This window comes from Adiantum capillus-veneris, chromosome 30 (genome assembly GCF_014529385.1).
Source record: "Adiantum capillus-veneris isolate H3 chromosome 30, ASM1452938v2, whole genome shotgun sequence".
NCBI lineage: Eukaryota > Viridiplantae > Streptophyta > Polypodiopsida > Polypodiales > Pteridaceae > Adiantum > Adiantum capillus-veneris.
Window position 1 is genome coordinate 41,158,172 of NC_140960.1, and position 126,669 is coordinate 41,284,840.

Genomic DNA, 126,669 nt, shown 5'->3' on the forward strand with positions numbered 1-126,669 from the left:
ATATTTGAGAGGTATGCAAAGTTTTATGATGTAAAGCTGGAGAGGTATTTGGTAAAAGGTGAGAGAATTGATGAGAGGTTTACCATGCATATTTCTGAGGTTTTTCTCGATGTTGAGAAAGGCTATCTAGAGGATTCTTTTGAGAATGCAGATTCAAACTTCTATGCGAAAGAGGTACATATGGATTTAGAGGTTGGTGAGAAGGTTGAAGGGCAGTTTCAAAAATCTTTTGAGTATATTACAGGAAGCCTGGAAGTGTTTTTTGAAGAGGAGGATGAGAAACTTATGTCTCTTCGTCACATGAAGATTTTGCGCATAATGGAGATTTGTTACAGTTGTTGTGGAGACAGATGTATATAACAATTCCTTTTGATCTGAGAGGAATTAAAAGATGCGGAGAATCTCAATGCTTAGTACAATACAAGTTTTTGAGTTACCCATATGATCCTCGAGGAGGTCATGGGATGACAAGGGATACAATTGCTTTCACAAGTTACCATGAGGCTGGCACATGCCGGAGGATGTGCAGGTTTAGAGGAGGTGGATGTCGTGTTGTGACACGTACATAGTGGGAACGCATGCTACAAGAGTTATCTTGTAACTTTCTAGATACCTAGTTATATTTTCTACAATGTACATATGCATATTTAAGTATAATAATACGCCTACTATCTCATCCTATTATTTTTCTCAAGGGTAACCTATTCTTACTTTACCATCAGAAAATACTATGGGAAAAGGATCAATAGCTCCGCCTCTTTAACTTGGGGCAAAAAGCATTGATTCTTTATTTCTACTATCTCATTATCATCTCACACCCTAGCTAGATCCTATATCTAGGGTAAACTCCAATATATATATATTCTATGTATTTTTTATATTTTTCTTATATTTCTTTTTAAATAGCTAATAGAAGGGAATCAAATCCTAGTGGGACACTAGGTGGCATGATTTCAAAGATATACTTATTTTAATGCATTATTGCAAGCATGACTACAAAAATTTGTCAAGAAGCAATGTCATGCTTTCATATGGCATGAGGTGTCCTTTGGAATCAAATGAAAGTCTAAGCTAAGGGGACCACAGGAAGACTTTTGCTGCCAGATATGGACCCTATTTTGATTATTTTTTAACACAAGGTTCCAATCCGAATTGGAAAATGCATATAAAAATAAAGTCGTAGGTAATGAGCTGAAGTTTCTGCACATATTTTTACTTTTTTATTTGGAGCCACGGTTGATGAGATATGATCAAAATAGTGGACCCCAGTCTGCCCACATCATGCAGGGACAGCTCATTTCCAACTTTTCCAATTTCTGTTCACACTGGCTCTTTTCTTCTTGTGTAAACCCTTGTGGGTTCCCTTCACCTACAAAAGGGGACCTCTTCTTCCTTGAAATGAACTCAAGAATTCAAGCCATTGATGAGAGGAATTCATGAGGGAGGGAGTAGTAATGCCAAATTGTACTTAGTCATTAACATAAGCCTAAGCCTACACTTTCTCCTAGAAGAAGACTAGCCATTCTTGCAACAAGCTAACCTTGGAAGATCAAATCTAATCAAAGAAGGTCTTGCACTTGGTGTATCAATCAAAGTGGAATTATCCACTCTTCTTCTCTCTCCATCAATAATGGTGCCGAAGGGTTTGTCAAGTAAGATGTGTTCTACATTGATGTTTTCTTGATTTCTTGTTGTTTTCTTTTTCATCTCTAATCCTACATATATATATATATATATATATATATATATATATATATAATCTCATATCCTTAACCAAACCTATCTCTCTCACTCTTAGTAATTCATCCTCTCTAAAAATTTTAGGTTCTCTTTGCTACAGGTACATCTCTCCCCGCAGTATCCTTATTGCCTACGGGCAAGAATAGGGCTTGGGAGGGAAACTTCTCATCTCTTCACTTCTCTCATATCTACATTTCTCACATACTATCCTAAATGAATAACCCACATGATGATAATTTCTATTGCTTTCACTCTGTACGATCTATTAGAATTAACGTATGGATTAGCCGTAAAATACACTTTCAACAACATATAGTGTTTCTCTTTGGCCCAGAAAGGCTCAATGAAATACTTCTTTCATCGGATCCCATCATACTACCTCTTATAGACTATAACTTTTCTTTTGATGTAAGGGTAGTTATCTTGCTATGAACCAAGAGGATTTGTATACACAATTAATCCCCATCACTAGACAAAAAATATATATTTGGTCAGCCAAGATTGAATGCCATTAACTCATCTATTAACCCTTTCATACTACCCATGATACGATATGGCCATAGCCTTGATGTTTTCATCTTTGTGTTGTTTTGACATTCTCTTTTGTGTTCTTTCTTTGTGTATATGAGTGCAATAGAGAAAGAGTGGGTCTTCTTTGATTGCACTTCTTTCCAAACCCTAGTCTTCATGGCATCTATGGTTTAACTCCTTCATATAGTTTTTGTTGAGTTCTCTCACAAACTCTCACAGCCATAAACCCGGTGCTTTCCTGGCAAGACCGCAAATTTCTTGACAATGCAAAGATAACAAGCTCCTGCTCCGATGGGAAGGCCCTTTCATCATCAGAAAATAGTATGCCAATGGGAGTTACCAGCTTATGGAAGCTGATGGTAAGCTTCATAAAAATCAGAGTAAATGATTGGCGGCTTAAACCTTATTTTCTACGATTTGATCAGACTCCACCTATCAACATTCCTGATGAGGATACACCATCAACCTCCACCTCCGATAACGATGATCAAACAAATGAGATAGAGGCATAAATGTGCTAACCTAAGGGGAAGCGCTAATGATATCAAATAAGTCGTGCCTCCCTCTAGCACCATTCCCTCCCTCTTTTGCATTATCCCCTACCTCCCCTCTCTATCTCTACCTTCTCTCCCTCACCCTTCCCCCTCTTAGAAAACTCTCTCTCTTTCCCTCTTATCTATTATTCACACACACACACTCTTAGCTAACATCCACCCTCTCTCCCCTCTCACATGTCTCTCTCTTCCAGATCTCTCTCTCTCTCTCTCTCTCTCTCTCTCTCTCTCTCTCTCTCTCTCTCTCTCTCTCTCTCTCTCTCTTTGTCTCTCTTCTCTCTCTCTCTCTCTCTCTCTCTCTCTCTCTCTCTCTCTCTCTCTCTCTCTCTCTCTCTCTCTCTCTCTCTCCATCCATCCGTATGGCGGCATGCAGGCCAGCCTGATAATATATATATATCTCTCTCTCTCTCACCATATCCACACCCACCCTCAGCCTCACCCCACCTACACACGGCCCGCACACACCACCCCTACCTCCCCCATCATGTTGATCCAAGCCCCCCCCCTCCTCTCGTACCTATGGGGCAAGTGTAGCGCGAGCATCCAAGCTCTCTCTCTCTTGCACCCTTCTTTGGCCCGAAGGCACAGCAGTATAGAAGGTCTCTCTCTCTCTCTCTCTCTCTCTCTCTCTCTCTCTCTCTCTCTCTCTCTCTCTCTCTCTCTCTCTCTCTCTCTCTCTCTCTCATTCACACCCCTCGATCCCCATGTCACTCATGCCCTCTCTGTCTCTCTCTCCCCTCCTTAAGCCCGCAGGCACCTACGAGTTCATCTCTCTCTCTCTCTCATAATACACACACACCCTCCCTACACACCTACACTCACACACACTCTTCACTCCCCCCCCTCTCTCCCCACCATCCGCGCTCTCTCCCTCTCTCACTCTCGTTCCCTTTCTCTGTTTCCCTACAGTGTAAAAAAATATACATATATATATATATATATAATAAGATTACTCCCTCTCTCTCGTTCCCACGCACACGCACACACGTACACACGCACTCTCAACACACACACACACACACGTACACACCCACAACCCATATACATATGCACACACACTCACAAGTCATCTGGACACTCACACATTACACACGCACGCACACATCCGCACTTACAAATGAAAGCAAATATAAATGCACACATACACTCACGAGCACGCAAACGCGCACGCACACATTCGAACAAGCACATGCACGCCCTACGCACAACAAAAGTAAAAAAAGAAATTCGACATCGACCCCATTGACAAAAGAAAGACAACTCATGCAATGCCAACTCCAAATCAAGGAAAGATGCCAAAGGCACGCCTCGGTCGGCACCGAAAGGAAGTCGCACTAAGCATCTCGGCATCGTGCAACAAAATACCAATTCTATGGCAGCATTAAACCTCACACCGGCCAGCCGAACCATCAACAAACCCCCTTGTAAATGCCCCGAACTCCACTCTTCCCTAATAACCTAGCTAGTGGCTAGTGGATTGTAAAAAATAAACTCTCCCCACCCCACTCTTACCTCCTCTCTCTCTCTCTATCTCTACCTTCTCTCTCTCTCTCTATCTCTCTTACTAGAGAGGCATCTAGACTCTCTACAATGACCATTGGATATTTGCAAGGACCGTTAGGTAAGGACCACCTCTCAAGCCTATACAAAGATGCCTCCGCTAAGCACAAAGAGAGGGAGAGAAGTGAATGAAGAACACAGTAGCTCCATGCACTCCACATTTCATGCACCACTAAGCACATAATGCACCTCCCAAGCTAGGGAGCTTGTGGCATTATGTTTTGTTGCAAGAATGGGCATTTTAGCATTAGCAACATCACCATCATCCCAATCTCCACCACACCATGGTTGAGTTACTAATCATGACCACCCCATGCATATAAGGAACTCACTATCACCCCCCACAATGCAACATGAGCATGCTAGGATTGAATGCACCGACACTATGCTACCCCGGGCCACTCTCGATGCTGGTGATTGACGTCATCGGTGGCTGCATGGTCTTGATGTTTTCCCTCAACTAACCTCCCACTAACATGCTAACCCCGCTAACTCCAAACTTTGCCATGCACCATATGGTGCTCGCATTCCATTATGCATCCCCAGTGCCAAGAGCAAGGTTGGTAACAGTCAAGTGACCATCTGTTGTAAGTATCATCATCAATAAAAGTGTGCAATGCTGTCTTGATCTTTGAGTCCATTCTCTGTTCTCCTTAGCTTTGTTTTCCCCACATTCGTGGGATGTTTCATCTCTTGTATATCACTCTGCTTGTGCTTCATCACGTGCAGCCTCTCTAGTCAGTCAGTATGCTCCATTCCGACCTTGTCTCATACCTCTCTCGTACACACACTCCTGACTGTTAACTAGGAAATTTTTATACCTGGACATTTTCTACATGATCATTTCCCGTTGGTTACCTAGATGGCATTTCACTTTTGCTATCCTAGGTCATCTATGTCTGCGTCCTAGCCGCACCTATGCTAGGTGGTGCCCCTCTATAGTTATAGGATAACTCCTACCTTGAGATGATGCTTGGGGATGTTCAGGCTATGCATGGTATAGAGGCTACCCCATATGGCATGGCATTTCCTGCTATCAGTGTATGCAAGATTTGCTAGCTCCATTGCATTTGCAAGGCCTGGTGTTTGGTGTTGAAGGCAAGAGATCAGTCCTTGCTAGACAAGGCAAAGGAGTCATGGTTCTTGATGTGCTCTATGATCCTAAATCCCCAGACAGGTGAGCACTCAATGGGTTGACATGTATGTCAAATGTGGTGTATTTTAGAAAGCACAAAAAGCACTTAAGTAGGTTCCTCTCAAGGATTCAATCTCTTAGCACACACCAATTGTAGGAAGGGCATGGTTCCTTTCAATGGATGCAAAGGAGGGCATATCTTCAGTTGCAATAATCTATTCTTGCATCTTGAAGGCATGTGTCAGTACATAAGATGCTAAATTTGGCAAAAGAATTGAGGATGATATTGTTAGGAAGTTGTTGTTGACAAAGAACATCGTGCTTGGAAATGCCTTGATTGACATGTATGTTAAGTGTGTACTTGAGAACGCACAACAAGTGCTTGAGGAGTTTCTTATCTAGAATGTTGTCTTTTGCAATGCATTGATTGTGGGGTATACTCTAAAGGAGCATGGCCAAGAAGCTCTAGGCTGTTTTGAGGGGATGGCAAGCAAGGGCGTCTCTCAAAATGCAATCACCTATGCTTGCATCTTGACAAAATGTGGCATAAGGCAAGATGCTAGTATAGGCCAAAGAACCAATGATGATATTGTTTGTTAGGGGCTGTTATAAAGAAACATAATGCTTGCCAATTCCTTGGTACACGTTTATGCCAAATATGCTATAGTTTAGAAAGCACAAAAATGCTTCTGGAGGATCCTCTTTGGGATGTCATCTCGTGACACACATTTTGTCAGGATACGGCCAGGATGCTATGGGGTGCTTTCGATGGACGCAAAGCAAGGGTCTCTCTCTAGATGGAATCATCTATGCTTGGATCTTGAAGGATGTTGCACTACACAAGATGCTGATTTGTGCAAAAGAATTGAGGACATTTTTAGTCAGGTGTTATTGAGAAAGAATATAATGCTTGGCAATTCCTTGATTGACATGTATATTAAGTGTAGTGAACTTCAGGTAGCAAAATAAGTGCTTGAGGAGCTTCTTATCTAGAACGTCATCTCTTGGAATACATTGAATAGGGAATTTTTCCTAAAGGGATGAGGCCAAAAATCTCTGGGCTTTTTTGAGTGGATGACAAGCAAGGGCATCTCTCCAAATGCAATCACCTATGCTTGCATCTTGATGTATGTGGTAACTCAAGTTAAGGCGATGTGTTGGGTTGCTTCTACCAATGCTAGGTACAGGTCCTTCAACTATAGAGCTGGAAGATCTTTTCAGTGAAATGGATTTGTAAATGTGTTGCTTCAATTTTATGTGAAGATACAAGTGATCTTTCTTGAGGCTCTGTTTATTTGAATGTCATGCCTCCAAACATTGTACATGCTATATACCCCCCCCCCCCCCCCCCCCCCCCCCCCCAAAAAAAAAAAAAAAAATCATGCCTTCCTTCCACCCCTTAAAAAAACCCCTCTCAAAAGAACAACAAATAGGTATGCTTGTTATCAAGGATTTGATGTTGATCAGCTGTGAATTGAAAACAAAAGGATGACACTTTGTGGACAGGCAAGAGTATGACATTCATGGGAATCACGATGGGTTCTAGTCTGAAACTTGGGGTGGTGGGTGTGCGAGCGTGAGGCTATGGTCATGCAAGGCTTATTTTATTAGTTATTTGAACTAATAAATAAGCTGCAATCTTGGTCACACACCAAAAGGAGCATTAAATGAATAACTATGCCCACCCTCTATAACTATGCCAATCTTGGCATAGTTGTGAAGTTCAAGGCTTAGCTGGGAAGATGAACAAGTAATTAAGCCTCGTGTGACCATGCAAGAGGCTTAGTTATTCATTTAATTCCATGTCTGGATAGTTGCTTAGTTATCTAGAATTGAATAATAAGCCTCGCATGACCATAGCCTAATAGTTTCTCTTGTTATGCCAATGGGTATGGCTCCCGGCATGGGCATGGGTATGAGCATGTCAGTAGGCGCAAACAAGGGACCAATGATGCAGATGGGTTGAATTCAAGGAGACCTGGTGTGGGGTTTGGACCAGTAGTAGGTATTGGTAGGAACTCTAGCCTAGGAGGTTTTTCTAATCAACAATGATAGTATGGTGGATCTAGATGAATTGAATCTAGCCATACGCACATGCATTCTTCCTTTGGAATATTATTGGTACGACATGAATTATGGCAAGATATGGCAATCTAAACATAGCCACTGATCTTTGTACTTAACATGGGCTTGACTAAGATTTCTTAAAATTGGAATAAATACATGTGAGATTTATTTAAATCACGCTCTTCTTTAAACCTCTCTATATGTAGCATGATTGGATTTGTAAGGCACAAGAAACTGAAAGGGAGAATTGTAATATACCTTATGCACTCTTTCTTAAGAGATCATTTTTATTATTATTGAGATGTTGCCGAGGATTAATTAGAATCAAAAGATCTAACAAGGTGAGTATTTCCATACCAAATAAACAACCAAAAGCACTCACACACCACAACCATATGTATAGGCTATGTACAAAGCTTCATCTCCTCAGCACACTGTAGATTTTAAGGTGGGTTGCCCCACCCCCTTGGATACAATGGCACCATCCCTCTGTCAAATTACAGCTTGAGCCGCACACCATTCACTCTATGTCTAAGAAGCTTACCATTAGCTCTCACCAGATAATAGGTCCCATTTGGAAAGGCCTTCTATACCTTGTATGGGCTCGTCCACTTTTTCTTGAACTTTTTTTGAAAGTTTAAGTCCAAGTAGCGCTCATACTTCATCACCAGGCCTCCTTTTTTCTATCTTCTTTTTTGGTGGGCTTCGATTGACTTTAGCAATCCGCTTCTCTTGCTCCTTCACATACTAGTCCGTTGTTGTTTCCCTATACATTTTCTATGCTTCAAGGTTGACAATCCTATCTTGTAACCTATGAAGTGGCATTGATGCACCACATACCCTTCAAAGCACCTAGTTGAGCATGCACTGGTAGAACTGCCTCCTTACCATAGACTAACTCGAATGGAGTAAAGTTGGTCTCCACTTTATAAGACATCCTATACGCCCATAATCACTTTTCTAGATTGACCTCCCACTATGTTTCCTACTTGTGCACATACTTTGTCTGCATCTTGAGGATCTGTCCATTGCCACTCTCCACTAAACTATTGCATTGGGGGTGATTGGGCAAAGAAAACCGATGCTAGATGCCCAGTTTCTCTACCAATGTACAAATACAAGAGGGAGAGGTAGCAGACCATAGAGGGCTTGATGCTCAAATACAAGAGATCAAAGGAAGAAATGGAGGTATCTTTGACACCATCACTTCCTAAAAAAAATTGTATTGCACCAAAATTCAAGAAAGGGGAGAAGGAATGTTGAAGGCATGAACAACCTCTAGTAGGCAGCTGGTAGATACAAGAAACATTTGAGAAGCAGTAACCAGAGAGTTACCGTGGTAGTTGGCAATGCACAATCAATCAAACACCAGTCTGAGGGCCTATGAATAGGACCCACTATTCATTTTTGGGACATCTTGTAAATGTCTTGTAATCATGCACACTCTCTCTGTCTTGCAATCATGCGTGCTCTCTTTGTCATGAGTACTTTGATCTCTAGATCTCTTGTAATCCCAAAAACCTTGTTATTGTATCTTGAGTCATTTACTAGTATACTTTGTACATTCTAGCGTCATTGCCAGTTGTACTCTAATTATTCCTTTGAATACAATTTCAGTTCCAATTTCTGTGTCTATTGTCATTTCATTTCCAGTTCCATTTTCTAGTATTTTGAAGTCTCATTTGAACTTTACAAGTATGACATCACTAACTCTAAGTACCAACCTAGAATAGTTGTTTGAACATATCCAACATATTCCAAGCCCACTTGATCGGCCTTGAAACTATGAGCTTATACAATTGTGTTCAAATCCTGTAGGCGACAGCATTAATGTTCAAGTTTTTTTTTTGCTAGCAAAAGCATCCAAAAAATGATGCGCCAATTTTGGTTTGAGCCCACACACTATGTGGTCAAAGCCCTATATGAGGCAAGCTAGCCACGAGGGCCACGAGCCTTTCCTATGATCAAGACGTAAGAATAGGCCTTTCAACTAGGTTTTTTTCTTGCCTTCCACAAGGACACACACACCTAAATGGCGTAAAAGATTAAGTTGACTGACGGTGCTCAAATTAAGAGCTTGAGGGCTCTATTGAGAGCTAGAACAAAGGAGAATAACACTAAGCAAAAAATAATTTTGAAAACATATTCCTAATGCTAATGCTAATCTTCTTTTGTTAGCTTAATAATGTGGGTAGTGGCACATCCTCAATGAGGGTACATTACTATCGTTACGAAACCTCCAAAAGAGATTAGTGCATCCTAATATGCAATGCAAGGAAGCTTAATAAATGATCATGATTAGCAAGAGAGGAAGTGCTAATGTGACCTAGCATAGGGAAATGATTAATAGATGCTAATTACTACCAGTAGCTTTGATACCAATTTTTGGATCATGGGGGATTAAGTAGAGCAGCATTCATTCTAACACTCACTAATTAACTTGCTAATTACAAAATATGAGAGAGAGAGAGAGAGAGTATGTAGACTCCAATGATGAATTAAGTAGCTTGAAAGAGTGATTACAAAAGGTGTTTATATAGCACAAAAGAGGCATCTCCACTTGCCACATGCATCTACCAAAAAGAGAGCTTAGATATTTGGATCCATCTTTGTAGGGCACTTTTAGGTGAGTCAAACCACTCCAAAATGGGTTTATTATGCCTAGAAAAATCCCCCATGAGTAGTACCACGACTTGGGTCAATTTTGGGCCATGCTCCACATGCTCTAGGCCACCTAGGATGCCACATAGACAAGGGTTCCTCCCACATGCTCTAGGCCATGCTCCACATGCTCTATGCCACCTAGGACTCCACATAGACAGGGGGTTCTCTCACACATTTATTTATGGGCTAGAGCAAAGCCCACAATCCCAACACTTCTTAGCACTTTAGACATCTTAAGCCATCAACTTTTTTAACCCCCAAATGGATCCCTTCTGGCCTAAAAAACCACCATAAACATACATTTCTAGATACCCCTAACTTCCATGGACCCTTACACATGCTTTAGCACTTTGACTTGCACCTATCATACCCATGTTTGTGCCTGCTTATAGTTACGACCATCTTTGGTTGTACCATCATTGCCCAACCCCCTTGTTGAGCATTCATGTTCAACTATAAACATGCTTATTGGACTTGAAATGGCCACACTTGGCAAACAACTGAGCACACCAAAAAAATGCAACTATATGTACAGAGTATGTATAAAGCTCTATCTCAAATCGGAGGGAACTAGAAAGAAGAAAGGTAACTCAGCTTCTTTGGCTAGTATGGCATATAAGAGTGTTACAGAATCAGGTAAAAATTCTAGGAAATTCATGATCATTTGATTTTCTTGCTATATCATTTTTTTGGAAATCTGCACCATATGATATAGAGTTTTCAAGTGCATCTCTGTTCACAGAGAGTCATCCTAATCTTAGGCCCCCAACTGCTTGTTGTATTATTCTCTAATAGAATCTTGACCCGTTGATCCAACATTTTGTATTCAGATGAGCGTTTCTTTAATGTGCACCCAAATATCCTTCATGCACTTATAGGAGGTATGTTTCCTAACAACATTTCCACTTAAATTCTAGTGACTTAAGGTATGTTGTTGTTAAGTCCTTTGCAACTGGGTTGAGAGCTCTATCATCATTTGTTAGTACCCATTCTGGAGTTCTTTCCAATACCTGGACACAGTTGGGTTGTGAAGGCAACTAGCAGACTGTTTGATCATGATAGTTGATTGACTTCCAGTTTGAGAACATGTGTCTGGCTCCTACATAAAGCATCTGAAATCTTTCTAGATCCAAATATACTGAATCAATTTCCAAAAACTTTTGGATCTAAAGATGTTTCCATTTCCATAGGCTCTTATTTAATGTCAATAGCTCATTGGATTGATTGTGATCAGATTCATAGTCAATTTCCAACGAAATGGCTTTACCCTTACCCTGAATATGGTATGCATGTCCACCAACTTGCTAATCAAGTGGATTTTGTTTGTCCCCAATAGGTGGTGTTTGATCCTCAGCTGGACTTCTTGCAGCATGGTTTGGAGGTTTACTCCTAGTGTTTGTTGAGCCACCTACAGCTGACCCTTTATTGTGCCCACCTTGACCATCATCATCATCATCATTCTTCTTCTGAGTTCTCTGGTGCAATTGTCCTCTGAGCTTGAACTTCCATCATGTGGCCAATGGAGTTAATGATGGTATTCTAACCAAATTGGATGGCTAAAATGTATCCTTAGGTGATGACATCCGGATCAGTCTGGTAAGTCTCATATACAATCCTAGGAAAAGAATAGGGTAAGACAAATTGATCGGGTTTCTTCATGACAAGCCTTCCTTTGAGAGGTTCTTTCTGTACCTGTTGCAAACTGTCTAGCTTCATAATAAGTAAATTGATGGGCTCAGGCACTAGGCTATTTCCAGATGCGTGGTGGCACTCTCCTTCAGTTCTACCACCGGTTTGTTGTTGCTATGTGGTAGTAGTCATTACTTGCTCAATAGCTTCTCATGTTGCTATTGTTTAGCGGTATTTTGTATCGTCTCTGTTGTGGTGTTAGTGTCTACTCGTTTCTGTGTTCTAGCCTTGAATCCTTTTAGCAATTCATTGGTTCTCTGCTTCTTGTTGACGGACCCAAGGCCTGCCTCCTTAAGAGATCTTTTCTCACTGATCTGCTCTTTCCCTTCGCCTTTATCTTCAGAAGACTTAGTTGCATTATCTTTGTTTTGCAAACTAGTTATCTTACTTGTTGTTAGCGAGTCACCACAATGGACGTTGGAGAGGGGGAATGGGGAACACATCCGAGACACACGCAATGGCCCCTATATAGCTTATAGTATTCACAGCATCCCTATCCTCTCAAAAAACACCTTCAAAAAAGATGATTCACACTAGCAAGGCCTCGCCTACACTGCACCCAACGCGCACATGCTCTGCACAATCGCTAGACAGTGGTCACAGCGATCTTTCCGGCTTCCTGCTCTTCCACATCTCAAAAACTCTTTCTCTTTCTCTCTCACACACATAGGGGACGCAGGGGGCGTACATGCTCTCACACACTAGCACCACACACCCTAGAGACAAGCAAAGAAGAAAGGGGGGAAGGGGGGAGAGATGACCCAAAAAACCGGCAATGATAGCTTCTCCTTCAAAGAAAAACACCATGTACAAAATCCATATGGCATGCTCTAGGTCGCACCATGGCCATCACCAATCCGTACTGAGGGGCACACACCTCCCTCGAAGCTTGACTCCGTCACCACACGTTGTCGTGCTGTGACACGTACATAGTGGGAACGCATGCTACAAGATCTATCTTGTATTTTTTTAGATACATAATTATATTTCTTATAGTGTACATATGCATATTTAAGTATAATAATAAGCCTTCTATCTTATCCTATTATTTTTCTCAAGGGTAACATATCCTTACTTTACCATCAGAAAATACTATGGGAAAAGCATCAATAGCTCCACCTCTTTAACTTGGGGCAAAAAGCATTGATTCTTTATTTCTACTATTTCATTATCATCCCACACCCTAGCTAGATCCTATATCTAGGGTAAACTCCAATATATATATATTCTATGTAATTTTTTATACTTTTCTTATATTTCTTTTTAAATAGCTACTAGGAGAGAATCAAATCCTAGTGGGACACTAGGTGGCATGATTTCAAAGATACACTTATTTTAATGCATTATTGCAAGCATGATTACAAAACTTTGTCAAGGAGCAATGTCATGCTTTCATATGGCATGAGGTGTCCTTTGGAATTAAATGAAAGTCTAAGCTAAGGAGACCACATGAAGACTTTTGCTGCCATAAATGGACCCTATTTTGATGAATTTTTTACACAAGGTTCCAATTCGAATTGGAAAACGATTTTAAAATGAAATCGTAGCTAATGAGCTGAAGTTTTTGCCCATATTTTTACTTTTTTATTTGGAGCCACGGTTGAGGAGATATGATCAAAATACTGGACCCCAGTCTGCCCACATCATGCAGGGGCAGCTCATTTCCAACTTTTCCAATTCCTGTTCACACTGGCTCCTCTCTTCTTGTGTAAACCCTTGTGGGTTCCCTTCACCTATAAAATGGGACCTCTTCTTCCTTGGAAGGAACTCAAGCATTCAAGCCATTGATGAGAGGAATTCTTGAGGGAGTGAGTAGTAATGCCTAATTGTACTTAGCCATTAACATAAGCCCAAGCCTACACTTTTTCCTAGAGGGAGACTAGCCATTCTTGCAACAAGCTAACCTTGGAAGATCAACTCTAATCAAAGAAGGTCTTGCACTTGGTGTATCAATCAAAGTGGAATTATCCACTCTTCTTCTCTCTCCTATCAATAATGGTGCCGAAGGGTTTCAAGTAAGATGTGTTCTACATTGATGTTTTCTTGATTTCTTGTTGTTTTCATTTTCATCTCTAATCCAACATATACATATATATGTATCTAATCTCATCTCCTTAACCAAACCTATCTCTCTCATTCTTAGTAATTCATCCTCTCTAGGTTCTCTTTGCTACAGGTACATCTCTCCCCGCAGTATCCTTATTGCCTACGGGCAAGAATAGGGCTTGGGAGGGAAACTTCTCATCTCTTCACTTCTCTCATATCTACATTTCTCACATACTATCCTAGATGAATAACCCACATGATGATCATTTCTATCGCTTTCACTCTGTACGATCTATTAGAATTAACGTATGGATTAGCCGTGAAATACACTTTCAACAACGTATAGTGTTTCTCTTCGGCCCTGAAAGGCTCAATGAAATACTTCTATCACCGGATCCCATCATACTACCTCTCATAGACTATAATTTTTCTTTTGATGTAAGCGTAGTTATCTTGCTATGAACCAAGAGGATTTGTACACACAATTAATCCCAATCACTAGACAAAATATATATATTATGGTAAGCACAAAACTACAATTCCAAAGAACAATTCGTAGCCTATTTGGTCAGCCAAGATTGAATGCCATTAACTCATCCATTAACCCTTTCATATTACCCATGATACGATATGACCATAGCCTTGATGTTTTCATCTTCGTATTGTTTTGACATTCTCTTTTGCGTTCTTTCTTTGTGTGTGTGAGTGCAAGAGAGAAAGAGTGAGTCTTCTTTGATTGCACTTCTTTTCAAACCCTAGTCTTCATGGCATCTATGAATTAACTCCTTCATATAGTTTTTGTTGAGTTCTCTCACAAACTCTCACAGCCATAAGCCCGGTGCTTTCCTGGCAAGACCGCAAATTTCTCGACATATTTTTGGTGAACCCGACGCGAAACTGCTAGGGTGAGAGTTTGTGGGTAACCATGGGTGATCATGTTGAGCAACAGGGTATGCATTTTGACCCAGCAACAATGCAAATGTCTCAAGCATTTGCAATGTTCATGCAACAACAACATGCTACTGAAAGAAGGGAGATTTCAGCAACGAAGGCCATACAAGCGGTCGTCAACAGAATGGATCAGTTCAATGGCAAAGATGTAACCAAGTACTTACGCGAGTATGTGAAGGAGATGGAGCTGCATCGCGTATCAGAAGGTGAGATGATTCAAAGCTTTGAGCTAGTTGTTGCTCCAGAAATTAGGGAGGATGTTAAGGCAATTAAAGATGGGCATGGGAGAAATTGGGAAGAACTCAAAGTAGCTTTAAAGGAGGAATATTTCATGGAGGACTCTGAGAGAGTGACCAAAAGGACATTCTTAGAATGGGTAGTCAAGCCAAAGCAAGGACTATCAATAACAGAACTACTTAGGGAATTTGAGCAGCGCTATGCACAACTCACAAGGACAGAAAGGGCCACACTAGATGCAGAGAAGACAGATCTTTTCTTACAAGCTGCAGGTAAAGAGTTTCAAGAAAATTTGGAGCTTCTTCTTGAAGACAATGATGCTGAGCAAGGACTAAAGACTGACTGGAATGAGGTTGAAGGTGCTATCTCACTGCTTGCCAAACGACAAAGAAGAAGGGACAAGATGGTAGTAAACACTACAAGTCCTTCCACCTCAACTTCTGACAAAATGGTAAAGCCTACTTTTATCGCTCCTAAGTTTGATGAGTCCATGCTAGATGAGCTTGTGAAGGGAATGCGTGACTTGAAGGTGAAGTTTGTAAATCTTGAAGAAAAAGTCCAACCATCAGGGCCACTTCCTAGGCAAAGACAACAGCCCAAAGAAGGGTTTGTTAATAGATGTATTTGGTGTGATAGTACAGACCATGTAAGAAGGGATTGTGATGATTTTAGTGATGCTTTGTCAAAAGGTGTTGTCTTTTTTAAGGATGGTAAAATTCACTTAAGAGAGACAGGTCTACCCTTGAGAACTAACTTTGGGAAGGGGGGAATGCAAACCTTAGTTGAAGATATGGCAACCAAGCATGCCACCTCTTCAGTTGAGGCAGCTACTTATGGAGTAAAAATTGAACATTTTTGTGATGAAGAGGTGAGTGACCATCATGGTCAAATTTGGCCAAATGTCATGCAATTAGCTAAAAAGGGAAAGCTTACAAAAGAGATTCTACATGAAGCAGGTGATTGCATACGTCTAGAAACAGGATGGAATGATCCAGTGGACTCATTGTCAGTGCATGCCTACATTACAAAATGCCAACAAAATGATGCAATTGTAGAAGAGAAACGCAGACGTGAGAATGCTGATGAAGGACCATCAAAAAGAGCTTCTAGAAGTGGGGGAAGAAGCGACTCAATGCCTTCTCAAACACCCTTAACACAAGGAGCATCTCCACCTGAAGTACTCATGGAGGAGTCTACAACAGGAAAGAAGAAAGAGCCAACGAAAGGTAAGACAAAAGGCCCAACTTATAAACTACAATCTGATATTGAGGTTGCTACAGATTTAAAGAAAGTCCTGGAGGAAAGGATCTTGAATAGAAAGATTGAGTTTACTCTGGGAGAAGTTCTTGGCATTGCAAAGCGTGAATTCCATGAGGAGATCATTGACATCATCAAGAGAAAGAGGCAAACCCTTGCTGAAGTTTCTCGTCCATAGGTTGAAGGGGAAACCTCAAAGACACAAGGGATGCAACTGCAAAATAAGGAGAATGATGGAGCTGTGGTAGGATGCTACCAATCTAGTGGGAGAGTGAAGCAAGTGTATTTCTCAAATGATGATGAAGAAGTTGAAGATATTCCTAGAAGTTACTATTCACGAAGTCATTGGGCAAGGGCTACTAGAGAAACTTTGGTCAAGGTAGGTGATCTTGAAGAGCCATTTGTTGCTTTGATTGACCATGGTTCAGAAATAAACATAATGTCAAAGAGTCTCTACAACAAGTGAAAATGGCCGATGGACACAGATCATGGCCGGATGGTAAAAGTGGCAAACAATTCATCCGATGAATTGTATGCAGCATGTCCAGGTGTGAAGGTAACAATAGGTGATGTAAAGATTGACCAAAACTTATTTGTACAGGATACATCTTCATATCATCTCATCCTTGGACAACCCTACATTGTGGGAGTTCGAATGGAAACAAAGGTAATGGACGATGGTTCAGCATATGCTAGAATACGTAGCAAAGATGGTAAACGAGCTGTCCAATTTCTCACAGTCTGTGTAAACCATGAAAGAAATCGTGACAACTTCAGAGAACACCCTCTACCAAAGGTAAGCAAAGAGTTTCATGATCATAGAGAAATGATGGGTTTTGGCCAAGTACCATTGTAAAGCGGGATTGCAGTGGTACAGAAAGAAAAAGGGTCTCGCTTGATCAAAAAATAGGTGAAACTTTCTCGATGAGCTCCTTGGTAACAAGGAATGGATCAGTATGTTTTACAAAACTTGAAGATTTGAAGAGATATGAGAGGCAATATGTGCATAATGTACAAATAGGCATGAAAAAGAGTGGGTTGCTAAAGCCTACTGAAAATGTTTTGGGTTTGTGTGAACAAGTTTCTTTTGTAGATACTATGGGTGAGCTTGATGCTATAATGAGGTCTAGTTTGCATCTTGAAAATGAATTTGTGGAAGTTTGCTCTATGGAAATGTATCAAGTAATAGAAGCCTTTAGAGAAAGCCAAACAGTTGGCCCAGAAGTCCATGTTGAAACTAAATACAAGAGTGTAGCAAAGAAGGTGAAACCAGTAGCTTCACCCTTACCACCCAACAACAAGGAAAAGATTGAACAGGCTTCTTTACAACCAAGTTTGCGGAATCCTAAAAAGATCGGGCATACCTTCACAAAGGAGTCTTTTCAAGAGTTGCAGATTGGTTGCGAGGAGTTTCTAACACAGGAGGAGACAAAGTGCTTCAAAGAAATGCTTTCAAAGCATGGTAAGGCTTTTGCATTTGAGCCACATGAGATAGGATGTGTTGATCCTTATATTGTAGCTCCTATGGTAATTTTCACAATACCTCATGTGCCTTGGAATCTGCGGCCTATTCCGGTTCCAAAGGCTCATTTGCCAAAGTTAGTAGAGATACTGAATGAGAAAATCAAAATGGGAATCTTGGAGCCTTCTTGTGCTCCATACTCAAACAGGTGGTTCACAGTTCCAAAGAAGAATGGTTCTCTACGCTTCATCCAAGATATGCAACCAGTGAACAAGGTGACAATTAGAAATGTAGGTACAGGTCCAGTTGTGGATGAATTTGCAGAGGTGTTTGCAGGGAGGGCAATCTACTCAATGGGGGATCTCTACTCAGGGTATGATCAATTTCAGCTTGCAATCGAAAGCAGAGACTTGACAACCATGAGGACACCTTTGGGTTTGGTAAGGATGTGTACCTTGCCACAGGGAGCAACCAACTCGGTTGCACATATGATGAATGGGATGAATAAGGTCTTACGTGACTTTATTCCTCAAATCACAATGCCTTTCATTGATGATTTGCCTATCAAAGGATGTGAAGAAAGTGACAAAGATGAAGCTTTGGATCTCAAGGGATGTCGCAGGTTTGTGGTAAATCACATAAATGATTGTGATAAAATTTTGTCTAGGTTGGAAGAAGTGAATCTTACATTGTCGGGGAAAAATTCTATGTTTGGTGTCAAAGAAGTGCTCATTGTGGGGCACATGTGCGGGCCATATGGTAGGAAACCTTGTCCATCAAAGGTAGATGCCATCCAAAGAATGAAAGAAACATGCACTAGCATCACTGAGGTTAGAAGGTTTCTGGGAGCATGTGTCTTCTATGTTATTTGGATTCCACATTATGCACATGTAGCTGATCCTCTTTATCAGCTGCTTAGAAAGAATCAAAAGTTTAAATGGACAGAAGCACATGTAAAATCCATGAAAAAGCTAAAGGAGTTACTCCAGTCAGCAACGACTTTGAGAAAGGTAGACTATGAGTGTCAAAGGCCAGTGATTGTGACAGTAGATACCAGTCCTACAGGGATTGGATGGGCAATAGGGCAAGATGACAAAGAAGGACACAGGTATGTGGTAAGATTTGGAGCAAAGGTACTAAGTGCTCGCCAAAGAAACTATCCACAGATAAAGAGAGAGTTATGGGGTATGGTTACAGCCTTGAAAAGTGGGAAAGAGTACCTAATTGGTGCATGTGTGGTTGTAGAAACAGATTGTCTACCACTTCTTGGGATGATTACAAGCTGCTCAACACCAGACATTGCTATGTTGCGGTGGATTGCCTACATTAAGTCCTTAAATCCCGACTTTAAGCACATTGCAGGTAAAGACAATACAGTGGCAGATATGCTATCAAGGGCAAGGTATGAAGATGAGTCGCAAATGATTGATGAGGGAGATGATGTAGACACAAAATTCTATTCTATCTCTCATGTCAAAGGTAACAATGTCTGCATGACTAATTCACTTGAATTGTTCTTGAAAGATCTTTATGAAGGTGATTGGCTTTCTATTGGAAGGTACTTGAGTACTCTAACAAAACAGGATGATTAGTCTGAACAAGAATTCAAGAGGATACGCAGGAAAGCATATGGGTACTTTTTGAGGGATGGTTACTTGTGGAAGCATCCTAAACAAAAGGGTGCTACACCACAACGGGTTATATTTAAAAAAGAGACTCAAGTAAAGCTCATGCAAGAGTTTCATGAGAGTCTATGGGCTGGACACAGGGGTGTGTGGGCAACCTTCTCCAAGTTGAAAGAAAAATACTGGTGGAAGGGTATGTATAAAGATGTATCTCAACTTGTAGAGTCATGTGTAACTTGTCAAATGTATTCAAATGTTCGACATCGTGATGGATTGCACCCTACATATCCACTAGCCATGCACTATAAATGGGTTGTGGATCTAGTCACGATGCCTTTAGGACTCTGGCAGATGAGATACTTGGTTCTTGCACGAGAGGACCTAACTAACCAGGTTGAAGGAAGAGCACTAAGAGCTAAGACCACAGAAGCTGTGTGCAAAATCCTTCTTGATGAGGTGATTTGCCGTTATGGTTGTGTGGGAAAAATCACTGCAGATCGAGGTGAACTGGATGCCGAAGAAGCAAGGGAGTTCTTTTCTAGATTAGGGATCAAGCTTTCTCTTACTACAGCTTACAACCCTGAAGGCAATGGAAAGAGTGAAAGAGGGCATCCTCCTATCATCAAACCTTTGGCCAAGGCTTACGAAGGAAGAGTTGGTGAGTGGCCAAAATTGTTACCATATGCTTTATGGGCTGATCGTACAACACATAGCTCAGTAACTGGCTACATGCCTGCGGAGCTAATGCATGGTCAAAAGCCAGTGATGCCGATTGAGGATATAATTCCCACATGGAATGTACTACCTTGGCAAGAGGGGCTTAGTAGGGAAGATCTCCTTGCACTACGTATAAGGCAGCTAGAGAGAAGACCTGGAGACATTGAAGCTGCAAAAGAACGATTCAAAAATGCAAGGTTGAAAAACAAGGACTATTTTGATAAGAGACATCGACTCAGGAGCAAAGCAATTGACAAAGGTGACTCGGTTTTAGTGTATAATAGTAGCCTTGATAACCAGCACACAGTCATGCGTAAGTTCTCAAAAAGATGGTTTGGACCGTATGTTGTAAAGCATGTGCATGAAAATGCTACTTACAGCTTGTCTGAACTAGATGGTACAGAAGTAAAGACTCCCATTGCAGGAAAAAGGATTAAAATGTTTAAGAGAAGAGGAGACAATGATCTAGAAGATATTGATGAGGAAGAAGAGAAAAACACAGGTGAAGATCAAAGTGAACATGAAGCTCTGGAATCATCCACTGAAGAAGAAGACAAAGAAGATGTACAAGAGGTCTAATCTTACAAAGAGACAATGTGGCACATACCGGAGGATGTGCAGGTTTAGAGGGGGTGCATGTCGTGCTGTGACACGTACATAGTGGGAACGCATGCTACAAGATCAATCTTGTATTTTTTTAGATACATAATTATATTTCTTATAGTGTACATATGCATATTTAAGTATAATAATAAGCCTTCTATCTTATCCTATTATTTTTCTCAAGGGTAACATATCCTTACTTTACCATCAGAAAATACTATGGGAAAAGCATCAATAGCTCCACCTCTTTAACTTGGGGCAAAAAGCATTGATTCTTTATTTCTACTATTTCATTATCATCCCACACCCTAGCTAGATCCTATATCTAGGGTAAACTCCAATATATATATATTCTATGTAATTTTTTATACTTTTCTTATATTTCTTTTTAAATAGCTACTAGGAGAGAATCAAATCCTAGTGGGACACTAGGTGGCATGATTTCAAAGATACACTTATTTTAATGCATTATTGCAAGCATGATTACAAAACTTTGTCAAGGAGCAATGTCATGCTTTCATATGGCATGAGGTGTCCTTTGGAATTAAATGAAAGTCTAGGCTAAGGAGACCACATGAAGACTTTTGCTGCCATAAATGGACCCTATTTTGATGAATTTTTTACACAAGGTTCCAATCCGAATTGGAAAACGATTTTAAAATGAAATCGTAGCTAATGAGCTGAAGTTTTTGCCCATATTTTTACTTTTTTATTTGGAGCCACGGTTGAGGAGATATGATCAAAATACTGGACCCCAGTCTGCCCACATCATGCAGGGGCAGCTCATTTCCAACTTTTCCAATTCCTTTTCACACTGGCTCCTCTCTTCTTGTGTAAACCCTTGTGGGTTCCCTTCACCTATAAAATGGGACCTCTTCTTCCTTGGAAGGAACTCAAGCATTCAAGCCATTGATGAGAGGAATTCTTGAGGGAGTGAGTAGTAATGCTTAATTGTACTTAGCCATTAACATAAGCCCAAGCCTACACTTTTTCCTAGAGGGAGACTAGCCATTCTTGCAACAAGCTAACCTTGGAAGATCAACTCTAATCAAAGAAGGTCTTGCACTTGGTGTATCAATCAAAGTGGAATTATCCACTCTTCTTCTCTCTCCATCAATAATGGTGCCGAAGGGTTTCAAGTAAGATGTGTTCTACATTGATGTTTTCTTGATTTCTTGTTGTTTTCATTTTCATCTCTAATCCAACATATACATATATATGTATCTAATCTCATCTCCTTAACCAAACCTATCTCTCTCATTCTTAGTAATTCATCCTCTCTAGGTTCTCTTTGCTACAGGTACATCTCTCCCCGCAGTATCCTTATTGCCTACGGGCAAGAATAGCGCTTGGGAGGGAAACTTCTCATCTCTTCACTTCTCTCATATCTACATTTCTCACATACTATCCTAGATGAATAACCCACATGATGATCATTTCTATCGCTTTCACTCTGTACGATCTATTAGAATTAATGTATGGATTAGCCGTAAAATACACTTTCAACAACGTATAGTGTTTCTCTTCGGCCCTGAAAGGCTCAATGAAATACTTCTATCACCGGATCCCATCATACTACCTCTGATAGACTATAATTTTTCTTTTGATGTAAGCGTAGTTATCTTGCTATGAACCAAGAGGATTTGTACACACAATTAATCCCAATCACTAGACAAAATATATATATTATGGTAAGCACAAAACTACAATTCCAAAGAACAATTCGTAGCCTATTTGGTCAGCCAAGATTGAATGCCATTAACTCATCTATTAATCCTTTCATATTACCCATGATACGATATGACCATAGCCTTGATGTTTTCATCTCGTATTATTTTGACATTCTCTTTTGCGTTCTTTCTTTGTGTGTGTGAGTGCAAGAGAGAAAGAGTGAGTCTTCTTTGATTGCACTTCTTTCCAAACCCTAGTCTTCATGGCATCTATGGTTTAACTCCTTCATATAGTTTTTGTTGAGTTCTCTCACAAACTCTCACAGCCATAAGCCCGGTGCTTTCCTGGCAAGACCGCAAATTTCTCGACAACGTCTCGATGGGAAAATTCACCACTAGCTTCACTTTGGCAAAAGCTTTTCTTCTTGGCAGCCTTCCCTGGCTTCTTCTTCTGCAAGGCACTTGCTCTTCCGAGCCGCTTCACGGATGATCCTTCACCATCGCATGTCGACATCGACCACCAAGTACACGAAGATTTTCTTCTTTTTCCAATTCTCTTCCTCCTCCCCAAGTCCAAAGAAAAAAAAACCCTTCACTTTTAGAAAAGCCTTGCTTTCGCTTTCTTTTTGCTTTTTACACCCCAAAAAACTTTTCTTCACCAAGTTTCTCCCAAAAAAAACCCTTCGGCAGTGGTGCTTGCGCTATTGGCCTTTAAGTGTTTTCGTTCTTACTTAAACCTCCTTTTCTTTTAGTTGGCCTTGAAGTTCATCATTTTTTTTCCCATCGAGTCCAGCCACCCTTTTTTTGTCCTTTTCACTTCACAACCAAAGAGGTTTTCTAGTCCTCATTTCCCATGCAATCGGTGCTCCATGTGCTCGAGTTCACTAAACCCCCTTCTCGTTAAGCCACATCCTAGCCAACCCCAAACCTTGAAAACTTTTTTTTCTTTAGATCAATTCACCCCTTTGAACACCAAGTCGCAGAAGTGGGGAAAAAAACCCCTCCACCTCCGTTGCGATTGTCCGCCAACTTAAATTGGGCATATTGTGATGCCTTTGACTTCGATTGGCGAGCCACAAGTTTTGGCTGACTCAGCAAGCTCAAAATATCCTTGTCATCACACCTATCAAAGCTGCCCGGTGAGCATATACGCGACCCCCGGTAAATATTCCGTAGGCCATAACTTGCTTGTCTAAGCTTCGAATGGCAATCCAAAAAGACCGGCATGCTTCCCAGCTAAAGCACTTCATTCATATCATCTCAGGCCACCTATCCCCACCTTCCATGTTCGTTGGATCTGCAAGACCTTTTAACTTCAAACTGGCATAGCTTTCACTTTGTGGCTCCGTTTGATGAGTTGTCTAGATGGGCTTCTAGAGCATCTCAAGCACTACATTCCCAGCCACATTTCCCACATTTTGGACACCTTGACCTACCATCCTAATTATCCCACTTTGTAGGTCTCCTTGGCCTAAAAAACCACCTTAAGCATACATTTCGTCTGCCACTTGCCTGCCCAGGGCGTTCATACGTGCTTTAGCTCTCTAGCTTGCCCTTGTATGCATCCTTAGCACTGCATAGCACACCTTGCAGTAGAGAACAACTTTGGTTGCACCATCATTGCCCACCCCCTTATTGTTGAACATTTATGTTCAACCAAAAAACTATTGATAGAACTTGAAAAATTGTCATGCTGAACAAGCACTCCAAAACCACAACCTTATGTACAAAAGTTTTCATTCGTCACCCGCCGCACTTGCTCAAGTGGGTTGCCTAGCCCCCTACATTACAATATGATTACCACCGGGGTCGAACACTTGACATTGATCCCATCCACCCACAACAATCATTCCTACTTTAAGCTCCAAGGTTGAGGCCAAGCCTGCAATTTTCTATGGGTTGTTTGGCACTACAAGGTTTTTTGAGCAAGTTTTATGATGGTTGTCCCTTGCGTGGATGATGTATGCATGAGCAGGCAATTTCTTAAAAGAAGGCATTTATCGAGTCATTCAAGTTATTGGTGAAGTATAAATGGGGTGTTGTCAATTTGTCAAACACATTATTGCTATGGTTGGTATTCAAGAGCAAGAAATCCTTGCTTGTGTGTTTTAATTTGTGTACTCTATTGAGAATAGCAATGAAGTCATTGTCTGATTGACACATTGTTTTAGTAAGCTCATGGCATTTTATATGGGTGTGCCAAAACGAAGGCGAGAGCAATTGCAGAGAATCTTGTGGCTCGCTAAATATCCAATGGTCTTGAACCGGGCTTGCTTGACATAAGTCTCTGTAGAAAATGACATCCAGACCACCGAATGGCTCTATGTGATTGTGCTTTAATTGATTGCAAACTTGTGTCTATGATATGCAAAATTCTATTTCCAATCAAAGATGCTTCCTCAAACACAACCAGTCTGAGGTTTTTATAGAGTTGCAAGAGTTTGGCAAGGCTTTCAAAAGAAAGAGAAACATTTGGTTGGAAGACAAGGGGCAAGCGCAACGCTGAGTGGATTGTTGTGCCTCCAAAGTTGAAAGCTCTTTTTCTTGTATATGCCATCAACAATATTGAGAGGAGTTCAACATCTAATTCAAGAGAGGTATTGTAGTGGTGGATCAAGCCTTGAATGAATGCTTGCAAAGTGAAATTTTTTCCTGTTCTTGCACCCCCAGTCAAAAAGAGATGGATTGGTTGAGCTGGTTGCAAGCGTTTCCTAGTCATAATGTCATAAAAAAGGCAACGTTGCTCGATGTTCAACTTGGATACAAGTGAGTGGTACTCCTTATTGCACAATGCCAATTTTCAAAATGTTGGCAAGGATCTTTTGATGGGCTTTCTTGTTTGAATATCAAGTTCCAACTCATATTTGTAAGGCTCGTTATACTCGGATCTTGAGGATGAGGGCAATGAGAGTATTTTAGTGCTCGCTGCTCCAAGTTCCAACTTACAATATTTCTGACGATTCTCATCTATAATTGCAAAGTTTGTGGCATATTTGTCTTTCTAACAATCAACACTTCTCTCAAAGGTTTTCTCATTGCCAATAAACAGGAGGAACAATAATCAAAGTTCATGGAAATGCTGCTCTGCATCCTTCTCCAAATGACTTGTGGCTTCTTGGATTCACAAGTGGAGCCACGTACATATTGGTAGTTGCTTGTGTAATCAGCCAAGCATATGTGTGCTAGCTTATCCGGACGATGAGTGTATTTGGTGACAAGGTCGTCAAAAAAAAATGCTTGTATCATCAGGATTCAAAGTGTTCAATGTAGCTCTTTGTTTTAAGAACAATGTGCCTTGGCTTTCGATGTCTGCATTGATAAACACAAATTGTCTACTTGCACTATGTAAGGACAATGAAAGAGAAATATATGCTGCTTGTTGTGATGTCATCTCTTGTGTATTGATCAAAGCATTGCCAAATTTTTTGTATCGATCCAACGTTGGCACATTTGTTTTCTTGCAATCTTGTAGTATGTGCTTAATTGTCTTGCTTGCCATTGAGTCATTGTTAGTCATATATGATGTGCAATATGCAGCAGGGACACGGACATTAAAAATAAATTGATTGTCAATGTTTGCATCCCATAGACCACACAGCTCTTTGTTGAAGTTGTTTGTGTAAATGTCGTTTGGATCTCTTTTCAAGAGTAATGTTGGCTCTGTGATGGTTATAGAAAGGGACTGATTGTATACTTGTTTAGTCATACCCAAAGAGGTCAACCATTCATCACTTGATGCATTTGAATCATGTCCAAGAGCAAGCAATTGCTTGTCTATGCATTTTTTGCTAGCTAAGAGTGTTTCTTTCACTGTTTGAGATACTCTGGTTGGATATAGTACTAATGTTTCCCGGGAGGGAGGGCGTGGGAAACCAAAGCAACGGCGAAATAGAAGTAGACAAATGGACGGCAGAACAAAAGGGAGGTAGAAATAAATCCAATGATAAAATCAAAGCATTTATTACGCAATTTGAGGAAATAATAATGATGAATTCCCGCCCTACATGGATCCAAGTAGAGTTCATAAGAGGATCACGTACGTTTGTAAATTTGTGTTGGTCCTGCATCCTCGTCTGTGGAGCAACAGGTTTTTTACTCGTTGGATTTTCTAGTTGCATTGGCAAAGATCTGATCCCCATACTTTCGTCCAAACAGATTGCATTTATTCCCCAAGGTCTTGTAATGTGTTTTTACGGGATTGCCGGCCTATTCCTTGGATTATATCTATGCTGTACCGTTTTTTGGAATGTGGGGAGCGGATATAACTATTTTGATAAGCGGGAGGGTATTTCTTCCATCTTTTGATGGGGCTTTCCTGGTAAGAACCGCAGTATACACATCCGACTCATACTAGGAGATATTGAAGTGGTTGGTTTAAGAAGTCAAGAAGGTCTTTTTCCAAGTCGGATTCTCTACCTAAAAGTGCGGGGTCGGCAAAGTATTCCTCTCACCAGAATCGGCGAAAATTCAACTCCGGAGTATATGAAAGATGGCGCGTTGCGAAACTAAAGTAGCAAACCGAAGACAGACTCTAACGGGTCAAATCCAAGACCGAACCACGATAAATCAAAGTTTTACCATCCATTACAACGTGAACCACCGATTCCTTGCAAGGCAAAGGATGGAACAAATAAGATATTTTACCATCGCTGATTTTGTACAGATCATGTTCACCACGAAGTCATATGAAAATGGATTTTAATTCTCCTTAGAATCTTCCTATTAGTTGCCATCAAAGACTTTTGCTTGTTTTTTGTTCCCGTAGAGTTCTATGGGTCGATAGGACCCTACGTAAACCACCGTGAAATCATATATTATAATGCAAAAAAAAGAGGGATGCTTTACCTTGCAAGTTGTGAAAGCTTTCTTCTCAATAAGAGTGAGAGTTAGTGGTATATAGCTTTATCGAAGCCCGAAATGAAACGATAAACAAGCTTTTTCATTTTTTACATGCTCTGTGATGAAAGTGAGTTTGCACACCTCTAAGAGACTCATCTAACAAATTCTTGTGAGTAGTAATATGTGTGTCAACAAAACGTATTGTATCATTATCTGGTGCACTACCAAAGAGAGGTGCATGTTTTACCCAAAGCAATCCATGATCATGCTGACTTCCTCTATTTTCAATCAAAAAAAAGTAATCTATCAATTCACCAAGGATGGTATTGTTGCGCTTCAACTCCTGCTTCATGGCTTGAAACCTATGAACGTAGTATCGTGCTGTTGTGACGGGATCGCATCGAACAAGTGCACGAATGAATAAAGCTTTGTTTGGGTAGTCTGCCTCTTTAATATGAGGATTTAATCTGCACAAACAATATTTCAAAGGGTTCCATCTTTGCTCCTCACATGAAAATGTCACAAAGAAAGTTGGATGGCCTAATTGACGAATCATTGCAAACACATTTCACTTAAGTTTCACCTTGTAATCGATTGACGTGCACAATGATTGAAAGTCATGATAGCCTAGCTCAGATGAAAGTAGTTGTTCAATGTTAGTGCTAGCTTGAACATCTTTTGCTTCCAATTGTTTGTTGCATTGTTTTCCCTTGCGTAGGCGCACCCAAATGGAACCAAAAAATTTTGCAATAATAATTTTCATTGTTTTGAAGAATAGATTTTCAATGTTGCTTGAAAATCGTCTATCCACATTCTTAAGCTCCCACAAGGCAATTTTTTGGTATTTTTTCTTTGCCAACACATGATACTTTCTTCTTTGACCAAAAAACAATGTTGGGAATGACAACTCCTCACAAGATTCATCATCAAAATGCTCAGAGGACTGAATCCCTCACAAGAGGCTATACTTGCAACTTGAGAATTATGGTCCACAACTTGCTGTGTAGAGAAAATACCATGCACCAAAGTGTCCATAGCATTAGTCTCATCTTCAACATCTTCTTGGTGTGGACTACAAGCAATATCTACATGGAGTGTGAAAGAAGATGACCAAGACATATCAAATCGTAACACCATGATCAATGTATAATGGAGTGGTCAGAAGGTCAACCAAAGCCTGAAGAACACATTTTGGGTGCACAATGCCACTCAGGTACGCATTATCATAATCAAGCTTGCGCTTAATCTCTACAAGAATTGAAGCTTGATCACTAGAAAAGCGTGGCAACACTCTTTGTGCTTTGTGATAAATCTGCCATTGCATTCACAATGCTTCCACAAAAACCAAATTGACCTTCAAAGTTTAGTTCTCGAATTTGTGAAAATGGTATGCACAAAGATACAAGACGACTCTTGTGCAGCTAGATGAAATAAAGAGAAAGTTGGATGAATTGAAGTAGTGCTTGGAGGGTGATTTTCAAGCTTTCGAGTGGGAGTTTGAAGCCCTTTGGGGAAAACTGATCAAGGTAACTGATGTGGAGAATGTCAGTTTTTTGAAATTGAGCAAGTTCATGGATTCTGTACATGAGGAAGTGCGCAACAAAGTCAAGGTAGATGGTTCGGTGTCTTATGAAGAAGCAGTAGCTCTAGCAAAAGGGCGGACCGAGAAGATTATGAAGAAGTGCAAAGCTAGGTGGTATTTTTTCCAAGTGTGGTGGTGCCAAGGCAGTGTGATGATGTGATAGCCGAGCCAAGGATGGTGCAAAGAGAAGTTCATGTGCAAGAGGAGCAGAGGGTTCTATGGTTGCAGAGAGATAGGGTGGTTCCTATGCCAAGGATGCCAGTTAGGGAGGCTCCAATTGTGGAGGATGTGTAGGTGGTTCCGGATCGGACAAAGGGTGTGCTATCGGGTCAAGGTATGGCTGTTGAAGCTCCATTGAGGTGTGGTAAAGGTCCAAGGGTACAGTTTGCAGATGACATCAAAACGATGAAGCTAGGGGAGATTCTTGAGCTTGAGATAGAGGGCAAGGTTGAGCCAAGTGAAAGTAGCTCTATGGATGTTGACACAAGTTGGGAGATCAAGTAGTCTCATTCAAGCTATGATGAGTTCAATCTCTTGCATCTGAATAGAGATACGATGGATGTGTGTAAAGAACAAGGTGCGATGAGAGCCGATATGCTCAATGGAGACCATGTGGAAGAACCCGAGGCTATAGGTGAAGCCATGCAAGTAAAGGTGATGTGCGGCACCATGCTAATGACCATGCTGGTTAAAGTGGAAGTAGAGTGTGTCGTGGTGGTGCTGCAGATACAGGGTTTTGCCAAGAATGACAAGGTGGCCTTGCTTATGGATAAAGATCAAGATGAGGCAGTAGAGGATGAATTTTTCTCCTCCTTGATGGAGCATGATGCAACAGTAGAAGAGATGCTTGAACGGCAGGTAATTGAAGCCGAAAGGCAGGTGGTGTTGGTAGACCTTGAAGGGCCAATTGATGAGGGATATCTTGATGATCTTGGGATTGAGTGCAATGTAGGTGAGAAGGCAAGCATGGAGCCAAAGATAGAAGTGTTTCCAGTGCAACAGGTGTGCTATGTGGTAGAGAATGTGGATTCCCAGATTGTGTATAAGCTTTCTAAAGGGGTTTGTGAGTGGTGGTTGAAGGGGATGCTGATAGAAGCAGTTGTGCAGTGAGCTGTGGAGCAGGTACATGATATGCTTTAGGAGGATCTTGCTTTACATGGTTGGGAGGGAGGGCATGCTATGCTCAATGTGAATGATGATGTGCACTTGAAGAGTGCTAGTGTGTTTGGTAGTTTTTTTTTGGAAGTGGGCAGTATGCCTATCAATGCTTGGAGAGATGGAAGCACGACGAGGGCAACTTATGTGGATGGTTGGCGAGGTGCCTTGGTGCGGCACTATGTGAGCATGTATTTGGTCAGTTCTTTGTGACTTCCCTTGCTTGATCTTATCAAGCTTGCACAGAATGTCTTCATCCCCTGTTATCTGAATATTCCAGCCTTAAGGATTTAATAATCTTGCTATATGATTTTTGGCAATCTGGGTAATGGTAATACCATTTGCGTTTTGCCTCCTTCAAAATCTGTGGAAAGTATTCTCCCCATTTATCTTCATCAATGTCTTTCAATTCTACATATTTCTCAAAGGATTGGATGTGTACATTAGGATCATCTCATTTGCCACCTTTGAATACTGGGAAAGAAATCTTCATATTGATGGAATGTTCATTGCTTCAACTGGCTTTTGTTTTTTGTACTGGCTTTTTGTCTATGGGTTTCTTCTTACTATAATGGTCAGTGTCGGCATCACAATCATTTGTTTCTATCTCTAAAATTGTATCTTCTACTATCTTCTTAGTGTTAGGGGCTCAGGATCCTAATAGGTAATTAATACAAGAATGATGCAGTGTAGAGAAGAACGAGGCAGGAGACTACACATAAAATCACAAAATTGTAGAGTAGATGAAGAAGAAACACCATATTAAGGATAATAAAGTACTGCATTCATTGTATATTCACCATCACCATTGAACTACAGAGCAAGATCAGCAGTACGACTACAGGGAACTGCAAAAAACTGCGTGGCAATTACATCCAAAAATTGCTACATGCCATATGAGCATTCGGGGTATTTTCAACTACCTAGGCATTAGGAACTTGTGTAAACATGCCTTAAGGCTTAAAGCTAAGACCTTAGTTAAAGTCCAAAAAGATAAATGCCCTGACACATCAGGCACTAACACCTAGCACACCCGGTGGGCAATGTTTCTCAAACATAGTGAGGACCCACAATTCCTTGATTAAAATCAACCTGATCTTCAAATTCAGCTTTGAACTTTCCCCTTATTTTTCAATTTCCTTACCATCTTTACCAAAACCTGCATCCACTTCAGCTTCAGGTTCTTTCATTGAAACTTGAGCATCTTTTCCAATGATTATGTGATCCACAATAGACAATACTAGATCTTTAAGTTGTTTTTGTCCATCTGCAACACCTACTGGAACTGAAATTGTATTTAAAAGAATAATCAAAGTACAACTGGTAATGATACTGGAAAGTGCAAAGTATACCAATAAATGACTCAAGATACAAATCTAGACCTCTCCTTCAACTTTCTTTCATACATATCCTTGCAAAATCCTTTCAACCTAAACACACTATGAAGGTTGAGATTACAAGAGATCTAGAGATCCAAGTACTCAAGATAGAGAGAGAAAGTGCAGGATTATAAGACATTTACAAGATGTCCCAAATATGAATAGTGGGTCCTATTTATAGGCCCTCGCACTGGTGTTTGACTGACCGTGCATTGTTAGTTATCATGGTAACTCTCTTGTTACTTCTTCTAGATGCTTCTAATATCTGTCAGCCACCTGCTAGAGGTTGTTCCCACCTTCTACAAAGCTACAAGACTTGCTTGTCCATCAAGCATTCACACACTTTGAAGAAGCTACATTCACTATCCACGATCTCTTGTCAAGAACCTATTCCCACGAGGCACTTCCCCAAGAGCACTAAGAGCTTCAAGCTTCTTGCTCAAGGAGTCTTTGCTTGATGGTGGGTCACACCAAGAAGCTCCTTTCCACAAAGGTCAAAATCAAACCAAAAGGATAAAGGAACTTTTTCTACCTCTCTCACTCTTATCAGATAAAGAAATTAAAATCTTGTAATCTTGCATAAGCACAACTTCGCAATGCATGTATTTGACTCTCATTTATATAGATGATTTTGTTTTTGTGCTTTTGTAAGGGGATAGACATTGGCATTAGAGAGTCTCCAAATTGCTAAGACCTCTGAGAACTTTGTGACAATGTGTATAAGAGAGACCGCACACTTGGGCTCTCGGAGTATGACCAAGATGGAAGAGGAGACATTAGTTCTTCGCATAAGTTTTTTCATAGGATCTTTTAGCATGTTGCATGTTATCATGACGCATGAAATAAAGCTTCATTGCACTATAAAAGAGGAAATAAGCACTTATTCAATGGGAGGATACGAATACAAGGACCATGAAGCAATTGAATACAAAGCATTGAAGAAGACAAAGGTGCTCTTGGATTAGAGCAAACCAGACATTTCTCAAGATTTTGTTCTTGGATTAGAGTGTTTTTTTTGCTCTTGGATTGGAGTCTGGCTCCTGGATTGGAGTGTTATGTTGTTTGTCTCCTGGATTGGGAATGTATGTTGTCTGTTCTTCATGGATTGGAGTATTATCTTTCTTCATTGAGTTCTCGCCAAAAGCCCAATTGGAGGATTTTTGGGATTGTGGGATTTGGTCTACCCCAAAAATGAATGTGTGAGAACACCCCCTGTCTACATGGTGGCCTGGAGCATGTGAAGCATGGCCCAAAAGTGGCCCAAATCATGATACTACCCATGAGGGAGCTTTCTAGGCATAGTAAACCCATTTTAGAGTAATTTGACTCACCTAAAAGTGTCCTACAAAGGTGGATCCAAAACTCTAAGCTCTTTGTTTAGTAGATGCATCTGGAAATTAGAGATGCTATATAAGCACCTATTACAATCACTCTTTCAAGCTAGTTAACTCAACATTTGAGTCTACATTCTCTCTCATTTTGTGTAATCAACAATTTAATTAGTGTGTGTTGTCATAAATGCTACTCTACATCATCTTCCTTGATCTAGCAAGAATATGTGGCAAGATGTAGTGTTAAAGGTGCTCTACAAGGCGGTCCAAATGGCTTCTCAATCGGAGCTACGGTGTGAAAGATATTATAGATTGAAGGTGGAGTACTTTGTAGATCCTTGCCAAAATGGGTAGGTGCAAATGGATGGTTAGAGCTAATATAAGCGCTCAAATGGTGGTGCATTATGGTATCTTTTGAACACCAGTCGAAGCTCAGATGGGCAAGTTATGGGTCAATGAAGTTTTCAAGGGGGGCAATTCTGATGTATTTTGACCGCTTTGATAGGCATGCCATCTGGAATCTTTTTGGGCTTGCCAAGGTTCCTAATAGTAGTATGTAGCATGTGAAGCTAGAAAAACTTGACGGCTCATCAATCGTTATCTCACACGACGAGATATGGTAAACTGAAATCAGGAGTTGTTGTCAAGTAAGTAGGGGTATATGGTTTTTCCCATTTTTTGGGTGCATCGTTCAAGGTCCTATGGAGGCCGAAGTGTAGAGCCGAGGATGTGGATCAAAGCCAAGAACTAGATATTTTAGGGTGAATTTATAGTGGGTCTATATGGCAGATAAGTAATAAATGGGATCATTTCAAAGCAAGTGCAAAAAGAAGGGTTTTTTAGAGGCTTTGAAGGGAGTTTTTTGAGGTCTATGAAGATGCAGAGTTGTAGTAGGGCCATGTGGCATAATAAAAAACCCACATAGGGTGTGTTAATTGGAGGCACACACTATAGATGGTGTGACTTTTGCCTCTCTCTCATAAGGCAACAAAGAGAGAACGGAAGAGGTGGAGGTCTCTAGCAAAATGGGGCATTTGTTGTGGTAGTTGTTGGTGCACAAAAGCAAATGGCCGGTGGCAGGTAGTGATCTTAGGCTACCATAATGGGGCCTCAATTCACACATGGGGTCCCTCAAGGGGGGCCCTTGTTAATTGAAGGCAAGGGAGAATTAGCACTCGTGCTAGCACCTCCCTCCCCCCTAAGCTCATGAGGATGGGAGAGAGAGGTGGAAAGTCCACCAAGAAAGAATCAAACTCTTCAAAAATTGTCAAATGCATCCAGAAGGACCAATGAGGAAAAATTTGTCGAAAATGGGTAGCACCGCCATAAAAAAAGATTCTTTATCACTTTGGGGGGAGTTTTTTGGACAATTTTGCTTGTCGAGCCTCAAGGTGTGTGTTTTTTTTAGCTGGCCATAGTTTTGGCACTCATGGTCCTGTAAATGGTTTGTTGATCAAGATCAATTGGTTTTTTCCCTACACGGTGTCAATTCCCCTCCCCCCTCTTTCTCTTGCTCTCGTCTTTGTTATGTCGTGTCATGCAAAATCGGTTGATTTTAGCCTCTAGATCTTCCGTCATCTTCTTCTCAATACCGAGATAACACATGACATGTGTTTGCCCCCCAAACTGGTGGTGTCTTAGGGAGAGTGATTAAGTGGTGTTGTGTGAGTTAGAAGTGCCAAAATTAACCGCAATGGTGCATGTGTGTGGTGTGAGGATTTGGTTGATTATGTGTGCATTGGGAAGTGTGTAGGCAAGGCTTTACTAATGTGATTTGTACTTTTTGAAGGTGTTTTCAAGAGGGCAAGGGTGATGTGAATTCCATGAGCTATATCAAGTCCATTGTGCTACGTTTTGGTTGTGTTCCCCATTCCCCCCTTTCCACTGGATACACCTCGATTATGTTACCCTCAACTTTGTACCTTAGAAGAATGCCATCTTGAAGATCAATTGCCTTTCAAAAAATTGAATTGTAGACCACATTACGTCCAAAAATCCCCATTCATGAACTGTCAACTCATCATGTTCAAAATACTTTCAAGATAATGAATGAACTTTGAAATACATTTTGTCCATAATTCGACCAAGGAAAATGGATTGATGCAGTCATCCATAGTGTTTTAGATATGTCTAGCTGGTTCCCTGCTATATGCATGTGCCTTGAACTTAGATCTATCGGTTCAAACACTGATAACTTGAACTCCAACACAAGGGTCCAAATTAATTATATGGAGAATTGTTTACCCCTCTGCCATTCACAAGCCTCTCTCTGGCTGAAGCTAGTGGCAATAATTGTCATTTGACTAGAAATCTGACGTCGAGAGGCCACGTTGGCTGCCACCACATGTTCCATGCTGATCTCCTCTATCAAATATTTATTACCATAATCTTTGTCTAGCTTGCCTTTATCTTTGTCTATCTATGAGTTCTTGATTTTTCCTTTGGCTTCCAACTCCCGAGCCAAACAAATTGTCAAGTCACAATTAGAATAATTGTGGTCAGACCTTGTGGTGGGTACCGAGGTAGCTAACTGAGTACCGATACTGTCATCCTTGTCAAGCTTGACTTTGCCTATGTCCTCTAGCAAACTCGTCCATTTGCTTTTGGCTTTACAATCTCGAGCCAAACAATTTGTCAATTTCCTTGAGAACTATGCCAGTGCATAGGCTGCTAGCGGGATGGTGGTTGATCTACTATCCATATCCATTTGTTGGTTTTGGTTGATGTTGAGGGGGCTCAAGCAAGCGGGGGCCATGTTGAAGCTACAAGATCTAGAATTGATACCTTCTCACATTCCAAAAGCAGCATAGTTTCCTAGCCGTCCACAAAAATAATGCTCTCCAAAATCTGAGTCTTGAGGTCCTCTCCATCCAAGATGCTCCAAAAATTTCCAAGTCCTTGCACAAAAGTGGCTTCCAAGTTGGCCGCAAGGTTTGCACCAAGCCACTCTAGACACACTGCACAAAAGGCTCCATAATCCCACCTTCCAAGACGCTCTTCAAGGTTCAGCAAGGCCCCTTTATGTGCTCTTGCAAGTCACCTTCCCAAGGTCGCTCTGAAAGTTGTCTTCAAGCCGTGCCAAAGCACCTTCAAGTTGTTTTGCAAGCCATTTTCAAAAGACTGCTCCAAGATCCCTCCTTCCAAGCCACTCATACAACGAGAACTTTTCCCTCTCGTCGTCCCTAACCACCCTCCTCTTCCACATTTGTAGTGTTTCAAAGCGTTGAGCTTATGAGTGGCAAGAGGGGTGCCATCGTTGCAAATGGGCAGAGGGTTGTTATCATGCATGGCCTTGCCGAAAATAGCACATCAAAACATTGGCAGTAGTGCTACCTCCTAGAGCTGCCTGCATTTCAAAATGCAACAACTAGGAACAGACTTGTTGCCCTCACCCAAGGACCAAAGCCGTCGGGCGTTCTGAAATGCAAGTCCATGGGGCAATAGAGAACAATTCCATTAGTGGGGGGGGCTTTTCAAGTAGCATTTCACAACATAGGCTACAGCAGGGGGTTTCATGGGGTGTAGGCAGCAATGGAACAAAACACCCAACATTTTGAGATGCCGCCAAAGATGGAAGCCGCCAAAAAAAAGTGAGGGCTCTATGGGTTCTCATCTCCGGGCTCCTTGCTCGCCCAAGATCAAGGAGAACATAGCTCTCATACTATGTCAAAGTCGACGATGCAAAAGTGTAGAGACCAAGGGGAGAAAGCACGAGAGAGAGAGAGAGAGAGAGAGAGAGAGAGAGAGAGAGAGAGAGAGAGAGAGAGAGAGAGAGAGAGAGAGAGAGAGAGAGAGAGAGAGAGAGAGAGAGAGAGACTATTGAACCAACCAACCTGGGCAATGAAATGAAGATACAATGGGGGCTAAGGTTGCTTATATAGCAACCTCAGTAAATTTTCCTCCCCATAATTTGACAAATAAGTAAAATAAATACCTAAAAGCCAAACTAAATAATGGGATCACATTGGGCAATTCACTTGAGATGCCAAAACTCTAACAGACACACACACTTCATTATTTATCTTGAGTAAATGATTATAAAGACCATTATATAGGCATAACGCCTAGTGCTTTCTTCTATCAAAAGATCACTTGACTCTTCATGAAAGGGAATTATGCCTCTTGACACCTGGACCCTTCCATTTGGCTGTACACATGACTCTTGGGTCATCACATGCCAACAAATGGGCACAAATGGGCTATTACATGATGATACACACATGGCATCTACATGATAGTCTACATGGATAGGGTGAGTTCTTGCGATGCAATAAACTTTGCACCTCAACATTGCATTCTCTTGAATGGTAGCTACCACCTATTGAAGCTCTCCTTTTCTCTATGCACTTCACTTCATACCTTGTAACATTTAATGGTCTAGTAACTTGTGTGTAGCGGAAAATAACATATACATAGTGAGCATTTCATTAAGAATAGATTCCTAATGAGCATAGCAAGAGTACTTAGATGAAGAGAGCAAAAAAAGCATAACACCTAGTTAGATAGGCATGAAAATTACTTCAAAAAGAGAGAGAAATTTAGCTATTGACAACAGTTGAGGACCGGATTTTCATGGAGTCGGCGGTCCCCCCTCCAAAGGCTTTGTATTATAGGTTTCCCCCATCAAGGGAGACATTTTACAATACAATACTTTGTGTTCCTTCAATAACTTGCTGGTCCAATGAAGATGGAAGCTTCAAGCACCAAGCTTACACTTGAAAACACAATATCAATTCCCTCACGGTCTCAGACCCAAGACCTCACACACCTTCGAAGATGGTGAGAGCTAGCACGGTATGAGAGTAGATCAAGAGGAAGGAGTATTCTTACGAGAAAGACATATATATCCTCACATAATCACTCTTAATAGCTTAGCATAGCTTAGTAATTAGCATGGTAGAGGAGATGAGCATGCATTGGAGCTTGGCTCTTGGTGGGATTTGCATCACAAAGCCAAGAGTTGTTGGTGTAGGCCTCCCTTCTCACAAGCTTGGAGTAGATGATGAGCTTTCCATTAAATCTTGAGAAGAACATAGTCTTCTTTACTTCACACATGAGCTTGTGTGAGTGTGTGTGTGTGTGTGTGTGTGTGTGTGTGTGTGTGTGTGTGATAATGCCTTTCAAAAATCAGCCCCCCTCTCTCTCTTGGTCGACCCCTCTTGCTATTTGCTCATGATGGCATCCTATTGGCCCCTGCAAAGCTTAGCCAATGACAATTCAAAAGCATAAGTGATAGCCTTGTGACATGTGTCCCCCTTTCCCCTTTTGTGAGAGCTTTAGGTATTTAAATAATGCAATTAAACTCTCATTGGACCTCTTAGTCTTCTGGCCAATAGGAATCAGGCAAGCCATTGGGCTGTTGAATGCTCATTGGACCCCTTGGGAGACTGTCCAATTGTCTTCTAGAGAGCTTAATTTCTATTGGTTATTTTGTCAAGTGTTTTTTAATGAACTAAACTAAATTTACTCTAGCCTAATTCTCATTGGTCCACCTCTATGGCCATCCAATAGGATTTGAATGCACCTTGGGGGAAACTGGGCTAGGAAGCCGACATGTGTCCACTATTCCCTTTGTGTAAAGGGAGCTTGGAAGAGTGTGTGTGTGTTTCTCTCTCATCCCTACAAAAGTATTTCCCATGACCATCCAATTCCCCCATACTTTGGCCATTGGACATTACCTTTGAATTTTGGAACCTTAGCATTTTGGAAGTCTTAATGGGTTGAACCTTAGGGTCTTTGACGCCCATTGATGCACATTGCTCTTTTGCAGATGGCCCCCCTTTGGATCCCTATTTTTCCTCTTTTGGATCCCTACTATGACCGATCTGCCAGCCTAACCAACATTCTAGCTTTTTCTCCCCTGGTACTTCCCCATATTAAATGATCAATTAACATGAGAAAATCATTTAGGAGAATTAGATATTAGTTACTATGGCATACCTCTTTCCAAAGATATAGATATGAACCATATCCTACTCCTAGAATTTCTCTCTTGAGTAGATTTACTTTTCTCAATAGCTTTCTATTTAACTCTCAAATGTTATTCCTTATTAAGTACACAACTTATTTTTAAAGATATAATCTCTTACTATGCATAAGAGAACTACGTGGTAAGACCATTAAGCTTCCTTGCGTCTTTGTTAGGTAAGAAGCATCCTATTTCTTATGTGCTCATAGCTATACTTACCATATTAGGAATGAGCCAACTTGGAGGTAGATGTTCATAGTAGTGACATTGACTATCTTTGTATGCCTTCTAACCTTGCTATATATGCAACTAAGAACATGAGTAAACATGGATTAATCACAGTGTTATTACTAGGTGCTTGATGACCTAGGTAGGATTCTTGCCCATTGTGTGCCTTAATTGAGCCTTGGGAAATTTAAGTAAGACCCAATCTTTTTTTGTAAAGGCTTGAGCTCTTTTGTGCTTATCAGCAGTAGCCTTTTGCCTTTTCTGTGAGATATAGATAGCATCCTTAATTTTTTGGAAAGATTCTTGTAGGTCTCGGCTATACTCATCTGCAGCAGCGAAGATCTTCTCGTGTACCTTAAGTAGCAGGGGACTTTTAGATCTTCCCTCAATTACCTCAAAAGGTGCTTTTCTGATGGAGGTATGTATAGTGTTATTGTAGACATACTCCACTAACAGTAAGTACTTCTTCCGTTGGGACCTTTGATCTACTTCCGTTACAAAGGCTTTTAGTAGATCAAGAATTGTTAGGTTAGCTATTTCACGTTGGCCATCCGTTTGCGGATGATAGGCCGAAGAGAAGTTTAGCCTTGTCCCTAAATTCTCAAAGAGACCCTTTCAAAAATTACTGGTCATTCTAGGATCTCTATCCGACACTATAAACATTGGCAAGCCATGGTACTTGAAGATTTGTGATATGAAGAGGGTTTCCATTTGATGGGCTTTCATAGTCTTTTTGACATGTATAAAATGAGCTTGTTTGCTGAACCTATCTACTATCATCCATATTCCCATGGATAGACTTAGGCAATCCAAAGATATAATCCATGCATATACTCTCCCATGGTGAATTAGGAATTGGCAAAGGTTGAAGCAATCCAGGTTGCTTCCCTCTATCAAACTTTGTCTTTTGGCATACCACACCTTTAGAAACATACTCTTGTATGTTTTCTTTCATGGTAGGCCAATAGAAATATGTTTCTACCCCTTTTAGGGTAGATTGAATCCCTCTATGCCCCGCATAAGGAGGAGCATGAGATTCATACATTACTTTCTCACGTAGTGAGTTAGTAACGCATAGTCTATTGCCATAGAGAAGACAACCATCTTCTAAGGTAGATGGTTCTTCTTTCTTTCCTGGTGCAAGGGCTAAAATCATATCTCTAAAATCGGGATCAATAGTGTACTCGTCTATCATAAAAGATAGATCATTGTGAGTTTCATGGAAACCGCATTCACTCTCGGTCGTCTTGAGAGTGCATCGGCTACTTGATTATGCTTGCAAGCAATGTGAGCAATATGAAAATGAAATTGCAAAAGGAAATTTTCCCACCTCATTTGTTTGTCGGAGATCTTGGTCTTCTTCATGAATTACTTAAGGCTTTGGTGATCCGTCCGCAGAATGAAAGGAATCCCAATAAATAGTGCTTCCACAAGTCTAAGGCATGTAGAATTGCGAGGAGTTTCTTTTCATATATGCCTAGAGCTTGCTCAACAGGGTCAAGCTTTTGAATTTCGTAAGCTATGGCGTGCCCTTCTTGGAGTAACCAAGATAAGCTTTTGAAAGCATTGTTCTCCTTGGCAGACCATGTATACCTAATGTTTTTCTTTGTTAGGTCATGTAATGGTCCCGCAATTTGTGAGAACTTTTCTATGAAGCGACTATAGTATGCACACATACCTATAAAGCTTCTTAGTTCATGTAGATTCCTTGGATTATGCCATCCTTTTATTACCTCTAGCTTTGATGGATCCATTTGGATGCCATCTTGAGAGATAATGTGTCCTAAATACTGAATCTCTTGTAAGAAACACTCACTTTTCTTTCGGTTAATATAAAGTTTATTCTCTCATAGGACTTGAAATATTACATGGAGGTGTTTCTTGTGTTCGTTTAATGAATTAGAGTAGATGATTAGATCATCAAAGAAAACTCTAATAAAGTTCAGTGAGGCCTGAATAGTTTCTCCATCAAGCAGTTAAATGTGGTTAGTGCATTGGTCAAGCCAAAAGGCATGACAATGTATTCGTAAAGACCAAACGTATTATGAAATGTGGTCTTTACAATCTCTTGATCAACTATCCTTCTTTCATGGTAGCCACTTATTAGGTCAATCCTATTGAAGTAGGTTGACCCTTGTAGCTTATCAAATAGGTCTTCTACCTGTGGAACGGGAAACCTATTTTTGATAGTGATCCTATTTAGTGATCTATAGTAAACACACATACGATATGTGACGTCTTTCTTTTGGACTAATAACACGGGTGAACAAAATGGAGATGAGCTAGGCCTAACCATTCCCTTCTCAACTAACTCATGCACTTGCCGCCTAATCTCCTCTTGTTGAGCTTGGGAAACTCTGTAAGGAGGTTTATTAGGTGGTGAACTTCCTGGAAGAAGTTCAATTGCATCATTGCCTCGTTTAGGAGGTAGTTCACATGGGATGTCGTCAATAAAACATCTTGAAATCCCTTGAGAAAATTGGATAACTCTAATTCCTTGTGATTGTTTATATTTTCTTTTGCTAAAGCATCAGGTTCATTTTGAGAATCTTTAACAAAAATCATGTACATGAAAAAAGAGCTCTTTATTGACTTATTGAAAGCTTGCGTATGTACAATGGGTATGGTGTTACCCAACTCCTTAGCATCTATGTACATATCTTTTTCCATGAACCTAAAGTAGATTTGCCTTTCAAGGAATTCAACATTGGCAGCCATGCAATCAAACCATGGTGCCCCTAGGATTACATCCTCGTGCTTGAGAGGAGAGATAAAGAAGTCCTCCTTGTCCACATAGCTTTGGACATGGAGCCTCAACTTCCCAATTAAGGGAATGAATGAGGCTTCTTGCCCCTTGAAAGCACCATCGACGGGTAGGACATCTCCCATCTCATAGGCTTGGATGCTTAGCTTGGTGGCCAACTCTATGGATATGACATTGTGAGTAGTAAGAGAATAAAAGCATCATGTTCTCTTACCTTTCCCCAAGCATGTCACAGAGGAGACCCTTTGTGGTGAGCATCCTCTTCTTGGATTTCGACCAAGGTAGCTCTAGGAGGCTCATTTTGTGGATTCTTGTGGGGACAAGCACGATAGGCATGCCCTTGCTCCCCACACTTGAAACAGCGGTTATCTTTACGATAACGCTCAAGCTCTTCAAGAGAGAGTGTATTTTTGCCTTTATAAACTCCCTTCTCCTTAGCTTAGTTGTTGTTGGCATTTCCTTTAGGAGACTTTTGGACATTGTCCTTCCCCTTGGGCTCGTTATTGGTGTATGACCGCAGATATGGTGTGTGGCCTTTGACATACTCCGCCATATCTTCAGTTAAACCCGCACAAAATTGTTGTTGTTGCTCTCCAAAATCCATCTTTTTGAAGACAGTGGCTTTGAGATGTGAGTCCCAAAACTTATCTACATATTTGTGAATAGATTTGTAGGGAGAGAGCTTCTAGCTTCGCCATTCGGTGAGTACTTTCTCTTTGGCATCGGTAGCCAAAAACTGCTTCATGATGGAAGCTCTTAAAGCTTTCCATGTTTGTGGAGCTTCACCATTTTCCCGTAGGCTAGACCACCATTTCCTTGCGGACTTTTGAAAATGCATAGCTACATTGCGTAGCTTAGAGGACTTTGTGAAGCCCTCATCTCCAAACGCCGCATCAAATTGTTGGATGAAGGCCAAGACTTTGTTTGTAGCACCAAAGGTGCCATCGTACATGACATAGGATTTCCTATGGCCTCTTCTTTTAGGTGGTTCAAAAGCTACACCATCACTTTCTTCACAAGAGGAAGAATTTGAGGAGGATGGAGAAAAGGGTGACCTCTTTCTTGCCTTTTTCTTCCCTTGTTCCTCCTTGTCTACACCATCACTTTCTTCATGAGAGGAAGATGATGAAGAAGATGGAGAAGAGGGGTGACCTCTTTCTTGCCTTTTTCTTCTCTTGCTTTCTCTCGTCCCTCTTTGAATTATGGTGTGGATAAGTGTGCGATGGTCTTCTTCCTTTAGGGGGTGTTGGAGAGTGTTTTACCCGCCGTCTTCGTAGAGCCATCTCCGCCGAGGTGGCAGGAGACTCACTTCTTTCTCGTTCTTTTGGTAGGGGCTCTACCATTAAAACTTGATTTCTCCTTTGAGAAGGAGATGCGTCGTCAAGTAGTAGATTTTTGAGCCCTTCATACGGATCCCCTTTTTCTTCCCTTATTGGAGAGAGGCCTCTCACAAGGAGACTTCCTAGATACTCTCTCTTCTTGGTGGGGAGTTTGGATAATCCCATGAGCATGTAGCTGCCGTTGCACTTCACTTTGGAGGGATGGATTGTCGATGGCTTGTTGAAGCCTAGTAACAAGGTAATTAACAAACATATGGGGCATCACTAGTAGCCTATTCATTAGCAAAATCAAAGCTATCAACATTAATTTCACTCTCTTTACTATTTTCAGCCATTCTAACAACTTTTACTTTAGAAAAGCACTCAAGCTCCTTTACCCATGGCTCGGATATCATTAATTGCAAGGAATAGAAGAGAGGGTCTTTCACCACCAAAATAGTACCAGCTCCTGTCAAGCTTCTAATAGCTCAATAGTGGTGCCCCGTAGGATGCCACTATTAAGACCATAGCTCTCGACGGTGATGCCCCGTTATCTGCACAAAGCAAGCGCACTGGCTGAAAAATCCCTATCTACTTATTCAATTGCAATTAATACCAACCATTTATAGTTAGCTTGAGGACCACAAAAGAGAAACCATTAGCTCTGATACCAATGTAACATTTAATGGTCTAGTAACTTGTGTGTAGCAAAAAATAACATATACATAGTGAGCATTGCATTAAGAATAGATTCCTAATGAGCATAGCAAGAGTGCTTAGATGAAGAGAGCAACAAAATCATAACACCTAGTTAGATAGGCATGAAAATCACTTCAAAAAGAGAGATAAATTTAGCTATTGACAACAGTTGAGGACCGGATTTTCATGGAGTCGGCGGTCCCCCCTCCAAAAGGCTTTGTATTATAGGTTTCCCCCATCAAGGGAAACATTTTACAATACAATACTTTGTGTTCCTTCAATAACTTGCTAGTCCAATGAAGATGGAAGCTTCAAGCACCAAGCTTACACTTGAAAACACAATATCAATTCCCTCACGGTCTCAGACCCAAGACCTCACACACCTTCGAAGATGGTGAGAGCTAGCACGGTATGAGAGTAGATCAAGAGGATAAAGGAGTATTCTTACGAGAAATAAGTATATCTCCTCACATAATCACTCTTAATAGCTTATCATATCTTAGTAATTAGCATGGTAGAGGAGATGAGCATGCATTGGAGCTTGTCTCTTGGTTGGATTTGCATCACAAAGCCAAGAGTTGTTGGTGTAGGCCTCCCTTCTCACAAGCTTGGAGTAGATGATGAGCTTTCCATTAAATCTTGAGAAGGACATAGTCTTCTTTACTTCACACATGAGCTTGTGTGAGTGTGTGTGTGTGTGTGTGTGTGTGTGTGATAATTCCTTTCAAAAATCAGCCCCCCTCTCTCTCTTGGTCGACCCCTCTTGCTATTTGCTCATGATGGCATCCTATTGGCCCCTGCAAAGCTTAGCCAATGACAATTCAAAAGCATAAGTGATAGCCTTGTGACATGTGTCCCCTTTCCCCTTTTGTGAGAGCTTTAGGTATTTAAATAATGCAATTAAACTCTCATTGGACCTCTTAGTCTTCTGGCCAATAGGAATCAGGCAAGCCATTGGGCTGCTGAATGCTCATTGGACCCCTTGGGAGACTGTCCAATTGTCTTCTAGAGAGCTTAATTTCTATTGGTTATTTTGTCAAGTGTTTTTTAATGAATTAAACTAAATTTACTCTAACCTAATTCTCATTGGTTCACCTCTATGGCCATCCAATAGTATTTGAATGCACCTTGGGGGCAACTGGGCTAGGAAGTTGATATGTGTCCATTATGCCCTTTGCATAAAGGGATCTTGGAAGAGTGTGTGTGTGTGTGTGTGTGTGTGTGTGTTTCTCTATATTAACCCCTACAAATATGGCTCACCCCCTCCTAGATAGGGATGTGGGAAGACTTTTTAGTCTTCCCCATGACCATCCAATTCCCCCGCACTTTGGCCATTGGACATTACCTTTGAATTTTGGAACCTTGGCATTTTGGAAGTCTTAATGGGCTGAACCTTAGGATCTTTGAATCCCATTGATGCACATTGCTCTTTTGCAGATGGCCCCCCTTTGGATCCCTATTTTTCCTCCTTTGGATCCCTACTGTGACCAGTCAGCCAATCTAACCAATATTCTAGCTTTTTCTCCCCTGGTACTTCCCCATATTAAATGATCAGTTTAACATGAGAAAATCATTTAGGAGAATTAGATATTAGTTATTATGACATACCTCTTCCCAAAAGATATGAACCATATCCTACTCCTAGAATTTCTCTCTTGAGTAGATTTACTTTTCTCAATAGCTTTCTATTTAACTCTCAAATGTTATTCCTTAAGAGCACAACTTATTTTTAAAGATATAATCTCTTATTATGCATGCGAGAACTACTTGGTAAGACCATTAAGCTTCCTTGGGTCTTTGTTAGGTAAGAAGCATCCTATTTCTTATATGCTCATAGCTATACTTACCATATTAGGAATGAGCCAGCTTGGAGGTAAATGTTCATAGTAGTGACATTGACTATCTTTGTATGCCTTCTAACCTTGCTATATATACAACTGAGAACATGAGTGAACATGGATTAATCACTTATTTCTTTGTGAAGGTGGTGCTACTTTCTTTCATGGCATCCCTAGCTGCTTGATGACCTAGAAGTGTTATTCACTCAATTTCTTACAACAATGTACAAGACAACAATGGTCGATGGGTTACTATCAACTATAAACAATTTACATGGGTGACAATGCAGCCAAGTTGAAAGAGGTGTGCACAAGCTCTTGAGGAGACACATAGCATTTAGAGCACACCACTAGAAGGGAAGAATCGTGGAGTTCAAGAAAACTCAAATCAGTAAATGGCAAGCAATGTTGCTAGGTGTATATAGCTTCTCAATTGAGATTAGAAACTACATTAACTTACCGAATATTTCCAACAAAGTGTATGTCCTCTTCTTTTTAGTAATTAGGATTGTTTTTTTTTTTTCACCTCATACGTTGCTTCTATAGTATAAAATAACTATGTTTTTTTATTATTTTTGAAAATATTTTTTCATGTAATTTTGTAGAATGGGAGCCGATAGAATCCTTCACAAGGATTTTTGGCAGTCAAACCAGACTAGTGCCCTTCGAGTCGACCCTTCATTCATGATCCCTAAAATTTTGATGTAACTTCATTATTTTCCCAAAAAATCCTTGTAATTAATTAAGAGTCTCTGATTGTAGTTGAACGATCTCTGAGTCTGTTCATGCCAAAGCTTAGTTGTAAAGTTTTTAATTGAGTATGAGCCTTGTAAACTCGACGACTGGCCAAGAGAGCCCTAGGTATAAAGTTCATTTTGTAAAGTGGAAAAAGGACCTTATCATTATCAAAGTTTGAGTTTTGAAGCGTACGACTAAGAAGGGCCACTCTCATGCGCTTTGTAATCCTCATATCTTGAGCTATAGTAATCACATTTTGATTTTGAAACTTGCAATGTGTTCCTTGTCAATTGCTCTTTCATTCAAGTATATTCATTGTCAATTCTCCTTTAGTTTATGACTACTCAATAGTAGGCTAAACCTATTGTTTTGAGTGCATTAATGATTGTTTTTTGACATTCCGACCATAGGAGAGTGTTCCTAGACCTTAGGGAGACCTTTCTTGTATGTTCTGTTGCAATTTTCAAAACCCTGATCATGATGGATCATGATTTTGGTAACTCCTCAAAATGAAATCAAACTTGTTAGGTTAGTGCCCCCAAGTGTCTTAGACATCCTCCCAAACTTTCGTAGCCTTTGGACTTCGTTCGAGTGCCGCAATGGGTCGATGACTGAGAGTGGTGACATAGGACATAGGAAGGTTGTCAGTTCAAAGAGTGATAGATTTGCTATTTCTAGAGATATTGTCGTTTCGTAAGTTCACTTCTTGTGGTTGACACCCTCAAGGAGTCTCCATGCCCCATCTGAGCGCTTCCCTGAGTATTGACATTATGTTAGTGTCAGAAAGCTATACTATGACGTCCGTCACAGCGACCCGTTAACATTGGCGTCCTTGTCGGGGATAGATCCTTGGGTGATGAGTGACCTAGTTGTGGCTTTTTACTTATAGAATTTTGATTTAATTTCCAATTCACTTACACTTTAGCAACCAAGCAGCTAGACATGAGGTTTAGTGCTTGGTAGAGGCTAAAAGTCGAGGACTTGCTAGGTCTACTCTTAAGAGGTATTAGGAGTTGTGAGTGAGATACGAAAGCATTTCATTCTGCATATTCTCTGATGCTTTGAAGGTATTGTTCTATATTTCAATTTTCTTCCAGTTTTGCATCTTTTGTTGTTGATTAGTCATAGGACCAATTCTACAAAGAGAAGTAGGTTAGGTAATTTCTATAACCATCAAATTCAGCAAAAAGGATCGGGGAAATAACTGCAAGAACCTTATTTCGGTTGACTAGACCATAAACTCTGAAATTTTAGAAATCTGACAGTTTGAGCTTAAAAGCAAATTCAAACCCAGAATAAGTGGGTAAAGGGGTTAACCAAGCTAAAGAGAGCTAATCTGGAAAGTTTTAGGCCAAAATGTGTACGAACATGGATCGCGATCCATGACCCCCTGAGATAATTTGGGTAGAAATTGATACCAGAGGGTTCTTTGGGATTCCAAACCTCCATATACACACTTTTGATGAAAATTTGACACTAAAAACCAACTCAAATTGGAAAATTGGACACAAGACACAAAAATCATGGAAATAGACCAAAAAAATGGGACTTTTTGACTTTTTGGTGTCCAAACCCAAAAATAAGTGAAAATCTGACCTCTATAGGATCTAGGCATACATCTGACCAAATTTCATGACCAGATAAGGTGGAACATGGATAGCGATCCATGACCCCTTGAAGCATCTGAGGTTGAGATTTGGGCAGTGAGTAGCTAACATTATTTGGAACATCTTTTGTGATGGTCATCATAGCAAAAAAACAACAAAAATTTGATCAAAACACAAAAATACAAGCTGCAAGTCAAAAACCGCAAGCAGCCACAAAATTTTGCTTTTGGCAAGGAGAAAGGTGTTCAATTCCAAAAAGTAGGCAGACTCCATAGACTTCAAGTAACCATGTGACCAAGGTTGCATTCAAACAAGGCGGAACATGGTCGCGATCCATGATCCCCTGCTAGATTTTGGGATTGTAACCTTACAGACCTGTAGCAAAGACCAACACCAACAAATTATCCAAAAGAAGGGGTACCAAAAAACTTTAAGAAGAGGCTCAAATAAGGCTAGAGTCAATCAAGACCAAAAACCGCAAAATAGACTGACAAAGTGACTTTTGGGAGACCTAAACGAATCAAACCACCTAAAAAACACTTAACAAGTGATTGTGAGAGACATGTGTGCCAAGTTTCAAGTGATTCTGACACTAGGTTACATGGATCGCAATCCATGACCCCCTGTCATCACTAAAAGTGTGCAGATTGATACCAGAGTTACCACTAGTTTTTGAGAGCATTGTGGTGTTTTTAAAATTCAATTTGGAGTTCAAGTGTGTTGTTACAAGCAAAATAGGAGTTTGTGTCAAAAGTTTGGTAAAATTATGATTCCAATAGACTTTGACTAACCCAACGGATGTAAAGAAATAGTCACCAAGTGAAGTTTGTACAGATTCTGTGGATCAGAGTTGAACCAAGTTGCTTTTTTATCGGAGGATTGAATGCACCATAAAAGGTAACATGTCAGGGTTTTGCAAGCTTCAAATTCTTGATGTATTTGCGGTCAGGCAAACTTTATCAAAGTAGAAACCGTAGCATTAAAGTCCAATCAAGCCATATTTCAACCAAGGGTAGTGTTAATCAAGGGACCATACCGACCTTAGAGCCAATCTTGGAGGAAAGTCTATTTGATACTTCTTCAGAGAGATCATAAGCCTATATGGATAAGGGATCCAAAAGTGTGAGTTTCAAGGAAGAAACCAAAACAGAAGCGAGACCATCGCGGTCTGTACCAAACCTAAAACTTTTGCACCTCCAATATCAGTGCTCAAATCTATAAAGACAGTATAGATCGTTACTGTCTTAAAATTGAAGAGAGTCCTAGTGAGCTTAAGCTCGTAGTGCACGTAGATTACAATGGCAGTCAATATTTCAATGAAGAGGGAAATATGTATATAGTTGTGTTCAATCCTTTTATTGTGGACAAGCAGGGATTAACAGGCACGGAAGAAAAGGTTGTTGTAGATCCTGAGGAGAAACCACCAAAGTTGGACATCCCTAATTCCAAGCTTAGACGAGTAGCGAGATTAACTCGCGTCAACACTGACAACACGCATGTGGGGTTATATAAGTATGATAACGGAGAGAAAATGCTCTCCTATAGGTGCGAGGAGCCCAATGTGAGGGAGCTAACAGAGCAAAAATACTTGTATGTATTTACGTTTCAAGTTAAGAAAGATACGCAGATAGTCATGTTAGATAAGTATGGTCAGAAGTATTCGGCAGTGAGTCATCACAAGCTCGAGGGATATACGTACTTTGGGGGGCACTCCATCAATACTATGTCACCCCTAGCGTGCACAGACCTACAGTCTCAAAAACAACATGACCAAAAACCACTAGAGTGAGTCCTCTGAAATATCATGTGGAAGACTCATTTAGTCGATCACATCTTTCTGAACCAAGACCAATGGGAACCTTGGATTCCGGAGTTCCTATGTCTACACATCGAGGTAGAGATATCATAGACACGATTTTCAGCACAAGGGCACCGGATAGCAAAATCGAAAATCAGGGTGTAAAACCTGAGGAACGAGCGACTAATCAACCTCTTCCGATGTAATGGTAAGAGAACCTAGAATGATGAGAATGGTAGAAGAAACTCAAAGAATGCGACCTTCTCAAGTGGCTAAGTGTGTGCCAAAAAAGTACAATGGATTGGGAGATCCATACGCACATGTTTCCATTTTTAAGACACTGCCGTGTGATAAGGGCCTCATCAAGTGGAGATAAAGGGGTGGTTACCATGCATGTCATGTAGCAAACTTTGCACCCATGAGTGACATGTGGGATGGCTAAGTAGTTGCTTAATTAGTATAAGAACACCTCTTTCATGGACGTTTTGAAGGAGATTATTGAGAGGGGGGGGGGGGGGGGGGGGGGGGGGTGTCCACACAACAGGAGAGCAGAGGAAATCTTTTTGCAAGAGAAGCTTGTAACTATTGTCCAATGAAAACTAGCCCTTTCTTCCTCCATCTCTTTGCTATCATCTCCTTCCCCTTCTCTTTTATTGAGCTCTCATGTTGTGGTGTCGACAAGGTACATGTGTGTGTTCACTAGAGCTTTTTTGAGTCGTGCAGAAAGAGTGAGAGAGAAGTCGTTGCATATTTGATCCACACCACTTTCTATATTTAATTCTACTCACAAAATAAGTGGGTAAAGGGGTTAACCAAGCTAAAGAGAGCTAGTTTGGAAAGTTTTAGGCCAAAATGTGTAGGAACATGGATCGCAATCCATGACCCCATAAGATAATTTGGGTAGAAACTGATACCAGACGGTTCTTTGGGATTCCAAACCTCCATATACACAGTTTTGGTGAAAATTTGACATTAAAAACCAACTCAAATCATAAAATTGGACACAAGACACAAAAATCGTGGAAATAGACAAAAATGGGGCTTTTTGACTTTTTGGTGTTCAAAATCAAAAATAAATGAAAATCTGACCTCTACAGGTCTAGGCATACATCTGACCAAATGTCATGACCAGATAAGGTGGAACATGGATCAGGATTCATGACCCCTTGAAGCATCTGAGGTTGAGATTTGGACAATGAGTAGCTAACATTATTTGGAATAACTTTTGTGAAGGTCATCATAGCAAAAACCAACAAAAAATTGATCAAAAACACAAAAATACAAGCTGCAAGTTAAAAACCGCAAGCAGCCACAAAATTTTGCTTTTGGCAAGGAGAAAGGTGTTCAAATCCAAAAATAAGTAAACAGGCAGACTCCATAGACTTCATGTAACCATGTGACCAAGTTTGGGTTCAAACATGTTGGAACGTGGTCGTGATCCATGATCCCCTACTAGATTTTGGGATTGTAACCTTATAGGCTTATAGCAAAGACCAACACCAACAACTTATCCAAGATAAGGGGTACCAAAAAACTTTAAGAAGAGGCTCAAACTGTTAAGTATGGAGCGTGATTTACCCTTGTAATTTTATGTGGTAAAAGCGCACATTTGTAAGGCCCCCATTATGAGGAGAAGCCATCGTGCGTGAAGGAAAATCACTCACCGGAAACCAAAATTTCATGTTCACGGACAAGAATCAGGGGCAACTTTAAAGGCCTCGGGGGCGGAGGCCCTCGAGACTTTTTTTTTCGTCGGAATATTCTTTTTTGCCGGAATATTATGGCCGAACGGCGGCCGGAAAGAGGTCGGAAAACAACCGGTCGGTTGGCCGGTGGTCGGAAGTCAATGGCCGATGGCCGGTGGCCAAATTCAATGGCCGGTGGCCGAATTCAAAAGCGGACTTGTCTTCTCAAGGGCAGCCACACATGGGCGGATTGGAGGGTCCGATTTGGACTTATTCGCACAAGGGCAGCTACACATGGCTGTCTCTCATAAGAGAGGGCAGCCCTTTTGGCCTATAAAAGGAGGCCATTTCTACACACATTTCATAGTGTGAAGTTGATGCAACAAGGTGAGTGTGAGATGGTGAGAGTGAAGCAAGGCGGAAGCTCCATTAAGGGTATAATCCCTTTGTAAACTACTTTTTGTTTTGAAGTACTAAAGCCATTGAGTGGCTGCTTTCCCGTGGACGTAGCCCACATTGGGTGAACCACGTATATCGTGTGTACTCTCTCTCTCTCTCTCTCTCTCTCTCTCTCTCTCTCTCTCTCTCTCTCTCTCTACTCTATAATCTCGTGTATATAAATCTGTCTCTCTCCATTAAGTAATCTACTCAATTATCTATTTAGCTATGTCTTATTTCCTAACACAAACAAGGCTAGAGTCAATCAAGACCAAAAACCGCAAAACAGACTGACAAAGTGACTTTTGGGAGACCTAAAGGGAATCAAACCACCTAAAAAACACTTAACAAGTGATTGTGAGAGACATGTGTACCAAGTTTCAAGTGATTCTGACACTAGGGTACATGGATCGCGATCCATGACCCCCTGTCATCACTAAAAGTGTGTAGATTAATACCAAAGTTAGCACTAGTTCTTGAGAGAATAGTGGTGTTTTCAAAATTCAATTTGGAGTTGAAGTGTGCTGTTACAAGCAAAATAGGAGTTTGTGTCAAAAGTTTGATAAAATTATGATTCCAGTAGACTTATGACTAACCCAACGGATGTAAAGTAATAGCCACCAAGTGAATTTTGTACAAATTCTATGGATGAGAGTTGCACCAAGTTTCTTTTTGATCGAAGGACTGAATGCACCATAAAAGGTAACATGTCACGGTTTTGCAAGCTTTAATTTCTTGATGTATTTGCGGTCAGGCAAACTTTATCAAAGTAGAAACCCTAGCATTAAAGACCAATCAAGCCATATTTCAACCAAGGGTAGTGTTAATCAAGGGACCATACCTACCTTCGAGCCAATCTTGGAGGAAAGTCTATCTGATACTTCTTCAGAGAGATCATATAAGCCTGCCTATATGGCTTAAGGGATCCAAAAGTGAGAGTTTCAAGGAAGAAACCAAAATGGAAGCGAGACCATCGCGGCCTGTACCAAACCTAAAACTTTCACACCTCCAATATCAATGCTCAAATCTATAAAGACATTATGGATCATTACTGTCTTAAAATTGAAGAGAGTCCTAGTGAGCTTAAGCTCGTAGTGCACGTAGATTACAATGGCGATCAATATTTCAATGAAGAGGGAAATATGTATATAGTTGTGCTCAATCCTTTTATTGTGGACAAGCGGGGATTAACAGGCATGGAAGAAAAGGTTGATGTAGATACAAAGGAGAAACCGCCGAAGTTGGACATCCCTAATGCCAAGCTTAGATGAGTAGCGACACTAAACTCGCGTCAACACTGACAACACGCATGTGGGCTTATATAAGTATGATGATGGAGAGAAAATGCTCTCCTATAGGTGCGAGGAGAATGTGGGGGAGCTAACAGATCAAAAATACTTGTATGTATTTACGTTTGAAGTTAAGAAAGATACGCAGATATTCATGTTAGATAAGTATGGTCAAAAGTATTCGGCAGTGAGCCGTAACAAGCTCGAGGGATATACGTACTTTGGGGGGCACTCCATCAATACTAGGTCATCCCTAGCATGCACAGACCTACAGTCTCAAAAACAACATGACTGGAAACCACTAGAGTGAGTCCTCTGAAATATCATGTGGAAGGCTCATTTAGTCAATCACATCTTTCTGAATCGAGACCAATGGGAATCTTGGACTCCCGAGATCCTAGGTCTACACATCGAGGTAGTGATATCCTAGACAGGATTTTCAGCACAAGGCCACCGAATACCAGAACCAAAAATCAAGGCGTAAAACCTGAGGAAAGAGTGATTGACCGAAACCCCTTCCGATGTAATGGTAAGAGAACCTAGAATGATGAGAATGGTAGAAGAAACTCAAAGAATGTGACCTTCTCAAGTGGCTAAGTGCGTGCCAAAAAAGTACAAAGAATTGGGAGATCCATAGGTGCATGTTTCCATTTTTAAGCAAGTCTTAGACACTGCCGTATGATAAGGGCCTCATCAAGTGGAGATAAAGGGGTGGTTACCATGCATGTCATGCAGCAAACTTTGCACCCATGAGTGACATGTGGGATGGATAATTAGTTGCTTAATTAGTATAAGAACACCTCTTTTATGGACGTTTTGAAGGAGATTATTAACAGAGGGGGGGGGAGGGGGTTCTACACAACAGGAGAGCAGAGGAAATGTTTTTGCAAGCGAAGCTTGTAACTATTGTCCAATGAAAGCTAGCCCTTCCTTCCTCCATCTCTTTGTTATCATCTCCTTCCCCTTCTCAATTATTGAGCTCTCGTGTTGTGGTGTCGACAAGGTGCGTATGTGTGTTCACTAGAGCTTTTTTGAGTTGTGCAGAAAGAGTGAGAGATAATTCTTTCAATATTTGACCCACACCACTTTCTATAAATAATTCTACTCAAAGAATTTTTGTTTCACATGAAAATTACAAAAATGTCAAACATGTATATAAGTAGTTACCATGGATTATTGCATGCACCCTGGTTATTTCTTTTTTAGACTAGAATACGAATTTAGTGGAACATCGACTGCTGTTTTGCATGGGTGCTTTTCATGAGTGTAATTACTATTGAGCTTGTGTACAAAAGTCACAGAGTATAATTATTGTGGGTACTTTGGATAACATTTTATAAGTTTTTAAAAGCATTTCTTGAGAAGTTTTCTAGAATTCATGTGTCATTTATTTAAATTCGTGAAAAACGAACACTAAAGTGCCCTTTTTGTACCAAACTAGTGTTAAGGATTGATTGGGTTGATGTGAGTGTGTTAAGCAACATTTTTACACTTGGGTGTACGCATCAGTATGTGTGAGTCCTATTGTGTGGCGAGCAAGATTTTTTGAGCAAGAAAAAATCCAAGCAAATGAATGAAGAATTAGTTGGAACATTTGAAGTTTTTCTTGTGCCAAAAATTTATAGTTAGTCTGCATCGAGCCTGCATCTCTAGCCAATGGTATTGATTATGTATATGTATCTCAAGCTCCATGGGTCATTACTCTCTCAACTCATGACAAAACCTCATCATTATTTTTCACTTATTTAAAAACAATAATCACTTCACACACTCTTTCCTTTGGAATGCCAAAATCTATATACCAAACAGAAAAATACCATTTAATTTGTGGCCAAATACTTGTTAGAAAGACACATATGAAGTAGGAGATGTCATCGTAATAATCTCCAAGAAACAGCATGCAAAAAACCGAGATTGTGACATAACAGAAAAGTATTTATAACTATCAAGAACCCTGGGGATTCATAACTAGTATTATTGAGACGAGCTTGGAGCAAAGGACACCTCCATAGCAATGTCTCTCAATAGTTTTCAACACATAAAACCCACACCACAAACAATATTAAAATAATTCCCACAAAACTACAACTCAAAGGCACATGATCCAAGCACACATCCACCCATGGGAACTAGAAATACTGCAATGTGCTCTCCAATACCATATCAAATTACCCTTGCCAAACGGGGAATTTGTATAGGAGTGCAAAGAAACATTGATCCTTTTTTTCCCAGCTCTTAGACTTGCATCCTTTATAGCACCTCTTAGGGAAATAGCAACCATGACCATTAAACTCTATTTCTTTTTTTAAAAAAGTTCAATTTTTTTAAAGAGATACCTCCTGCTCATAAACTCTAATTCTAAAAAAGGACTAAGGACACAACCAATATACATAAAATTCTATCACAATGGCTCCATACACTGCACTATCAAAATGCATGCCATTTCAAAAAAAGCAACACAATTTCCAATAGATTTTTGGAGCTTTGTGGGTAGAAGCATGGATTTGATTGATAGCCCCCAACTCTCCCGACCTCTTTTGCTTGGAGAGATAAACATCGTTGTCTCTATATTTACATTCTTGTCGTACAAGTCCTTATGTTAAGAATTATGAAATATCTCAAGCAATCAGAATATTTTGTCTTGTTTCCTATAATAGAGTTTAGTTTTGATTCTCATCCTTTGTGTACTCGAGTACCTAGCAAGTGTCAAGAGCACTAACATTTTCTCTAGATCATTTGTTATTTTTGCAATTTCACAATCCCGATGTTGAACAATGTACCAGATGAAATTTTTAGAAGAACACGGTTTGCATTGAGACCTATTGGATCATTTTCAGATTTATTGCCTAAAATCTCCAAAAATTGCCTTCTCAGATTTGCAGGCAGTAGTCCATGGAGTTAAAAATAGCTAGAACAATATGCGAGTCAAACTCGGGTGTGCATGATTAAAGATACACTTGCTAGTTTGAACATCCCATCCCTTTCTCCTCGTTGTCCATGGTGCAACCACTTTTTAAAAATTAGCTTGGCGATCTTTACCAAACTCTCTTGACTCCTAGATCCTTGCTTTGCTCCTGTGCCACCTAATTTTTGTCTTGCCTGCTCATGTTGTTGCACGACTCTTGCCATCTATATGCCTTCTAATCTTTTTCTCCCTAAGGCATAAATGAAGGTTTATGGTAATAAAGGAATTATGCTCTCTTCTTTGTAAAAGTCTTGAAGGTTTGTTCTCTTTTTCGGCCTAGTCAAAGTCGTTTGAAAGTGGCCATGTCAACACGGAAGGCTTGGGATGGGTGGTTGAAACAAAATGGATAAAGCTAATATCTGAATAAAAATCGAGTCTAAATTTGTCTTGAACTCACCATGTCGACATGGATACTTTGGGACGATTGAGAGAAGCCATTGAAACTATACTGGGACAAAGACCTTGCTCATCTATGCTTGTTAAGTGACTTTGCAATAATTAAGAGTTTGCATTAACACGCGCAAGGGTCCAAGGGAGGAATAAGAGTTGAGGATCAACGGTGCCATTGCACCAGCTAACGCGGGAAGCAAGTGCTTCCATGCAGCTCGCTGCCAAGTGGCGGAGTTGGGGAACTCTCAATAGAAAAGGGTGGAGATGCTTCTCCCTGGCTTGCTATTCCTACACCTCGCCATCCCATATCAAAGCTGAATCCAGGGCCCGGAATGCATCGCTTCTCCTTGCTGTTCTCATTAGTAAAAGAGTCAACAATGCTCCATCCCATAAGTAGGAGGAGACGGTGAATTTTGAACGTTGAACTGCTTGTGGTGAGCATGCCGTTGTGGAAGAAGAACCTTGCGCTCTCTCTCTCTCTCTCTCTCTCTCTCTCTCTCTCTCTCTCTCTCTCTCTCTCTCTCTCTCACACACACACACACACACACACACACACACATTCTCTGAAAGGGAAATTACCAAAATACCATTTGCAAAAATTCCCAATATACCCTTCAAATTTCAAAAACTCCCACAATACCCCAAGTATTTGTTCATAAATTGTTGTGAGAGTAAATTTATCCAAACCAATTTTTTCTTAAGCTTCTTATAAGATGATTGATTGTCTATCATACAAGATGCAAAAGCAAGAATTTGAACTTGTTATGTAGGCTTTGGAGCTGAATGGCTTTATTATTTTTAGACAATTGTCTTTTTTGCGAGGTAATTTGTGACAAATTACGTGCTAAGCACTCAAAAACGGATCTCAATTGTCGAAAAGGAATAAAGATTAGCAAATCTTGAACATTCCAACCAAAATAGATACAAGGGTATTTTGGGAGTTTTTGAAATTTGAAGGGTATTTTGGGAATTTCCACAAATTAGAGGGGTATTTTGGTAAGTTTTCCTTTGTGTGTGTGTGTGTGTGTGTGTGTGTGTGTGTGTGTGTGTGTGTGTCTGTGTGTGTGTGTGTGTGTGTGTGAGAGAGAGAGAGAGAGAGAGAGGACTTCTATTCAATGCCTTCACAATCACCTTGGCCCCATCTTTACCCTTCATGTTCGTACTACCTCCATGATCTTCATCACCTCCCCCGCCCTTGCCCATGAAGTCCTTGTTAATAAGGGTCTCCTCTTTTGTAGCTCATCCTAAAAGCTCGAAAAGAGGACTTTGAAAGAGTCTACAGTCCTCTAAAAATTCTCAGAAAGAGCCTGCACAGATGCGGTAGAGTTTTCAAGAGTTCATTTTTAAGGGTTTTGTTTATTTGGTCACTGGTCAAAATGAAGATCGTTGACCTTCTTGCTTTAGCTAGTGTGCCTCCAACAAGCTTTTAGCATTTCGTTGCCCAACCAGATCCGATAAATATGGACCCTCATATTTGTCTTTCCTAGCCAACATCATTGTGTCAAAGCTATTGGTTGTAGCAGCCAATAACCCAAGGAGCCCTTGGAGGGGGGTACCATGTGGTTACATGCTCAAGCAGGTTTGCACTAGGATTCACTTTGTTCGGGACAACTCCACAAGGTAGTGGAGAGGTTTCAACATGATTACAACAAAGTTAAAGGAAGCTGCAAGAGCGGAGCCAAGCTGTTGAAAACACTAGGGGTTGCACTCTTGTAAGAGTTTCACAAGAAGGGAGGGGAAGATGATGAAGCGCTTTGGGCATAGCAGATTATCCTATGGTTGAGAAGGTAGAGATGTTGACAATAGTGAATTTGTCGAACGAATTATCGTGGATGCTACTACATTCAACTCAGTGAATCTGTTGATTGCTTGAGTAATGCTTGAGGTGTTAAAGGACAATGATAATATGTAATTTTATGCTAAATGTTTCCTATTATGATTTAAATTTTAGATGTATTTTGTTAAGTTTTGCTCGTTTTTATGATTGCTCGAAAAGGTTCGCTCGGAGTTTGAAATTCCCCGGTGTGTGCAAGCACAAATTTGTGCTTGTTTGGTTGATTACAAAATGGATATGGATGTTGTGGATCCCTTGAGCTATATAAAGGCATTCGTGTGTGTTCTTGGTGTATTCCTCATCCCCTTCTCCAACGTGTACATGCAAGGCAAGTCAATTGTATAGCACCAATCAACTAGCAAGCTGCATTCGTTAGCTACTGGTGCGTTACTTCATACTTTAAGCTTGTTACTTTTATGTATCCATATGTGTTGTTTGAGGTTTTCTCATGTACATAAGAGGCAGCATGTAAAAATGAAGTTCAACCAAATATTATCATGCTGCGTGTTTAAGGTTTGGGTCTCCATTTGTATTCCCTCCTTGTGAACCCACCTTGCACCGTGACTAGGTGAGCGCCATCCCTCTCCAAAAAGGGCCCAGATTCAAGGTGCATGTTTGAGATTCTACCTTTCCATGTGTGGATCTCTATGAGCTATGAAAAAGATTGAGCTACATGTGTACCAATGCCTATCGCATGTCACGGCTCAAGTAGAGTTTACCATACCCGACAGTTAGGAGACTTAGTGAATAGGTTGCCTATACCAATCACTTGGTTTTTGCTAATGTGGGTGTTTTGTGGAATCGTATCTATTCATGTTGACAATGATTTCTTTGCAGTAATTTTTTACATACCCATAGTTTTAACAATTGTAGCATCTGGGCTTCCTTGACAAGCTCCCCCTAGGCCCATGAATGGGCAGTTCGCAGGTTCATGTCCATTGGAATAGGACCAGCAGCTATGGCTCTTCCTATGAAGCTTTACTATCATACTACGAGGAATCTAGACTGTATGTAGTGAATCTCCATTATTGCGACTCGCTCTTATGGGCTCTAACCCTCCAGAGAACTTTATCGAGGAAGACTTAACCATAGCCCATACTGGCTGGATGCAGTGGAAGTAGGAGTGATGGGAGCTGATGGTTTGGCTACCACATGCAACAGTGAAATGATTTAGAACAGATGGAGACTATACTTGTCATCAGCTCTATGGCTGGGTTCAGACGAGCCTGGCAGCAATCGCTGGCTCCTGAACTGCCTCCAATAGACTCGTTCACAAGAGATGTAGAAACATATAAATTGATATCAAAATCTCCGTCAGCGAATGAGGAATATCCGAGGAGTTGCAGGCCCTATTGAATGCATGTTCAAGCTGTGTGACCCGTCTTTTGTGCTGAAAAGGTGCAGGCAGCGATGCATTTCCGAAAGGGAGGGGGGGCTCACCCGTTCTGAGGTGGGTTCGGAAGCCCGCCACATTCTTTTGCCCCACCCCACAATCGATGGACGCTCCTTTCCCCATCTCTGCCTCCGCCTTCTATGGACCAGGCCTATGAGAAGGGCCTAACTACCACTTTTGAGTCACAAAACTATAGCAGAAAGACTCTGCAAGGCTTGCAAAGAGTACAGAACCATACATTAATATATGAGGTATGACATTGTCACATGAAAGCTTTCTTGTATCTGTCTCATGGATAAACAATAGAATCCATTTATATGATCTAGCAATCCATTGTAAGCCAACAAACAGTGCATCTACACGCGGCTTCCACATGAAGCTTTCCATGCAAGATGGGCGGTTTTCACAACATATAACAATACCCAATACAAGATCAATGATGTGCTGATTTTTTATCCATAGCTTTGCATAGTACTAAAGGTTATTTGACAGCGCCACAGCAACAACACTCTCCCAATTAGTGCGAAATCGGCTCTGCGCAACATAAAGTTCACATTACTTTTTTGTGGTGCATACCAGAGGACAAAAAAGAAGCGTATTTCATAGGTCTCTTGATGGTCATAATAATATAGCCAAGTAGTTGGCAGCTGCAGCTGTCAGCAGCAAAACTTGAGACATACTTACATTTCCAACAAAACTCCAGAATGAGAATAACAAAGTGAAATTTTGGCATTATAACTTGATTGTTCACGGCTCATAGACAAGAAAATGCTTATCATTAGGAAACCTGATAAAATGACCTCAATCGCACCCTCATCCTTCTATATCAGCAGTTTACTGGCCAAGTACCATGAATGCACCGCAAAGCCTCCAAACGATAAAAGGTTGGCAAGTGAGGAAAGCCCATGCACCATGCCAAATTTCTTGTTTAGGTTAGCAAGTTTCGGGTTTCGCTTGGCAGCCTCCTTGTTCTTGGAAAGGCCAACCTCATCTCCAATGGACTCCTCTCTTTCCACCTTGTGCCTCTCCCGCATAGTCTGCATTCATAACGAGCCAGGATAAGCATCAGTGCAGGAATAAGATACATTCGGTTTGTTTAATTCATATTTACCTTGATTGTAATTGGCTCAAACACAAGAATGTTGGCAAGTGTGGTTGTCAACGACAGAGCTAAGGACAAAAGTTGAGTCTTTTCTGTTGATGAAGATCCTTTCCATGGATGCAGGATGCTGAAACCTGACATACAGATGGCTGCGCACACCGCAACGAGACTGAAATAGGCTGGAAACATCCTGGACTGCAAGTTACCGAACTGATGGCGGGGTAGATGCCTGCATCAAACAAGTCACAAGGAATGAGAAAATGCGAAGAAACGTACATTTCTTTGCCTTCAACAGCAAGGGCTCCAACGCGCACGCTTATCGATATGAAGATGAACCCAAGATCATGCCAACGTTCATATTGATGACACCATGTATTGGGAACAACATCACCCACATGGCCTTGCATGCCTTGCAAAGATGCTAGAAGGCCAAAATTTGCACAATGTGTACCTATTTTGACTAACAGTTATATTAATGAACATTACTTATGAAAATGATTTCTGATATATTTTTTGTGTACAGGCAAACTTATGCATTAATTTGGATTCATTGAAGATGTTTAACAGGAATATTCATGGAATTTCTCGTGTGCAGGGCAAAAAACTAGCTAATAAGTAGCCGCACGTAGTGTAGAGCGTGCAAGAATAAGCACATAGATCAAACCCTGACTCATTGAAGGAGTTAGTGATACTGGGTCAGTGACACCATTATTCATCGTAACGCAGGAGGTGAAACTTGCACTGATGGTGTGTGTATTATCGGACATACTGTTAGTGTATTAACTCCTGTCCGGTGGTGACCCAGAAATCTCCCACTGCTGGGCTAAGTTTCTACTAGCAACGCCTTATACCTATCCTTCTCAAACTCATAAGCAAAACTTTTGAGATAAGAGAAAATTAAGGTCCTCCAAATTCAGCTTCGTACATAGCGTCGTGAAGTCAAAAGTTTGGAGATAAAAAGAAGATGATTTCTCATTTATGCCTCTTGAAGAGTTCGAAAACTTCATAACAAGGACTACACGTACTGAATCATTTAAAATCTGACTTGGTCCATGCTTCCATTAGAAGACTTTTCCAAAGTTCATTTACGCTAGGCAGAATGGGTTTGGAACAGTAACTAAGCCATTTAACAACCTTAGTTAGAGAGGTGTTACAAGAAGTACCTATAAATCTAGGTTTGATTAGCAATTTTGTGGAGCTTCCGAACGCTACACAAAAATGGTAATTTAGGATGGCACTTGAAACCAAAAGACTTAGAAAAGTCTTGATGTTTCAAGGTAACCTCTTGCATCAAATAATCACAACCACTATAAGTTGGGGAGTTTACTTCATCTAAAAAGAAACTTTTTGTATGTAACAACGAAGTCATTAATGCACTTATCTACGTAAGAGATCACAAATTCACAATGAAATTTCGTAAGAGCATGCCGATCAGAAGAAGATAAGTAGTTATTCCTTCCTGTAGAAACGTTCCGAGTGCAAGATGCTAGTGCAAGAGAGAATGTCTACTCAAGACCCACAGGGGTAAACTCTGCTATCACAAGAGAGACTACAAGGCTCACACAAGCTCTACATCCTCTGCCTATCGCTACTCTTGTAGACCCGTCTCCTACTATGCTCAGATTTACACTACCCTAGCGTGGCCCCAAAGCCTTGACTTCCTACCTCCGCATCACGAGCATCTATCTGCAAGTTTTTAACTCTCACAAGTCGGCCCAACTGTATTTTTGTTCGCTACCTGCGATAATTGCTGTCCTCGCCATTGAGTGCACACTACTGCCATCTCCAACTCTCACCTATACAACATCTTGCCATCACTATAGGATTAAGTTTCTAATTGTGTGTACTACGACATTGGCCTGCTCGGCATCGTTTGCTGTGGCCTACAGTAGGTACATTTTAACATCGGAATTTCGGAGGGGGAGACAATTTTTTTTCTGTTGCATACACCTGCACGCCTGTAGCATCTTTTGCTTACCTTTCCTACCCTGACGTTTTTCAGCAGTAGGTGAGTAGCTGCCCTTCACACACAGGAGGCTTTGGGTCCATAGGGGGTTATCCCGCCCTTTGTGCTCACAACCGCGGACGTGACAAGCTGCCTTCTTTTTTGCTCTATAAAGTCATTTTTGGGTCCACAAGTGACCGACCTCGCAGCAATAGAGTGCATAAAATCTATTTTTAGAGTGTTTCAGATACGAACTTGTTCCCACAGTTGAATCCCAGCTCAAAGCCGCACTAAACTAGCCTTGCTTCTCACGGGCTGCCTCCACACCGAGAACTATCGAGCTTCTTCTTCAAATTTAAAAAGTCATAAAGTTCAGGGCCCTCTTCTCAACACTCGAGGCACTAAGCAATCAAAAAAAAATCTTTTATTTGCAAAGAGCCCATTTTCAAAATGTATGTACTATTTGCGTACAAACTTCAAAGACACCACGCACATGAGTACAGGTTTTAGAAACTGCCTGAAGGAGTCCTTCGTGGTAAGACTGTCACAAACTGCTGACGTGTCAAGCCTTTAAGAACGGAGCCAACTTGCAGATCCCGGCCAAGGGGCCTAAACCCTAAGTGAAGAAGCAGAAGCAGCAGAAGATGAAGCAGGACCATCACACACACACACCAAAAGGTATGCAGCCAGCTCATGACGTGGCAAACCTGTATGGACAGCACGGATTTCTCGCTAACTGCTGACGTGGCAGAACTGTACGGATTTCCACATTTCATGCTGACATGTTGACGTGGCAACCTGTACGGATTTTCACGATTTGTACTGCTAATGTGGCAATTGTGCGGATTTCCGTAAATCACGCTAGCAGCTTTTGGGCATCGCTTTTGGACCAGATGCTTTTGAGTTTGAAGGCTTTTCATGTAAATTGCTTTTGGGCCTAGGACCTTTAGATATGAGGCCATGGGCTCATTCTCTCGCATGCTTCTTGGAGAAGGTGCAGAGTCTGGAGTACCGGCAATATAAAGAAATACCAAAAGGGGCACCAAGGTTTGGGGCCAATCCTCTCTTGGGTGGAATTCCGCCACTCCGTGTCGCGTGTTCTCTCTCTCTCTCAGTTCAGTTGTTATGTAGTGCTCAAACCTCAAAATCTGTTCAGTCTGTTCTTTTCAATTGGCACGTGGTGCTCAAAGTATAGTTACCTAGAACGGGAAATCGGAATGAGGAACAGGGAACGGCAACATGCATGAAATGTCATTCCTTATTTCGGATACTCACGTTTGAAACACGGAACGGGGATCCAGAACAAGAAATTGGGATGGGAACGGGAAATGGGGACTTGAAAATGGCCATTCCTTGTTATTATGGCTCAAAGTTTGTTCAATCTGTTCTTTTCAATTGGCACGTGGTGCCCGTCTTGTGACAAAGACCGCCCATCTTGATGAGCACACACACAAGCGGCATAAATATTGAAATATATGTGTTTTACATTGCTGGCCATGAAAGCCGCATTCTCTACAAATCGGACTAATGAACGAAAGATATGACGACATGACAAATCACACCATGAAGATGACAACATCAAACCAGGTCAACATAATAAAGATAAAGAAGATGACAACTACGACAACAAATGACGAAGACAACGACGACACGAAGTCAAATTTTGAAGGGGATATACATGAATACCCTTTCACGCAAAATGAATGAATGAATTTCTTGTACTACCTAGGACTACTAGTGAACCTACTAAGTCTCACTTGTGAACCATAGCAATGAATCCTGTAGAGAACCGCTTTGATGTATCATGGGACATTAAACTATGGTCGTTGAATCCATTGAGAATCGCCACGATGTATCCGTTTGAGAATTGTGAAGTGATGAATCCAGTGAGAACTGCCATGATGTATCAAGTAGATGAATCATGTTAGCCTAAGAGATGACATGAACACATAAAACCAAAACCCATGAAGTCTTTGTAAAAACCCCAAGTTTGGCTCAAGGGGGCGATTGTTAGGGTAAGCCCAACTTGTGGCACCATGTGAGAAAGCCCTCTAGCCACCTAGGAAGGGATAAATGATGAGATGGTCCAGTAGCAAGAGGGTGCAACCTCTCTAGCCAATGATTGTAAAGCGCCAAGCCTATTTGAGAGGCTTCTTTTCTAATGAATCTTCGCACTTTGAGCTATAATCATTGTGTCTATACTCTCTCTCTATGCTCTTGCTCTTACCCCCTCCCTCCCCCCTCAAGGCAAAGAATACTTGAAAATCTTCAGAACGCCCCAAATGGTGCCTATTCTAAGAGCAAGTACATCACTGTTTACATAGCAAGCCCGTAGGCATCAAACGGAAAACTCTAAAACGAGATATAGCTATGCACATGTCTGAACGGAAAAAGTTGAAGGCCATGGTAAAAAACCTCTCCTAAAGAGAGTAAAAAGTGCCCTCGCAGAGACATATAGTTCTTTGATAGCTCGTTGTTACTCACTCCCTCCCCGCCAATGCTACCCCATCCCCCTCGCGTTGTCCGCCCCTCCCACCCCCCTCTTCTTTCTTCGCGTGTTGCCTGCCCACTCCTTCCTTGCTTCGCTTTGCCATGTAACAGACTTGGACACTCCAAGTCAAGATTCTACCGCGACACAACAGAGATTCACTTGAAAACAGTTCACAGTTCATAATTGATTCGACACTGGCCTGACGGAATTCCATGCCTAGAGATATTGGCCCCAAAGACTCGCGCCCCTTTCGATATTTCTTTTTGTATTAATCTGCAACTCAAAGTACAAGGGAGTGGGGGGCTCTCACTCTCAGACTCTGCGTCCAGATGCTCTGAGAAATGGGAGGCCTGCCCACACTTATAAAGAGATTACAAGGGATGCCAAAAGCATAGCCCCAAAAGCTGTTCCAAAAGCTGGCCATAAAAAGTATTCCAAAAATAAAGCCTTCATCTCTCAAGCAATATGGAGTAAAATAAAGCAAGTCAAATCAAGCCCTCTCTCTCTCTTTCTACATTGCGTAGAATAAAGCAGAATCAACGTAGCCAAAAAGCAGGACATCCGTACACTGCTTTTCACAATAGGCGCCGCAAAACGCGGGAGCTACCGTACAGCTATGCCACATAAGCATACCACCGAACCTGCCATATCAACATTTTTCCCCAAACCTGCCACGTCAACATTTTCCCCGAACGTGCCACGTCAGCATTTTTCCCCAAGATTGTCCATGCCAGGGGGAAGAGGTGTGTGTGTGTACTGGGCATCCACGTCACCAGTTTGTGACATACCCCCCTCTTGAAAGCATTGTAATCGCCCTCGATTACGCTTGCAAAACAGACAGAAGCAATAAATTGTCTTAGCAAACACTGACTCTTAGTACCGACGCACTAGGAACACACATCTAGCACTTGTACCAATCAACAGTCACATCACACGACATCACATGACAAATCACATTCGATATTCATTCGGATCTCAGACCATGATTTATCGGCAATGTAATTGGCAATCGCATCTAGATCCACTCAGGACTTCATAGATGCCCGATTGACTAATCCCTATTGCAACCATGTCTATCGAGATCATTAAGACCAAAATGTTGTAGTCATTTCGTCTATCAGTTCCTGCACTTAAACAAGTCAAGAATAAATCAGTATCATATTATCGTTAATTCTAGTTCATAAAGTCATTACAGCAGAATATTGTCAGCTCACAGTATCCCTGAACTCAAAGAGACATCAATGACTTTAATATCAAAAATTGAGGCAATCCGCTGACAAAGGAGTGGAGCGACTCCCCTCTTGTGCATACCCGCTGCACCAAATTCCGCCCAAGCTGAATTCGAGGTTCCATTTAGAATAGACTATGCTAATCCAAATGCTTCAAGGTAAAAATTCACAATCTGAGGAGTATCTGCTAGGTCCTCCTCCTCCATCCACTTCGCATCCAATGCAGGATAGTTCTTGAATCCACTTTGCATCCAATGCAGGATAGTTCTTGAATTTAACCAAGAACCGCCTTATCACTTTACCCTTAATCTTTCTGTAATATGTGCCAATATCTGTTTTGGAACAAGGATCTCCTCCTTTTCTTCCACTTCCGGTTGCTGATCAGGCTCCCCATCTTCGGGCACATCGCCTAAAAGGCTTCACGAGACTCACATGAAAAGCATTGTGAATCCTCCAAGTTTCGGGCAGCCTCAATGTAAAGGAGACATTGTTTCTCTTTTCGGAAATCTCAAAAGGTCCGTAGTATCGCATACTAAGCTTTAGAAAAAGCCTCTCCTTTCCCTTTTTCTTTTTCAGGTGTGTCTTCTCTAAACGTAAGAGCACCCAATCGTTCTCCTTCAATTTCAAATCGCGACAATGGCGATTTGTTGCCTTTTTATGTCTTTCTTAAGATTTCTGCTAAGCCTCGCGGACCTTAGCAAAATCCGTGTCCAAGTCACGCGTGTACTCATTAGCTTCAAAAATCTTATCTTTCGTGCTTAGGAAGCGTGGAACCTTCGTAGCACCTTCAATAATCTCAAATGGTGCCTTCCCCGTCGAAGAGTGTATTGTGTTATTGTAGGCAAATTCCACCAAAGGTAAATACTTTTCCCATTGAGTCTTTTGATCCGAGATGTAAGACTTCAATAAATCTAGTACCACTGAATTGGCAATCTCAGATTGCCCGTCAGTCTGGGGGTGGAACAATGACGAGAACTGCAACCGCGTGCCAATGTTCTTAGCCTTCCAAAACAAACTCGTAAATCTAGGGTCCCTGTCGAAGACGATCGTCTCGCGCATGCCATGTAATCTGAAGATCTGGGCCACAAACACTCTCGCTAAGTGATCCGACTTGACTGTTTTCTTCACTGAAATGAAATGAGCTTGCTTGCTAAACCTGTCAATAACAGTCCAAATACCATCGTGACTACTCTGTGTTCTCGGGAGATCAAAAATGAAATCCATTGTAATACTTTCCCAGGGGCGGGTGGGTATGGGTAAAGGCTGTAACAATCCCTGTGCTTTATGCCTGTCAAACTTGACCTTCTGGCATACCAAGCAATTGCGTACAAAATCCTTCTTGAGTCTCGGCCAAAAGAAGTATCTCTCTACCCCTTTCAAGGTGGTAGCAATGCCATGGTGACCCATAAAAGGTGAACAGTGGCATTCGGTCATAATCTGTTCCCTCAACGGTTGTGTAATGCACAACATGGTTTTCCTCATCAAGTAGCCATCCCGAATGGAATATCTTGCTACTATCTCCCCATTCCGTATCCAAGTGAAAATATCTACAAAATCTGTATCTGTGGCATTCTGATTGACCGTATCCTCGAAGCTCCTATGATGAATCGCAAAAATAGCCAGAGCCAACGGCTTCCGAGACAAAGCATCCACCACCAAATTCTTTTGTCCCTGCACATGGACAATCTGGAAGTAAAAGTGTGACAAGATGTTCGCCCACCGCATCTGCTTTTCCGATAGCTGCTTCTGTGACAAAAAGTAGCGTAGGCTCCGAGTAGGTAGTTCCGCCACTGAGTAAGAGCATGGATAACCGCCAAAAGCTCTTTCTCATAAATCTGTGTTATCATTTCCGGCCTTGAGAACAATCGGCTCTCGTAGGCAATGACATAGCCTTCTTGCATTAAGACCGCACCCAGACTACGACCACAAGCATCACAATATACTTCAAATGAATTCTGCAAGTCCGGCAAAGTCAAAACTGGCCATGTAGTCAATTTCTCTTTCAGTGTCTCAAAGGCAGTCGCCTATGTGGGTCCCCACGAGAAAGGGACTCCTTTTTGTGTCAAAATATGCAGAGGGGAAGCAACCTCTGTAAACTTTCTAATGAACCGCCTGTAGTACGAACACAAGCCCAAGAAGCTTCTAACTTCATGAACATTCTTCAAATCATGCCAATCACGGATATTCTCTATCTTGGCGGGTCAATCTGCACTCCTGCTGCTAACACAATGTGTTCCAAAAAATTGTATCACTGGTAGGAAAAATTCACTTTCTTCGCATTAATCACCAACTTGTGATCTCGTAATGCCTGAAAGACCTGTAGCAAATTTTCTCTACGTTCTGCCTCATCCTTGGAGAAAACAATGATGTCGTCAAAGAAAGTGCCAAGAAATAGTTTGTACTCTCGAAAACTCCTATCCCATCATCCGATTAAATGTTGCAAGTACATTGGTTAGGCCAAAAGGCATCACCAAAAACTCAAATAACCCAAAAGTCGTCCGAAAAGCTGTCTTGTAGACATCTCCCGGCGCGATTCGGATCTGATGATATCCGCTCTTCAAGTCGATCCTTCTAAAGCACGAGGATCCTTGTAGTTGGTCAAGAATATCATCGATCCTAGGAATCGAAAATTTGTTCTTGATGGTGATTTTGTTGAGAGCTCTATAATCGATGCACATTCTCCAAGATCCATCTTTCTTCAAAACCAATAACATTGGAGAGCAATACGGTGAAGTACTAGGCAAGACAAGACTCTTTTCCAAGAGGTCTTTCACTCGGTTCATAATTTCTTCGTTTTGGGATCGACTCACACGGTAAGGTGGCCGGTTCGGTGGTGTGCTTCCAGGTATCGTCAATTGTATGATCCTCAAGACGAGCGGGTGGTAACTAGCCTGACAGGCCCTCTGAAAAGCAATCGGCATGAATGTGGAGAAAATCCTAGCATTCTTTATCAAGTTCAGACATACTCCTATTCTCATCATTCAACTCTCTCAAAAAGATCGAGTAAACAAATAGACTGGATTTCATTAATTTTGAACCGGTCAAAGCCGATACAATAGGGGCAGACTCGCCCTTAAGTTTCACATCAAGTACAATGGTTCCGCCCTTCTTTGTAGTCAAAGTCGCTTTTCTCACCCGATAGTCGACCACGGTGTTGTTCTTATGGTACCAGGGAAATCCAAGGAGGACATCACAACCTCCCAAGGGCATTATGTAGAAGTCCTCGTGCCCCAAATACCCCTGACAATGCAACCGAAGTTTGCCAATGACAGGTGTAATGGCTATGTCCCTGCCGGGTGCCGCTAGAACTGCCTCTACTAGTGGTCCCATCCAATCAGGTGTGATCTCGAGCCGCGCCGCCAATTCAGGTGAAATGAAGTTGGCCTTGGCTCCTCCATCAAAGAAAACCAGGGCTTCTTGGTCTTTCACTTTGCCCCAAGCTTGGCAAAGTTCTATACTCCCATCAATCATGCTTGGGTCAGTATCCCATGCAATCTGGAACCAGTCCTACTTTCATCTTGCCTTTTAGTCCACGTTCCTCAGCTGCTTTTGAACCCTCTGGCCTGTCTTCATCCTTGTCGTTATGTTCTTTCAGTGCCTTTTTAGGGCACTTCGTGGAGATATGCCCAATTTCCCCGCATCCAAAGCACTTCCCCTCTTTGATGTAGAGAGCTCTCTCCCGAAGAGTAAGCTTGGGTCATGCATCCTTTCTTTCTTTTCTGGGTTGCTCTTCTTCTTTCTACTTTCATATTCGAAGTCTGTTCGTTCCTTTGTGTCATGATTTCATATGTGGGGTAGGTCAAACTACCTAAGTAAATGGCAAAACCACGTTTCTCATGACTCATTAGTTCCTGAATGGAATCTGACTTTTGCTCTAAGCAGTGATCTCGAATCTCTGTAGGAAGTCCCAAGGTAAACCGCTCAATCTGTTCTTTGACGAGATCTTCTTAAATAAAGAGGCTGGTAGAAAAGAGCTCCAGAATCTCTCGCAATATGCGTCTAATGAATCTCTCTTGGTCATCCGAAGATGGTTTCAAGCAATTAGTATGTCACGTTCGTACTCCCGAGTCAACCAGGAGGAAATAAAAGCCTTTTAAATTTCAGTCATTTAACTGGTGCTTTCTTGTTCAATAGAAACGTGGACCAACAAGTTTGAGCATTTCCCCTGAAGTAAGAGGTAGCCCTCCGAATCTTAGAGTGCTCTGAGTAACGCCCTCCAGAGAAATCTATGTCAAACTGTTGTATGAAGGCCAAAGCCTTCGAAGCATCTCGAAAACCAGAGAACGTGTCAAATTTAATTAATTGTCCACCTTCTTTGAACTCTCGAACTTTCTTGTTTTTATCTTCTAGAAAGTCATACTGGTTGGCTTTGTAAAAATTCTTCTTCCTTGCATAGAATCTGCTATCATCGCAGTCCCAACTATCCGAAGATGAGTCCTCTGTAGAACTGTCTAAAATTGGGCGAGATTTAGACTTCTTTGCCTTTTTCTTGCCCTTTCCGAAGCGTTGCTTTTTGCTTCGCTTTTTGCCTTTTCCGTCTTCTTCGCTCGAATCAAAAGAGCTAGAAGAACTCTCAAAAGAAGAAGAAGAAGAAGAAGAAGAACTAGGTAATCCTTCAAACCGCACACGCTTCTTCTGCTTTCTTGTCGAGGCAAAAGTAGATTGACGACCCAAATAACCCTAGAAGTGTTCCTTTCTTCTACTTTTTGTCGTGCTTTTCAGTTTTGTTATGCGCGTCAAAAAGCTGAGAAATCCGTGCATCAACCACCTCTTCTAATTCTTGCCCAGTGTAAACATCCTTGGAGTAGAAGGTTTCTTGAGTACCGGTTTGGGGGTTGGTTTTGTGGTTTGCTACCACTGTGCATACACCTCGTCGAAGGAGGTCTGGGTCATAAATTTTGCAAATTTTTGGGTCCTTCACAAAATTTAACATCATCTTTCCTCCATCGTCGATCAATCATCGACGCTCCATCTCTTCAAGCTCCGCCGGAGTAGGCCGAGGTAGGCCGTACTCCTCGCGTGAATCTTCTTCGTGATCTCTTCCCGCATCTCCAGATGCAGAGGAAGTCAATTGATCTCTGTCTAAATCCATAAGTGCCGCGCAAAAAGGATCGAATTTCCCAGTAGATGAGAAATCGGCCGCGATCTGATAGCACTGCAACAGACTTGGACACTCCAAGTCAAGATTCTACCGCAACACAACAGAGATTCACTTCAAAACAGTTCACAGTTCACAATTGATTCGACACTGGCCCGGCACAATTCTGTGCCTAGAGATATTGGCCCCAAAGACTCGCACCCCTTTTGGTATTTCTTTTTGTATTAATCTACAACTCAAAAATACAAGGGAGTGGGAGGCTCTCAAGGAAAATTCAACGTACAATAGTTTTTTTGGTCTTTCTCTGTACTCTTCTGTACGAAGCACACACACACACAGAGAGAGAGAGAGAGAGAGAGAGAGAGAGAGAGAGAGAGAGAGAGAGACCTCTCTCTTGTCTCCTCCTCACAGAAGTGTTAGCAGAGAGCCTGCAACAAGGTTGAAAAAATCCCTAGCCCTGCTGGCCTCCAGCGTGGAGAAATTGATATGCGTTGGCTCCAGGGTGGAGCCTATAGCGTGTGCTGGGCACGCATACCCACAGGCAGGGGGGTGTGATTTTTCTTTCCACACGTCTTAGCTACGCTTCGCAAGCTGTTCGAAGACTAGTGAATTCTTTTTACACTTAGCCACTAGAGGGAGTTTATTTTTTTAAGTCACCCTTTTTTTTTCAGTTGCCAAGACAGTTTGGGTCTTTTTTTTAAGTGAAGATCTGAAACCTGCAATTTATCAGCATTTCACTTACAAAGAGTGAGATTTCTGCAGAGAATTCACTTTCAAGTCTCCTACTTCTTTCCCAACACTCTTCTCTCCCACCTGCACGCGCTCCCGCCATCACCTGCTCGCCTCTAGATGCTCACGCCGACACGTAAAGCTCTTCAGAGTTTAGCTTTTCGCGATCGAAAAGTGTAGAAAAGTTTTCGCGAGAAACTCACGTTTTTCATCGGATTTCGCCATGGATTCCTCCAGCTTGAGAGAGAGAGAGAGAGAGAGAGAGAGAGAGAGAGAGAGAGAGCACAAACGCTGCCCCTGAGTACCAGAACAAGAAGACTTGTACAATGATCAGACCCCCCCCTCCCCCTCCCCCCCCCCCGGCCTCACATATATAGATGCCCAAGGGGAGGTCGAGCAAGTATAGATGTCACGTGCGCACTTCACTTGCACCACGTGGACACGCTTCTGCCATAGTCTAGCGTCAGTCTTAGGTAGGATTGAGCCTGCCACTTTGTGAGCCTCTAGCAAGACGTGCATGCCCAGGCCGGTCACACTTGCATACCCTCTCTTGCACAAGAACAGGCATTTCATCATGCAGCCATTTTACCGCGTGAACCACCTCTTCTAAGTCATTTTATTAAAAGTGACTTTTGGAATTCTTTTTGTAAGTTTGTTGGGAAGCTTGCCCTACCCAGCATATAATTCCTACAAATGAAACCCATTGGGCAATCAGTAGAAGCAAAAGAAGCAGGGACACAAGGAGGCAGGCACCCGGCAGTCAAGTAGGAACCTCAACAGGAGCCCTAGCGTTTTCTCAAGAAGGAGAAGATCATCGTTTTCAGCCACTACCATTAGCGTTTTCAATTTTCAGCCTTAGCCTCGTGAGAACCCGCTCCCACCCGGTTGCAGATCCTTGCCAGATACCCCATCTAGTACCAAATCGGCCTAGCGTTTTCAGAATTCAGCAGATCAGCCTAGCGTTTCAGATTCCAGCCAGGTTTTTGCATTTCAGCCCTAGTCCGGCGAAGTAGTTGCAGATCCAGGCCGCAGTAGTACCGCCGCAGTAGCAGATCCCCAGCAGAGCATCTAGCGTTTTCAGTTTTCAGCCTTGACGCCGTCGTCGACTCCATCGTCGTCGTCAACATCATGATTGTCATCACAGATCCCTATCTTGATGACGACACCTTCGTCATCGTCATCGTCATCGCAAATCCCTATCTTGACGGCCACACCTTCGTCATCGTCGTTGTCAAGTCTGGGCATCGTCATCGCAATCCCAGGCTTGACGACAACACCGTCGTCGTCGTCGTGGTCGCCACAATCACCATCGTCGTCAACATAGACTAACAGTACCCATCGTCAACATCACCATCTTTGACACAGAACCGTCGTCGACTTCACTGTCTTCGACACAATACTATCGTCGACAAAGACCCTTAGTACCTCGTCGTCAACTTCATCGTCTTCGACATAGACCTCGTCGTCGACCTCCCCGTCTTCGACATAGAACTCGCAGTACCCGTCGTCGACATCATCGTCTGCGACACAGTCTCCTTCAGTACCTCAGTACCCAACATTAGTAGTAACAATACTCATTAGCATCAACATCTCAGCATCCAGCCATTGTAGTAGCATTTGAGCAAGCTTAAAGAAAGTACATCCGTGTGTCGTCTCTTTTCTCTCTCTCGTCTCTCTCTTTCTTTTGGTTCAGTTTAGTTCTGAAAGTGTCCCTTGTGTTTGTGTGCGGAGTACTAGATCCGAGCAAAATCCTTATTCTCTTCCGCTGCACCTGACAATAGATGAAGCCCCACGACCGGCATTAAAAAAAAAGGATATAGAGAGTATCCCATGGGCGCCTGGACAAAGGAAGGCGGCGGGCCCATAAGTGGGCAGCCGGACAATGCAACCTATATGCATATGCAAAGGGTGGCCGGAGCCCGGAGGCACACTAGCCGTACATGCATGCCCTAGACCTATGAAGCAGCAGAATGGTGTAAGTCTAACACCCCCTCTCAGCACCGGATGTTGGACAAACCGCGTGAAGCCGAAGATGTGAGACAAATGATGAAGATGTTTGCCGCAATGTCCATTAAAGGATACTCCATGAGTGTAGCAGCAATCTGGGGTGTCCCAACCTTCGAGAGATCTCCATGGTAAAGTGCAGTCACAAGCAGTGTAGCAAACTGTTGTACTCTACCGATACAGCGTAAAGATATTGCGTGAAGGTCCCGAACTGAGTTGGAAAACAACTCCTTGTCGTAAAAGAAGTGCCAATAGACACGCAAGTGTCCTACCCAATAGGATCTGAGGTGTCTGTAGTCAAACCGTTTGGAGAAAAAGAGGAAGCCCAATAACCGTCATGAGAATGATCGAAAGCCTGTCAATGCATGAACCTGTAACCCAATGTGGCCAAGTAGCTAAGTTGTGAAAAAACTCCAAGAAGGCCAAATGTAGCAATCTGCACCGTAAACGTCCTCCGAAACAAGGAAAGCCAGACTAACAGTCTAAACTGTAGAAGCTACCATAAGCTGCAGCACTCATTGATAGACCGCATGGACCACCACCGGATGGTGTCCGATTAGTAGGTAGGGTAATCCAAGACGAGGGGAAAGCCAGACTCAACAGTCTGTGCTGTGAAAGGCCTCTGAGAAGAGGTGTGGTCAAACCAAGCTGTTTGCACCGTGATCAGCCTGTATGAAGTCGGGAAGCCAGATTGCGCAGTATGTGCTGTGAGTAATCTCTAAGAAGAGATATGGCCAAACCAAGATGTCTGACTCCAGTCCTCCGGTGTCAACCAAAACAAAATCCACGCCACCAAACCGCAACTCGGTGTAGCTCTCAATGTAAATGAGTTGGGAGTGGCCTACTGCCCAAGTCGGGGGATAAGTCTCAAGGTAGAATCCGTACGTACGCACGGATCCGTACGATACGGTGCGTCTGTACCGTACCATACAGAGCCGTACTGTACGATCATTTTTTTGGTTGGAAAAAACCCCAACGGGTCGGGTTCCCTCTTCTTGAGTATATTCAAGCACCTTGCAGAGCCTTGCACAGAGACTACTCACCAGTAAGTGACCCCATCTCAACTCTCAACTCTCTCATCTCTCTGTCACCACATGCCAATAGAAAAGAATAAACTGAACAAACTTTTAGCACTTCAATAACAACTGAAACTGAAAGAAAGAGAGCACACGTCACACGGAGTGGCGGAATTCCACCCCAGAGAGTATTGGCCTCCTTTCAGTATTTCTTTATATTACTTGAACTCGATACAAGGCCGGTACTTGCGCTCTGCACCTTCTCACTGAAGGGTGTCAGAGAATGAGCCCTCTGCACATATTTAAAGGCCCTTGGCCTCAAAAGTAGTTACATGAATAGCAGTAAACTCAACAACTGGCCCATAAGCATCTTGTCCAAAAGCTGTCAGCCCGCAAAACGCGGAAATCCGTACAGGTGCCACGTGGCACTATCAACGTCAAACGCGAAAATCCATACACTGTCACGTCAGCACCTGTCAGCGCGAAATTCGGGCATCCATACAGTTGCCACATCAGCATGTCAACGTAAAATGCAGGATTCCGTACAGCTCTGCCACATCATCACTCTTTTCGCAAGTCTCCTTCTGCTGCTTCTGCTTCTGCTTCTTAGGTTGCTTTTGCTTTTTCTTCTACTGCTTCTTCTAGGGTTTAGGCCGGATCTGCAAGTTGGCTCCGTTCTTCAGAGCTTGACAGGTAAGCAGTTTGTGACATCCCCCCTTCTTGACGAGAGTAATCGTCCGCGATTACAGAATATCTACAAAAACAACTCACGTTAGCTCAAAAATTTTGGAGGGTCAATCCGAGGGACAATCAGTTTTCTCATTCCAAATCGGAGCTCTTGATTTCCTGGGTCGTTGGCTTCCCAGAAGAATCTCATCCAATAAGGAGTCTCATTCCAGATCAGAACTCTTGATATCCTCAATCATTGACTTCCCAGAAGATCTCATCCAATAAGGAATATTCAGTGGTTGACACATCACAATGCAACACATCTGCTCACATATGCATGTTACAAGACATAGAAATATAAAGCCGCCAATGAACACTCCCCACGCAAATCACCATCTTGGTTTGGGCTATGAGCTGTTCAACGACTCCCTATCACTTCTCTCGCAAATAACCTAAAAAGGTTCGGGCCATGAGATATATAGGCCTTTCACAACCAAAAGGCCTCCCTACACCGCAATCTGCGTTGTTTGGAGGTGTTGAGAGTAACCACTGCTCAGACTTCTTAATACTCCCCCGGTAAATAACCATCCAGGTCCGGGCCATGAGTAGCAACAACAATACTCCCCCAGTAAATAACCACGAGGGACCGGACCATGAGTTAAAACAGCACTTTTCAAACATTCAATACTCCCCCCGCAAATAACCACAAGGGTCCGGGCCATGAGTATGAACAAGCATTCTCAAACATCATTTCTCAGAACTCCACCCGGAAGTAAAATCACCAATCATTGGAACCATTATAAAAACCAAAGTCAAACAATTCAAATCGGCACCAAGACAGGTTCAAAACAGATACCATCCATTTCAAACAAATTTCAAACAAGATCACCAAACAAGTTCAAACAAAACTCAAACTTACAAAGCAATCTCGACATCAGTCGAGCCCGAAAAGTCGACAGACTTTCCATCCTGAAACCTGCACCAAAAATTAGGGTTAGATTCCTTCCATAAGGTCATAGCCGACCACAGCATGGTCTATCAGCTCTTGGATGGACAGTGTTCCTCTGGCGGCAATGGTAGTCCCAAGACATAGCAATCACAATGGACCTCCAAGGTTATCAGCTCGAGAAGAGACACCTGGTGAGAGATGTCCAAAAATTTCAAGTCATAATCTGCGAGGGTTTCCGATACCCCACTCTACCAGAAGTTACACTCCGAAGGAAGATGTCATAAACCATATAACTTCGGGCAAAAATTTTCTTGAAAGCTTGCCAAGTCCTTGGAGCATGCGACTTGGTAGCTATAGACATCCACCAGTGCATGGCACTACATCTGAGAAAAGCAACAGCTCAAAACAAATCTTGGATCCTTCTCTTGCAAGCGATCTTTATGGCCTATGCCCTATAAGATATGAGCAACGAAGACGGGAGCGCCCCTGATGTGCGATGAAGTAAGGGTGGGAGTGGCTAATAAGTCCGGGATCAGAGCACGGAGATTCTTCGAATAAAATTCGAGTAGCCTTCGGAAGCGCCAGTTTGCTCTGTCTGCTCTTTTGTAAGACTGGTATGCTTTCAAAAAAACACACGCTTGATGCTCTGATACCACTGTCACGAGACGGGTACAACGTGCCAACAGAAAAGAACAGGCTAAACAAACTTTTAGCACTTCAATAACAACTGAAACTGAAAGAGAGAGAGCGCACGCGACACGGAGTGGCGGAATTCCACCCCAAAGAGTATTGGCCCCAAACCTTAGCGCCCCTTTCGGTACTTCTTTATATTACTTAAAACTCAGTACAAGGTCGGTACTCACGCTTTGCACCTTCTCACTGAAGCGTGTCAGAGAATGAGTCCTCTGCAGATATTTAAAAGCCCTTGGCCTCAAAAACAGTTACATGAAAAGCAATAATCTCAAAAACTGACCCAAAAGCATCTTGTCCAAAAGCTGTCAGCCCGCAAAACACGAAAATCCATACACTGTCATGTCAGCACCAATCAACACGAAATCCATGCATCTGTACATTTGCCACGTCAGCATGTCAACGTAAAATGGGGGATTTCGTATAGCTCTGCCACGTCATCACTCTTTACGCAATTCTCCTTCTGCTGCTGCTGCTGCTGCTTCTGCTTCTTTGTTGCTTCTACTTCTGCTTCTTTTATTGCTTTTGCTTCTTCTTCTACTGCTTCTTCTAGGGTTTACGCCCCTTGGCCGAGATTTGCAAGTTGGCTCCGTTCTTCAGGGCTTGACACGTAAGCAATTTGTGTGACTCTCTCTCTCTTCCTCTCTCAGAGTGTTCTCTTGCGAAAACATGAGCGTTTTTTTGTCGTCACCATGCCTTGCAAACCCAACCCAATCTAGAACGCGCACACGAATGTCATTGCGGTGGTGAACACAGAGGGTAGGCAGAATCATGAACACACACTTGGACTTGCAAGTATTGTGGAAAGCGAAAGACAAGTACCGTGACGCATGTATTGAGGCACCTTATTGGCGTCGGTACTAATGGGCATTGTGAAGGATGCTTTGCAGCTAGAGCACTTCCCAGCAGGGGGTCTTCCCTCGTCCAAGGGCAAGAAAGCTGATGAGGCGGCTATTGAAAATAAATGCCACGTCACTTTGCCTGCACGTAACAACTACACCTGTCACTCCCCTTGAAACGAGAGCTCGCTACTGCTGCTCCACCTGCGCACGCATAGCTTCACACCCTCCTCCCCCCCCCCCCCCCCCTCCTCACCCCGCTGCCTCCCCCCCTACCCCCTTGCCCCTGTCACTCCCCTTGAAACGCGAGCTCGCTATTGCTGCTCCACCTGCGCACGCCTAGCTTCACACCCCCCTCCACGCCCCCCCCCCCGCCCCCTCTCAGCCCGCTGCCCACCCCCGCGCTGCCTGTCAACCTGCGCCGCCACCCGCCAGCCTGCCGGCTGCCGCCCCTCCCCCCCTGGTCACCCCCTCGTCCTGCTGCCGCCAGCGTTTCCGCCTTCCCCAACCCGCTCCCCTCCCCCCCCCGCCTCGGTTTCTCCCCGTCAACCACTGCAGTTCGGCCTCCTTGGCATTGCTTCCTTTTTTGGGGCAGGGTCTCCTACGCCTGATTGCAACGTCCGCCCGCCAACCTCTTCTTACGACACAGCAGTAGACACAGATGGAGGCTCCAGCTTCGCAACAGAGGGACTCGCCAGAAGCCCCCTCGCCCGACCCCGCTAAGCCCACCGTTCGACTTGCTCTATCGCCGACAAAGCGAGCGAACCTAGCCGCTGAGGTAGAGCGATTGCAGGCGACTTCGGTCATCTGCAAAATTCTCAACACCCAACCTAGCAGAGGAGAGCTGCGAGACCTTCTCCAAGCCCGCCTTCTCGCAGACGTGGGCAAGATCTTGGATGTCCAGATTCTCGGACGGGGTACTATCAGATCGAGTTCGAGACCTCTGAGATGGCTTCCGAGGTCATAGCTACGAGTCCACTGGCCATCCGAGCATCACGCACCCACTTTCGACAGTGGCGACATGGTTTTGACCCGACTTCGGATGTGCTAGTAGAGGAGGCAGACATCCCCATCTCAGTCTGCTTTCCCGGTTTACGGAGGAAGTACCTACCACTTCTTTCCAGGATTGGCTCCGCCATCGGGACTGTCCTGAAGACACCTCGTACAGCAACATCAGTAGCTGCCAAGGTGGCTAGCATCCCCTCGGTTTGAGTTTTGGTCAGAGATACCCACACGCTCCTTAAGATCAACCTTCTACCTCGGGTGAGTGGGGGTTGGTTTAGAGAGAGTGTGGAGTACTCGGGTCTCCCGAACCAGTGCTTCGTTTGCCGACAGATGGGCCACCTAGCGAAGGCCTGTCCACGGAGGAGGCCTGGGGCTCCAGCGAAGGAGGGGTGGCAGTAGGCCCGTGGCCGTCGACGCCAGGGGCCACAGCGACAGCCTGGCACTCAGAGTGGCCCTCAGGTGCCTACTCAGCAACAGTGGGTTCCCACGGGGAACCGCTTTGGTCCTCTTGAGGAGGAGGAGTCCCCTACGCCAGCCTCCACCTCCGCTTCACCCTCGATAGCCGCTCATCCTTCAGAGTTCCCCTCCTCCTCCTCATCCTCCCCCCCGCCCTCTGCTCCCGTCGCCTCTCCACCTCTGTCGCCCCAACCCGCTCCTCTTCCCCTCCGCTCCCTCCAGCTCCCCCCCCCCCCCCCCCCCTCCTGCTCCAGTTCCACAGTCGACTTAAGAGATTGGTCCCTCGCCGACGGCTAGGAGATCTCTTGGCAACGCCTTTGCCACGAGTCGCCTAGCGAGAGAGGGTCAGCCCTTCTTGCGGCCCCCTCTGCAGATTCAGACATCTTCCCTTGCAGCTATCCCTCGTGGTCTGACGAGCATTGACCTCCAACGCCGCTGGGATTTCTTCGACTACGGGTTCACTCGCTTTCTCGACGATTCCGCAACAGACCACGAGGCAGCCTGCTTCAGGGTCCATGCTTTGTTCCTCGCCGCTAGGGGGACAGAGGCCTTGGACTCAGCAGTTGGTTTCTCCTTCCCCCTTTGTGGTAGGGCCGAGACAGAGTGGTCCCTCGACTCAGTGTTGGGATGGTTGCATACACAGGTTCTCGAGTTCTCTCATCACATGGGAGAACTTGGAGTTACAGATTTGCTGCAGACTTTGTGGCCACTGGCCAAGTTTGCGGTGACACCCCCAGACTCAGCAGGATGTAGGGACATTGTGGTGTACTTTTTTGCTGATACGCAGTGTTTGCCTTGCTATGTACACATTCATGAGGACTCCTGGACAGAGGAGGTTGCTTTACGCACAGCTCGCTCTGCTTGGGCTTGGGCTAGGCACTCATTGCAGTCTCACCTATCTAGAGGACGCTCGGATGCGGATTACTCCCCATCCAAGCCAGCCTCGAAGATAGCCCGTCTTACTGCTGCGGCAGCATCTGTTCTCTCTCGCTCCCCATGAGGATCGTCTCGTGGAACGGGTAGGGACTAGGTGGGCCCCAGTTTCAGCGACAGCGGGGCCGATTGCGTCAGGAGCTTCAGTGTTGCCTTGTGGGAGGAGAGATTGATCTCCTTATGCTTCAGGAGCACCATCTGTGTGAGAGCCGCATTCGGCGATGTGGTCAAATTTTGCGTGGACAATATGATACCTTTTGGTCAGCTGCTTTTGGACCTGGAGGCATCCAGGGTGGGGTATGTATGACTATTGCGGATTCATTGCGGCAGGCCATTGTGGACAGAGGGATTATTGTGCCAGGCAGGGCTCAATGGATTACTATGCAGGTTCAAGGTGCCCTTGTGGGCTTCCTGAACATCTATGCGCCCAATGTGGCGAGTACTCGTGCAGAGTTTTGGTCACAGATTGTTGAGTCTTTGCCACAGGCTGACCATTGGTGTGTAGGAGAGGACTTCAACATGTTGGAGGACCCTTCTGACAGGATTGGAGGCAGCCATGCTACTGTGAATGGAGTCGAGTTAGCAGCTTGGGAGAGGTTGTGTATGAATTTGAGAGTCTCGGATACATGGCAGCACTCTGGCTTTGTGAGGCCTCCAGCCAGTCTTGCCTTCTCTAGATCGGATCGCAGAGTGGGAGGAGTGACTCTATCGCAGATAGATCGCTTCTACACTAGTGACCACTTTAGTGACTTGGGGGGATCAGTAGGCATCCTGGCAGGGACATCCTTCTCGGACCATGCACCAGTGATCCTCACAGTGGCAGACAGGCAGAGTGGGAGCACGATGCTTCGCATCCCAGAGCGGGTCTTGTTGGACTCAGCACTCAGAGAGAGGGTAGAGGCTCTCTGGACAGAGGGCATGGACAGCCAGGTTCTACCTGCATACAGAGTGGCCTTAGGCCTAGCTCAACTTAGCCACTTTTTTCTCAAGGAGTCTCTGTCTCGCCGGGCTGCAGCGAGAGAGGAGGAGCAGCGTCTCAGACAAGGCATTGCTTCACTACAGAGGATGCAGGAGCAGCATCCAGACAGTCCATGGTTGGAGGAGCAATGCTCGACAGGAGCTTGCTAGCACAGAGAAGAGGCGTCATGAGTTTGCCTTTCACCGACAGGCATCTCAGTGGACTCACGTGGGTGACAGAGTGACAGGTGTTTTTTTTGAGACAGTGGAACCTCGGCACTCGCATGCCAAGGTTAATGAGTTGAGGAGACCTAATGGGTCAGTTGTTTGTGAGCCCGAGGATATGTGTGCAGTTGCTACTGACTTCTACCGTGAGTTACTGTCGGCTAAGCCCCAATCAGAGCGGTAGGATGCATGCAGGGAGCAGGTTTGGGCACAGATGCCTTGTCTTGTGACTGAGGAGATGCGCCAGAGGCTAGAGATGCCACTTCAGCTTGAGGAGCTGCACACGGCTCTTAGGGCCCTCCCTCGTGGTAGCTGTCCAGGTGAGGATGGGCTGACTCCCAGTTTTTTCTTGAAGTACTGGGACCTGCTTGGCCCAGATCTTTGTAGTGCCTTTTAGTACATTTTGCACACAGGAGTGATGTCGGATAGCATGAGTGAGGGCCTGATTTACCTCATTCCAAAGGAGGGTGGCTCCTCGAATCAGATTCGACAGTGGCGCCCCATCACCATCCTCAACTCAGCCTACAAAATTCTTGCCAAGCTCTGAGTTTGAGGATTCAGCCACTCCTGGAGAGCCTTATACATGGGACTCAGACAGGTTTTGTCAAGGAACGCAGTATCCTTGACAACATCTTCACTTTCTGGGAGGCTTCTGCCCTGGCACGGCTCCGTGGGGAGGACCTTGTGATTCTTCTTCTCAATTTTGAGAAGGCGTACGACAGAGTTGACTTGGACTTTCTAGAGGGCACTCTACGCAGGATGGGCTTCTCAGATGCTAGGATCAAAGGGGTGTCAGCTTTGTACAGACAGGCTCACAGTAAGGTGCTTTTGGCAGGAGGTAGAGGTGAGCGTTTCATGCTCACACGCTCGGTCAGATACGGTTGTCCTCTTGCCCCCTTTCTCTTTCTGTTCTATGCGGAGGCGATGAGCAGATTTTTGGTGTTAGAGCAGGTTGGTTTGAGGGGCTTAGCACTCCCTATTCGGGGAGATGAGCTACTGGACGCTGAGTTTGCCGATGACTCAGCCTTGTACTTAGAGGGCCAGGAGGCTGATCTACACAGATGTGAGCACGCTTTGGATACCTTCTGTTGTGCATCGGGCGCACTGATCAACTGGAGAAAGATAGTGGCTTTCTCGGTTGGCAGTGCTCCTGTGCCAGATTGGATGCCAGGAGAGGGTTTCAGGCAGAGTTACCGGGGAACGGCATTTTAGGGCCTTGGAACGCCGGAACGGCGTTCCGGCCGGCTGGAGGTTTCTGGAACGCGTCGGAACGGAACGGCGTTCCGGCTGAAAGCTGTCACCGGAACGGGACCACCTGAACGGACTGGAACGGCCGGAACGGCCCTAACGGCAGTTTTTGAAATTTAAAAAAATGACTGTTGGGCAGCCAACGGCCATTTTCAGCACTGAAAAAAGTATATAATGCCCCCCTCCTCCCCCATTCTTCACACACTCATCAAGCCTCAAGGCCCATTCTCCCTTGCTTGAGCCTTGCTCTCAACTCTCAAGCCAAGCTCATTCTCCCTAGCTTGCTCTCAACTCTCAAGCCATAGTGTGGTACCGCGGCATGCCTCAAGGCTCAAGCTCTCAACCTCTCTCTCTCTTGGGCTAACTTCTAAGTTCTAACCCTCAACTTTCAAGGCTCAAGGCTCAAGCTCTCTTTCAAGCTTTCACGGAATCAAGCGGCAAGCCTCTCTCTCTCAAGCCCTCTCTCTCTCTCAAAGTTCAAGATCAAGCTCTCTCTTTCACGGATAATCCATCATCCATGGCCTCTTCTTCTCGTTCAACCCCCTCCGTTCATGCGGGCAACACTCAAAAGGCGAAGGAATGGTCGTGGTGGGATGAAGTGACCTCGGAGGGCACCTTGTCGGTGGCAGGAGGTTCTCGTGCATGCGGATGCAAGCTATGCTCTTACACACGGAAAGGGGGGCATGACAAAGTGAGGGCACACTTTCTTCGAGTGCCTGGACATGAGGTGAAATTTTGTGCCAACGTAACCATCGAGAAGAGGAGCTCGAGGAAAAGGATCGGCAATTCAACCATAAAGCCAAGCCGGCACGCAAAGGTATTGATCCAAAGACCCTCATTTTCCCTTCTTCCTCTCTACTCGGTGTAGGTGTTGGTACATCTTCAAAAGGTCCAATTCGTCGCCAAAAGACCCTTGCCACCTCTTGGGACCCAAAGAAGAAGGAAGAGGTGGATGCGGCCGTGGCCCGATTCTTCTATCACGACCATATCCCATTTGTCGCAGCGAGGTATGTTCATTGTTTTATGATTCATCAATCTTCTCTCTCATTTCTTCCGTTATCGTCGTTTCCACTTTTTTGATACTAACCTCTTCTGTGTTTGATCGAAATAGGTCGGAGTATTGGAAAGTCATGGTGCAACGGATAGGAGAGTATGGCACCGGCTATGTGCCGCCATCTTCAGAGGCTCTCCGAACCACCTTGCTCGATCGAGAGAAGGCTATCGTGGAGCAAGCAACCCTCAACATTCAGCGTCTTTGGGCAAAACATGGTGTTTCCCTAATTGCTGACGGGTGGAGCGATACAAGGAAGAGATCTATCCATGGTCTCGTCGCATACTCCAGTGGAGAGATGTACTTTGTGCACTCTCATGATGCCACATAGAGTGGCAAGTCCGCCAATGTCCTCTCTGCAGAGTGGACAGCGGCCATAGAAACCATCGGTGAGCAACACGTGGTGGCCTTTGTCACAGATGGGGAGGCATCAAACAGGGCAGCAGCAGCTATCATAGAGGGCCACTATCCGCATGTGACAGTGTGCTTTTGCATGGCACACTGCTTGAACAACCTTCTAAAAGACATCGGCAAGCTAGACTGGATTGCTCCAGTCATTGCTGATGCAGTGAAGATGGTTACTTTCATCAACAATCACAACTTGGTTCGGAGTGAGTACCTCAAGAGGTCGGGCGGCAAAGTGCTTCTAAAGTATTCAGATACCCACTTCGCATTCAACTTTCTTCTTGTACGCAGGCTGTCTGAATGTCAAAATGCGGTCCGACAAGTCTTCATCAGTGATGAGTTCACCACCTCCCCCTATGCAAAGACAGTTGCAGGGATTTTGTGCAAGGATAAGGCAGGGATTTTGTGCAAGGATAAGGCAGAGGATCTTGAGTTCTGGAAGGAGCTCAAGAGTCTAGATGCACAGGTAAAACCGGTGGTTCATTTGCTTCGAGTTCTGGATGGCATGGATCCTTGCATTGGCAAGATTTATGAGGCAATGGACCGCATGATTGAGCAGCTTGCACAGCTTGATCCGAACGCAGAGCGATATGAGGAGATCCATGCGCTTTGCAGCTCGAGGTGGAATTCATATGCCTCTCCTTTACACGGGGCAGCGTACATGGTGGATCCAGAGTTCCAAGGTGCAGGGCAAGAGAGAGATAGGGAAGTCATGAACTATTTACAGAGATCTTAAACAAGATGGTTCTAGACAGAGATGGGCAACGCATTGTCAGAGATCAGCTGAGACAGTACAGAGAGATGCAGGGGTCATTTGGCAGGCAAGATGCTCAGATTGATCGCAGGAAAATAGGTTCAGTGCTTTGGTGGGAGGACTATGGCTATGATGGCCTTGAGCTTCAGAGATTGGCGATCCGTATTCCCAGCCAGTCAGTTAGTACCTCATGCTTGGAGCAATTGTGGAGTACCTTTAGCCACATTGCTTCCAAGAAGAGAAATCGGCTTGGAGTGGAGAAGGCTAATGATCTTGTCTTCGTTAGCGCAAATTTGAAAATGCTTTGCAAGAGTACAGACAAACAGACAGATCCTTTTACACAGTGGGAGATGGAGCAAGAGGCTTCTCAGGCGGGTGGAGATGCACATCCACCAACACCAGGTACTTCATCTGTGGCTGAGATCGAGCCGGACCTAGACCTCAATGATGAGGAATGGGAGGATGTGCATGATTTACAGCCGGCTACTACGGATTGGGAGGCCTCTCAGGCTAGTGGCTCTTGAGTCTTAAGTCTTTGCCATTTATCCACCTTTTTGTATGGCTGCTTGAGCCTTGCCCTCTTTCCCATTTGTAGCTACTAGCATCTTTATGGTATTTTTGACCTTCAGTCTTTTGGTATTGTGGTCACTGAAGTCTGGTTTGAACTTTGCCCCCCTTTGGTTTTTTTGTAGCACCTTGGCCGCTAGCGGCCCTTGAGGCTTGTTACTATGTTAGCCATAATTAATTCCAAAGTGTTATCTCTGACTACTACTCTTGCAATTATTTGAGAGCATTGTGTATGTACTATGGGCATTGTGTTTGCTCATTGTTGTTCATCTCGCTATGTACTTTGGGTGCCTCACATCCCAATCAAGTCATAATAAGGTTAAATGGTCTTCGAATCGTGTTTTTTGTGGGTATTAGAGTCAAAGGACTCTAATACTACTTGTATTCAAACACATAACGCTATAAAAAAAAATATTTGGGTGTTTTTTTAGCCTGCCGTTCCTGTTCCAGGCCCATTCCCATTCCCCCGTTCCGCAGGGAGGCCCGACGCCGTTCCGCGTTCCGGGTAACTCTGGTTTCAGGTGGATTCCCCCAGGGACTGCAATTCGGTACTTGGGTTGTCACGTTGGTTTGGACTTGTCCCCCGAGCAGCAAATTGCTCCTCTTCTCTTGTCCATCAGGAGAAAGCTGTTACATTGGAGCTTAGCACGACTTTCGCTTGCTGGTAGAGTAGTAATTGCCAACCAGGTGTTGTTGGCGACTATGTGGTACATCACTTCTTGCTGGATCTTCTCGAGTTCTTGTATCAGCCAGGTAGAGAGGCTGATCAGGAACTTCCTTTGGTCAGGTCGTGACACTCAGATTGCCTGAGCCAAGGTGGCTTGGTCGATCATCACGCTTCCTTGTTCTCAGGGAGGGCTTGGGATCATTGATCCAGCACAGCAGAGCAGAGCCCTTCTTGGGAAGTTCATAGTCAGAGGACTTCTTCCAAGTGAGGAGCCCTGGAAGGAGTTCTTGCTGCAGAGGCTTCGTGCCAAGGTGCCTCAGTCAGGAGGCCCTTGGCAACCTTCGACCAGATGGATCTTTACAGAGTTGCGGCGAGTTGGTTTGAGCAGGAGACTGGAGGACCGATTCGCTGTGAGTTTGCTTCGATCTTGGGAGCTCTTACGGCGTGGCCTAGAGCAGAGACAGCCGACGTGCACGGAGGAGCGCCTACGACAGCCCCTCGTCTGGAACCCCATGGTTAGCACTCAGAGAGGCCACTTGGTTGGGAGTCGGCCTCATGTTTCTTGGGGTCCCATGGCAGCAGGTCCAACGCGCTCTCTAGGTGACTAGCTAGCGTTCACAGGTTTGTCAAAGGAGGTGCAGGCTGTCCAGCTACAGGGCATGAGAGGGGTGCAGAGCATGTGTCAGGACATCTCAGAGTCAGTTCCAGCTGAGTGGCTCACGCCTCTCGAGCCAGTAGCACCCCGATGGATGGGAGCCTTCACACGACTGGAGGTTTTCATTTCAGTCAGGGCTTGCTCAGAGACTGTCCCAGCCATGTTCTTCGAGCTTCAGCGTGGGGGACGATTACAGCGAGTTGCAGTAGAGGCCCCGAAGGTAGCAGAGTGCTGTTTCCAGAGGATCCGAGTAGTGGGCATCTGTGGGCGGACCTGCGTCATAGACCCTGACCCAGCAGTTCTTGAGACAGGACACTGGAGGCTATGGGCTTGGGAGTGTTGTCCGTTGGCACGAGTACAGTGGGATCCTGGTGAGTGGCTATGGAGGGACCCCTCCTCTTCTGCAGACCACCCAGGAGTCTCGTTCTTTCAGTACACTGTTCGACTGGGACGTCATATACTAGCAGCACAGAGAGAGGCCCTCCCCGCTACAGCACGTCATTGGCAGGAGGAGGGTCTCACAGTCGAGTTCTTGGCAGACTTTTAGAAGAGGTTGTGGGACTCCAGACATCCGAGGCGAGTCACCTTGTTTCAGTGGTGGCTGGTTGCACATAGAGCCACAGCAGTAGGGAGCTGGCTAGTGCATAGTGGTCTCTCGGCCACATGTGCAGCTTGTGACCATTTGGTGGAGAGTCAACGTCACTGTCTTTGGGACTGTCCCTCGGCCTAGCAGCACTTGGGGGGCAGCGGCTTGGTCCACCCTCACGGGCCCGGCACTTCAGTTTGAGCTATCTTCCGCCAGCAGGATGATAATGATGTAGGGGGGGCGAGCTACACTCCAGCCTGCTACAGAGCTTACTCCACAGGAGTGGTGCAGTGAGAGAGAGGAGTGTTGGGAGCTCATCAATGGCCTGATACTTTGGTTCATCTGGCGGGCCCGCTGTTTCCGCATCTTTGAGGTCGCCCTGTGCCACCAGCAGAGACTGTTCGTGACTTTTGGCTAGAGCTGATCCATACTCTCAGAGGAGAGCGTGAGGGACTACAGGGCAGCTCCAACCGCATGCGGGAGCACCGCGAGGCTTTCCTTCGACTCTGGCGCCCTGGGCCTTTTTACACCATAGTCCAGGGGGTGCTCAGATGACACTACTGTCCACCTGTGTGGCTCTTCCCTCCTCCCATCTCTTGATTTAGCCTCATTGTATATATGCTGTTTTTTCATTGGGAGAGTCTACCCATCATGCTTGTTGTAGCCCTCTCTTGCAGAGGTGGTTGTAGCCCTATGGGCAGTTTTCATTAACTAAGAGAAGGATCTTTTTCTCGAAAAAAAAAAAAAAAGCTGATGAGGCAACGCAGGATGCGTTGTTTACAGATTAAACAGACGCGCATACACAGCAAGAAAACGACACTAGCAGGAAAAGGGCTCATTCCTCTCAAGATGTAGACGAGGATACAGATCAGGGGATGCGCGCATATACACAGTCTACTTTACCTTCACGTGTCCATGCACAGTCCTAGGTAAAAGAGCGGCAAAAGATTATAGAGACAAAGATTGATCGCACTCTCAAAGTGCGACATTGCATTTAATATCTTGCGGACAAACCAATGGAAGCGAATGGTCCGAGCCATCGCACAAGTTGGCGCAACGGATTCCTGGAGTGGCTTGGACTATCAGAAGATGCGCACATCCATGTTAGATGAGCAACGAGAGATCATTAACAGAGCATTGGTCTCAGAGGAAGTTGGGTGGCAACAGTTTGGTTGTATTATCATCTCCGACAGGTGGAGTGATATTCGCAGACACCACATTATCAACATCCTTGTGTCCTCTTGTCTTGGTACATACTTCCTACGTGTCATGGACGCACGCAAGGCTGGTGAGAGAATTTCAACAAAGTTTATTTTTGGGCATATCAAGCAAGCCATCAACGAGGTCGGCAAGGAGAATGAGGTGCAAGTATTCCACATTCCTTGGCTCCCTTAAAATCCCTTTCAATTATAATGATATCAATGATCATTTGATAGTAGTAACTAATAAGGTAATGGTTGTATATTTTTGCAGGTTGTCACAGATAATGAGTCCAACTGCAAGGCCATGGGGGAGATGGTTGCGGCGGAGTTCCCTCGCTTAGTTTGGACTCCATGTGTTGCACATTGTCTCGACTTGCTCATGGAGGATATTGGCAAGTTGTCTTGGGTACAATCTGTTGTTTCTCATGCAACAAAGATGACTACTTTTTTCCGCCTGAAACATCATGCACTTGCCATATTCATGAGTCACAATACATTAGAGTCTAGACATGGTGCGTCCCTCAAAGACTAGGTTTGCATACATGTACCTAGTACTTCAGAGGCTTTACAGGTTGAGGGATCCACTGTTGCAGACAACTGTTGCAAACAGTTGTAGACCCTAAGTGGCGGTTGATGCACCATACGCAAACTGAGCCCACGAGATAAATACAGAGGAAAGTGCTCGATGAGAGCTTTTGGATAGAGGTGCTCTCCTTTGTAGCGGCTCTCCATTCTGTCTACATACTCTTTCGTATGAGAGACATCGAGGGGTCCACTCTTGGCCTTGTATATCATCTATTCATGCAGATGAGGCGTCACATAGCAACATGTACCTCTTTGACATCGGAGTCTAGAGCTTTTTGCAGAGAGCAGTTTGCTCACCTTGCAATCAAAGTACCTCGACATCATGTTACTGAGGATGAGCCGCTGGAGATCGACAATGAAATGCACGCCTACATGAACAATCTTGGACCCTCTTTCTTGAGGAGTGTGTCCTTGAGACAGGGTGCTACCAAGCTTCCCCTCACTTGGTGGCAAAACTATGGAAGAATCGGTCTTCCAAATTTGTGCAATCTTGCAATACGCATTCTCTCACAGGTATACTAATATCTCACTTACACTACATAGTATGTACTACGCTTGGATGATTTCGTCATTTTCATTGATTCCTATATATATATTGTGTAAATGTCCATAGGATTGCTCAGCTGGTGCTTGTGAGAGCGTTTGCAACGCCTACTCTCTTGTATACACACGAAGATTTGAAACCGCTTGTGTCACGTGACACATCTAACCCTATGTGTCCATGGACAAGCTACAGCATGATCAAGATTCAGTCAGTCTAGATTAAAAGTGAGATGGCACTTTTTGTGAGTCTATTCGTAAACCGTGCATGCCCAGTCACTTAGTATAGATGCATATCCTCTGGTTGCACATAGCACGATCATAAGCATACCCAGAACCTCAGCGTTTTTACTAACGCTACAAGACAACCCCAACGTTTTCTATTTTCAGCCATAGTCATTGCAGAAGATCCCCATTTTCAGCCCTCAAAAAACGCAGCCAAAACAGTCATTTTCAGCCACCGAAAACAGTCCCAGATTTCAACCCCTAGCGTTTTTGGACAGCAGTAGAAAGACCGCAGATTTCAGCCCTAAAGTCGTCGTCGTCGTCGTCGTCATCGGCATAGTCCCAAGTTGCATCAATCCATTGCATCCGCATTGTACCACTTTGTGCAATCATAAGTAGACCACTCTCGCCGACGAGTGGGGCCTTCGGAGGAGGGTTTTACAACGTCTCTGGTGTCGTATCTCTCTTCTCTCTCTATCTCTCAGTCTCATACACTTGCACGCACAGTGTCCATTCACTTTGTTTGTCATCATAGCACTTTCCATTAAGAACGGAAAGCTCTCCCTTCCATAAGAACTAAAAGGAACATTGAGCACAGTTCGGAGCACTCATCTTGAGCAAAGCGCAAACAATCATTCCGCTGCACCTATCAGCTTGAGCACTACGCAACTGGAGAAGTTGGTGTACCGTCGAGCGAACATAAAGCTCGTGCATAGTTTTCAGGCTTTGGGGTCACCCAAGACAGTAAGTCTTAAAAGAATCAAGATCATTGCTAGTAGCTATAGTATTAGGAGACTCAAGTTTATAGTGTAAGGTGCAGCGGACGTGAATGTTGAACTTTGCTCAAGATGAGTGCTTCCAACGGTGCTCAAGGGTTCCTTTTAATTACAGGAAGGAGAGCCTTCCGTTCCTTTAGTGAGAGAGTGCAAAAGATCACAAACAAAGTGGTAAACACTGTGAATGAAGGTGCTGAGACTGAGAGAGAGAGAGAGAGAGAAGAATACGACAGGAGAATGTTGTAAACCCTCCTCCGAAGTCCCCACTGTCTATGGCGAGAGCGGTCTACTATTGACTGCACAAATCTCTACAATGCAATGGACTTGCCGACGTTGTCAACGACGATGAGGACGACAACGAGACGGGCTGAAAACTGAAAACGCTAGGGGTTGAAATCTGCAAATCTTGTATCTACTGAATTCCAACTCTATGTCGGTGACGACGACGATGACAACGATGCGCTGAAAACGTAGATGCTGAAATCTGCGAATAGCAGGCTGAAACTGCAAACTCTTGCTGATCTGACCGTGCGGCGAGGATCTGTTACGGGAAGGTGAGATCTGCAAGGTTCAGGGGCTGCGGTGCGGAGTCGTAATGCTGAAATCTGAAAACGCTGATGCAGAAAGGCTGAACTGTCGCCGGAAACTGCAAAACGCTAGGCTGAATTGCTGGTGTGAGCATTTGCTGCAAAAACGTTGTTGAATCTGTTGTGGCCAGGTTGGATTGCAACTGCTGAAAATGCTAGGCTTCTTCTGATGTTGATGAAAAACGTTGGCTGGTCTTTGGTGGCTGAAAACGCTAGGTCTTCTTGTCAGTCCTGCTGAGAAGGTGCACTCCAACTGTGGTCTCCTGCCTCTTCTGCCAAAAATCCCTAGCGCTAGTTTTCTTATATATTATCTTGCCCGATTTATCCTACCCAGTTTCCCAACAAAGTCACTTATTAATAATAAGTAAAATTGGCTAAAATAGGAAAAATAGGTTTTCTGCACTGTAAAATGCTCCTAATGGTACTGTTGATGATCATGCTGTGTGCAACCAGAGGATATGCATCCACTCTTAAGTGTCTGGACATGCACGGTCTGCGAACAGACTCACAAAAGTGCCAAAACACTTCCTAAGCTAGGCTAACTGAACCATTGTCATGGAGTAGCTTGTCCACATGCACATAGGGTTAGATGTGCACGTGACATCCCCTCCTTTTTAAAGTGAGGTACTGGTACCGATCTGCATGGCTTCCTTGTAGGCTGCCAATAATCTTTGAAAACCTCTTCATCAACCCACACTGCTTCATGGGTGCCTCGATCCTTAAACTTCAAAAAGTATTGTTTCACTTGCTTCTTTGAACCATGGCGAAATCGATACAGCAACATTTGCTCCGGCTCCATGACTTCAGCTTCATCGATGATCTCTGGTTCTTCTTCTTCCGAAATGTCCTTTGGAGGTATTCCTTGAAACACTTTCAACCAAGAAACATGGAAAACGTTGTGCATTGACCATGAGTTAGGCAATTGCAATTTCATTGAAACCTCATTTATCTTTTTAATGACAGGAAATGGACCATACATTCAAAAAGACAACTTTAGACACTTCTTTCCAACTTGCTTAAGACGTTGCTTCATGATTCTTAAATACACCCAATCCTCTTCCTTGATCGAAACATCCTGACGATGCTTATTAGTCTGCCGTGAGTAAGACTCACGAGCCTTGCTTAGCCAAAGCTTCACTCTCTCAGAAATCTCATCCAATGACTGACTTTCAGCATTGGCATCAGACATTTGACTGACCGAGCGAGTCACTTTTGACTGGAACGAACGGCCAAAAGCTGCCTCATACGGAGTTCGACCAATGGCAGAAGCAAGTCATTCAAAATAGCCTGAACCAATGGGAGATAGAGCTCCCAATGAGACTGCTAATCAAGCACATATGACTTTAAAACATCAAAAGCCAACTGATTGTAAATCTCTATCTAAACATCTGATTGTGGATGAAAAGCCGACGAAGGCATTTGACTGACCGAGCGAGTCAAAAGTGACTGGAACGGACGGCCAAAAGCTGTCTCATACGGAGTTCGACCAATGGCAGAGGCAAAAGAGTCATTTAAAATAGCCTGAACCAATGGGAGATAGAGCTCCCGATGAGACTGCTGATCATGCACATGTGACTCTAAAACATCAAAAGCCAACTGATTGTAAATCTCTATCTAAACATTTGACTGTGGATGAAAAGCCGACGAAAAATTCACCTTAGTGCCAAAATTTTCAAAGAGTGCGCGCCAAAAATTCGACGTGAACTTAACATCCCTATCTGAAACAATCGATTTTGGCAAACCACAGAGGGGGTACCAATGCTTGATGGACAACCGTGCTACATCTTGTGCGGTGACTGTGGCCTTACAAGGAATCACCATGCAAAACTTGTTGAAACGATCAACAATTGTCAAACATTGAGTGTTCCTTGAATGAAAACTAAGTGGAAGGTTAGTCACACAATCCATGGAAATATCTTGAAAAGGTCCATCGGGAACAGGCAACGGATGCAAGAGGCCTTGCTGCTTATCTCGAGGAGCTTTTACCTTTTGACAAATAGTGCACTGCGTGACATAACGAAACACATCTTTTCGCATTTTAGGCCAATAAAAGAATTCGTTTTTTTCCAAAGTGGTGTTCATTCCACAGTGCCCACCCGTGAGAGAGTCATGTGCATCATGCAATATGGTTGTCCTAAGAGAGGGCAACACACATAGACGTTGACGAAAATACAACAAACCATCACAAATGAGATAGTTGCTTGGCCCTTGGGAAGCAAGAGCTTGCAACCATTGCTTACCAAACTCGGAATCCGCATACTGGTTCTTCATGTTGTCGAAAGACACACCCTGAAGAGAAATTGTGGACCTTGACTCAAAAGCCAAGATCTGTCCTTTGCGACTCAACGCATCTGCAACACGGTTAGCTTTTCCAAGCACATACTCAATCAAACCTCCAAATTGCTCAAAAAATTGTGACCACCGTGCTTAGCGATCACTCCAATGTGCACTAGGCATGAACAGGAGCCACTTGAGGGCTTGGTGATTTGTGCGAACTGTAAACTCTCTATCATAAAGAAAATGCTTCCAATGCTTAAGAGAGTAAATGACAAATAAAAGTTCTTTATCATAAACTGAATAGTTCTTTTCTGCACTATTGAGCTTTCGACTAAGGAAAGCTACTGGACGACCATGCTGCTGAAGTATAGTGCCGATCGCGCCATTGCTCGCATCCGTCCATACCTCAAAGGGGTCATCCCAAGAGGCAACGATAAGAGACAGCGTTTCTGTCACCGCAACCTTGAGAGCTGCAAAAGCCTCAACAGCTCCCTCGGGTAAATCCACGCCCTGTCTGCAAGTCTTTACCCCTTTCAAAACATATGTCATAGGTGCGGCAATGCGTGCAAAATTCTCTATGTGCGAACTATATGCCTGACATAAACCAAGAAAAGAACGCACATCATATGCAGTTTTGGGCAAATCCCAATTACGTACCTGTTCCACCTTCGCGGGGTTGAGCTTGACACTTTCTCCAAAAATAATATAACCAAAATAAGTAACTTCAGTGAAAAAAAACTCAGATTTCTTAGCTGCAATGTATAGCTGACACTCATCCAAACGAGCCACTACCCTTTCTACATCCTTTTTATGTTGTTCCCACGATGCAGAAAAAATAAGAATATCATCAAGAAAGATGAACACACATACACCAACCATATCACCGAAACTAAAACCGGCCTATTTAATCCAAAAAGGGCGGTAGACCTTAGACTTAAACCTTATTTGCTTTCACCCATTTAATTTGTCGCCCACTTTACCTGTACTTTCAAGACAAAACAAAGGGGGAAGGGATACAGGCTGCTAGATTGCACCTGTATGAGAAGACCGACACCAGACTGGCCCCTAAATTAGGCGCCCCTTTCGGTATTTCTTTATTTTTTAACAAAGGGAATAAAAGCTGCGGTTCCCTACAAGCTGCCCCGTACAATCTTGGCTGAATTTCAATTGTTCTCGCCTGATTTCGGCAACATAACTGTACTAGGACCCTTCACAGTCAGTATTCCCACGCATTGGATTACTTTCCCGACGCATACAAACAGTTTGCAAAACCTGGCGAGAATCTGCAGCACGCTGAATTCTCTGTTTTCTGCCCCGAAAATGCGTCAGATCACCTGTACAGCGGTCCCCTCGCGTCCCTGAACCTCCTAGGGGTATTAGGGTCCGTTTAGGGCCAAAACCCTAAACCTCCCAAAATACACAGCAGGCTGTAATTCACTGTTTCGGGCTCCGTTTTGCGTGCTGGTCACATCCATAGCAAGTCCTCGACCTCCCGCATCTGTAGGGCTACTTGCCCTTTGAATCGGACGAGATTTCACACGTGAAACCTCTCCGAATCACCTGTACCTACGGGGGATTACCGCTAGCTAATCCAGTACCTGTGCAAGAGGCTCTTGCCTCGGCAATCACGCATGAACCCACACAACTGTACATTGGTCAATTGAAAAGAACCCAATCACCAAGTGAAAATACCACTTCACGACGGTGACGATCAGCTGCTGTCTTTTGCTTTGCCTGAGTCCTTTCCAAGGCCATTTTGACCTTCTTGTACATTTCATCCATGTCTTCAACATACTTATCTGCTTCAAATATCTTGTCCTTTGTATGCAGTATGGGAGGAACTTTCTTGCCACCTTCGACTATCTCAAAAAGTGCCTTGCCAGTTGATGAATGCACTATATTATTGTATGCATACTCCACCAATGGCAAATACTGCTCCCACTTTCCTTTATGCTCTAAAACGTAGCACTTCACCAGATCTAGGACAATACAATTTGCCTCTTCTGACTGCCCATCTGTTTGAGGATGAAATGACGAAGAGAATTTGAGCGTTGTGTCCATATTCTCAACCAAGCCTCTCCAAAACAAACTTGTCATGCGTGGATCACGATCGCTAACAATCGACTGTGGCATACCATGACACTTCAAAATATTGCTCATAAACAAGCGTGCCATCTGATCTGGCCTTATCTTCTTCCTGACAGGAATAAAATGAGCATGCTTGCTGAATCTGCAAATGATGGTCCAAATACCATCGTTTCTTGTCTGCGTTCTCGGAAGATCAAAGATAAAATCCATAGCAATACTTTCCTATGGTTTATCATGAATAGGTAGTGGTTGCAATAACCCTGCTGCCTTTTGCCTGTCAAACTTGACCTTCTGGCATATTAGGGATTCTCGCACAAAGGCATCCACATCTCTTCTCAATGTAGGCTAGTAGAAGAATGTCTCAACCGCTTTAACTGTAGCATCAATACCACCATGCCCTGCATACGGTGGGACATGACTCTCTTCCATAACTTTGCGTCGCAATGGCTTTGTGACACACAATCTGCCCTGCATCATCATGAAGCCATCTTTGAGGAGATAGTGTTCATGACTTTGTCCATCCATTAGCTGCTTGAAGACCCTTGCAAAATCATCATCATTTGCATATTGTTCCCTCATATCATCAAGCTCATGTGATAAGGAATTGACACAGCTGAAATTTGTGGCTTCCTTGACTAGGCATCAACCACAACGTTCTTCTTGCCTTCCACATGCACAAATAGAACATGCACAAGATAATTGCCCATCGTATATGCTTCTCAGATAACTTTGTCTGTGTCAAGAAGTATCGCAAGGTCTAATGATCCGTTTGGACAACGAAATCTGCACCTAGCAGGTAGTGTTTCCAACTTAAGAGCGCATGAATCACGGCCTGCAGTTCTTTTTCATAGACTCTCATAGTCTTTTCTTGCCCTTGCAATATTCTACTCTCATAGGCTACTACCCTGCCATCTTGCATTAGCACTGCACCAATGCTACTACCACAGGCGTCACACTGGACCACAAATGACTTCCTAAGATATGGCAACACAATGACTGGATCTGAAGTCATCTTTTCCTTTAAGAGATTAAAAGCTGAAATCTCTTTCTGTGTCCATCTATAGGTGACTGCCTTCTTTTGAAGAGCATGTAAAGGTGAAGCAATCTCAGCGAAATTTCAAATAAACAGTCTGTAATAGGAGCATAGTCCCAAGAAGCTTCGGACATTGTGCACCGTCTTCAAATCTGGCCATGACTTGATTCTTCAACTTTTGCAGGATCCATTCTGTCACCATCCTTTGAGACAATGTGTCCCAGAAAATGAATCTCTTCCAGAAAAAAATTCACTTTTCTTTCCATTGATGAGCAACCTATGGCTGCGTAGCTCTTTGAACACAATGGCCAAGTGATGCCTATGCTCCTCTTCATTCTTTGAGTAGACTATCATGTCGTCAAAGAATGTACCAACAAACTGCTGGTGTGGATGGAAAATTTTGTCCATCATCCTATTGAACTTAGGAGGAGCATTTTGTGAGACCAAAGGGAATCACTAAAAATTCGTAAAGGCCAAACGTTGTTCTAAAAGCAGTCTTGTGACATCCTCTGATCCAATGCGGATCTGATGGTACTCACTCTTTAGATCTATCCTGCTAAACATAGCTGCTCCTTCTAATTTGTCCAGAATATCATCAATTCTAGGTATAGGGAACCTATTCTTGATGGTATTCTTGTTCAGTGCACGATAGTCGATCCATATACGCCATGAGCCATCCTTTTTCTGCACCAACAACACTGGGGAACAGAATGGAGATGAACTGGGCTAAATCAGTCCCTTTTCTTACAGCTCCTGTACTTGGCTCATTATCTCTTTCTGCTAAGCCACACTACCCCTGTACGGAGGCTTATTTGGTGGGCTACTGCCTGGCACCAAATCTATCGCATGGTCCTCGGGTCTCTCTGGTGGTAATTGAGACGGTAATGAATCGGAAGAACAGTCACTATACTGTTGTAAAAACATTGACCTTTCTTTATCTAGCACAGATAAATTTGATTCATCACAATCTGACACTTCACGTGCAAAAACCAAGTACGTAGAAAGATGCTTTTTCATTATAGAAGTAATAGCAGAAGCTGATACAGTGGGGATAGACTCCCCTTTAAGCTTTACATCCAGAATGTGAGTCTTTCCCCTGCTCTGTAGAGTGATCTTTTTGTTGTAGGCATCCATGATTCCCTGTACACGAAACAACCAAGGAATACCTAGCAACACATCACATCCGTCCGCTGGCATGATGTAAAATTCTTCAACATCTACATAGGACTGGATATGTAGGCGCAACTTTCCGATGATAGGTGTCACAGCCTCTGTATGGCCAAGACATGCAAAACTTGCCTCTGCTGTATACCCCATCTCTTCAGGTCTGATTCCCAACTTTGAAGCCAATTCTGGGGAAATGAAGTTGGCTTTGGCACCTGGATTAAAGAAGATAAGCACTGTTTGATCCCTGACCTTTACCCGTGCTCTGCAAAGCTCACTTGCATCTGAATTTGGCTTGTCACCCACTATATCTGGCACTAGACCATCCATGGGCCTCTTTCCTTTCCTGTCCTCCTTGTCTTCAGAATCAGCTGGCCTTTTCTTTTGAGAACAATTGTAAGCAATGTGGCCAGGCTGCTCACAGACAAAGCATTTGTTCTCTGACCTCAAGACCTTTTGCTCTTCCGACTTGCGAGGAAAACGTCTTTTCCATTTCTTTGCTGGTCCCTTTCTGATTCAGCCGTAGCTTTGCCTTTCCTTGCGTTGGTTGGCTCCTGAGTCCCTTTAGGAACCTCATTGGGAACGTACTTCTTCGTTGAATTTTTCTTGGTTGATCCTTCCTTGACACCAGTATTAAATTCACAATCTTCTCCCTTGAGCAAACCATTGCCAGTGTTTGCTACCTCGATGAGCTGCGTCAAGGTAGTGACTTTGGTCTTCGTGCAGTACTTTCTCAATCCTTTGGGTAGGCCACAACAGTATTTTTCAATCTGTTCTCTCAATGGCACAAACCTATAGGAAGTTACTGGAAGTAGAGCTTTCCAAAACTTCCGATTGTAGTCATCCAGATTCTTGCAAGTCGCAGCATTAAGCTGGTGCCATTTTGTCATGACATCTGCTTCAAAGTCATCAGATAACCATGCTGCTGCAAAAATCTGCTTGAAGTAAATCCATGTGGACGGAGCTTGCCCTTGAAGCAATAAAGTTGTCCACCATTGTCCCACATTCCATGTCAAGAAAGTGGCTGCCTTGCGGACCTTTGAAGCCTCTGTAAAGATTCCCCCTGCATAGGCCTTGTCAAACTGCTGGAGGAATGAGAGAGCCTTCTTCCTGTCATCAAACCCTGTAAAGGTCGTGAATGCCACACCTTTGCCACCTTCTTTGTACAGAGTTGGCTTCTCCAGCAGCGTTAAGTTGTCATATGGAAGTGACCGAAACATGGGAACACTGTTAGGGTTCATTGTGTTCCTTTACCGCTATCAAGGTGACCTGGAAATGCCATAGTTGGCTGTTGATTTGTAATTCCAGCCGTACCAAAATTTGCCTGTGGCATCCCAAAATTGGCCCTGAGCGCTTTCAAACCTTGGTAGCATGCCCGTGACACCATACATGGGTTAGGCATCATTGTTTGAGCACCCCCGAACACTGTTCCTGGTGTGTAAAACTGATTTCCAAGTGCATTACCAGCCATGCTCTGGAATACTGATCCACCTCCAAAATAGCCAGGGTGTACTTAAGGTGGTGGGAAGACTTGTTGCATAGCTTGTAGGTTGCTTCCCTGCCCATTAGAACCAGCTATAGGCTGCTGAAAGGTGGCTGGCTGAACTGGTACAGCTTGAAAGACTGGCATTTCAGCCACCTCTTCTTGCACCTTAAGCACAGGTTGTGGAGACTGCATGTTTTGCGTCAAGTGTACAGGTGTTTCCATTGACTCTGCAGTATGAATCACCTATGTGATCCAATGACCCAACTTGCTGAGACGGAAGAGGAGGTTGCAGAAAGGCTAAAAACCTCGGGTTCTGCATTACTTGTGTGAACATAGCCACAGCAATAGAATATATCATCATCCGTCTGTGGTGGTCTTGAAGACTCACCCACTTCATGTGTCTGTTGACCCTGCGAAGAGGAAACCTCTTCAGTCATATCATCTGGTCTGTCAGCCATAATTGCAATTTCCTGTGTCTGGTCTATGATCCCCTATTGTCTTCAAGCCCAAACTGACCAAGGCTCACTTCTATGGGAAAAAGTGATTTAATCCCGGCGATGGAACCATGAAACCGACCTGTTTAATCCAAAAAGGGTGGTAGACCTTAGACTTAAACCTTATTTGCTTTCAACCATTTAATTTGTCGCCCACTTTACCTTTACTTTCAAGACACAACAAAGGGGGAAGGGATACAAGCTGCTAGATTGCACCTGTATGAGAAGACCGACATCAGCCTGGCCCCTAAATTAGGCGCCCCTTTCGGTATTTCTTTATTCTTTAACAGAGGGAATAAAAGCTGTGGTTCCCTACAAGCTGCCCCGTACAATCTTGGCTGAATTTCAACTGTTCTGGCCTGATTTCGGCAACATAACTGTACTAGGACCCTTCACAATCAGTATTCCCACGCATTGGATGACTTTCCCGACGCATACAGACATTTTGCAAAACCTGGCGAGAATCTGCAGCACACTGAATTCTCTGTTTTCTGCCCCGAAAATGCGCCAGATCACTTGTACAGCGGTCCCCTCGCGTCCCCGAACCTCCTGGGGGTATTAGGGTCCGTTTAGGACCAAAATCCTAAACCTGCAAAAATAAACAGCAGGCTGTAATTCACTGTTTAGGGCTCCGTTTTGCGTGTCGGTCACATCCGTAGCAAGTCCTTGAGCTCCCGCACATGTAGGGCTACTTGCCCTTTGAATCGGACGAGATTTCGCACGTGAAACCTCTCCGACTCACCTATACCTGAGGGGGATTAGCCGCTAGCTAATCCAGTACATGTGCAAGAGGCTCTTGCCTCGGCAATCACGCATAAACCCACACAACTGTACATTGGTCAATTGAAAAGCCCACAAGAGGGGCATAACATGCTGCCATAGGGGGGAGAGAGGGCAATGCGTAGCGTGCAGGGCATCACTCCTAGCACCGCATTGTACATAAGAGGGAAAGGAAGCACTCCATAGCTCTTAACCTGTGACAAATTGCAAATGAAGGCCTCTCCCAGCTTAAAAATCAGCGCCCATTTTTCTGCATGAGGCAGGTTCATGAAAAACTGCCACTTGGCGCATTTTCCCGTTTCGGGGTTCGCCGCTTAAAAATATCTCAACCGACGCATCAGTTGACTTTGCGGCAAAGTTATAAAATGTTCCCCTTGTCATTCCGGAGGTAATGACGCGAACACATTTTCAGGTCCCAAAATAGCAGTTCCCTAAATTTTAGGAGATGCTGCCTTTGTATCTTTCTAGGTCATCTGACCCTCTTTGTACACTGCAGCCACACCAAGAACTGAAATGTAGCCTCTGTAGCAAAGGATTCCACTTTGGCTAGTCAATGACCCCACTTTGGCTAACCATAGTCCTTGTCCAACCTTAGTGCTCTCTTGCCCTCAGGCCTGGACTCCCTCTGAACAGTTCCACACTAGCTATGCAATGCAGGGCAGTTAGATTTCCCGAGGGGTGTTTCCAAAAAGTGAAAATGAATAAATAATAAGAAAGAAATCAACAAAAAGGATAGATAGTAGTCACACGCTGGTGACAGAAACGGCCTACCATGAAACGGTTAAATGTACCCACGGTAGCAATCAATCTAAAAGGCATAACAACATATTCCCATTGCCCTCGCTCCGTGCGAAAAGCGGTCTTGTAGATGTCGCCTTTGAATACCCTTACCTGATGGTATCCACTTTTGAGATCAACCTTACTGAAACCTTTGCCCCATTGAGCCTATCAAGGATATACTCAATGCGAGGCAAACTTGTTCTTGACGGTAATCTTGTTGAATGCCCTGTAATCAACACAGAAATGAGACGAACCATCCTTCTTGCGGACAAACGAAATAGGCGTAGCAAAAGGACTTACATTAGGACATATGAATCCTCTAGCCACCAACTCCGTGAGTTGCCGCTCTAACTCTTCTTCCTGTGTCTTGTTCAAACGGTAGGGAGCCTTACTAACAGGTTGTGCCCCCTCCGTAAGCTCGATGCGATGGTCCTCCGGCCCCTCGAGTGGAGACGGGGTGGAAGATCATCCTGCAAAAAGAGATACTTAAACATGGTAGACAAAGCTAAATATATGTCTGGAGCCTGAATACTCTGGGTAACTGGAGAGGCATAGATGAATGCCGCTTGTGCTCCTCGTCGTAATTCATGCTTTACCTGCACATGAGAAATAAGAGGCAAAGAATGCAAACCCTCCTCAACACGAATGATCATGGGAGAGTCACTCTTGGCATTTAAGGTGAGAGTGTTATCCTCCCAATCAATAAGAGGGTTGTGCTCACGAAACCATCTAATGCCCAAAAGCATATCACATCCCGAGAGAGAGGACACGACAAATTTCCTACAGAAAGCAGCTTGTTGAATTGTAAACAACACATCAAGGCACTCTTGCATGATGAGAGAGTCTATACCGGGAGCGAAGCCAAACACCTCGAGAGGAGATGTCTGACTAACCTCTAGGCGGGCTCTCTCTACAAGAGAGGCACTAATCACATCATGCATACTGCCTGGATCAAACAATATGACAAAACGCTGACCCTTCACATGACCATAAAACTTCATGAGAGACTCATCAATGTGTGTGTCAGAGACATGAGAAGATTCAGCCTGGTTCATTAAAGTGCTTGTGGTTGCTACGGGTGCCTAAGGTTCTTTAGGTGGAGCTGTCTTAGGACACGCCGCTTTAATGTGACCCTTGACACGACCATTGATAACAACGACCTTCCTTAGCATAAATGACTTGTTCTTCTGCCGTTATGTATCCTCCTATAGTTCTTTTTGTGGCTTTTTCATCAGGGGTTAGCTTAGGTTTAGAAGGTGTTTTAGCTTTACCTTATATTCATGGTTAGAGTTCTTTTCCGAAGAATTAGAGGAAGATTGGCTAGAAGAAGCTCCTTTCCCAGGCATATCCTGAACGGCAAGCGAAACGTGGAACGACAAATCCGGAACGCCAAATTTTTTTTAAAAAGGCAGTTTGAGACAGGTCTTTGGAACTTTTAGGGGGGGGGTTATTTCCATCCTCTCCTATATAAAGAAGGGCTTTACACCCTCTCTCTCAAGCTCTCTACCTCACCCTCTCCCTAAAGGCTCTCTCTCCCTTGGCTACCGTTTCGGCCTCCGTTGCCGTTCCGCCACCCCAAGGCCCCCCCGTTCCGGAAACGTCCCAAAGCCCCCCGTTCCCATTCTCGTTCCGCATTTCCGTTCCGTGTAACTATGAGAAAAAGACATGACTGGCATACCATTCTGCTTGAGATTGCGCCAATCTTCTTTCAACCGCGCTAAGTACTGAGGAGGCATAAACGAAGCCGGCCCAATTGAAGGAAACGGACGCGTCTTCGCCGGCTGCCTCTAGGTGTGCGGCCAACTGTGCCTCTTGCCATGCGTGGTACCAATTAATGGCATCACCGGCAAGGTACATGGCTGCCGTTAGAACCTTGCTATTCCCTGTCTTCTTAGTTGTCGCAAAATAAGCATTAAATCGATGCAACCAAGAATGAATAACACTAGCATCCATCTTACCGTCATACTTACTGAATGTCAATTTCTCAAGGACGGGGTTGTTGGAGTCCAAATCTCGGCTTGCGCCACTTGATGAACCACCAACATCTTTAATCGGCTCGGGTTTCGAGGTAAGTACCTGTAGGAACAACTCTTGCATGCGTTGGTCTCTCTGCGCCTCACGCTCTAACTCCAAGGCTGCTCGTCTGCCTTCGGCCGCTACTCGTTGGGCTTTGTGTGATTGCTCACGCTCTAGCTCAATAGCTCCCTTTCTTTCTTCGGCCGCAAAGGGCGCTTGCTCACGCTCCAAGGCTACCCTTTTCTCTTCGGTCGCCAAGTGCACTTGCTCGCGCTCACTCTCCAAGGCTGCCCTTTGCTTCTCGGCCGCCAAGCGAGTTCAAACTCCAAGTCGGTCCTTCTTTCTGCTTTTCTATGTTTGCACTCGCGATCCAATTCTGCTTTTCTTTCTTTGTGCTCGCGATCCAATTCTGCTTTTCTTTCTTCGCGCTCGCGATCCAAGATTGCCTTTCTTTCTTCGCGCTCGCGCTTCAAGGCAGCACGTTGCGCTTCTTGTTGTAACATCAACTCCATCATCGTCTTGACCAAAGCCTCCATAGGATTTGGTGCAATCCTTGCCGTAGATGGGGAGGGGGGAGGGTCGGAAAACCTCCTGGTGGGGAAAATTCTTCTTCGCCACTTCCATGCTCATCACCTCCATACAAAGTATCCATTCCGCTTCGGGTGATGACCATACACTGAAGTCTTGGGTTCTTAAGTTCACGAGAAACTTGGGTTCCTGTGGTTCTTGGGTTCTTGAGGTTCTTCTTTCGCTTGCAATCTGTGTTAGAGAAGGATCTTCTCTTACCTGAGCTCTTCTCTTTCCCGCAGACACACCCATTGGCGGCCTTGCGCTCACACCAAGGTTGCTTTTTCCCACCTCACGTCGATTGACCAGCCGCTAAGTGCACGGTCCGCTCTCAATGAGTGACAAGAGAAACAAGGGGAGGCTGGACAAGCCCTTCTTTCTTGGGTTTTCTGTCACTTCAAAAACACGATTAGGAATCGACACGCCCAAGTGGACTTCGGTTAGGTGCGACCGCAACAAGTAACAAAAAATCATGTGGTTTTTTCCTTGAGTGATACAGAACACTGCCAAAGCTCTGATACCAATGTAAGTGCAGCAGAAGTAAATATTGATCTTTGCTCAAGATGACTGCTCCGAATGTCACCAACGTGTGACTACTATCTATCCTTTTTGTTGATTTCTTTCTTATTATTTATTTAGTTTCACTTTTTGGAAACACCCCTCGGGAAATCTAACTGCCCTGCATTGCATAGCTAGTGTGGAACTGTCCAGAGGGAGTCCAGGCTTGAGGGCAAGAGAGCACTAAGGTTGGACAAAGACTATGGTTAGCCAAAGTGGCGTCATTGACTAGCCAAAGTGGAATCCTTTGCTACAGAGCCTACATTTCAGTTCTGGGTGTGGCTGCAGTGTACAAAGGTGGTCAGATGACCTTGAAAGATACAATGGCAGCATCTCCTAAAATTTAGGGAACTGCTATTTTGGCACCTGAAAATGTGTTTGTGTCATTACCTTCGGAATGAGAGAACATTTTCTTACTCTGCCGTTAAGTCAACTAGGCAACCGGTTGAGAGATTTTTAGGCGGTAACCCCGAAACCGGAAAATCCTTGTAAATGCGCCAAGTGGCACATTCTGGTGCACTTTCCTCATGCAACAGAAGGTGCCGCTGAATTCTAAGTTGGGAGAGGCTCATTTTCAGATTTTGTCATAGGTTAAGAGCTATGGAGTGCTTGCTTTCCCTCCTATGTACAGTGCGGTGCCAAGAGTGATGCCCTGCACGCTACGCACTGCTCTCTCTCTCCCCTATGGCAGTATGTTATGCCACACTAGTGGGCTTTTCATTTAACCAATGTACAGTTGTGTGGATTCATGCGCGATTGCCGAGGCAAGAGCCTCTTGCACAGGTACTGGATTAGCTCGCGGCTAATCCCCCGCAGGTACAGGTGAATTCGGAGAGGTTTCACACCAGAAATCTCGTCCGATTCAAAGGGCAAGTAGCACTACAGGTGCGGCAGCTCGAGGACTTGCTACGGATGCGACCGGCACGCGAAACGGAGCCCGAAACAGTAAATTACATCCTGCTGTGTATTTTGCAGGTTTAGGGTTTTGGCCCTAAACGGTCCCTAATACCCCAAGGGAGGTTCGGGGACGCGAGCGGACCGCTGTACAGGTGATCTAGCGCATTTTCGGGGTTGAAAACAGAGAATTCAGCGTGCTGCAGATTCTCGCCAGGTTTTGCAAAGTGCCCGTATGCGTCGGGAAAGTCATTCCATGCGTGGGAATACTGACTGTGAAGGGTCCTAGTACAGTTATGCTGCCGAAATCGGGCCGGAACAGTTGAAATTCAGCCGAGCTTGTGTGGAGCAGCTTGTAGGGAACCACAGCGTTTATTCCCTGTTTTAAACAATAAAGAAATACCGAAAGGGGCGCCTAAGTTAGGGGCCAATCTGGTGTAGGTCTTCTCAAACAGGTGCAATCTAGCAGCCTGTATCCCTCTCCCCTTTGTTGTGTCTTGAAAGTACAGGTAAAGTGGGCGACAAATTAAATGGGTGAAAGCAAATAAGGTTTAAGTTTAAAGTTTACCGCCCTTTCTGGATTGAACAGGCCGGTTTCATGGTTCCATCGACGGGATTAAATCACTTTTTCCCATAGAAGTAGGCCTTGGTCAGTTTGGGCTTGAATACAAAGGGGATCATAGACCAGACACAGGAAATTGCAATTATGGCTGACAGACCATATGATGTGACTGAAGAGGTTTCCTCTTCACAGGATCAACAGACATATGACGTGGGTGAGTCTTCAAGACAACCACAGACGGATGATGATATATTCAGGACCCAGTTGGCTACTGCTGTGGCTATGTTCACACAAGTAATGCAGAACCCGAGGATTTTAGCCTTTTTGCAACCTCCTCTTCCGTCTCAGCAAGTTGGGTCACTGGATCGTATTCACAGCCTGTTAAGACTCCAGCACAGGTGATTCATACTGCACAGTCAATGGAAACACATGTACACTTGACGCAGAACATGCAGTCTCCACAACCTGTGCCTAAGGTGCAAGAACAGGTGGCTGAGATGCCAGTCTTTCAAGCTGTACCAGTTTAGCCAGCCACCTTTCAACAGCCTATAGTTGGTTCTAATGGGCAGGGAAGCAACCTACAGGCTATGCAACAAGTATTCCCACCACCTTCAGTACACCCTGGCTATTTTGGAGGCGGATCGGTATTCCAGAGCACGGCTGGTCATGCACCTGGAAATCAGTTTTACACGCCAGGAACAGTGTTTGGCGGTGCTCAAACGATGATGCCTAACCCCATGTATGGTGTCACGGGCATGCTACCAGGGTTTCAAAGCACTCAGGGCCAATTTGGGATGCAAGAGGCAAATTTTGGTATGGCTGGAATTACAAATCAGCAGCCAAATATGGCATTTCCAGGTCAACTTAATTGCAATCAGGGAACACAATGAACCCTAACAGTGTTCCCATGTTTCAGTCACTTCCATATGACAATTTAACGCCGCTGGAGAGGCCAACTCCGTACAAAGAAGGTGGCAAAGGTGTGACTTTCACGACCTTTACAGGGTTTGATGACAGGAAGAAGGCTCTCTCATTCCTCCAGCAGTTTGACAAGGCCTATGCAGGGGGAAACTTTACAGAGGCTTCAAAGGTCCGCAAGGCAGCCACTTTCTTGACAGGGAATGCGGGACAATGGTGGACAACTTTATTGCTTCAAGGGCAAGCTCCGTCCACATGGATTTACTTCAAGCACATTTTTGCAGCAGCATGGTTATCTGATGACTTTGAAGCAGATGTCATGACAGAATGGCACCAGCTTAATGCTGCCACTTGCAAGAATCTGGATGATTACAATCGGAAGTTTTGGAAAGCTCTACTTCCAGTAACTTCCTATAGGTTTGTGCCATTGACAGAACAGATTGAAAAATATTGTTGTGGCCTACCCAAAGGATTCAGAAAGTACTGTACGAAGACTAAAGTCACTACTTTCACGCAGCTCATCGAGGTAGCAAACACTGGCAATGGTTTGCTTATGGGAGAAGATTGTGAATTCAATACTGGCGTCAAGGAAGGATCATCCAAGAAAAATTCAGCGAAGAAGTATGTTCCGAAGGAGGCTCCGAAAGTGACTCAAGAGCTAGCCAACGCACGGAAAGACAAAGCTGCGGCTGAATCAGAAAAGGGACCAGCGAAGAAATAGAAAAGACGTTTTCCTCGCAAGTCGGAAGAGCAAAAGAAGGTCCTGAGGTCAGAGAACAAATGCTTCATCTGTGAGCAGCCTGGCCACATTGCTTACAATTGTCCTACAAAGAAAAGGCCAGTTGATTCTGAAGACAAGAAGGACAAGAAAGGAAAGAAGCCCATGGCTGGTCTAGTGCCAGATATGGTGGGCGACAAGCCAAATTCAGATGCAAGTGAGCTTTGCAGAGTATGGGGAAAGGTCAGGGATCAAACAGTGCTTATCTTCTTTGATCCAGGGGCCAAAGCCAACTTCATTTCCCCAGAATTGGCTTCAAAGTTGGGAATCAGACCATAAGAGATGGGGTATACAGCAGAGGCACGTTTGGCATGTCCTGGCCATATAGAGGCTGTGACACCCATCATTGGAAAGTTGCGCCTACATATCCAGTCCTATGTAGATGCTGAAGAATTTTACATCATGCCACTGGACGGATGTGATGTGTTGTTAGGTATTCCTCGGTTGTTTCGTATACAGGGAATCATGGATGCCTACAACAAAAAGATCACTCTACAGAGCAGGGGAAAGACTCACATCCTGGATGTAAAGCTTAAAGGGGAGTCTATTCCCACTGTATCAGCTTCTGCTATTACTTCTGTAATGAAAAAGCATCTTTCTGCGTACTTGGTTTTTGCACGTGAAGTGTCAGATTGTGATGAATCAAATTTATCTGTGCTAGATAAAGAAAGGTCAATGTTTTTACAACAGTATAGTGACTGTTCTTCCGATTCATTACCGTCTCAATTACCGCCAGAGAGACCCGAGGACCATGCGATAGATTTGGTGCCAGGCAGTAGCCCACCAAATAAGCCTCTGTAAAGGGTTAGTGCGGCTCAACAGAAAGAGATAATAGGCCAAGTACAGGAGCTATTAGAAAAGGGGCTGATTCAGCCCAGTTCATCTCCATTTTGTTCTCCAGTGTTGTTGGTGCAGAAAAAGGATGGCTCATGGCGTATGTGCATGGACTACTGTGCACTGAACAAGAATACCATCAAGAATAGGTTCCCTATACCTAGAATTGATGATATTCTGGACAAATTAGAAGGAGCTGCTATGTTTAGCAGGATAGATCTAAAGAGTGGGTACCATCAGATCCGCATTAGATCAGAGGATGTGCACAAGACTGCTTTTACAACGACGTTTGGCCTTTATTTTTAGTGATGCCCTTTGGTCTCACAAATGCCCCTGCTACGTTCAATAGGATGATGGATAGAATTTTCCGTCCATACCAGCAGTTTGTTGGTACATTCTCTGATGACATGATAGTCTACTCAAAGAATGAAGAGGAGCATAGGCATCACTTGGCCATTGTGTTCAAAGAGCTACGCAGCCATAGGTTGCTCATCAATGCAAAGAAAAGTGAATTTTTTCTGGAAGAGATCCACTTTCTGGGACACATTGTCTCAAAGGATGGTGTCAGAATGGATCCTGCAAAAGTTGAAGCGATCAAGTCATGCCCAGATTTGAAGACAGCGCAGGATGTGCGAAGCTTCTTGGGACTATGCTCCTATTACAGAAGGTTTATCCGAAATTTCGTTGAGATTGCTTCACCTTTACATGCTCTTCAAAAGAAGGTAGTCACCTTTAGATGGACACAGAAAGAGATTTCAGCTTTTAATCTCTTAAAGGAAAAGATGACTTCAGATCCACTCATTGTGTTGCCAGATCTTAGGAAGTCATTTGTGGTCCAGTGTGACGCCTGTGGTAGTAGCATTGGTGCAATGCTAATGCAAGATGGCAGGGTAGTAGCCTATGAGAGCAGAATTTTGCAAGAGCCAAAGATTACCATGCAGATCTATGAGAAAGAGTTACTGGTTGTGATTCATGCGCTCTTAAGTTGGAAACACTACCTGATAGGTGCAGATTTCGTTGTTCGAACGGACCATCAGACCTTGCGATACTTCTTGACACAGACAAAGTTATCTGAGAAGCATATGCGATGGGCAAATATCTTGTCCATGTTCCATTTTCAAATTGTGCATGTGGAAGGCAAGAAGAACGTTGTGGCTGATGCCTTGTCAAGGAAGCCACAAATTTAAGCTGTGTCAATTCCTTATCATCATGAACTTGATGATATGAGAGAGCAGTATGCAAATGATGAAGATTTTGCAAGGGTCTTCGGGCAGCTAATGGATGGACAACGTCATAAACACTATCTTCTCAAAGATGGGTTCATGATGATGCATGGCAGATTGTGTGTCACAAAGCCATTGCGACGCAAATTTATGGAAGAGAGTCATGTCCCACCGTATGCAGGGCATCGTGGTATCGATGCTACAGTTAAAGCGGTTGAGACATTCTTCTATTGGCCTACATTAAGCAGAGATGCGGATGCCTTTGTGCGAGAATGCCTAATTTGCCATAAGGTCAAATTTGACAAGCAAAAGGCACCAAGGTTATTGCAACCACTACCTATTCCAGATAAACCATGGGAAAGTATTGCTATGGATTTTATCTTTGATCTTCCGAGAACGCAGACAAGAAACGATGGTATTTGGACCATCATTTGCAAATTCAACAAGCAGGCTCATTTTATTCCTGTCAAGAAGAAGATAAAGCCAGATCAGATGGCACGCTTGTTTATGAGCAATATTTTCAAGTATCATGGCATGCCACAGTCGATTGTTAGCGACCGTGATCCACGCATGACAAGTTTGTTCTGGAGAAGCTTGTTTGAGAATATGGACACAACACTCAAATTCTCTTCGTCATTTCATCCTCAAACAGATAGGCAGTCAGAAGAGGCAAATTCTACTGTCCTAGATCTGCTGAAGTGCTATGTGTCAGAGCATAAAGGAAAGTGGGAGCAGTATTTGCCATTGGTGGAGTACGCATACAATAATACAGTGCATTCATCAACTGGCAAGGCACCTTTTGAGATAGTTGAAGGTGGCAAGAAAGTTCCTCCCATACTGCATACAAAGGACAAGATATTTGAAGCAGATAAGTATGTTCAAGACATGGATGAAATGTACAAGAAGGTCAAAGTGGCCTTAGAAAAGACTCAGGCAAAGCAAAAGAAAGCAGCTGATCGTCACCATCGTGAAGTGGTATATTCACTTGGTGATTGGGTGCTTTTACGCTTTGAAAAGGCAAGGTTAAAGAAGATGAAGGGCAAGGAAAGACTGTTTCCAAAGCTCAGCATGCGTTACTATGAGCCTTTTCAAGTGTGCGACGTAATCAATGATGTTGCATATAGGCTGAAATTTCCTAACAATTGGAAGATTGACAATGCGTTTCATGTGAGTCTTCTCAGACCCTATGTGGGTGATGTGCCAGAAGATATGTCAGTTGAAGATCAGCCGGAAGTTGAGGAACTTGACAAGATCTTGGTCCCCGAACAGATTTTGGCACATAAGGAAAGAAAAGTGAAAGGCAAGGTTGCTAGGCGTTACTTGGTAAAGTTCAGAAACTATCCACCAATGGATGCTAAGTGGATGGAAGAAGGTGAACTTGCAGAGTCACCAACTGTGTTATCACTTTACCTTGAAGCCTTCGATTTGCAACCTACCTTGACCCCTTGAGTTTCAAAGCTACATGGATTGTCAGTGTGACAATGGCTTCTGAAAGAAATGATGTACATGGTATTTAAAGTGAGCTCAAATGAAATACCTGTGACATGAATGTTAGAGCTGTACAGATTGTCAGTTTGGCAATTGCTCTTATGGAATGTCCAAAAGTGTGCTTAGTGCTATAGAAGTGAGTATTTCTTGTCAGTTTGTCAAGAATACAATAATTGCTTCTATTAAAGAGTACATGTGTAACTGCATTCTTAAACTGTCGGTTTGGGTATGCTCGAAAGTGTTACGGGATCCAACGTGTACTATAAGACAGTGGCAAAATGTGTGGCTATCATTTTGTCATTGGAAAGTTGGTGACTCATAGCAATGGCAGAGTGCGAAGCTACCACTATGTCATTGGGACAGGGTTCACACGCAGGCAATACATGTGTCGACGAGGTGTTAAATACACGAGGGTTGACAATGAGCATGTATGTGTCGTACATGTGTCGACAGGTGTTGAATACATCAGTGTTGACTAGGAGCATGTACGACATAGATGCAAACGAGGACGTTTGAGATTTAAAGAGGGGGATATGTCACCAGCGTGTGACTACTACCTATCCTTTTTGTTGATTTCTTTCTTATTATTTATTTACTTTCACTTTTTGGAAACACCCCTCGGGAAATCTAATTGCCCTGCATTGCATAGCTAGTGTGGAACTGTCCAGAGGGAGTCCATGCCTGAGGGCAAGAGAGCACTAAGGTTGGACAAAGACTATGGTTAGCCAAAGTGGGGTCATTGACTAGCCAAAGTAAAATCCTTTGCTACAGAGACTACATTTCAGTTCTGGGTGTGGCTGCAGTGTACAAAGGGGCGCCTAAGTTAGGGGCCAATCTGGTGTAGGTCTTCTCATACAGGTGCAATCAAGCAGCCTGTATCCCTCTCCCCTTTGTTGTGTCTTGAAAGTACAGGTAAAGTGGGCGACAAATTAAATGGGTGAAAGCAAATAAGGTTTAAGTTTAAAGTTTACCGCCCTTTTTGGATTGAACAGGCCGGTTTCACCGAACGGTGCTCAAGGGTTCCTTTTAATTACGGAAGGGAGAGCCTTCCGTTCCTTTAGTGAGAAAGTGCAAAAGATCACAAACAAAGTGGCAAGCACTATGAATGAAGGTGTTGAGACCGAGAGAGAGAGAGAGAGAGAGAGAGAGAGAAGAATACGACACCAAAATGTTGTCAAACCCTCCTCCAAAGGGCCCACTCTCTATGGCGAGAGCGGTCTACTATTGATTGCTCTACAATGCAATGGACTTGCCGATGATGAGGACGATAATGAGACAGGCTGAAAACTGAAAATGCTAAGGGCTGAAATCTGCAAATCTTGTATCTGCTGAATTCTGACTCTTATGTTGGTGAGGACGGCGATGACGATGATACGACGACGATGCGCTGAAAACGCAGATGCTGAAATCTGCAAGTAGCAGGCTGAAACTACACATGCTTGCAGATCTGACCATGCCACGAGGATCTGTTGCGGGAAGGTGAGATCTACAAGGTTCAGGGGCTGTGGTGCGGAGTCGTAATGCTAAGATCTGAAAACACTGATGCAGAAAGACTGAACTGTCGCCGGAAACTGCAAAACGCTAGGCTGAATTGCTGGTGCAAAAACGCTAGGCTGAATTGAGCATCTGCTGCAAAAACGTTGTTGAATCTACTCTCGCCAGGTTGGACTGCAACTGCTGAAAACGCTAGGCTTCTTCTGTTGATGAAAATTGCTGGCTGGTCTTTGGTGGCTGAAAACACTAGGTCTTCTTGCCTGTCCTGCTGAGAAGGTGCACTTCAATTGTGGTCTTCTGCCTCTTCTACCAGAAATCCCTAGCGCTAGTTTTCTTATATATTATCTTGCCCAATTTGCCCTACCTAGTTTCCCAACAAAGTCACTTATTAAAAAAAAGTGAAAAATTACTAAAATAGGGAAAATAGGTTTTCTGCACTGTAAAATGCTCCTGATGGAATCTGATGGTACTGCTGATGATCATGCTGTGTGCAACCATAGGATATGCATCCACTCTAAGTGTCTCGACATGCACGATCTGCGAGCAGACTCACAAAAGTGCGAGAACACTTCCTAAGCTAGGCTAACTGAACCCTTCTCATGAAGTAGCTTGTCCACATGCACATAGGGTTAGATGTGCACATGACATATAGTTAATGCTTGGCTACTTATACTCGTGTGCAGGTAGATCCAACTCAAGTGAAGATAGTTCTTGACCCTACTGCAAAGGTGTCGGATCATAGATGAGAAGGAGGAGATTCTGCGAGAGCTTCATAGAGATCTGGAGAGTGTGGATCGGCGGGTCACTCGATCAAGAGCACGATCTTACAACATCCCTCTTTGCCAGGACGTTGCAAATCCAGAGAGAGGACGACGGGAGAGCATTCGGCGAGGCAAGCTGCCTATGCGTAGTAGTCATATTCGAGCCAATGAGGCAATGCATCTCATTTGGACTTCGAAGGAGGATGACCCATTTAAGCAGGAGACAGGTGCTTCATGAGGTCCCACCATTGTTGAGCCACAGTTTAACGAGGAGGGCAATGTCTTGATTTGAGGGAAACATAGTCTCCTCATCTTCAGAGTCAAATGATGATGTTTGAGTTTCTTGAGTGTTCATTCTCATGTAGACACACTTTGCAGTTGCTAACGTGCTTCCTAGTTTTGTTGACTATTGAGCATTATGGATTATTAGATGTCCTTTTTTTTGTAATTATGGATCATTACATGTCCTTTTTTTGTATGGAATCGGTATTTTAATGGATCATGGGTTTACGATTTACCATCGATTTTTCACTTGCAAATTGGCAAGTCATGATCAATATGAACTATTGCCTATAAACTGGCTCTTCCTTCGGATGTTAGTGTCATCCAATGTTTCATGCGAGCCGCCTTAGAGTAAAATTAGGTGAAGCCAACGTCGTCGTACCTATTGCGGAAAATGTATGGCAAGATATGCAAAGTGAGTATATTCCTCAAGAACCAGAAGCAGTTTTAGATCATCGTACCCATCATTCGCGCCAAAAAGCTTATGATGAGTACCTAATTAAATGGAAGAGTCAATCTGAAAGGTTTACTACTTGGGAATCGGTTCGAGCTTTGAAAGCTCAGTATCCCCACTTCATTGTTGAGTACATCAATGGTTCTTAAGGGGGGAAGTATGTTATGCCCCGCTTACAAGAGAGGGGATCTGGCCTAGACGTCGTCGGGATGGGCGTCCAATGTCCAGGCGGACGTAGTGTGGCCCCGGCCAGTGAGGCCGGTCATTATTATAAAAGGGAGGCCAAGGCCTCATTTGTAGTTATCAAATCCCACTGCTTGCAGAGTACCATTGGTTAGCCCGTGAGGCAAGAAGTGCGCGAGGTCACCTCGAGGAGGTGAGGCCGGGTGGTATGGGACGTGTATGGCCTTTTTACTTTCAAAAGCTATTGATCGACCCTCTTGAGTTAGAGCCGCACCTACAGTAAAATTACTAGATCTATCTCAACCACAAAAGGTTATTGGGATCTACTATATATAAGTTGGACTTGTAGCTATTGCTACCTTTAATTTTTTCATACTTTTCTTTTGGTTTTTCCCTTTGCTTTGAGTGGGTCAGTCATGGGGGATTGCTATCTTGACATAATCCTTAATGAATCTACGATAAAATCTACACATTCCTACGAAGATCTACAACTCTTCTAGGTTCTAAGGTTCAGGCCATTGCAAAATAGCTTGAACCTTCTATGGATCCATCCTGATTCCATCTCTAGAAATGAAATGACCCAAGATATTTCACTTCTTCAGTAAAGAATTCACATTTGGATTTCTTTACATAAAGGAACTTTTCTCTAAGCAATTTGAACACTTTTCTAAGATGTTCTAAATGCTCCTCTCGAGTACGACTATAGATGAGGATATCATCAAAAAAGACTACTACAAATTTGCTTAGATAAAGCCGTAGAACACTATTTATCAGCTTCATAAAAGTAGTTGGTGCATTGGTAAGCCTAAAAGTAGTTTTTGGTAAGCCTAAAAGGCATTACCAAAAACTCATAATGCCCATATCTAGTTCTAAAGGCTGTTTTTGCCACATCTTCAGTCCTTATTTTAACTTGATGATAGCTAGACCGTAAGTCGATCTTGGTAAAATACTTGGCTCCCTCTAACTGATCAAAAAGATCTTCCATTCTAAACATAGGAAACATGTTCTTAATTGTAAGATTATTTAGTGCTCTATAGTCGACACAAAGTCGCATAGAACCATCTTTTTTCTTTACCGATAACATTGGCGAAGCCCATGGAGAATTGTTGGGTTTAGTGAAACCTTTATCTATATAGTCTTGTAACTACTTTTCCACTTCTAAATCAATAGCATGATCTACTTCACCTCTTTCAAGAGGTAAATCTTTTGGCAAATCAACAAGAAAAACATCTTTAAATTCTTCTAACAAGACTTTTAAATCACTCTCATAATCACCACAAAATGACAAAGACGCGTAAGAAACCTGATCTTTCATTTCCACATTTGAGTCCTTATTTACAACAGATCGACACCAAAGCATATATACATCACAAGATCTTCTATTTACAAGTTTTTGCAACTCAAGAGAGCATATCAAAGGACTATTTTGTACATCATGCTCACCTTGTATAACAAATTTTTTACCTTCTTTTTCAAACCCACTTGGGATACCCAAGTCTATTACACAGATGGCACTATCATCCACCTGTGTGGCTCTTTCCTCCTCCCATCTCGTGATTTAGCCCCATTATACATATTTTGTTCTCTCACTGGGAGAGTCTCCCCTTGTTGTTGATGTAGCCCTCTCTAGTAGAGGTGGTCGTAGCCTAATGGACAGTTTTTATTAACTAATGGAAGGATCTTTTTCTCGAAAAAAAAAACATCGAGAATTTGTTCAGAGACTTGCTACACGCCGAGCCATTGCCGTGTTGAAGTTAGTTCACACCGATCCTATGCGGACCCCTTCCCTCAGCAAGGCTCTCTATTTCATGTTGCTGGTAGATGATTTCAACCGCTTTACTTGAGTATACTTTCTACAGCACAAATACTAAGCATTTGGCCACTTCAAGAACTTGCACTCTATTGTGGAGAAGGAAAACAATCAAGTGTTGAAGACTATTCGATCGAACAAAGGTGGGGAGTCTACCTCCAATGCATTCACTTTTGTACGGATAATGACATCAAGCAAGAGCTTGTGAATACCAGATCACCTCCGGAGAATGGAGTTGTGGAGTGGAAGAATAGGACAGGGGTTGAAATGGAATGGACCATGCTTGAGCATTGACACTTAACAAAGTCTTTATGGCCATTGGCAGTTGCGATGGCACTTCATACCAAAACCGATCTCTAACATCCTCAATTTCTGGAAAGACCCCGTTCGAAGCCTATTTCAATAAGAAGCCCCATTTTTGAATTTTTGAAAGCAATGCACATGTCCATGTACAAAAGGAGCAGAGGGGTAAATTTGACCCCAAGTCCAAGAGAATGATTTTTGTCAGCTACTGTAGCTCTCTTTTTGAGGGATATCAACTTTATGATCCAGAGAAAAAGGATGTTGTACTCAACCGTGATGTTGTCTTCGACAATTTTTTACCTTGAGAGGGCTCCCAAGTCTTCCACAAGAAATTTCTATCCTGCCTCTAGATGAACCCTCTTCTCCTACCCTGTCCCTCAGGCTTCTCCTTATTGGCTAAGGAAAGTAACTTTCTGTCACATGCAAGATTTCTCCCCTTGCACCCCTACCCACACATATGCCCACCTATGGTAATTTCATCTCTCCACACATGGTGTAGTCTAAGGGCTTTTAAGCTTCTCATTCTTCATGTGTTTTGAGTACTAACATCCTCCTAGCATAGGGTAGCATAGGGTAGCCAAGCAATTACAAAAGACATCCATAACTACAAAGACTTAAATCGGTAAAACAAGCAAACGTTTTGTGGACTCGTTAACTAATCTAAGCCATTAATTGATTAACCCAGAATACTATCCACCAAACAGGTATTTGACATGTGCATAAATCAATCTCTCTCTCTCTCTCTCTCTCTCTCTCTCTCTCTCTCTCTCTCTCTCCGCAGGAGTTAAACTTTCAGAAAAAGCGGTCCACCAGATGTCATTGTCATTACAAATAAAACCCCAAAATGTGGACGCAAATGCGCGCGCGCACACTCAAAACACGAAGCACACTTACTTGAACATTATGATGCCACCAATGAAGGTGACCCAAAGGGACGTGCCCCAGGCAGTAGCAAAGCTAAGGAGATAGGCGAGGCGTAGAGAGACAGAAGCAGAGTAGGACGATGAAGCGGAAGCATGGTGGTTGTTGATGAATGCAGAAGTGAACGGATCGGGCGATATGAGCATGCCCAACGCCAGAAAGGACACGACGACGACAAACCGCGTAATCCACATGTTTTTCGACTCAACCTCTCTTCTCTGCTACTCGGCGAGCTCGCGGGGTCGTGTCCAATCTCTCTTCCCTTCTATTCCCTTCTATAAGCAACTGAGCAGCACCAGCACCTAATAATAGAACTACGAGACATCACGTACAGGGTGTAGCGAGGACGTGGCAAAACTAGTCTTGCTTGGTAGACATTTGCTATAGAATATACTGCCTTCGGTTTTTTCTCTCTCATTTTTGGACTTTAGCCTTCATCTCTCAATTTTCAACACATGTAAAGGGAGTGCACTCCCTTTGTCGTTATAGAATACATATAGATGATTCTATAGCTCTCTCTAAAATGATCCAATTTCACGGATTTCTCTACCACTCTTTGAGTTGTGGGATCAAGGCACTCCACTTTGTCGTACATGTTCTAATAGATTTTGGAGCGTAATTGGTTACTTTGTTGGTTGTGATTGTTGTCACCTCGGCTTTTGAGGTGTGAAACACGAGCGGATGAGTAGAACCAATTGATAGGCAAAAACATTGGCTTAGATTGGGACTTGATGACCATTGTGAAGAAGCAAGTTGTGTTCCATAGAACTCACTATATGAAAGAGGGCTAATAAAGGGGATAATTAAATCAAGCAAAGGGTTGCAGCTTAATCATTATGCTTAAACCCTACTCCTTAACCTACTTTGGTAGTTTATTTGTAGATTTCCTTTCAACCTGGTAATATGCCGGCCATTTAGTCTCTAGACCGGGGACCCATCTTTGAGGCTCCTATCTTACTATGAATCAAGCATAGTCAATTTTCTCTTTGTCATAGTTGGAGGGCTTAAACGATGGGATAAAGAATTGTCTTCGTGCTACAGAACGATTATGGAGAGGAGAACGTTGGCCTACAATATACAAGATGCATTGCCAAACAAAGACATATATTGATTGATATCAATCACCTATGAATAAAGTAAACATGTACAAAGTGCATCGAGTATTGCAGTACATAAGTTGAATTATCCAACTATGAGAAAAGAAGTATGTAGGGTCTATTTATATAGATATGATGATCAAGATTGAGCATGTACTACTAAGGAAAACATGTAGCTGAACTAAACTTTAAGAAAGCATTGATAAACTCAAAAAAACACAAAAAACATCAACAGATTATAAAAATTAATTGTGCAAGCTGGAGGACAATGTTTGAGTCAAGCTACATAAATGCAATGTGAATAGTTAAACATTTTGTCTTGCAATGAAACATCACAGAGTGAAAATGCTAAATACACAGTGCACGTCATGCAAAAGTGCCATACAAAAGTATGGTGGAGAGTTGGCACTGTGGTCTATCCAAAAATGATAAGAAAAGGAAGCCGTGCCCTGTCCCGTAGCATTTATGTGTTGCGCCAAGCAAGTTCGCGTAGGCGTGGGAAATTGGATGCAGATAATGGACCTTGCAATGTTGTCGAGCTGGAGTCATGCTTGCACGATCAAAACATCATTGTTGTGAATATATGTCCTCTCTATTAGACACAAAAAACGCTTTAAGACAAAGACAAAAGATGCAGATATAGATTAAACGTAAAGAGAAGCATAGCTAGCTTTATACTCTACATGTAACATCGTAGACATATTGGAGTCCTACATAGTGCGAGAAGTACCCTCGCTTCACATCCTAAAAAAAACAAGCCAGAGCTTCGTGGCCTAGTCCTCTTAGAATAAGGCTTTTCTTCTATTGGAAGCTCAAATCATCAACTATAAAATGATGCACTTGTGTTGCTGCTATGAACGCCATGCTAGGTGTCTTCTGCACACCAATAGATTTCCTCCTCTCTTCTAGTTCGATGGATTCTCCCCACTCATTGGCATATGTGCATAGCCGCGACATGAGCAAATAACTTGCAAAGTCTCTCTCGTCCAATGTTGTAATCTTGTTGAAGCATTGCTTTCCAAAGCTCAAAACTGGCATGTGTCATGCAGCAGTGATTGAGTAAAGATCTCCAACTTGTACTAGAAAGCAACGATGGTATCTATTGTTTCATCTGTATAGCTTCATCCAAGCACCATGCACACCCTAAGATATCAAGAATACAAGTCAAATGATTAAGATAAGGCTTGATTATATGGGCTATATACATAACTCTAAATGGTCAAAAGCTTGTTCCACTAGAGCTTGATGGCCACATGCTGATAGAAGGCAGACAAAGGTCATTACATCTAACATGAATCCTTTACTTTTCATCAATTGGACAAGACCCCAAGCTTCCTTGCAGTCCCTACATAGAGCATAACAAGACAACATGGCACTCCAGATTGCGATATTAGGTTGCGGCACTATTTCAGGTGCAATTAAGGCATCCTTTAGCCTATGCCACTTACATACATGTCAATCAAGGCACTTTCGACATAAACATATGACCCGTAACCCCCTTCCAAGATGAAAAAATGCACATGTTTAAGCTCCTATTGATGTGCATCCTTTGACAATGCTCACAAATGGATACTTATTAGGCTGATCCTTTTTACCACATGCACTTGTTTGGGATGAAGAGCATACGTCCCTGTCTGTTTTCTCCATGACAATTGGAGTCGGAGTTGGAGTTGGAGTCAGGACTTCCTGGGGAGAGTGTGATGAGATCGTGAGCGGACGCATAGACATTGAAGCCTTACTCACTTTAGCTCCTTTCCCTTGCTCTTCTCGTCCACCTTCACAAGCATAAACTTCATCGTCAATTGCTTTGGTCTTTGATCTCTAACTCTTTGCACACTTGTCCCTTCATAGTTCTAATAACTCTGTCCTTGCTCTACCTCTGAAGCCCTTGAACTAGTGCCTTTGAATCTCACGATCCCTTGAAAGCTTTACCATTGCTTTCATTTTTCCTATATAGCCTCACCAACCCTAGCTCTGCAATACTCTTGCTCGGCTCGCTCTTGTTTGATGACCTTTTCAAATGCCTTTATGATGGAGTGAACCGAACTTAATGCCAAGATGTTCAATTCGACGATTGATGATTGTTAAGATTCTTTGTCCGAACGTTTTGTAAAATATTTCTTCATAGTGTTGAGGCTCAAGCACAAGAACAAACCCTTTCTAATTTTCAATTGGGGAAGTTAATAAGGTTAATAAGGTTAATAAGTTAATAAGGCTTACTCTGTTCGGCACTTCTTGCCCAGTGATCATGGGACAAGCCCCTTGCTTGCATTAAGGTTCAAAATTCTCCGAAGAAATGACCTTTGGCTCACCCTACATAGCACAAAAATACCTCTGTCCACAAAAGTAAGAAAAAACTCCCAAAGGCTCTTCTGGTCGGGAGGAGGTATACTCGAAGGCATAGCATGAGAGACATGCCGCGGCAAGAATAAGGATGGTGTAAGAAGCTACATCAGGGTCAACAATCATTCCAATAGGACCAAGAAAAGGGCCATCAAAGAGCCAGACATCATGGATTCTAACCTCCTCCTCATCCCAGTGGTGGTCATCCTCTCTTGGCGATGCAGGTCGAGGTCGAGGAATAGGGATTGAGGGGGATCATTGAGAAGTGGGAAAGATACACGAGGCAGCTCTTTCCACAAAGAGATTGCCCACAAGCAGCTTCCTGTTAGCTCATCAATGATTTACGTCATCTCTCTTTTTCTTTTTATGCGTTGTCGGCGATAACATCACATGAGGTCTTTATTATTTAAAAGCAAGGTTGTCGACGATGTTAAAAGAACGTATGAGGTCTGTATTATTTAAAAGCAAGTTTGATGATGCCACACAGTCTCTTATGGGTTCAAAGAATAAAAAAAGGACCTTGGCTCACCGAGTAAAGAGCACAGTATTTGGGAAAATATTTTTTCCTAGATGGTTGTGCCCAAATGAAAACTGGAAACACTAGAAGAGTTTTCTAAATTTGCAAGATTTTTGAACTATTTTCTTGTATGTTTAACTGGTTTTTCTTCCGTTTACCTTGGTTTGCAACCGGCTAATCTTGATTTTCAACCGGCTCAAGGCTAAGTTGAGGCAAACCTCTTTCGAACATTGCTTTTCAGCAAGAAACATGGGCAAGCCTTGAGCACTCAACCTTGCCCCGCAGAGCCATTTGATTTAGCCAATTGTGCGTTATCAGGTTGTTGTCAAAGGAGCGGTAGAAAATGCATACTTTGTTGTGTGAATTGTAGATCAAAAGTCGTGCCTATTTGTGGGATTGATGCGGGGAGTCCGAACCCACCCTTAAGCTCTTAAAAATGAGTCTTGACAAATTCAAAACAAGGGACATCACTACTGCGCAGACGTGGCATTGCTTGCTGAGAGAGAGAGAGAGAGAGAGAGAGAGAGAGAGAGAGAGAGAGAGAGAGAGAGAGAGAGAGAGAGAGAGAGAGAGAGAGAGAGAGAGAGAGAGAGAGAGAGCTTTCTCTCGTCTTTGCACTCCTCGTGCTACTGCTATCGACAAAGCCTTTTTTATGCAAGTGCTATTTTCATTACAAAGTAGCACTATTTTTATTATGAAGCCTAAAAAATAGCCTAAAAAGCCTTAAAAAATGTGTACAAGAGGATACGCACCATGCCTATCCTCATAATAACTAATATCTAATTCTCCTAAATGATTTTCTCATGTTAAACTGATCATTTAATATGGGGAAGTACCAAGGGAGAAAAAGCTAGATTATTGGCAAGGCCAGACTCGTCATAGTAGGGATCCAAAGGAGAGAAAATAGGGATCCAAAGGGGGACCATCTGCAGAAGATCAATGTGCAAGCAATGGGCTTCAAAGACCTAAGGTTCAGCCCATTAAGACTTCCAAAATGCTAAGGTTCCAAAATTCAAAGGTTAAGTCCAATGGTCAATGCTTAGGAAAATTGGATGCTTGAGAGTGTACAAAAAGTCTTTGCAAGCTCCTAAAGAAGAGGGGGCGAGCACTTTTAGTAGGGGATGAGAGAGAAACACGCACACACACACACACACACTCATGCAAGCCCCTTTACACAAAGGGCTTAGTGGACACATGTCAGCTCCCTAGCCCAATTGCCCACAAGGTGCATTCAAATCCTATTGGATCACCATAGACGTGGACCAATGAGAATTAGGTTAGAGTAAATCTAGTTTAATTGATTTAAAAACACTTAATGAAAGAATCAATAAGAATTAAGCTCTCTAGAAGACTATTGGCCAGTCTCCCAAGGGGTCCAATGAGCATTCAACAGCCCAATGGCTTGCCTGATTCCTATTGGCCAGAAGACTAAGGGGTCCAATGAGAGTTTAATTGCATTAATTAATTACCTAAATCTCTCACAAAAGGGGAAAGGGGGACACATGTCACAAGGCTATCACTTATGCTTCTCAAATATCATTGGCTAGGCTTTGCAGGGTCCAATGGGGTGTGAACATGAGTAAAAAGCATGAGGGGTCGACCAAGAGAGAGAGGGGGCTGATTTTGTCAAGGCATTATCACACAATCTCATGTGTGAAGCAATAAGACTCTCTCTCTCTCTCTGTCTCTCCTTCTCAAGCTTTAATGGAAAGCTCATCATCTACTCCAAGCTTGTGAGAAGGGAGGCCTACACCAACAACTCTTGGCGTGATGCAAATCCAACCAAGAGCTAAGCTTCAATGCATGCTCATCTCCTTTACCAAGCTAATTACTAAGCTATGCTAAGCTAATATGAGTGATTATGAGAGGAGATATACTTTTTTCTCGTAAGACTACTCCTTCTTCCTCTCAATCTACTCTCATACCCCGCTAGCTCTCACCATCTTCGAAGGTGTGTGAGATCTTGGATCTGAGACCGTGAGGGAATTGATGTTGTGTTTTAAAGTGTTTGCTTAGTGCTTGAAGCTTCCATCTTCATTGCAATAGCTAGTTATTGAAGGAACACCAAGAATTGTATTGTAAAATGTCCCCTTGATGGGGGAAGGGGGGACCGGCTCCATGTAAATCCGGTCCTCAACTGTTGTCAATAGCTTAATTTCTCTCTCTTTTGAAGTATAGTTCATGCCTATCTAACTAGGTGTTATGCTTTTTGTTGCTCTCTCTCTCTCCATCCAAGCACTCTTGCTATGCTCATTAGGAATCTTTTCTAATAAAATGCTCACTATGTCTATGCTATTTTCAGCTACACACAAGTTACTAGGCCATTAAATGTTACATTGGTATTAGAGCACAAGGTTTGTCTTTTCTTGCTCAAGAAGGGAGGTCCTCAAGCTAGCTATAAATGGTTGGTATTATTAATTTCAATTGAGTAATTAGAATAGGGATTTTTCAGCCTTGCAGTGCGCCTACTTCGTGCAAATAACGGGGCATCACCGTCGAGAGCTATGGCCTTAATAGTGGAGTCCTAAGGGGCTTGCCTACGGCTTAACCACTATTGAGCTATTAGAAGCTTGACAGGAGCCGGTACTGTTTTGGTGTTGAAAGACCCTCTCTTCTTTTCCTTGCAATTAATGATACCCGAGTCACGGGTATAGGAGCTTGAGTGCTTTTCTAAAGGGGTAAAGAGGAGTAGCAACTAGGGCTTGAAGTGCCAAAGTACACCTAAAAGTTGTTAGAATGACTGACAATAGTAAAGAGAGTGAAATTAATGTTGATAGCTTTCATTTTGCTAATGATCAGGCTAGTAATGATGCCCCTATGCTTGTTAACTACCTTCTTTTTAGGCTTCAACAAGCCATGGTCAATCCATCCCTCCAAACTGAAGTGCAACGCCAACTTCGTGCTCATGGGATTCTCCAAGCTTCCACCAAGAAGAGAGAGTACCTAGCAAGCCTCCTTGTGAGACTTCCAAAAGAGGCCTCTCTCCGATTCGGGAAGAAGAAGAGGATCCATATGAAGGGCTCAAAAATTTACTTCTTGATGACGCATCTCCTTCCCAAAGGAGAACTCAAGAGCCCCCACCAAAAGAACGAGAAAGAAGTGCGTCTCCTGCCACCTCTGTGGAGATGGCTCCACGAAGACGGCGGGAAAAGCGCTCTCCATAACCTCCTAAATGGAGAAGATCATTGCACACTTCTCCACACCATTATTCAAAGAGGGATGACAGAAAACAAGAGAAGAAAAAGGCGAGAAAGAGGTCACCCTCTTCTCCATCTTCTTCCTCTTATGAAGAAAGTGATGGTGCATACAAGGAAGACCAAGGCAAGAAAAAGGTGAGAAAGAGGTCACCCTCTTCTCCATCCTCCTCAAATTCTTCCTCGTCTAAAGAAAGTGATGGTGCAACTTTCGAACCACCAAAAAGAAGAGGCCATAGGAAATCCTATGCTGCGTGGAAGAGATCGTCCAAGCTCAAGAAGTTCAAAGAGGGAGGAAAGAGCATCTCTTTCCTTACCTACGATGGCACCTTTGGTGCTACGGACAAAGTCTTGGCTTTCATCCAACAATTCGATGTGCAATTTGGAGATGAGGGCTTCACGAAGTCCTCTAAGCTATGCCATGTAGCTATGCACTTTCAAAAGTCCACTAGGCAATGGTGGTCTAGCCTACAGGCAAATGGTGAAGCCCCAAGAACATGGAAAGCTTCAAGAGCTTCCATCATGAAGCAATTTTTGGCTACCGATGCCAAAGACAAAGTACTCACCGAATGGCGAAGCTTGAAGCTCTCTCCTTACGAATCTATTCACAAATATGTAAACAAGTTTTGAGACTTACATCTCAAAGCCACTGTCTTCAAAAAGACGGATTTTGGAGAGCAAAAACAACAATTTTGTGTGGGCTTAACTAAAGAAATGGCGGAGTATGTCAGGCCACGCACCATATCTGCGGTCATACACCATACCATGGTGGCTTCATGAATCAATTTGCAAACAAGGGCTAAGAGAAATCTTAAGCCCAAGAAGAACAAGGACTGAAACAATGAGCCTAAGGGGAAGGACAATGTCCAAAAGTCTCCTAAAGGCAACACCAACAACAACAAAGCTAAGGAGAAGGGAGTTTATAAAGGCAAAAATAAACTCTCTCCTGAAGAGGTTGAGCATTATCGTAAAGATAACCGTTGTTTCAAATGCGGCGATCAAGGGCATGCGTACCGTGCTTGCCCCCAAAAGAACACCCGCCATGAGCCTCTTAGAGCTACCTTGGTTAAAATCCAAGAAGAGGAAGCTCACCACAAAGGATCTCCTCTATGCCACGCTTGGGGAAAGGTAAGAGAACATGATCCTTTTATTCTCTTTGACCCTGGTTCTTGACCCTGGTTCTACTCACAATTTCATTTATGCGGCAAGTGCATAAGTTAGTAGAGAAGGGCATGGTTAGGCCTAGCTTATCTCCATTTTGTTCACCCGTGCTATTAGTGCAAAAGCAAGACGACACATATCGTATGTGTGTCGACTATAGAGCATTAAATAGGATCACTATAAAAAATAGGTTTCCCGTTCCACGAGTATATGACCTATTTGATAAGCTACAAGGGTCGACCTACTTCCGTAGATTTGACCTAAAAAGTGGCTACCA

General features: G+C 43.3%; 1 protein-coding gene across 1 annotated transcript; it reads right to left on the reverse strand.

The window, feature by feature from the left end:
• Positions 1 to 60,327: 60,327 nt before the first annotated feature.
• On the reverse strand, positions 60,328 to 118,375 carry LOC147417849 (Late embryogenesis abundant protein (LEA) family protein). Its single transcript, XM_086506818.1, has 3 exons — positions 118,054 to 118,375; positions 60,859 to 61,078; positions 60,328 to 60,784 (listed from the first exon to the last, which is right to left on the reverse strand). The coding sequence occupies exons 1-3, from the start codon at positions 118,272 to 118,274 to the stop codon at positions 60,569 to 60,571; spliced, it is 657 nt and encodes a 218-aa protein (XP_086362944.1). The 5' UTR covers positions 118,275 to 118,375; the 3' UTR covers positions 60,328 to 60,568.
• Positions 118,376 to 126,669: the final 8,294 nt, after the last annotated feature.

Bases quoted from the DNA above. Each gene is read 5' to 3' on its own strand.
- LOC147417849 (XM_086506818.1), bottom strand. From the start codon at position 118,274: ATGTGGATTACGCGGTTTGTCGTCGTCGTGTCCTTTCTGGCGTTGGGC. The intron at 61,079-118,053 runs GTAAGTGTGCTT...TGTTTGATGCAG, and splicing joins GGTGGCATCATAATGTTCAA to GCATCTACCCCGCCATCAGT. The intron at 60,785-60,858 runs GTAAATATGAAT...TTATGAATGCAG, and splicing joins TTGAGCCAATTACAATCAAG to ACTATGCGGGAGAGGCACAA.